The sequence below is a fragment of the Pithys albifrons genome, chromosome 12 (assembly GCF_047495875.1).
Source record: "Pithys albifrons albifrons isolate INPA30051 chromosome 12, PitAlb_v1, whole genome shotgun sequence".
NCBI lineage: Eukaryota > Metazoa > Chordata > Aves > Passeriformes > Thamnophilidae > Pithys > Pithys albifrons.
This window is the reverse complement of record NC_092469.1, coordinates 18,636,018-18,769,818: the sequence shown is the minus strand read 5'-3', so window position 1 is coordinate 18,769,818 and position 133,801 is coordinate 18,636,018. Positions and strand designations below refer to the sequence as shown.

Genomic DNA, 133,801 nt, shown 5'->3' with positions numbered 1-133,801 from the left:
TGCTCCCTCTCGGCTGGAAAAGTGTTCCCAACCCCCAATGTTTGCAAACATTCTCCTTTGGTGCTAAGAATTAAGAATGCAAGAAAAAAAAGGCAAACATTGAGCAGAAGAAAGACTGGGACATGAGGAATAAAACCCAAGAGCAATTATTCATGATCTCACACTTTGCTGATCACATCAACACAACCTAAACTGGAAACTGTCTCTGTTTAAGGCCTTCTCAGTGTCATCTCTCACAGCTGAACATCTGCAAGTGGCTGATGCTCTGATCAGAACCATCAGGGACTCTGCTGTGGACTGTGCTTTGCACCAAGAGTGAAGACAGAGGAGCTAAGAATACCTATTCTTGCTGTAACAGTGCCCATCAGGAGTTCCCAGAGTGTTTCAGGAAGCTTGGAATCATTAGGGTTGGAAAAGACCTCCAAGATCACCAAATCCAACCTTTGAACACCACTTTGTTATCTAAACCAGAGCACTGAGTGCCACATCCAGTCATTCCTTCAGCACCTCCAGGGATGGTGACCCCACCATTTCCCTGGGCAGCCCTTCCAGTGCTTGATAACCCTTTCAGGGGAGAAATTCTTCCTGAAAATTGTAATTTTACTGTACTAGTATAAACCAGACTCCCCTGTTGTTCCTGGGGCACAACATCCTCGATAAGGAAAGGGCCTTTCCCCACGGAACTGGAGCAGAAACAGCAGCCACGTGGTCAGAGCATTCCTGCCCTTATCACACACAGCCTTGCTGACAACGCTCCATCCTGGGATTCATGGGACACATGGACTTCCTTTCCCATTTTAGTGCCCTGGTTTGTGCCCAGTTAGCATTTAAAGCCCGTTTGTGCCTCCCCAGCCCTTTGCTCAGGTTCTGAGGACCTGCTGAGAGGCTCGTGGGCTGCACTTTCCTCCTGTTGGGGCTCAGTGCCTGCTTTATATTTGGCACTGCCAGAGGATTTTCCACGAGTGCATGAGGCAGAATCCACTTTTAGCAGGGAGGGAGCAACAGAGCCGAGAGAAACATCCTCCAGACGATCCTGCTGGATTCAGTCACACAGCAATGAGTTCCTTTGAGCCAGCTCAGACTGGAGGCGTTTTATGCAGCACAGGCAGATGGTGATGGGAGGGGGTGAATGGGTGACCCCCAAGACACCTTCAGGAGGGCAGAAAAGGGCTCAGCACCCAGGGGTGAGGTCGTGCTTGTGCCTGGACCCAGCCAGGCTGCAGGAGTCAGAGCAGCCTCCAATGCCTGAGCAGAAAATTCTCCCTCAGAGAAGTAAGAGAACAGCAAATAGAGCCCAGCAGTGAAGGGGAGACATGAGATATTTTGTGCTGTAGGGTGTGAGAGCAGCTCAGCCCAGAGCTCCAGCACAAACAGGGACATTGTTCCAGCTGGGAGCTCAGCTCCAGGCTTGGTGACACAGCTCAATTCCTTGCCCATTCCTGATAGATGCCTTTCCCCACGGCTGGCACTGGGGCTGGGGCATCTCCCACAGCTTTCCCCAGGCTACAGGCACAGGCTTGTGGAATGTATCTCTTACTGAGATTTCTCCACCCCAAATCTCACCCTCCTGGGACCTCTCTGGTCTGTTAGTGCAGCCCCAACCTGCCCAGAGAAGCTGTGGCTGCCCCAACCCTGGAAGTGTCCAAGGGCAGGTTGGACAGGACTTGGAGCAACCTGGGCTGGTGGGAGGTGTCCCTGTCCATGGTAGGGGGTGGGATTGGATGAGCTTTGAGGTTCTTTCCAAGCCAAAGCAGTCTGATTCTGTGACCTCAGGCTTGGCTTGATGGCCCAGTGAGCCCAAACACCCAGAGGTGGTTTAATTGCAGCCTGAGGGACTGTATTGCTTGGTGGGAGTGAGGGCAATAAATGACATGCACAACCCTCTCCAGCCTCAATCCCTGCAGGGGTAGAGCCTTTCCCAGCGTGACTCACACCTATGCTGCCAATCCATCTGCCAAAAACCCGGGATTCAGCTTTCACAGGCACCTGGAGCAGCTCACTGTGCTTGTATTACAACACCTGGTTGATTTGTGGGAGTTTATCTGGGCTGGGAAGCAAAGAGAAACCTTCCAAGATATTCCATCTCTCTCCCTCCCTCCCCCCATCCAAATGTCCACTAAAGGTTTCCATTAACCTTAAGGCATCTTCCGAATGGGAGCACATTTCCATGTCAATGCAGCTGAAGGGAACAAACAGCATCTGCTCTGCAGATATTAAAAGCGGGCAGGGGATGAATAGACTTATCTCCTTTGTCATGATTAGCCACATTTCTGCCTTGTAATTTTGGCCTATCACTCAACAGAAACTGCAATCAGGATGTAATCCATCCTATTGGCAAATTACAGCCATGCAGCTGTTGGAGGCAGCAGCTGAGCCCTCAGCAATTCAAACTGGGGTTTATCACACCCAGGGCAAGGCTCCAATAAGTACATCAGCCACATGATTTAAAAATAAGAAGGGTTGAATCTTGTCCCACTGAAGTCAATTCTGACGAGGGTTTGCATGGGAGGAAGAGCTTTGCCAAAATGAGGATTCCAACAGGTCTCAGGGGCGTCCTCAGAGGAGTCAGACCGTGGTGAGATCCCCCTGAGCAAAGGTGGGAGTGTTGGCACAACCAAGGGTGTGTTATCATAACAGAGAGCATGAAAAGTGTATTGAACTTAAAATCTCAATGTCTCAATTTTCCCTAGTTCTGAATCAAAATGAAACTTAAAGCTGTTGCACTTCTTGAGAGCAAAAATCCTGCAAGACATCCTGAAGTTTCATGGAAAAATTACTGGCAAAAGAACCCTCTATCTCTGTTGTAAAATATAGTAATGCTATAAAATCACAAATCCATAGGCTTTTAAGAACACTTCCTAAGAATAGAGAGAAACACTGTTTTCTTTCCCAGATGAACAGACTCTCCTGTATTTTGCAGGGGAGGGTTTCAGTGTCCACATTTGTGTGTCAATATTCCCTGTATGACCCAGACAAGCAGCTGTTTTCCATATCCATGTGCTGGCTGTCACCAAACTCCACATTCTGGTTGAAAATATTTTGACTTTTTTTCCTCCCCCAAAGCATTTAGTTCAGGTGGAATTACAAGGCTGATGAAAAACTTTTCAGCCTGAATCACAGAATTACTTTTTAAGGCAGAAATAGGGAGTTTCCTTCTCTTTTAGGTGTTTTCCAGGAAGTCTCTTGCATCTGGCTGTATCTTCCTTCTCCCACACAAACTTCCTGGAGAATCCAGGATCCCACTGCCACGGGGTTAGTGTGGATGCAATTATGGAGTGATCTGATAAATAACCTCAACTGAGACCTGTACAGAGCAGTTGGCACACCTTAAATCAGAGCTGACATTTATTATCTTTATCTTCCTTCTTTAAAAGCTCGAAGGTGTCAGACAAAACCACAACTCTGCTCCATGGCCCTCCTTGCTTTGAGCCTCTCAATATTCCAGCTCGTGTTTGTTTCTGCAAAGTCTCTGCCAACATTTCATCTTCCTCTCCTACTGACACTTAATGCCTTAAGTGCTTGGGAAGATAAACAGTGGCTTTAAGCAGCACAATCTCATGATCAGTTTATCTGAGGGTTATTACACGAGTGCACGGAGGAGTCAGCCATAAATTGAACACATTTTGCTGATTTAATTGCAGTGAATGGGATGGCATATTCCAAGGATCATAGAGCAGATTCAGCTCACAATTTTATCCAATCAACCAAACCTGCTGGGATGGGAAATCAGGCCATAAATGAGCCCAACCTGCCTGGTCTGGGGAGGAGGGAAGGGGATGTTCTGCTGGGGGTGGAACTGGTGTCTTGGAACTGAGCACAGAAGAGGAATCAGTGGCTAAAGGCAGATTGAAACAAAGCAGACCTGAACATTTATAAGGGAAGGTGATTTAACCACTGGAAGAAGCAAAACAATTGGCTGATTCACCACTTCTACTACCCAAAGCAAGAACTCTCTTTCTGGAATAGATGCTTGAATGAAACACCAACGACTGGGCTTAACAAATGGCAAACACAACTGTGTGCAGTGCAGAGATGGTTAGATTGGATCTCATCCCTCTTCTGAACCTCAAGCATCTTCACTGTCTCAGGTGCAATAACACAAGAAGGGATTCCAAGGGCATTTTCACTGAGAGGCCAAAGTGAGCCTGTTGTGCTCTGCACTGAGCAAACAGAAACCTCTGAGAGTGTTGGAGGGATCCAAAGAAAAAACCATCCCTCACAGCCAGGAGGGTCTCAGCCCTAAGTGAGGACACACAAACCTTTGTTTGCTCCACTGCTCTTGTTCCTCTTCCACCCCACTCTGAACAGATTAAGTTGCCTGAAGTAGAGTTTATAACTTATGCCAAATGCTACTTTCCTGTGGAGCCAGAAAAGTCTTCCAGTGGGAAAAGCATTTAAGAAGTGAGGTGGGATTAAATTAAACCAGCACAAGCTCATCCCCTTAAATGTAAACCAGACAAGAAACCAAGAAAGTTTGATTTGAGTACACGTTGGATGGAAATTGCAAAAAGAGTCTGCCAGATGTGCTGGGAAAGAGCTGTGATGGAAATGTAAGGGCAGGTTAAAAGAAGGTGGAACTGAAGTAAAAGCAGTGAAATGTTTGATAAACTGTCTGTCCTTTCCATCCCAGCCTTCAAACTGCCCCAGCAAGTCCATCTCCCTTGTCTGCAGAAAGAAAAGTTACTTGCCCATCCCTGAGGCAGCGCAGGGGGAAGGGGAGGAGGCTGCCACTAATTACTCTGCACAGGAAATCCTGTGCAAAATAACAATTAAATCTTAACTTTTGGTCAGCAGAGTCCAGTTAGAGCAACTCTCAATTAATGATTTTCCTACTAGTGCAAGTGTCCCTAATACCAATGCACAACTTTCAGCTTTCCATTCCACAAGGGTGTTTTTGTGGTGAGTTTTAAACTCTGGTTAGTGGAGCAAATCTCCCATTTTGCTTTCAGCAGCTTCCAAACACCCCACACAGGCCAAAACTCTCCTGGGGTTCAGCTTTATTGCAAATGTAAATCCCAACAACAAAACAGCCTTCGCTGGGAACTTCCTTTCCAAGCCTCGCTGTTCCCAAGGTTGCTCCCTGGTGACACTTCCATGCCAGTGGGACATTTCTTCCTTTTATTTGGTTGCAACTTGGAAATCCAATCTGCAAGTGGGATCCAGCAAGAATTATATTGCTCCTCTGGGCTGGGTTTGGTGCTGGAGTGGAGCAGAAAACTCTGCATTCCCAAGCAGGTTGTCAGAGTTCCTCCCCAGTTACAGTCTGCCCAAACACACACAAATAATTCTGAATTTTACTGTATTATTTATACCAACAGATGTCAAGGCAGGGACACACTCAAGTGGTTCCTGAAAACTGGGACTAATTTCAGTTTGGGGATAGATTTTTCCTAATGAAAAACACGTTCAAGGCAAGGATGTTTTCAAAGCAACTGGTCCAATTCTTCTGAATTTTGGTACATTATTTATACCAACAGATATCAAGGCAGGGACACACTCAAGTTGTTCCTGAAAACTGGGAGCAATTTCAGTTTGGGGATAGATTTTTCCTAATGAAAAGCACGTTCCAGGCAAGGATGTTTTCAAAGCAACTGGTCCAATTCTTCTGAATTTTGGTACATTATTTATACCAGCAGATATCAAGGCAGGAACACACTCAAGTTGTTCCTGAAAACTGGGACTAATTTCAGTTTGGGGATAAATTTTTCCTAATGAAAAGCACGTTCCAGGCAAGGATGTTTTCAAAGCAACTGGTCCTGGCATGTTCCACTTTGAAACTAAAGAGATGCTTTTCTTTTTCCTGAAAGGATTCCATGAAATTCACACATATTTGAGGAAACAAAAGATCTTTTTGTTCATGGGTGAAAATTGACCCATTGCTGGACCAAGAAATTCAGGCTGACAAACAAATCTGCAATAAGGACAGACCATCTGGGGACTTGGTTACTCTGTAGGTTCTTGGGCCATTCATAGCAGTGATTTTTGGAATTCTTTGCTCTTGAAAGGTTCTTTGTGAGGGCACTGTGGTTTAGATTGAATCAGGGATATGGGAGCTGGAACAGGAACTGAGCCCACTTTCTCATTAAACAGAGAACTTTCCATGTCACAAACATGATGGGCCAATATAAATCATTATAAATCACAGATGGGCCTGAAATTCAGTGTTTGAACCCACAGCCAGATTTGTCCTCCCACTCTGTTTCAAGGAAGGGACAGAGACACCCCCACAGTTCACATTCAGATATCTCTGAGCTGGAGGAAAGGCCAGAGAGCAGCTGGGACACAAAATCACAGAATCATAGAATGGATTGGGTTGGAAAAGACCTCCAAGATCATCAAGTCCAACCCTTGGTCCAACTCCAGTCCCTTTACCAGATCATGGCACTCAGTGCCACGGCCAAGCTCAGTTTCAAAACCTCCAGGGATGGGGAATCCACCCCCTCTCTGGGCAGCCCATTCCAATGCCTATATAGAATTTTTCTCTCCCTCCATCCCACCAAACAACCCAGAGGAGGGATGACCCCCAGAGCTGATGGGTGATCTCAGGGGCACACACAGCAATGGCTCCTGGCAAGGAATGGAATGTGTTCAGGAAAAAAAACCCCAAAACCTAAAAGAACTGACCCCAAAAGAATCACCAAAGATGAGGAAGCAGAAGATGAAAGAAAGGAAAGTTGGATTCAAAGATAAAATATTCAGAAGGTTTTGCAAACACAGGTGAGTGGAGGAGACTGTTTGGAGTAGATGAGGTATTTTTAGTGAGCAAATTAATTCAATAGCCACAGTTCTCTCTCTCCAACACTCCAGGACATTTCACATTAACATTTATGAGCAGATATGTCTTTTCTCCCTCACTGAAGCATTTTCCCTCTTCTATTTTCAGAGCACTCTGGAGTGCTCAGATAACCCACCTCTGTAACTCAATCCCAACAGGGGATTATTTAATAAGACTCTTTGTATGATAAAATTTTTCTACAAAGGTGGAAATAATGCAATACCCCACAGTCCTTTTCAAAAGAGGCAGAACAAGGGAATTTGGATGTGGAGAACCCCTTTTAATCCTTCCAGTGCCTTCCCCAGGGCTGCAGGACACAGGACTGCAGCCTGTCAGCCCCACAGAGCTGAGTGATGTGTGATCAGTGCAATTCTGAGACTCATCTGGAGGCTCCTGAATTCCCTCTCTCTGTTCCACACCATTGCCACTGACCCTGTCATGCCCTTGTACCTGCTCAGATCCATCTGAGGGGTGTTCCAACTTATTTTTGTTGCTTATTTTGTTCCCAGTGCTAAAAATCAGGGAAAAGGATGCCACAGGTCTGAAGGAAATGAAACCCCCAACATTTCTCCCTGTCAGCTCAGCAGTGCCCCAGAGCCTTGGCAGGAGGGTAAGAGAGCCCTTGACTTCCAGTTTCCTGTGCCAAGAGTGAGGCCAAGAGACATTTCCTGTGTCTGGAATGATTTGACTGCTGAGCTGCTGCTAAAGACTCACTGCCTGGAGGATGTTGGTGATGAGGGAGGGTGGAGATGGCGAAGGAGCAGCAAGTGAGGGAAATACAAGAGCAAGTAGAACTCAAAGACTTGGCAGGTGAGGCCCTGCCAGGGTTGGCCTGACCATCACCAGCCTCTTTGCCTTCTTGGGGTGATGAATCATAGAATGGATTGGGTTGGAAAAGACCTCTGAGATCATCAAGTCCAACCCTTGATCCAACCCCACTGTGATCACCAGGCCAGGGCACTCTGTGCTGGTGATCACAGTGCGGCTGGATCAAGATGTGGTGGATTCTCACTCAGTGCCACATCCATAGAATCACAGAATCATAGAATGGATTGGGTTGGAAAAGACCTCCAAGATCATCAAGTCCAACCCTTGGTCCAACTCCACTGTGATCACAGAGTGCCCTGGGCTGGTGATCACAGTGGGGTTGGATAAAGACATGGTGGATTCTCACTCAGTGCCACATCCATAGAATCACAGAATCACAGAATGGATTGGGTTGGAAAAGACCTCCAAGATCATCAAGTCCAACTCTTGGTCCAACTCCAGTCCCTTTACCAGATCATGGCACTCAGTGCCACGGCCAAGCTCAGTTGAAAAACCTGCAGGGATGGGGAATCCACCCCCTCTCTGGGCAGCCCATTCCAATGCCTGAGCACTCTCTCTGCAAAGAAGTTTTTCTGATCTCCAACTTCAAATTCCCCTGGCAGAGCTTGAGCCCATCGTGCCCCCTTGTCCTATTGCTGAGTGCCTGGGAGAACAGACCAACCCCCACCTGGCCAGAACTTCCAGTATGAGCATCAGCCAGATGGTTTTTCAGGTGATACTTCACAGAACCAAAGGCAAAAAGCAAATCAACACAATGACTTTCCTCCTCCTCACAACATCCTGCCCTGCTGTTCTGACTGACTGACCTCCTGGGCACCAACAGGGGTTTGAATTCCAGGATGGCCAGACAGGAGAATCCTCCGTGCTTGTCCTTTTCTAACCCAACTTCCCGGCATGATGCCAGAGGAGACAGTCACAAGCTACAAAAAAGGAAATTCTGATCAAATCTAAGGGGGAAAAATGCTCATAAATAGAGTGGGGAAGGGATCCAGGGAGGCTGTGGAATCACAGTTCATACAGAACTTCCAAATTTGGGAGGACAAGATCCTGCACAACCTGAGGTGACTCAGAAATTAACTCTGCTTTGACCTTCTGCCTCGGGGCTTCCAAAGCTCCCTCTGACCTCAGTCCTAATTCCACATTTGCTTTGTTCCAGACTGGATAAACCCCCACAGCACAAAAAGTTGTGATGTTTGTAACAAAGCACATTGTTTTTGTCAAAACCAAACCATTTTGTGCTGATTTGTTACACTATTTGTAGATGTACAAAGAGCTGCAGAAATTATGTCTTAGTGGTGACGTTTCCTTGCTAATTCTTCAGAGCAATAAATAACAAATAAAACCCCTCAAACAACTGAATTTTTCATTTTTATTTCCATGCTAAACTGAACTGACAGATGCCAGGGGAAGGTTTTAGATTGGCAAAAATCAGCACATTCCATGGAATTTCTGTCCCACAGGAAACATTTTATCTACCTGCATCCGGCAATTGTTCTATTTTTCTCCTCAGAAGGGCCTCAGTTTGCTCAGTTCAGCTTTCCTATCCTGGTTTACATTTATTTCCAACAGGAAGACTCTCTGTCAACAACTGAGCACTCTGCTGGTAAATGGAATCTAATCCAACATGAAATTTCTTTTTCTGGTACGTTGCAAGAATGGAAAAACCAATATTTTGGATTAATTAGAGGTATTAATATCAGTGTTTCCCATACTAGGCATTGATGAATATCCAGGACAATATCTCCATTTCTAACATATCAATTCCTGGGTGGAATGGTAAATGTTTCCACTATTGATCAGACTCATTTGAGACCCCCAGATTTGTTGCTAATTATGTATCTTGGGGGCCTTGGGATCCAGAGGAAGGAGAAGTAGCTTGGATGCAATTTTGAGACTGGATGTGGCACTCAGTGCCAAGATCTAGTAATGAAAGTGGGGTTGGATCAAAGGTGGGACTTGGTGATCTCAGAGGTCTCTTTCAGTTTTCACTCAGCATGAATATTTTGATTATTCCCTTTACCTCAGTCAAAAGAAGATGCCAAGAAATGGAATGGCTTGGAATTTCTGAAGCTCTTACTATTTACTGTGAATTTCCCCCAAATACTGAGGACTGAGACTGTTTGGAGAGTCTTACAAAACACAGACATTCAAACTGAAACTTGCAGACACCTCAGATTCCAAGGGAGGGCCTGAATCTTATTATATACAAATATAAGACTGGACCCAAAAGAGTCTAATTCCTGGCTAGAGTCTTACCCACCCCAATGTTCCTGTAATCTTTCCTATCCATTTGTCTTGTTTAAAAATGAAATAAATCCTGATTTTGATTATTTTACACGCCCAGGTGTCCTTTTTTCCCCCGTCTGCCTTTCTTATTCTGCTTTAATGCCAGGAATCTGAGATGAGCTCAGTTGGTTAAAACTTGGTTGTAATAATGCCAAGGTCATGGGTTCAATCCCCTCTGTGGGGCATTGACTTAAGAGTTGGACTCGATGATCCTTGGGGGTCCTTCCAACTCAGAATAGTCTGTGAATCCATCCACTCCAGGAGTTCTGCCATTCCTATGGACTCTAAGAAACTGAGCTACTGCCTCCTGTGATACAATCTAATTCTGGTTCCCTTTGGGGAAGGTTTTATGATTCTCTGCCCAGTGACCTTGGCTCACATCAGAGCAGAACAGCCTGTGTGCTCCAGAGGAGCAGTGCCATCCATGGGAAACTCCTGGAGCTGTCCATGGGCTGCTGCAGTGGGAAGGCAGAACAGCCTGTGTGCTCCAGAGGAGCAGTGCCATCCATGGGAAACTCCTCTGGAGCTCTCCATGGGCTGCTGCAGTGGGAAAGCAGAACAGCCTGTGTGCTCCAGAGGAGAGTGCCATGGATGGGAAACTCCTGGAGCTCTCCATGGGCTGCTGCAGTGGGAAGGCAGAACAGCCTGTGTGCTCCAGAGGAGCAGTGCCATCCATGGGAAACTCCTCTGGAGCTCTCCATGGGCTGCTGCAGTGGGAAAGCAGAACAGCCTGTGTGCTCCAGAGGAGCAGTGCCATGGATGGGAAACTCCTGGAGCTCTCCAGGGGCTGCTGCAGTGGGAAGGCAGAACAGCCTGTGTGCTCCAGAGGAGCAGTGCCATGGATGGGAAACTCCTGGAGCTCTCCATGGGCTGGTGCAGTGGGAAAGCAGAACAGCCTGTGTGCTCCAGAGGAGCAGTGCCATCCATGGGAAACTCCTCTGGAGCTCTCCATGGGCTGCTACAATGGGAAAGCAGAACAGCCTGTGTGCTCCAGAGGAGCAGTGCCATCCATGGGAAACTCCTGGAGCTCTCCATGGGCTGGTGCAGTGGGAAAGGTCTGGGGCTGTGCTGGGAGCTCTGCACAGACTGCAGGGAAACAATGAGCATTATCACCAACACAGCCATTCCCATCTTTCAGCACAGATTATCTTGAACATCTACAAAGCCAACACAGCTGTCCTGAAGGGTGAAGAACACCCCAGTTCAGGCAGGACTCTGGCCCTAAATGTGTCAGTCAAAGCCTGCAGATCTGCCAACATTTCTGTTCACTCTCCCTTGGGGATGACCTGCAGTGCTCCAACAAACTGCTTCAATTCTCTGCAGCTCAGGATGGACTGAGCTCACTGTGCAATGACTCCTTCTGGGAAGCCTCTCCCTTGTTTACCTCAATTCCTTGATTTCTGGAAGAGCTACAGGATTGTTCTGGCTATTGGGAATGTGACCTCAGATGTCTTGGTTGTTATTTCTGTATCTGGGAGGATTAAACAACGTGGTCGAGTCACCACAAAGAATGTTCCCACTTAGTGTGGAATGTTCACCTGGCACCTCTGTCAGGAGGGAAGTTATTCCTGGAGGCAAAGGGCCCAAATGGAAGTGGGAATAAAACTTGATGACACAAGAACGTGCCTCACAGAGAAAAGGTGTCCTGTTCAAATACTGACGGCAAATCATGATGGGTTTGGCCAAAAATAACCCACAAAAGTCCAGAAAAGCTCCAGCAAAGTTGCAATCAGAGATCAATCCTATTCCCCAAAAGGAGCTCAGCTTGGAACTGTTACTAATGAATCCCCAGCATTTGCTGAGCTTGTCCTTGCTGTGCCCAAGAATTTGAACTATTTCAGGCCTGACTTCAGCCATTTACTCTCAGGCATGTTTGGCTGAGGGAATCCTCACATGATGGACTAGGGAGGAACAGCTCCCCATTCCAGGCACAGCTGGAATGGTTCACAGCTGCTTTCTCATTTGGTGACATCTCACTGGACTCTTTAATCTCCCCGTGCTTAAGGAAGGATTTTTTGCAGCCAGTTGTCTGTGCAGCTTTGCCAACTTCCCTGATGGAAGGACCAGGGGAAATGGGAACCCTGGTGCTCTCCAAGTGTCTCTGCAAAAGCACTGCTGCTTTTTCCAGCATCTTCCCAGGCTGCTGGAGCGAGGCCCTGGTTCTGGGATCATTAACCAGCAGATCCCTGCACTGCTGCTCTGCCAGAAACACACTGGATGTGGAGCAGACACGGACATGGGATCGTGTTTCTGGAGCAGTACCTGGAGAGCAGAACTCACTCACATTCCCTTTCCTCTGCCCAGAAGGCACAGACAGTTAAAACGTTGGAGCAGGAGCTGCAGAGATGGCTCATTCTGCTCCAACATAAACTTATCCTTATTTTTAATCCATCTACAGAGGTTTGCTCCCCCTGGATCGTGGTGCCTGTGATGTGATTCTGTGTCATGCCCTTCCTGAGCTGATTTATTGTTTTGTTGAATCACGACCTCAGGGGCTTGGAAGAGAAAGGAGCTGCAGCCAATGCCAGGGATTTTAAAGCACTTCACAAGTGGAACTTTGGTCATACTGAAGTCAGCAGCAAAACTCTGTGTTCCTTTTTGGAACAAACCCACTTGATTGCTGAAACATGAACTTTCTGTAGGAACATATGGCTGAGGTTCAGCATGGCTTGAATTTCTGGCCTGAATCTCCAAGGAGAGGAATATTCATCCTCTCAGAATGATGGACAGCCCATCCCACCCTTCATCTGGGAGGGGGCTGGAGCAACTCACACCAGACTCCTGAGAATTCTGAACACTTTCCCACCCACCTTCTGCTCTGCCAAAGCCACTCGGCAGCATTTCTGCCCCACTGCTGCAGTTTGTGCTCCCACATTTATCCAAGGATTAGGCAGGAAACACCAAATGATCCCTATACTGGGAAAGGGGTTTAATCCTCCTGTGTCTCCCATGGGTGTCCTCCCAGCCAGTGACTCAGAGCTGGATGAAAGGCACTTCTCCCATCTCTGCCCCACCTTCTTTTCCAAGATATTTTTAAGGCTCAAGATCCTTTCCTCTATTTGGGAAGAGGAAATATAACCTGGCTTATATCTAAGTGTAGGATGCAGAAATCACCCCCATTCAGACCCAATTACAGCTGTCCTTAATATTAACATGCTCAGCAAATTTTCCATCCCCAAATTTTCAGAACCACTAAACCAGCTGAGTTACTTTGTAATGTTACTTTGATTAAAATGTTCATTTTCTTTCAACCAATAAACGATATTAGCCAGAAAATAATTTGCATTAGTTGAGCAAATGGGTTGACTCAAAGACAAGTTAATTGGAGAATAAAATGCAGAAAACCTTTGCCTGCTACAAAAAGAAAAAAATAAAATAGGTGTTATCTCTAAATAAAATTGCCTGTTACAGGGGATGGTTCTTTATTCAACATGAAACCAGGCTTAGATGAAATGAGGAAGGAAAAGAGAAAATGAGACTGAGAAGACACTGTAAGAAAAAGAAGAAAAAATATACTCTGGGTTAAAAGGCTAAAGGAAAGAATAAGTATTTTTTGCTGTATTCTTCAGAAGGGTCTGTGGTGACACAGAGACAAGAAGGAAGAGAACAGGACTGAGCTGTGCTCTACACTTCAGGGAATTTCTGCTACAGTTGCTGCAGCTGAGTCAGAGCTGGGCTCTGAGTTATACCAAGAAAAGAAAGTTCTTAACCAAAACAGCTCCTCTTCAGCAACCCAGAAATTGTCCTTTGGAGCAGAGCAAGGCCAAGGCCACAGCCTGACAGACCAGGCTCAGCCTTGCTCTCAGCTCACAACATCTCCATGCAGAACATGCCATTGCAAGAAGTGGCTTTAAGGACCAGAGGACGTAATTCTGCTCTCTGTGATTCCTTCCCGATTATAAATGTGGATATTCATTAAGTAACCACATGCAATTAATTACATATGGCCATGGATATGCACACCTGAGTCACACCAAAGGCCAGGGAGAGGCTCTGCTGAGATTCAGAACAAGCCCTTCTGGTCCCATTTTGGTCTGACAGGATCCTCCTTGGTAAGAGCAGAGAAGTCTTTCTGCAGGTTACAGCTCTGTGTTCCAGTAGGAGACCACTCAGAACTGGAAAATATTCCCAGGCTTGAGCACATTTTCACACCTGAGAGGTCAGCACTAAAGGAACTCACCCAGAGGAGGAAAGATGAGAAGTGCCAGATCATTTTTCCACAGCCTTGTGTGCAGTTCTTGCCTCAGGGCCACCCTCTTTCCTTTCAGTGTCCAACCCGCCTCCAGAAACCTCCTTCAGGCACCAATTCAGATCAATACAGGTTGTCATCTGTGTTTCCTGACACTGCTTGACAGGACAGAGTTATGTTAGGGCTATAATTAAGTTATCAAAAGCCTTGGCTACAGTAGGTCACTTGGGTACCTGCACTTTGCTCTCATTAAACTTTCCTCATTCAACCCTTTGCTTATCCCACATCTGGAAAATGAACCAAACACCAGATCACATTTGATCTGCCTCCCAAAGCTGTTTAGTTTGATTCATTCTTGAACATGCCTTCAGCTGTGGCAATGACAGCTTTGTGGGGGCATTTGAGCACCTCTCATAAAAAGGGATTTAAGTCTCTGCTTCTCAGAGTACATCACTTTTATTGTCTGTGTTGCACTTTTGGACATGCCTGAATCCTCTGCCTATCACCAGCTCTGCTCTAAACCACTATTTGATGGTCAGTAAAACAAAAGGAAACCATTCCTGTAAATATCTGGAGATTTCTGGAGGTCTGGGAGTGCAGTGGACCTTATTTTTTTTACATTTATGGTCTGATCACCACCCAGACACAGCATTTTAAAGCCTTTTCAAGGTACAGGCACGACACACATTTGGATTGTCCTGTGGTTTGTAATGAAGAGATCCAAGAGAGCCACTAACACTGATTTCCACATGTTTTCATGGCTGTAAAAGATTAATTCATAATCCTATAAGCCAAGTGATGAACATCTGTAGATGCACTTGCCTCCTTAAGCTCCACAAATCAACAATGTCTTCATAATGAATTCTCTGGAAACAATAAACTGATTCAATGATGTCATTAAGGGCATAATTGAGTGTAATGAACCATCATGACAAGGTAAACCCTATCCTGGCTCAGAAATTATTGCTGATTTGCACCTGAGTGGAGACTTTCCTTGGTCCTGTATTGACCAGGCAAAGTGCAGGTCCAAGTTTGGGGCAATCTGGAGACATTTCTGGGTGGGAAAAGGGCAGGTCTGTTTTCTGCACCAATGCAGGGCCAAGGGGGCTTTTATTTGCCTCAGGTGCTGCAGCACTGAGGGACATCAGGGGCTTTCACAAGGACAGAGGGGGAGTTCAGGTGAGAGATGAGAAATTCATTATATTTTTTTCAAAATCCACCTTATTATAAAGGAGTTCTGAACACAAGCACAACACCCAGCACATGTGGGCTCTGACCTAAAGCACTGAAGGTCCTCACCCAAACTGTGCTCAGATGTTTAATAGCTCAGAGTTGACCTACTGAGAGTTTCTCCAAGACCTGATGACAGGACAGGGCTTTCAAAGCCAGGCTGGGACATGCTGGCCAGGCAGACACAACCCCAGCCATGCCCCAGCTGGTGCCAGTGCTCACCAGTGGGGAGGGCACTGGGCTGATGTGATGCCCTGGTTACCTCCTCCCTTCACTTATCACAGCTTTGCATGGATTAATGAGGAGCTTTGCAGGATGCCTTGGGGACATCCCTGTGCCTGAGCAGTGCCAGAGAGGCCTTGGACACCATCAGAGTAGAACTGAGCAAACAGAGCACTTTAGCCCTAATTTGACACGTTATTCAATGCAGAAAGGACAGGATTAAAACCCCCCGGTGAAAGGGGACCATGATGAGTTTGGTTTGTTCCCCCAGCCTGCCAACAGTAAATTAGCATTCAGTGCTCTCTGGAGAAGGAATGCTTTCCTTGTGCTGTACCTCTTCAAAAATGGTGCTTCAGAAAGTGTTTCTAAGCATGCAGGAACAGCTGAAGGTCTTGAAAGAAAGGAGTGCATTCAAACCAACCCTTGGCACTTGCAAAGACTTTGGCTTTCTGTGACCCCAGTCCTTCTATTCTGCTACAAGTACTATCCAAAAAGAAATATTTTCCTCCAGCTGGCCTCTGCTGTAACCAAGCAAGCCAGGAGCTCTGGGAGAGGCACTGTGTTAATCTGCAAACTGGGCACTTTTCTATGGGATTTGGGAGCTCCCACCTCTAATTCATTGCTTCATGTGACTTTATTCCCAGCATGGTGACATTGGGAGGCACAGAAGGGCTGCAGCAGGCCCTGCTCTGACCAATGTGGGCACCTCCCAGGAAAGCCACGAGCTCAGTGCCCTGGTGGAAGGGCCCAAACAGCCCCTGCAAGGGGCTGGAGGGAGAGGAATCATCTCTACACCAGCTATGGCCAGTCCCACCATCCTGCTGGCAACGAAACCTTGGAGAGATCCAAGTTCCAAGCTCATTTGCATTGCTTTGATTCAGCTTGACATCAGGTCTTTAATTCCTCTTAGGCTCTGAGTTATCTTACAAAATTAAATCATTTACTTATCTGTTACTGATCATTTCTCATGTTCCTTCCCGAGGAGATTAGTGAGATGGTTATCTGGGAGCACCTTGAAGATGTAAAAGTGCTTATTACTGGGTCTGGAAAGTCAACACAGTCATAAAGTTACAAGGTAAAATGACTTCCAAAAAGCCATCCCAGACACCATTCCTGCCTCCCGAAAACCCATCCCAGACACCATTCCTGCCTCCCAAAAAGTCATCCCAGACACCATTCCTGCCTTCCAAAAAGCCATCCCAGACACCATTCCTGCCTCCCCAAAAGCCACCCCAGACACCATTCCTGCCTCCCAAAAACCCATCCCAGACACCATTCCTGCCTCCCAAAAACCCATCCCAGACACCATTCCTGCCTCAGACACCATTCCTGCCTCCCAAAAAGCCACCCCAGACACCATTCCTGCCTCCCAAAAACCCACCCCAGACACCATTCCTGCCTTCCAAAAAGCCATCCCAGACACCATTCCTGCCTCCCAAAAAGCCATCCCAGACACCATTCCTGCCTCCCAAAAAACCATCCCAGACACCATTCCTGCCTCCCAAAAAACCATCCCAGACACCATTCCTGCCTTCCAAAAACCCATCCCAGACACCATTCCTGCCTCCCAAAAAGCCATCCCAGACACCATTCCTGCCTCCCAAAAAACCATCCCAGACACCATTCCTGCCTTCCAAAAACCCATCCCAGACACCATTCCTGACTTCCAAAAAGCCATCCCAGACACCATTCCTGCCTCCCAAAAAGCCATCCCAGACACCATTCCTGCCTCCCAAAAAGTCACCCCAGACACCATTCCTGCCTCCCCAAAAGCCACCCCAGACACCATTCCTGCCTCCCAAAAACCCATCCCAGACACCATTCCTGCCTCCCAAAAACCCATCCCAGACACCATTCCTGCCTCAGACACCATTCCTGCCTCCCAAAAAGCCACCCCAGACACCATTCCTGCCTCCCAAAAACCCACCCCAGACACCATTCCTGCCTTCCAAAAAGCCATCCCAGACACCATTCCTGCCTCCCAAAAAGCCATCCCAGACACCATTCCTGCCTCCCAAAAAACCATCCCAGACACCATTCCTGCCTTCCAAAAACCCATCCCAGACACCATTCCTGACTTCCAAAAAGCCATCCCAGACACCATTCCTGCCTCCCAAAAAGCCATCCCAGACACCATTCCTGCCTCCCAAAAAGTCACCCCAGACACCATTCCTGCCTCCCAAAAACCCATCCCAGACACCATTCCAGCCTCATCAGCACAGCTGGATGCTGGACACTTCTGACCCCAAATTATGTGCTATTTGTCACACTGACTGTCCAGGTGGGGACAAAAGGGGCAGAGTGATTCAGAATCCCAGTTTATTCCTAAAGAAATCCCTCTGGGATGCAAGCCTTGCTTTTGCCTGAAGCAGAAAAGGAGTTTTGCATCTCCAGTCTCTGGCCTTGAACTGTAGGTAGACAGCTCTGGTTTCACAACTTGAATATCACAGGCTACAAATTAGAGGCTGATTCAGGATCTGCCTCATTTGTGGCTCCTCTGTCCCTTCTGCCAGACTGTTAATTGCTGGGAGTTGGGCAGGGCTGGCCCCTGGAACTCCCATTTATTGGAACACCCTCAGGGAATGGGAAGGAGGTGCCAGGTGGAGCCTCTCCAAATTCAGGTCAGGAAGAGTCACAAGGACACAGAGCACCCAACAGATGGATTTCCCTGTTCTGCAGTCTACAGTAATTGGAGAATTCTTGTGCAATGCATAACTAAATAATACAGAGCAGAAAAGAGATTCAGGGTAGATGTTAATGTTGGGAAGGGGATACTGAAGGTGGTGAAAAGGTGCACCATGATATCACTTGGTTGGTGTCCTTTTATCTCCTGGACACAATCAGTCCTGGAGGAAGGAATATACTTGGGAACAGGGGTCTTGCCTTCACTCAGCAGTTTTGCAGCCAGACCTTTGAGGGCTCCTGTGACATGAATTCCCATCACCTGAACTGTCCTGACCTCCCTGTGCAGCTCAAACACCTGCTTTGTCCCCAAAGGTCTCCCTCTTGGCTTTCCCAGGGCTTCTCCTCAGCCTTGTCATCTTGGCAAGTCTTCACTCAGAAGAAACCTCAATTAGAACTGGTTTTCACTGCTCACATGTGAGTGCCTGGCTGACCTTTCAGTGCATCTGTAACTTTGGCCACTGTGGCACTGCAGTTCCCCCAAAGAGAAGGAGGAGTGGACAACCTGCAAAGACCCCCAGCTTCCACCTCTGTGCTCAGTAAAACAACAAATCCTTGAGGTGAAGGACTTAACCAGTGTGAGGACCCTTTTCTGAAGCTCAGAGGACACAGCAAAGGAACAGCAGTGTCTGCAGAACTGAGACTGAGGTTCTTGTGCCTTCCTCACAGAGCTTTCCTGGGGCATTAACTGCAGAGCTTTGTGCTGACACCCAACCAAGCCTGCTCAGCGAAGGCTTTCACAATTCAAAGAACACATTTTATCTGATTATTTTTGGCCACTTGAAATTAGGTTTTGAAACTCTTACAAAGAGCCATCTGAACTGATAAGAATGTGAAGAATTAGCTGAGTGCCTGTCAGGGAAATATCCTGTCAGCTGTTTCTGGGGAAGAAACACTGCAGAGAGCCCAGAAGAGGAAGCACCAAGAGCTCTTCAGCTCATTTTTTTTTGCATCTAAACAGGAAATTGTGTGAGCAGGGTCTGAGGAACAAAGTGGGGAGCTCTGAGGCCTGAACTCTGCTCAACCCCAGAGATGGTGGGACTGAGTCTGCATTTCAGCAGCTCAGAGCAGTATGGACAAAACAGGTTGGGAGGGAGTGTCGACCTGCTGGAAGGCAGGAGGGCTCTGCAGAGGGATCTGGAGAGACTGGAGAGATGGGCTGATTCCAATGGGATGAAGTTCAACAAGACCAAGTGCAGGTCCTGCCCTTTGGCCACAACAACCCCCTGCAGCGCTCCAGGCTGGGCACAGAGTGGCTGGAGAGCAGCCAGGCAGGAAGGGACCTTGGAGTACTAATTGACAGGAATCTCAACAGGAGCCACCAGTGTGCCCAGGTGGCCAAGAAGGCCAATGGGATCCTGGCCTGGATCAAAACCAGTGTGACCAGCAGGCCCAGGGCAGTGACCCTTCCCCTGGACTCTGCCTTGGGGAGGCCACACCTTGAGTGTTGTGTTCAGTTCTGGGCCCCTCAGTTCAGAAAGGATATTGAGGGGCTGGAGCGGGGCCAGAGAAGAGCAACGAGGCTGGAGAAGGGACTGGAGCACAAGTGCTGTGGGGAGAGGCTGAGGGAGCTGGGGGTGTTCAGCCTGGAGAAGAGGAGGCTCAGAGGTGACCTCAGCACTGTCTGGAACTGCCTGAAGGGAAGTTCTGGCCAGGTGGGGGTTGGTCTCTTCTCCCAGGCACTCAGCAATAGGACAAGGGGGCACGATGGGCTCAAGCTCTGCCAGGGGAAATTGAAGTTGGAGAGCAGAAAAAACTTCTTTGCAGAGAGAGTGCTCAGGCATTGGAATGGGCTGCCCAGAGAGGGGGTGGATTCCCCATCCCTGGAGGTTTTTAAACACAGATTGGCCGTGGCACTGAGTGCCATGATCTGGTAAAGGGACTGGAGTTGGACCAAGGGTTGGACTTGATGATCTTGGAGGTCTTTTCCAACCCAATCCATTCTATGATTCTATGATTCCATGATTGATCTTAAACAGGATATGACCAGCAATATGTGCAAAGAAGAAAAAGGACTGGAAAGTGTTTGGTTTAATTCCAGAGCAGTGATGGGGGATAAGTTTAATGTGCTGTTTCTGTGATAACACTCCCTGCATCTATTTGCTCACTGGTTTTTGCACTGCCCAGGAAGCACCTGTATCTCAGAGGATGCTCAGAGCCTCTGTGGCTGAGCCTTTTGGTGGCAAATTGACCAAGAACTCCTTGGTCTAAAATCCTGAGGGTTCTGTAAACATCAGACAATTTCCTGAGGCTCAAGCACATTCCAGCAGAAGCAAAGCCTCACCACAGAAAACTGGAATATTTACTGTGAGCTAAACTGAGGTAAGCCCTGAGTGACTCTGACTCTCCCTATGCAGTGGCTGCAACATCGTGGGCTTTTGGCCCTGGTTTTATTTGCCTCAGTACCCACTTCCCAGCAGACACAGCCACTCCTCTCTCAGTTCCCCTCAGAAGCTGCTGCCTGTCCCAGGCTGCTCCTGTCACCTCAGGTCTGGAGCTTTACATGAAATGAGTCCTGGGAGACCAGAAATCTTCTACTTCAAAACCTTCCCAAAAGTGGAGCATGAAAGTAGCCCCAAAATACAAAAGTGGAAAGGAGTAAAACATGATTATGCAGAGGAACACACCGAGTTCAAGGCAGGTTAATTTGCATGGGGGTTTCCTACTTTTCTTTGAAATACAAGGAAATAAAATACACTTAATCTGCTTAATTTCCTCACATCCTGAAACCAGTGACAAAAAACCATTTTGGAAGCCAATTAAAAGGGATTGTATAATCCTTCCTTAATTCCTGTAACATCCCTGGAAAACACCACAGTGGGCTCTGCTCTGGGCTCAGACACTCCCAGAGGGGCTGCAGCAACACAGCACAGTGACACCGAGTCCTCTCCAAAATCCCAGGAGTGCTTTATTGGAGACACCAAACTAAAACTGGAATCATTCTCGTGCTTATCACAGCTGGTTTGAAGTGTGTAATGTCCTTGTTTCAAGGAATCTGTGGCCTCAGCTGGCTCCAGCATTCATAACTCACATTTTTCCTGGTGACAGAGAGAAGCAAACGCAGTTTGAAAAGATTTTAGGTCAAGTTCATCCATGTTTAATGCATGAGGGAATTGGTTGGCCCGTTTCGTGCATCTCAATTTGTTTGACTGCTTAAAACAGCAACTGTGCCTGTATCCAGGCAAAGAACAGGACCCACACAGATGGAAGGCAGGGCTTTACTGCTCTAATGAAGTTATAGCCAAATGGGGGTTGGTCTCTTCTCCCAGGCACTCAGCAATAGGACAAGGGGGCACGATGGGCTCAAGCTCTGCCAGGGGAAATTGAAGTTGGAGAGCAGAAAAAAATTCTTTACAGAGAGAGTGCTCAGGCATTGGAATGGGCTGCCCAGAGAGGGGGTGGATTCCCCATCCCTGGAGGTTTTTAACCTGAGCTTGGCCGTGGCACTGAGTGCCATGATCTGGTAAAGGGACTGGAGTTGGCCCAAGGGTTGGACTTGATGATCTTGGAGGTCTTTTCCAACCCAATCCATTCTATGATTCTATGAAAGTGCAGTGGCTCTGTGGCTGTGCCCTGGCACAAACCAAGGAGGTTGTGCTGGGATTGGAGATGTTGCTTTGAAAACAGTGAGAGGGAATGTCAGCAGGGCTGGGGTGCTGATGACACCCCAATATCACCCCTCCCCTCTGGCTTTCTGCTGTTCCCTGGTGCCAGTCCCAGCCCTTGCTGCTCCAGGCTCCATCCTTTCCTTCCCCACTCACACTGGTCCTTCCCACTTTCCCAGGCTGTGCTGACACATCCCTTGGCAGAGCTTTGCTCTTCCTCTCCAGCCACCCTCCTGCTTCCTGTCCCATCCTTCTCCAGATCTGGGGTTTTCACCCTGCTTTCCCTTCTGAGCCCTTCCCACACATTCCTTTGTTTCCTCTGCTCATCCCTGGAATGTTGGTCCCACTCTGCTGTTCTCCTGAGTGGTGAAGTGACCCTGTCCAGGAGCTCTGGTCATGGGAAAGGTGTGACCAATCCCTGCTTGTGAAAGGCCCAAGCACCAGCTGAGGGATGAGGATTAACAAAATGGTTTTGATAAAAACACAAACCAGATGGGTAACACAACAGTGAAGGTAAACACTTCACACCCAGAGCTGACTGAAACCAAGAAGGGGAACAAAGTCTAATAAATTCAGCTAGTGTTGATTCAGCTGATGTCCCCAGGGTGGTCCACAGATCTGCTTCATCCTTTTACAGTTCTCTCAGGCCATTGCCTCATCTTGGGGTCTGCACTAAAAAACCCCAACAAACACAAACCTTTCTCCCCCCCCCCCAAAAAAAAAAAAAACAAACAGGGTTTATCTGCATTTGTGCTTTGTCTGTGCTGAGCCTTCCTGGAGGATATTTGGTTCCAGGAACCACTGCTGTGTTTCAGGTACCAGCTGGAAATGCTCAGCTGAAATTCTCATTACTGAGTGTTTGGCAGAATGATGAGCATTCATTCTGCAGCCTGTGAGAAATGCCAAGAAGAGCTGAATTTCTAGCACTGCCTATTAAAGTGCCTCCAATGCCCACACCCAGAGTGTGTGTGGTGCCAAAATACCCCATTTCATTAACACAGCTGATACAGACCAACAAAAATATTTTTAAAGAGATGCTGTAAACTGTAAATGAAATCTGCTGATTCCTCTCCCACTTTATCCCCACACAGGGATTTCTAAGTTCCTAAACCCACCCCAGTGTCCCTCAGCCACAGGGTATTTCCAGAGAGACACAGTTGAATGAGATGAAACACAGAAAGCCTTTTAGAGTGCACAAACCAACAAGTGCTTATTTAGGATATCAGCCCCAGAATAGCATTTAGAAGAATTTAGGTCAGGAGAATGCAATTATCCAAGTTGGAGTTTGTCCAGGTTACCTGGATTACTGGGGCTATAAAAAGCAGAGTGGGACCAGCAGTGAGCAGAAGTGATTAGGGGCTGTGTTTAGCAAGGCTTTGAGAGATCCTGATGTGAATTAGTGTTCATTCCAACCAAATTTTGGTACAAATTGTGCATCTATTTTGTTAGAATCTCCCCTTTATGCCCCGACACTGAGTTGCTGCTTTCTGCCTTGTCACAACAGGGAATGTGGTTTATTTATCCCTAAAGTTCCAATGCAAAAAAGTTTTGCATCATTCAAGTTTCTGTGTGATATAAATAATTCTCTTAAAAACATTCTAGAAAACTGACAACTACACATCTGTCTTGGGTTCTGGGTGGTCTCAGCCTTGCAAGGAACCTCCAGATTGAACAGGATTAAGGGCTCTCCTTCCTGTCAGCCCTAAATTGGGATCTCCAGCTTTAAACCTATTAGAAAGTCAATCAGTTCCCCCAAACCTGCTGCAAGATGCATCTGCACAGCTCGGTGTGCTTCCAAATGTAGGGCAGGAGGGCAGGCTGGGTGGCAGCCTGTGCCTGGCAGGTGATGTGGCAGCACAGCTGCCCCTGAGCTGGTGCCAGCTCGGGCAGCCTGACCTGTTTCCTTCCTCTCTTTGCCTTCTCTGCACTTTGCTTTCAAAGAAATGAAAAATAATGAATATCTCATGCCCAGAACAACAGGTGTAGCTGAAGGAAAGGAGGCAGAGCTGGGCACACTCAAGGTTGAGTCATTCCTGACCATTTTCCATCCTGTGCTGACTGTCCCTTGCAGACCTGTCTGCTCTCTGCTGACTCACAAATCCCTCCATGTGGCAGACTTAAAAGACTTTATTATAATACACTAATAATCTGAGCTGTCACTGCTGTGAGCTGCAAAGCTTCTGCTTGGGGCACTGCTAATAATGAGTTCTTATTTTCCTTTATTTGCCATGAGGGAGAGCTAAACTGAGTGGATTTATGAGACATCAGCCCTGTAGGATTCTACAGCTTAGTTATTCCTTCTTCCACCTTCTGGGCAAGGGATGGATTCCCTGGGTTATTGTGCTTGTGAGTAGAGGGGGGGGAAAGGGGAGGGGGGAAAAAAGGGGAGAGGGGGAAAAGGGGAAAGGGAGGGAAAAGGGGAAAGGGGGGGGAAAGGGGAAAGGGAGGGAAAAGGGGGAAAGGGGGGGGAAAGGGGAAAGGGAGGGAAAAGGGGGAAAGGGGGGGGAAAGGGGAAAGGGAGGGAAAAGGGGGAAAGGGGGGGAAAGGGGGGGAAAGGGGGAAAGGAGGGGAAAAGGGGGAAAGGGGGGGAAAAGGGGAAAGGGGGGGAAAAGGGGAAGGAGGGGGAAGGGGAGTGGGGAAAAGGGGAGTGGGGAAAAGGGGAGTGGGGAAAAGGGGAGGGGGGAAAAGGGGAGGGGGGAAAAGGGGAGGGGGGAAAAGGGGAGGGGGGAAAAGGGGAGGGGGGAAAAGGGGAGGGGGGAAAAGGGGAGGGGGGAAAAGGGGAAGGAGGGGGAAGGGGAGGGGGAAAAGGGGAGGGGGAAAAAGGGGAGGGGGGAAAAGGGGAGGGGGGAAAAGGGGAGGGGGGAAAAGGGGAAGGAGGGGGAAGGGGAGGGGGGGAAAAGGGGAGGGGGGAAAAGGGGAGGGGGGAAAAGGGGAGGGGGGGAAAAGGGGAGGGGGGGAAAAGGGGAGGGGGGGAAAAGGGGAGGGGGGGAAAAGGGGAGGGGGGGAAAAGGGGAGGGGGAAAAAGGGGAGGGGGAAAAAGGGGAGGGGGAAAAAGGGGAGGGGGAAAAAGGGGAGGGGGAAAAAGGGGAGGGGGAAAAAGGGGAGGGGGAAAAAGGAGAGGGGGAAAAAGGGGAGGGGGAAAAAGGGGAGGGGGAAAAAGGGGAGGGGGAAAAAAGGGGAGGGGGAAAAAAGGGGAGGGGGAAAAAGGGGAGGGGGAAAAAAGGGGAGGGGGAAAAAAGGGGAGGGGGAAAAAAGGGGAGGGGGAAAAAAGGGGAGGGGGAAAAAGGGAAGGGGGAAAAAGGGAAGGGGGAAAAAGGGAAGGGGGAAAAAGGGAAGGGGGAAAAAGGGAAGGGGGGAAAAAGGGGAGGGGGAAAAAAGGGGAGGGGGAAAAAGGGGAGGGGGAAAAAGGGGAGGGGGGAAAAGGGGAGGGGGGAAAAGGGGAGGGGGGAAAAGGGGAGGGGGGAAAAGGGGAGGGGGGAAAAGGGGAGGGGGGAAAAGGGGAGGGGGGAAAAGGGGAGGGGGGAAAAGGGGAGGGGGGAAAAGGGGAGGGGGGGAAAAGGGGAGGGGGGAAAAGGGGAGGGGGGAAAAGGGGAGGGGGGAAAAGGGGAGGGGGGAAAAGGGGAGGGGGAAAAAGGGGAGGGGGGAAAGGGGGGGGAAAGGGGATGGGAAAAGGGGGGGAAGGGGGGGAAAACGGGGGGGGAAACGGGGGGGAGGAAAAAAGGGGGGGAGGAAAAAAGGGGGGGAGGGAAAAAGGGGGGGAGGGAAAAAGGGGGGGAGGGAAAAAGGGGGGGAGGGAAAAAGGGGGGGAGGGAAAAAAGGGGGGGAGGGAAAAAAGGGGGGGAGGGAAAAAAGGGGGGGTGAAGGGGTGGGGGGGAAGCAGTGATGGCCCCTCCTTTGTGTGTGTGAATTGTGTAATTCAGCAGGAGCTGCTGCACTTACTCATTCCGGAGGGCTGAGGGAACACACAGCCACCACTCCACAGCATGCTAAAAATCAAAGCACTCATTTCCCCAGGCCTTTGAACAGCAGCAATGAGGACAGGACTGTTCCAGGTCCTGCACAGTGACCACAACTCATTCAGGAAGGGGCTGACTGGAGCTTTGCCATCCACAAGGAAAAGGGAAGTGATGCTCAGTCATGCTCAGTGTCCAGCCAGCAAAATCCTTATGAGTGTTCCCTCTGCAAGGCTTCTCTGCCACCCCTCAGCCTTGGTGCCCTCCAGCTCCTCAGCTTCAAGGCTGGCAGAGCAGGAGAACTCCTCCATTCATGCTTTTATTCTGTGTTGCTAATCAAGGGGGTTAATTATACATGTGCCATGGCTGACATTGGCAGGAATCATGAAATTAGAACCACCTCCCATCCCCTCACACTCCCCTCCTGTTCAGACCTGGAGTATTATTAATTCTCTAACAGCAAATCAGTTTAAATCTGTTCTCACAATCAGGGCAAACACATGTGCAAATTAGACTTTTACCCCTAATTTGCACATCCCCCTGAGTTTTGAACAGTCAGCCTCAGAAAAGTGGGTCGAAATTCAATGAAAAAAATATTCTGCCACTACAAAAGGCTGTTTCTACAAAACCTCTGCTTTCCTTGAGAACATGTTGATTTTCATGTGTTATCATGGGGGGAAAAACCCCTCCCCAAGCACAAACCACTTTGATGTGGTTAAATTATTCTGCTTTGGCTTTGTGCCCAGGAAATATTTTGGGGTTTGTACATGGAGTTCTCTCATACATTTCCATTCAGGAGCAGTGGGATTGATCCTGGGATGATTGCTGTGCTCTGCAAACATTTGCTGTGTGTCTGTTTGGGACAGAGAGGGGGAATGGCTCGTGAATGTTTCTGTGGTGCTGCCCCAGCCATTGCAGGGGCACTGCCACCCACCCTCTGCCAGAAGTGCCACTGCACAGGATGCTCAGCCCTGGCACCAAAGCAAAAGGAGCTCTGCCCACAGTGGGCACTGCTGAACCACCTCACTGCTCCTCAAATATATTCATAAAACACAATCCTGTGAGATTGTCTGATTAAACTCTGTACATTCTCTTTAAAGCTCAATCAGTAACAATACAACCCCTCACACCACCTTTTACTTTCCTGCAGCATTGAGCAATTCCTCAGATTGTTCCTACTCACTTTTGGGCTGTGCTGATCTGCTACTTCTGCTTAAAAATAAAGAAAACAATCCAGATCTCTTCATTGAATTAAGAGGCAATCAAAGCCAGGTCTGTCTGGGAGCTCACTGAGTTTTTCAGGGAACTAAAAAAGGCTCTTTGGTTCAATTTTCCCTATTTCCCATTTCAACTTCCATAACCCAAGAACTCCCCCCATTCACACAGCAGGTTCCCCTTTCAGCCCAAGGATGCAAATACAGAAGTGCTGGTTTGAGTTGTGCCCATTTGTGTAAAATCTCAGCTGGACTAGAAATTGTTTCAGCAAAAGGTCAGAATCAGCCAAGATAAGTCAGGGAAATTTGTGTTCATACCCATAAAGTTTGTGTCAGTTGATAATCCTGCAGCAAATTCTAGGCAGGGAGCAGAAGTGGGAATTGGGTAACTATGGAGCACATCCAGTGTGACTCAGAGAAATAAAGAAGTTTTCCTGAGAAGCAGAGAAAATATCAGTTCTACAGGAATTCCTGCTGTCCACCAGGGGCAAGGACACAAAAGTCAGTGGGTCAGAACTGCTTTTCACATTTCACTTTGGGATGGGAGGATTGTTCTGAAATGCATTCAGCAAAAAGAGAATAAAATATGATGAGAGACCTCCCTGAGCTCCTCTGCCACACTGGAATTCCCTTGATCTCCTGCTCATCACAAAGCTCAGCCAATGGACAGAGCTTTGTTTAAACATGTGCATAAATAGAATAGGGATAGAAAAATTAAATGTCCAATTATCCCACTGCAAACAGATATCCAAGATGGGACCAAGGAAGCAGCTGGAGAGGCAAACCCATCCCAGTCCAAGGGGCAGCCAAATTCCCATCCATGGAAGCTCCCTGAGGTCTCCCAAGCTGAGGCAGAGAAAATATCAGCTCTGCAGGAATTGCTGCTGTCCACCAGGGGCAAGGACACAAAAGTCAGTGGGTCAGAACTGCTTTTCAGGTTTCACTTTGGGAGGGGAGGATTGTTCTGAAATGCATTCAGCAAAAAGAGACTAAAATATGATGAGAGACCTCCCTGAGCTCCTCTGCCACACTGGAATTCCCTTGATCTCCTGCTCATCACAAAGCTCAGCCAATGGACAGAGCTTTGCTTAATCATGTGCATAAATAGAATAGGGATAGAAAAATTAAAGGTCCAATTATCCCACTGCAAACAGATATCTAAGATGGGACCAAGGAAGCAGCTGGAGAGGCAAACCCATCCCAGTCCAAGGGGCAGCCAAATAAATTCCCATCCATGGAAGCTCCCTGAGGTCTCCCAAGCTGAGGCAGAGAAAATATCAGTTCTACAGGAATTCCTGCTGTGCACCAGGGGCAAGGACACAAAAGTCAGTGGGTCAGAACTGCTTTTCACGTTTCACTTTGGGATGGGAGGATTGTTCTGAAGCTCCCTGAGGTCCCCAAGCTGAGGCTGGAGGTGTTCTTGCTTCTCTGAGCAAGCTGTGGAGCAGGGTGGAAGGAATAGATGATGCAATAATCTCCTACACCACTCTAAGATTTTAGAGAGCTCATCTCCCAGGGCCCTGAAATTCTGGCACACAGAAAATGCCCCAAAGCTTTTCCAGCTGTACAAGGGACATGTTTTCCAAAAAGAGAAATACAGGAGCAGCAGCCACAGACCTCACCCCACTGAGATGTTCTGGAGCTGAAAAGAGCCACTGGACTGGGAGGGTTTGTTGCAGGGAATTGCTGATCTGAGTCAGTGCAACACAAACTCCTGATATCCCCCCTGACTCCCAGAGCAGCTGCATTTGCTCAGGCTCAGGAAACAGGGAACAAAGGGCTGCCAGAGCACAAAGGGGCCATGAGAAAGCTGCCGTGGGCCCATCTGCTCAGAAGTGATTTCTGGGATGGAGAAAAGGGAGAAAAAGCCCTTCAAGCTTGAGCCTTTTTGGGTTTTAGCAGGAATCCTTCCCACTTTGTGCCTGGGGTTGCCATAGCAATCCTGAGCCTTTCTGAATAGAGGCTGCTCTGAAGCCACATAAAAGCGGGCAGTGTTTGTGCCCTCTGTGGGTCTGCCCACACCCAGGGCAGCTCTGCTGGAGCTGCCTGGGCACCTCCACCTGCCTGCAACATCACAGAGCAGGTGCCTGCATCACAAACTTCGGGGAAGGATTGGTACAATTCACTAACACAACTAAAATGTGCCTTTTTAACACAAATTCTCACTTCAAAGCCCGTTCCCAAGGCAAGCTAAGCCACCTTCTGACTTCAGAAAGGCAAAGGGGTTGCTGGGCACAGTCAGTCAGTAAAGCTGAGCCCTCAGAGCAGGTTTTCAGGGTCTGCTGAGGAGACTGAGGCACAGCAAACCTGGGATTCAGATCCTCATGCAGGGAAAACAAGGTAAATTCAAAGTTACCCCTGGACAGCTGCACTGAATTTTAGATTGAGGGGGAATGACACTAAACTGGCCCCTCCTGCCTCACAACACACCAAAAACATTCCTGAGAGGTGCTGACAACACCCTGCACCCAATTTCTTACTGAAGAATCCCAAAAGGGGAGCTGAACTCCCAGCACACCCAGAATCCTGCAGGCAGTTCCCCCGGAGTCACCTACAAAAGGAAAGCCTGCAGGTCTGCACTGTTATAAATGAGAAGAGATCCCATAGCAACTTTTATTCTGCAGCTTTCAAAGAAACGTTTACAGCAGGAGGAAGGAGGGCACAGGAGGAAGGTGTAAAACCACAGCCATGACACGTCTCTCTCCAGGGTATTTGTGTTTTGCTCACATTTCTTGGCTCCTGTTTCATTGTTATTCGTATGGGAGCTGAAGCCAACACTTCTCCAAGCCTTTCTGATCCGTAGAAAAGGCACCAGCATTACAGTTCCAGCTCAGCACAGAAGAGAAGCAGCTGCTTATTAATCCAGTGGAAAACTTCACAACACAGCTGGCTTTGGAGCATTAATTACTTTCTGTTAATGGACCAGAGTGGCAAGTGTATTGAATTGTTTCATCTCAAACAGGGGGTTTGGCACCCAACTCAGCCTGTGATTCAAGTGAGCATTCTCAGCTCAGTGCTGTTTGAAGAGGTTTCACCTCCATTAACCAAAAGCCCCCCCAAAACCCCGCCTGAGAAACCAGCACAGCGTGGCCAGTCAGGAGGAGCTGCAAGAGGGCAAAGCTGAGTCCCAGGACTTCTTCTTACACTTGAGGCAACATCAGTCCTGGATGTGTTTTTTTGTATATACTTTCACTCTTATTCTGGTTCCAAAGAGTTGAACTCCTTTTGATTCAAGCCAAATAGCCCGTGTTGCTCAAAGTCCAGCTACAAAAGCACAGCTCTTTTGACTAACCTCTTGTTTAATGTTAACTCTGTTATAGTGTTGGGTTTTTTTTAATAACCCTGCTGTGTTTCTGCCTCTTCTGGAAGGGGAGTTTCTATGCCCACAAGAACGGGTTCTACATTAAACATCTGCTGTGCAAACCCCAACAAATGCAGCTGAGCAAATTGCTGGGTGTTGGTCACTCACTTGACTGAAAAAAAAAAATAAATCCACCTCTCCTGCGAGCTTTACCAAGGGGCTCCTGTGCTCGCCAGCTGTCAGGATGGGAAAAGCGGGGTAATTGGAGCGATTAAAAGCTCACAGTGTCAACAGAGATGCTGCTTTGTTTAAGGTGGAGTGAAACTCTCTGACAACAGCGACATCTCTGCTCTTGCAAAGCCTCCAAAATTCTGTCAGCCGCCTTTGAAGCAGAGTTTTAAACTCGGTAATCCTGTCCCCAACACAAGCTGGCACCTACATAGACACTTCCAGTAAATATTGGGGAACTGCACACAAGTCCTATGGGGAGAGGCTGAGGGAGCTGGGGGTGTTCAGCCTGGAGAAGAGGAGGCTCAGAGGTGACCTCAGCACTGTCTGGAACTGCCTGAAGGGAAGTTCTGGCCAGGTGGGGGTTGGTCTCTTCTCCCAGGCACTCAGCAATAGGACAAGGGGGCACGATGGGCTCAAGCTCTGCCAGGGGAAATTCAAGTTGGAGAGCAGAAAAAACTTCTTTGCAGAGAGAGTGCTCAGGGATTGGAATGGGCTGCCCAGAGAGGGGGTGGATTCACCATCCCTAGAGATTTTTAAACACAGATTGGCCGTGGCACTGAGTGCCATGATCTGGTAAAGGGACTGGAGTTGGACCAAGGGTTGGACTCGATGATCTTGGAGGTCTTTTCCAACCCAATCAATTCTATGATTCTATAAAGGGATGTGTCACCCCTACGCTGTTCTATGGAGCTGCCCCTTAAACAGGTCCTACACTTTGATATATTGTGGAGATTTTAGTAGGTAATTGAGGTGAACACAGGAGGGCCCTTATTTATTATTACAAACAGAGCAAAGGTCTGGGAAGGAGAAATTTCCACGTGTATTTGATTGGACTCAAAGATCTCAGGCATAAGGATCCAGAATCTCAGTGAAATCAGAACCACCCAGAGCAATGACATTAGAGCTGATTTGAATTGACTCCATCAGTGGGATTTTGCAAATTAATCTGCTGCTTTGGCCCTCAGAGTTGATCCAAACAGTGTCTGAGTATTATCTAAGTTTTGTAGAAAACATTTATATCTCTCCCAAGCATAAAGGAGACCTTGAGGGAAAACAAACAGTGCTGTCCTATCTCCAAATGCCTTCTCTCTGTGCACATTTTATGCTGGATAAAAATAGCTTTAAACCCTGGGTTAAATAAGCTTCTTACACTCAAGAAACCCGTTTCAAGTGGACAAAGGAGACACAACTGCACAGGATGCTCAGCCCTGGCACCAAAGCAAAAGGAGCTCTGCCCACAGTGGGCACTGCTGAACCACCTCACTGCTCCTCAAATATATTCATAAAACACAATCCTGTGAGATTGTCTGATTAAACTCTGTACCTTCTCTTTAAAGCTCAATCAGTAACAATACAACCCCTCACACCACCTTTTACTTTCCTGCAGCATTGAGCAATTCCTCAGATTGTTCCTACTCACTTTTGGGCTGTGCTGATCTGCTACTTCTGCTTAAAAATAAAGAAAACAATCCAGATCTCTTCATTGAATTAAGAGGCAATCAAAGCCAGGTCTGTCTGGGAGCTCACCATAAAAGGGTTTTTGGTTTCAGTGTCTGCAACTTGAAACCCCGTCCTGGTCTCACTTTCTGTGTCCAAGAGGGAACTACCAACGTTGAGACACTGATGCAAAGAGCAGGAGGTGTGTGGAAACAGGGTGTGGGCTGCCTAGTTCTCCTTTCTGCATTTCTCTCCCAGCAGCAGACTCAGTTCCTTTTCAAGTCTAACTGGAAGCTGTTTGAAAAGTTATTCACAGGGGAAAGACAAAAATCTGTCCTGCACATCTCAGCAATACAGCAGGAGGAGATGGTAAACTCACAACATGGGGAAGACCTTCCCTAGAGAAGAACCATCTGCCATTAGAGCATTTCTGCAGTTTAGGATTTACAAACTGTCTCATGAGTACTGAAATATTTCTGGAGACACATATTGCTTATTTCTGTTGTAATTGTTTCTGAGTTATAGCTCAAAGGAAAGTTGAGGAAAGTCAGTTAGCACTGTCAGGTAGGCATTTTACAGAGTTCCATGTGGTTGGTTTCGTTTGGTTTATTTTTTTAACTTCTCTTTTTTTCTGCTAAAGGATATAATGAGGAACTATTTTAGAAACCTGAGATGAGGACAGGCCTCCTGTGCCTGTTCAGTAACAAGTCAGGGGCCATGTCTGACCATTTCCTAGTGCTTGGAGAGAGATTTCTCCTCCTGTCATGAAGTCCAAGAGTAGATAATAAGGAATTAGGGCCAACTGAACCACATACCTGAACAAGCCAGAAGTAAGCAATGCAACACTCTCAAAGCTGCAGGTCTTGCTTGAACTTTTCTCTTGAACTTTCCATAGGAGATTTTGTCACCTTCTTTTGGCAGAATCCTTTGAAGAAATGGAACAAATGAGTGAGTCACTTGAAAAGGTCTTCTTTTAAACAAAAAGCTGAATTACCCACTCTAGAGGGGACAGGTATTAGGCTGGAAACCTCCAGTGTTTCAATGTGTTGGTGTCTCCCAAGACAATGTATTCCCATGGTCCAGGGAAATTGCTAGAGCAGGGAAGCTGCTTGTGCAGAGCTTCAGAGGGCCTAAAACTGGAAACAAGGGAAGCACAACTTCACTAAAGAGAGAGAATTGAAGGGGGGAAAAGCCCCCTACTTGCAGTCTTAATCTGTTTCCAGCAGACATACTCATGCAGATGACATCAGCTTTATAAAAGTGAGGGGACATGACTCGTAGGTGGGACCTGCCCTACAAAACCAGGAATGACACTGAGCAAGGGAAGCCAGTCACAAACTGCTCCTCTGCATCCCACAGTCACTAAAATGCATTTTCTGCCCAGGAAAAGCAAAGAGTTTAAGGACATCTGTGTTAATAGGGAGAAAAGAGAGGGAATTTACAATCAGAGCTTGATTGCAAGAATTCCTGGGGGAAACTTGGTGGTCTTTACCATGGAAAAGGCAGGTTAAAGCATTACTGTGATCACATTGGCTTCAGAAAATCAACTGGACTCTGCGTTGGTGAGGCCACACCTTGAGTGTTGTGTTCAGTTCTGGGCCCCTCAGTTCAGGAAAGAGATTGAGGGGCTGGAGCGGGGCCAGAGAAGAGCAACGAGGCTGGAGAAGGGACTGGATGTGGCACTGAGTGTCCTCTTAAACACCTTCAGGGACAGAGAATCCACCTTGTCTTGATTCAACCCCACTGTGATCACCAGCCCAGGGCACTCTGTGCCCTGGGCTGGTGATCACAGGGGGGTTGGATCAAGGGTTGGACTTGATGATCTCAGAGGTCTCTTCCAACCCAAGTGAGAAGAGCAACGAGGCTGGAGAAGGGACTGGAGCACAAGTGCTGTGGGGAGAGGCTGAGGGAGCTGGGGGTGTTCAGCCTGGAGAAGAGGAGGCTCAGAGGTGACCTCAGCACTGTCTGGAACTGCCTGAAGGGAAGTTCTGGCCAGGTGGGGGTTGGTCTCTTCTCCCAGGCACTCAGCAATAGGACAAGGGGGCACGATGGGCTCAAGCTCTGCCAGGGGAAATTCAAGTTGGAGAGCAGAAAAAACTTCTTTGCAGAGAGAGTGCTCAGGCATTGGAATGGGCTGCCCAGAGAGGGGGTGGATTCCCCATCCCTGGAGGTTTTACAACTGAGCTTGGCCGTGGCACTGAGTGCCATGATCTGGTAAAGGGACTGGAGTTGGCCCAAGGGTTGGGCTTGATGATCTGGGAGGTCTTTTCCAACCCAATCCATCTATGATTCTGTGATTCTATCATCCTCACTGTAGGGCAAGCAAAGAAACAGAGTTCTGAATGAAAAGAGAAGAAAATAAAGCAGCAAACAGATTCAACTGTCACATTCAAGGTCACAGATAATGCAGGCAGTGTTTCCACACACCAAGCTGATGCTTTCCCAAAACCAGAACTGTGGGTTGTGTCCCTCAGACTGAACAGGACACCAGAAGTGTTTTGAACTGGAGCCACACACAATAAAAGGATTCACTGCTGAATGCCTTTTGTACCAGGTGCAGACCCCCAGTGTAAGACAGAGATTGCTCAACTCCTTTGGCAGCTTCTTTTCTCACACATTAACAGGGTTTTCCTATAAGCTTTTAAACCTCACTTTTGAGGGAATCTCACCAAGCTTTAAGACTTGGTGGGATGGTGTGTACATCACAGCAATGAGGAGGCAGCCAAACAAAGTGATAGGAAAATTTGGCACAGGAAAATACAGGCTGAACACAAAATTCCTAGAAAAAGGATTTGATGTAACGTTATTTAACATGTAAATCCCCAACTGTCCTACTTATTTCTAATGAAGAGCATAATGTTGAAAACACTTTAACCTTTCCCACCCTACTAACAATTGCAGGTGGTGGTTCTTGGCTTGGAAAACTTTATCTCTGAAGTTGTCACTTATCTCTGTGTCCATAAGTGTTCTACTAGAGATACACAAAGTGAGTTTCCAACCTGGATTTCCACCTTTTGCATCTCAATGCAGATCTAAGCACATGGAACTCTGGAAGATCCCAGTGAAGAGCCCTAAACCTTGTGATGTTTGAGGAACTGCCACCCTCGTGGTTTATAAATCCATTGCTCCTAATGAGCACGGGCTACCAGCAAACTGGGATTTATTTATTTATTCCAGAAATGTATGAATAATTTCTAACAACAAATCCATCTGAGAATTTTGTGGTTTGTCAGCAAATAAAGCAGCAGAACTTCTCAGATTAATTAATTTTAATGTGTTATTCATAAAAGCTTGTATAATGAAAGAGGGAACAATTCTACACTAACAGACAGAACTGGGATAACAATCTAAAGAGAAAATAGTCATCTTTTGTTTCTGTGAAATGACAAAGACAAGAAACATTCATATTTGTGCCCTTCATCACCTTTAACACCCCTGTGAGCCAAGGCAGACTTAGCATGAAGCACATGATGAAAAATTTACTGATGTTGCACCACAGATTGTACTTTCTTCCTAATAAACCAGAAAGGACCTCTTGTAGATTCAAAGATACAACAAAACATCTCTAAAATCTTTCAAAGACCATATCACAGACCAGTTTTGTGGCAGAGCAGTCCCTCCAACAGCCTTACCCCAAAGCCAATCAATCTCTGCCCAGCCTCCTCCTCCTCATCATCATCATTTCCTTTTAGGCAATAGCTGGAAATAGCCCCATCTGCTCTGAAAATCAAAGAGCAGCAGCTGGTGATCAGCCCCCTTTAGGGAAGCCTGGGAGACTTAAGGATATTGTCCTGAGCAACTGAGTCAAAATTAATTATAACCTAGATGGAATTAATTAGGGGCTATCTTTATTTCATCTCCATTGTTGTGCAGACAATTGTTTTGCTGCCCCTCACATGACTTGGTAATTACAGTAAGATGAAACCACTTAAAATGAAATGTCCTGAAATGGGCTTTGATTCAGATTTACCAGAGTGTGTTTGTGGAGGGAGCAGAATGTTGTTTGTTAAATGCATAACAGATCTACACACACATAAAAAAAAATAAAGGTTTGTCAGTCCTTGTTATTGCTCAATTGAGGCATCAAAAAAGAAAAGTTCCTTCAGCAAATGCACATGAGGGACACAAACAGCTGTTCCACAGCTGGGAGAACACGGGCCCATAACTATATGGGTGGTAGGAATATTTAATACAACTCAAATAATTCAGAGGGCTGAGGACTTGGGGTATCTGCTCTGCAATTAATCCATGGCCACAGCAAAGAAAAAAGCAGATTATGGGTGTCCAGTATATAAACACACACAGCTAGAATGGCCTGCAGGAGTGTGTATATGTATTTTACAGACATTCTCATACATGTGCTAGCTGGACAGCATGAATTTTATTTATAATCAACCAGTAGACATTAATTTTTTATTTATTAGGTGTTCTTGTAACATGATAATCAGGTGTTAAAATAGTTTGTGGCTGGACATAAGAAAGGAGCTGGTAATTTGCTGTATGTAGTGAAAAGATGTCTTAAAATTAGAGAAAAATATGTTCTTATATTCAGAAGTGGCTTTTCTGTTAATTATATAAAAAACCAACACCAAAACTCCCTGAAGGGAAGTTGTGGCCAGGTGGGGGTTGGTCTCTTCTCCCAGGCACTCAGCAATAGGACAAGGGGGCACGATGGGCTCAAGCTCTGCCAGGGGAAATTGAAGTTGGAGATCAGAAAAAACTTCTTTGCAGAGAGAGTGCTCAGGCATTGGAATGGGCTGCCCAGAGAGGGGGTGGATTCCCCATCCCTGGAGGTTTTGAACCTGAGCTTGGCCGTGGCACTGAGTGCCATGATCTGGTAAAGGGACTGGAGTTGGACCAAGGGTTGGACATGATGATCTCGGAGGTCTTTTCCAACACAATTGGTTCTGTGATTCTATGAAAACCAAACAACTAACTAGGAGCAAGTTATCTCCATCACAGAGAAACTGTGGTGGAGTTTTGTTGTAAAATTCAGAAGATTTTAGGTTCAGAAAGCCTTCCCCTTGTATTTTTGAAGGTGTAAGAACCTTCCTGGGATCAGTTACATGTGAGGAACAAATAGTTTTATCTTGCACTGTGAGAGTTCCTATAGACACTTTCATACCAATCCAGAGCAAATGGCTCTAATCAGCATTTCCACAACCTGCTGTCAAGGCAGGCAAGTGACACCGAGTGATGGAGACACTTCCCAAATGGATTTCAGAGACAGCTGAAAGGGAGGAGTCTCATCAGGCCTGCAAAGAGACAGTGGCAGTTTCTATTTGGTTTGCAACCACTGCCCTCATTATTAACATCTTTGATTGCATCACAGAAATCAGATTCTCTAGTGTGATAGTATAAAAAACATTTGAGAAGTGGAACAAACCCAACAAACTTTGCATTTAAGAGAGAGGAAAACCCACCTAGTCATAATCTGTTGAAGTGACTTCTCCCTGCAAGCCAAAAAATCTAAACTGTTCTAAATTTTAAAGCAGATTGGCCGTGGCACTGAGTGCCATGATCTGGTAAAGGGACTGGAGTTGGACCAAGGGTTGGACTTGATGATCTTGGAGGTCTTTTCCAACTCAATCCATTCTATGATTCTCTGATTATATTTAAGACTAGAAGTTGAGGGGATGAGGGTGAGGATTTCTGTAAGTCAGAGTCCTATTTATTCCATTCCATTCCATTCCATTCCATTCCACCCCCTTCCATCCCATTCCATTCCTACTGGTGGGGAAAGAGAAGGAAGGACAGCCCTGATGTCTCTGTGGGAAGGTGTGGGAATGTGCCATGGAATAAGGACCTTGGTCTCTTTGGCTCAGCTGAGCAGAGATGGGGCAGGGACACAACTGTGCCCTGAAACTGCATCCAGAGAGGGGGTGGATTCCCCATCCCTGGAGGTTTTTCAGCTGAGCTTGGCCGTGGCACTGAGTGCCATGATCTGGTAAAGGGACTGGAGCTGGACCAAGGGTTGGACTCGATGATCTCGGAGATCTTTTCCAACCCAATCCATTCTATGATTCTGTGATTCTATAAATTGCACGTGGGCTTGTGAGAGGCTAAATGGAAGCTGAGTGTGCCATGGACACAAGTGCTTTATTTATTCCTCAGGGGTAATAAATAATATATCCCGTGTTGTTAGTGGCAAATGGGCACTTGGCACTGCTGGGAATTGGGCTCAGCACAGAAGGGAAGGTGGAGCTGGAGGATTGATGTCTGTGGTGCTGCTCCCAAGGAAGACCCAGAGGCCCCAGGGCATGGGGACACTCTTTTCAGAGTGTGAGATGCTCTGAAGTGATGGAGTTTGGGATGTAGAAAACATGAGGAGCAGGAGGCTCCAGCCTCAGGGTGCCTTGTCTTACACACAGTGAGGGGTTCATGGCAGAAGTTTTGCCTCATCAGCCCTGTGGCAACCTCAGGACAAGGAAATGGCAAAGAAAAAGGTTTCCTGATAGCAACAAACTGGTTTAAGTGGTTTAATGCCTTAAACACTCTGGTTCCATATTACTTTTACTCACAGAAATTAAGCAAAACTCCACAGTAAGCCAAAGGGGGACATTGGATCTGCAACCTTAGTGGATGGCACACAGGAAGATACTTACTACCCAAAAGGATGGAGGGATATTGGGCTGCTTCTCTGCAGGAAAAAGGAACAAATACCCTCTCTAGGGATATTCTGAGGAGTTTGCAATAACCACCCTAAGCCAGTTTGTTGCTATCAAGAAGAACCATTTCAATTTGCCATTTCATTGTTTTAAGTGCTCAGCTTTCTCATCTCTGGAAAAGACACACAAGAGCCACGTGTTAAAAACCAACAAGAAAACAGCTGTTTTCAGGCCAGGTTATAGTTACAGGCTGAGCCATTTCAGTGGGAGCCCTCCCAGGCATTCCAGAGCAATCCAAGAGTTTTCTCAGAGAAATCCAAGTTAGATGAAGTGTCTGCATCAGTGCAGAGATTCCCACACCAAGACACAGAGTTATTTATACCCACTTTGTGTACTAAAATATTCCAGTTGTACAAGACAGACACAAAATGCCCAGAAAAATCTTAATCTGAAATAGCACACAACTCTCTTGTAGTTGTCACAGACATAGAGGACAAGTAATTGCAGCAGTAAATGCAATAAAATAAAGATTCATCCTTTCATTTGGCCCTAACAATCCTATGGCAATCTGCCTTGATTTCAAAACACAGATTTTTCTCTTCTTTACCCTTTGGACAACAATTAGCATTTACTGAGTTGCTTCCCAGAAACACTGCAGTCAAATATTAAAACTACTGCAAGCAGGAGAAGGTCATCATGAACATTAAGTTCAGTGGAGCAGGGAAAAACTTGATTAATAAAAAAAAAATGTTTACAAAAACTACGTTTTCCTGTTATGTAATTGCTTTAATTAAAAGGAATTTTAGTCTAAATCCAGACTGTCAATGAAAGATTCTCCATAAGCTACCAAGAAATCTGTTTTATTTATATGTACAAATCCCTAATTATTTCACACAGCATTGTTCAAAGGCTCCTTCTGTGATACCAGTCTCATTTTAATCTTAACAGCATAAGAGACTATTTACAGTTCTTCCTGCTCTAGAAGAGGATTTAAAAACCTTGTGTCCCAACCAGCCACGCTATAATTTCCAACATTTAATTAGAAAATAGAAGAGATCAGTTTATTTAAACTGGTACTTGAAGTAAGCAATTAAGTGCTTCACTTAATAGGAGTGTGTGCTGTAAATCTGGCCTTTCATTACATGTGCAGTCCCTCACACAAGAGATTTCTAGTACCAGACAGAAGCTTCCAGGCATTGCTTTAATAAAAATATGCTATTTAGGAATATTGTGGTGTATTTCCACTGCCTCTGGGGGACTTATCCTAATACAGCCCATTATCTGCCCTTATTACACAGAAGTAAGTGTGAAATTAATTGGCAATCTGTAGTGGATTATGGAAACATTCCAGATGGATGAGGGTTTATCACAGCATTTTGCAGCAGCAGGGACTGTCATTTCCTCAGTTTGGGGCACTGAATTTACAAGAATTTTTTTTTTCAGGAAGGTCTTCTGAGCAAGAATTCCCATTTCCCTTTACATCAGAGGGAAGATGCAGCACAAAGCAGCCCTGAGATAACACAGTGTTGCTTCAGCAGCCTGTCTTTGTGCTCAGACACAATGGGCTGTGTGGGCTGCTCCTCCCTCAAGAAATGAAAATGCAATCAATTGACTCAGTTAATATTTTGCTGTGTGGGAAAACCTCCATTAGACAGTCTGGAGTTCCATCAATCCATGCACTGCATGAGCTGTGGCAGCCAAAGCAGGAGAAAGCCCTTTGTGGTTTGCCAGTCTGGAGTTCCATCAACCTGTGGCACTGCATGAGCTGTGGCAGCCAAAGCAGGAGAAAGCCCTTTGTGGTTTGTCAGTCTGGAGTTCCATCAACGTGTGGCATGAGCTGTGGCAGCCAAAGCAGGAGAAAGCCCTTTGTGGTTTGCCAACCCTTCTCAGCAGTTTGGGGTGAGGAGCAGTTGTGGACCTTTGCAGCTTTGTCTTCCACTGCCCGTGGGGTTGGGTCATGCAGGAGACACTGGGATGGCCTGTCTGGAGCTGGCACAGCTCCAGTGTCACTGTGGCCATCAGGAGAGAATCCTGGCCTGGACTCTGCCTTGGGGAGGCCACATCTTGAGTGTTGTGTTCAGTTCTGGGGCCCTCAGTTGAGGAAAGAGATTGAGGGGCTGGAGCAGGGCCAGAGAAGAGCAACGAGGCTGGAGAAGGGACTGGAGCACAAGTGCTGTGGGGAGAGGCTGAGGGAGCTGGGGGTGTTCAGCCTGGAGAAGAGGAGGCTCAGAGGTGACCTCAGCACTGTCTGGAACTGCCTGAAGGGAAGTTCTGGCCAGGTGGGGGTTGGTCTCTTCTCCCAGGCACTCAGCAATAGGACAAGGGGGCACGATGGGTTCAAGCTCTGCCAGGGGAAATTGAAGTTGGAGAGCAGAAAAAACTTCTTTGCAGAGAGAGTGCTCAGGGATTGGAATGGGCTGCCCAGAGAGGGGGTGGATTCCCCATCCCTGGAGGTTTTTCAACTGAGCTTGGCCGTGGCACTGAGTGCCATGATCTGGTAAAGGGACTGGAGTTGGCCCAAGGGTTGGACTTGATGATCTGGGAGGTCTTTTCCAACCCAATCCATTCTATGATTCTCTCCTGGAAGCTGAACCCAGCCAACATCCAGAGAGACCACAGCACTTGGTGATGCATCCCAGACAGGGCAGGGCTTTGGAACATGCCACTCTCTGTTCTTTAAGATATTCAAATAAGATGCTGTTGTGCACACACCTCGCCAGGATAGTCTTTTGCTTTAGGGAGACAGAAATGTGTGGAGAGCTCCTTCTGCCCTTGATTTTTGCAGCCATTCTGAACCCCCAGAACAAAAGCTCCTGTTGTGGTGCAGTGTCTGTGCAGCAAAGAGAGGGAGAGGCCACAGGAATAAACCTTCCCAATGTATCACCCTTTGGGGCAAATTCATAAAATTCCCTTTCCAGTTCCCTTTCGGGTTCTCATGAGGCTGCCTAGGCTGGTGTAGATAAAAAATCACCTTCACACAGCACTCGTGTCATGTGGCAGCTCCCATGCCATGCTCTCAGCACTTGTGTTTTCTTCCCTCAGCACTCATGCACCAGAAAGCCACTAAACTACACGGATGAGAGTAATATCCTTGTTTGTCTGGGTGTCCAGTTCCCTAAGAGTGAACGGCTCATTGCTTTCTCTATACACTCAGCAAGTATCAAAATTCTTGGAAAGGTCTATAAATGCATATTTGCCCAGAGCACCATCCAGCCCAGTAACCCAATCCCCATGTGAACTACATGCTCTGCTGTAGGAATTTTCATTTTAATGTGACTGAAGGTTTGCATCTGACTGCAAAATAAAATATCTTCTTATTCTTCCAGTTATGCCTGAGCCTTCTGATTCACCCTCCTCCTCTTTGGCCCTTGCCACTCTCATTTATTTTCAGACTGTTAATTGCCCCCTTTACATTTCCATCAACAGACCCCCCCCACATCCAGTGAATCTCCAAATTGCTTTTGCCATGTGTTAGGATTAATAATTAATGAAGCCAGCTGATTGTTCCAATGACCCATTACCATGTCAGGGCAGAGATGAACTACGACTCATTTCTGAACCTCCAATTTCAGTATCAAAGCTCAAAATCAAAGCACCATCAGCAACAGAAATCCATTTCTCTCAAGAGATCCATTTTTTTTCTGAGTTATGGTCAGAACAGCCCCCCAGCCTGGAAAACAGATATTACCACACTCAGGGCTTTTTAAATATAAACTATTGTGCTCTCCTCCAGTGTGGCATTTCCCAGAGACATTTAAGTATCATCCAGGCATTTAATGATAATCAAGGAGAGAAAAAGAAAGGGAAAAGGAAACAACATTAGCATGAAAGGTTAAGGAAAATGAATATGTATAGGACACAAAAAAGAATAAAATGCTGGTGTACAATGGGATGCCACAGAGCAGAGTGGGAGGCCTTCTGTTCATTAAGTGTTGATATAGTGGATTTAAATTGAATAAAATCCAATTTAAACGCCAGAGTAAAAAGACTTGAATGATCAGCCCGGGAACAGAATGGATTTCTTGCTCTCAGAGATCAGATCAATGCCTGACCAACAGCAGCTGCAGATGGTCTGGCAGCAGAAGTCTGCAAAAATAAAACGTTACAGGGTTAGCTCAAGTCTGCTGCCTCTTTTTAACCCCATTCTTTGTTATTCCTCTAACGTAAGATTTACCTCTAGCACAAAAAAAGCACCTCTTACAGGTGTCTTAACAGAGTTGGTGTCTTACGAATTTTCATCATGTCTCAAACTATGTTTCCCTCTCTGTGCATGATGCTAAGACAGTGCTATTCAACTTTACAAGGGTAATTGATACTTCAGCAAGCAGACAGTGAATTCTCCCGCTGAGAAAAAGCAAACAAACAAATAATGGACAGCTCCTAAATTTATTTGAAGTCACCAGCAAAGCTTTACTGGAGATAACACTGCACAGCTTATTATCAGCCTGCTGTTAATGCAGGGCTCCCTGCTTTGACATTATTTAAGGATGACTAACTCGTGTTACATTTATTTCCTCTAAACTTGCTCCAGGCTAGGTGAAAAGCAGGAATCAATTACCAATTGGGAGGAACTTTCAGCCAGGACTACAAATAAAATTTAGGGTTTCCATACAATAGTTTTGTGGGGTGCAACGTCACGTGAAATGAAGACAAACCCAAACAAATAAAAATTACAATTTTTTGCAATGTCTTGGGTTATAAATCCACTGAGGTGTTTTAAGTGCGAGAGAATTTTGGAGAAGGAGAGGCTGATATCCAAACAGTTAAAAGTACAAGATGGACTTGCACAGGTTTCACTGTTTTCAGTTGTGTCTTCCTGTTTCACCACTCTTATAATTAACCTTTACAGAATGCAAGAGCTTCCTTAAGAGTCCTCCTCCTGCCACAGGATCAGTACTTTTTCCAGCAAAGGACTCCCTTTATGATGCCCCACATGCCACAATAGGGCAAAGAAGACCAGGGTGCTCATATTGGCTCTAGTTGGCTGCACAGCTGAAATTGTGTTGCTGTGACTTCACTGTCCCCGAGGACTCACTGTGAGGGCAGGATGGTTTAGTCATGACAGAAGGGAAAACCTGTGTGTGGTTATTTAAGGCAAGCACTGAATCACTTTTGTGTTGTGCCTGATATTGATTCACTCTGAACTGTGCTTGGCTTTCAGTGACAATCTCATCCTACCCTGAGACGTGTCAGGGGCTGCACAGGCAGGGACTGTGCTTTGTTTGGCACTCACAGACCAGCCTCTAATGTAAATCACTGCAGGTTACAACAGTATGGATAAAACAGGCCAAAATGAGACATTCCTGCTTTCTGTCTTCATGCAGAATATCTGACCTGCACTCGGATCTTGTGCTCCAAAAGATGGGCTGGAAGCTCCAGGATTTGGATTAAACAGTGCTGGTTTAAGGACCAGCTTTGTCATGCTGCTCCCAGCTCAAATGCAAAGGAGATTATAATGCCATAATACAGTAATGTCTTAAACACTATGGGTCCATAATACCTTTTACTCACAGAAATTAAGTAAAACTTCACATTAAGCCAGAGAAAGACATTTGATCTGCAACCTTAGTGGATGGCACACAGGAAGGTACTTATTACCCAAAACGATGGAGTGATATTGTGCTGCTTCTCTGCAGGAAAAAGGAACAAAGACTCTCTCCAGGGATATTCTGAGGAGTTTGTAAAACCCACCTATTATCATTTTAGTACAGCAATTTCTAAACCCCTTCAGTCCTGGAGCACCAGCAGCTGTCCATCTTCATTTTTCCTGGAAATGTTAGAAGTGAAAAAACCATGAGAAAGACCCTTGCAAAGCAGTTATGGATGATTTATGGTGCCTTTAGTACCCCCAGTCTCAAATGAGCTCTTCCACATGGAAGGAATATGGTTTAGCCGTGACTGATTTATGAAAGGGACAGTCCCAGCAGTGCAGTGTTGAAAATGGGATCTACTTAGGGGAAAACCAGAGAGAGTGAGAGTGTATTTCAAATACTAAAATGCATTCAGTACTAATCAATCTATAGAGTTACAATAGGAACAGACTGGTTGATCCTCTGGTTAGAATCACAGAATCATAGAATGGATTGGGTTGGAAAAGACCTCTGAAATCATTGAGTCCAACCCTTGGTCCAACTCCAGTCCCTTTACCAGATCATGGCACTCAGTGCCACGGCCAAGCTCAGTTTCAAAACCTCCAGGGATGGGGAATCCACCCCCTCTCTGGGCAGCCCATTCCAATGCCTGAGCACTCTCTCTGCAAAGAATTTCTTTCTGCTCTCCAACTTCAATTTCCCCTGGCAGAGCTTGAGCCCATCGTGCCCCCTTGTCCTATTGCTGAGTGCCTGGGAGAAGAGACCAACCCCCACCTGGCCAGAACTTCCCTTCAGGCAGTTCCAGACAGTGCTGAGGTCACCTCTGAGCCTCCTCTTCTCCAGGCTAAACACCCCCAGCTCCCTCAGCCTCTCCCCACAGCACTTGTGCTCCAGTCCCTTCTCCAGCCTCGTTGCTCTTCTCTGGCCCCGCTCCAGCCCCTCAATCTCTTTCCTCAACTGAGGGGCCCAGAACTGAACACAACACTCAAGGTGTGGCCTCCCCAAGGCAGAGTCCAGGGGAAGGGTCACTGCCCTGGGCCTGCTGGCCATGCTAGTTTGGATCCAGGCCAGGATCCCATTGGCCTTCTTGGCCACCTGGGCACACTGTTGGCTCCTGTTGAGCTTCCTGTCCCTCAGTCCCCCCAGGTCCCTCTGCCTGGCTGCTCTCCAGCCACTCTGTGCCCAGCCTGGAGCGCTGCAGGGGTTGGGGTGGCCAAAGTGCTGGTTATTTTGATGAGTGCTGTTCAGGGCTACCAGAACAGTTTGTCAAGTACCTGACAGGGTGGTATATGACTAAAATTTTCTGGGATTACACATGCAGTTGACTTTCTATGTGCAAAAAGTCTGACTCAAGCCCCTGCTTGGTTGGTGGTGCCTTTCTTCTCAAGCATTTCTCGCCTGCTTTTTAAAAACTGGCTGAAGTTTCTGATTTCGGGTCTGCACATTTTCCTTCAAGGCAAACATTTTACTTGCCCATTGCAGTGCTACTGGAAGGGCACAGCAAGTCTTCCCCACCCAAGATGAAAGGAGGGGAAGAAATAGCTTCAAAAATCAAGCCTGTTGTCATGGAAACCAGAACCAGGATTTTCGAGGCCAAAATGGATGCATTTATAAATCAGAGATGAGGGAAATCCTACCCATTTATAAAAACACATTAAATGGAAAATGTCTTTATTTTAGCAAGTCAGATATTTCCTAGCTCCACAAATGCTGCAGTGTAAAGCATGTGAGTACTTTTCTTTCTCTAATACAACATGATCTCATCAGAACCGATGGTTGGTGTGGTGGAGAGAAAGGCAGCAGTAGCCATAGAAACAGCGGCTCTGCCCGAGTGGAATCGTGTAACACCCAGTTTTGGTGGTGCCCTCAGGCTCCTGCCAGATTTGTGGTTGTTTCTGAATGTGAGAGGGTTTTTTTTTGATGCACCTCAAGCCACTGGGATCAGTTTTATTCTGTGCAACTCCACCGCTTGGCAGGTACATCAGAACTTAAGGGAGGGGGGGTCCTTCTGCAGGGTGGGAATAAAAGGAGGTTTCAGGGGTATTTGTGACAACAGTGCTGTTACTTTTTTTCCCTGTGTTGTCAGAAAACATGTTGCTGCAGCACTTGAGTAAAACCAGGGCCATTACACCCTGTACTCTTGCAGGATTTGTATGGAGAGATGTACAAGACAACAACAGAACTGCCTGAGGCCACGGAGCAAGACAAGGACAGACACTGGGGGAAAAAGGGTTTTTTTCCATTTTTCACTCCCAACCAATTACACAGAGCATTTCACCCCTTCACCTGCTTTCCCCTACCACCTTGAACACCCCCTTCCTCACATGAGCTGGCAGCAGAGCCCAGCCTAAAGGGAGAGCTTGGTTTGGACTCTGATCTGTCTTGTATCTCCTGTTTAGCGGGTGAAATCACTGCTTTAAACTGCAACCTGAGCCCTCCCTGGGGACACTCTCTGAGTCACCTCTGCAGCAGATGACTTACAGGCAGCTCTTCAAAGCTCTGCTCTGATCTCGATCTCACTGGTATCTTACCCAGGATAAAAGCATGTTATCCTCTTGCTTGTTTGTAATGCATAATTGGGCCCAAGCTGTAAAGAGCCAGCCTGACCTTTCCCAGCTCATTGTGCTGTGGAGAATACTCGGATTTGCAGTTTGTTGTTAATGATGGTCTCACTCTTATGTGATTAAGTACAACTTGAAAACAGAAAATAAAGAGAAAGCTGCTGTTTACTACTCTGGAGAGCAGCTGTGAGAAACACATCCACCACACTTGTTTTTTGTGAAGGTGCTGCACTACACACACGTGGGATAAGGACTGAGAGGGAAGGAATTTACTGCCCTAACTTCCTCCCACACCTTCTGGCTCCAGGAAGCTTCTGGATCACACAGGAAGGTGTTCTTTGGGCTTTTATAGCCCAAAGCTTGGAAAAAAACCCCAATAACTGATTGGAGTAACTTGGTAATGCTGAGATGTACAGGGATATGACTGCATAGTGTATATATATATATATATATATATATATGGGAAAGGCATGAGACAGGAACAGCTTCCTGTCTCACACTTTAATCTGGTGTCTCACCTTTACCCAGGTCCTCCTGGAGCAGAGAATCCAGCACTGAGCAGTCAAAAACAACTGGGTGCTCCCATAGCCTGCACTGGTCTGGCAAATATTGCTTTGGGAAAAAAACACCCCATCATGGGCACTTGTTTACTCAGAGAAAGGTAAGCCAAAGACTTTGGACTCTGATAGACACACTCCACACCTGGACAAAAATGTGGGAAACAGCAAAAAGATGAGCTACGGTGGAAAATAAACTGCCCAGCACAGAAGGAGAGTGAAGAAATAAAATCCAGCCCAGGTGGTAGGGAAGAAACTGTGAGGGAAAAGGAGCTGCACATAACAATTACAACAGTGCAGGGCTACTTGCACAAACACCTGCAATTGCAAGAAATTCATTAGTTTACTTAATGGCTCTTAAAATCACACAAGCCATGATTGTGTTTCAATCACTTATTTTCAAAACCGAAGAGTTTTCCATGCAAGAGAGGACAAAACACTGGTTTCCTGTTACATGGTGGGTGTAGATCCCTTACACTGCCAGGAAACTCAACTGCTGCAAAAGGTTCCTGCACCAGTAACTACAAATCTGAGCTGTTCTGAGGGGCTCTCTCCCACTTTTTAGAGAAAGAGTCTGCATCATTAAAGAGTTGAACAAGGGTAAAAATGAGTTCAGGAATGTTACCAAGATTTTCCCATCTACTCAACCCCCTTTTTTGGTTTGCCAGACACAGTGCTCTAAAATGGTTTGATATTTTTCACTCTATTTCCACCTTATCGTCTCTACTGGTGTTAACACTTCCAGGGGTTTGGATGGATAGGCCAAACAGGCTGACCACAAGGACACAATTGTGACAGCACAGCATGAGGGGAGGTGTGACCACATCCAGCTCAAACAATCTGGGCCACAGGGCTGCTCTGGGCAGTGCTGCCCACATTGCAATCGGAATAGATGGAACACAGGCTGTGCTCGGAGGAAACGAGACCTTCTGCTTCCATCCGGAGCAAGAGGATCCTCTGCCTTCCATCCTGAGGGACTATATATGGAAACAGCTACACTGATGCATCATCAGACTCTATGGAAAACTTCCTTATTAGAACAAACACCCTGAGCAAATTCTAAAATTTCTCCATGGAAAAAAATCCAACAAATCCCTCAAAAAACCCAACAAAACAAAACCCAAAAAACAAATATAAAACAAACAAAAAAACTGCACAAATAAAGAAAAGAAACAAACCCAAAGAGTGCTGATATTCAATGAGAGACAGAATTCTGCCATTTGACTCCCTTATTCAGTTACAGACTTGCTCTACTCCTCTACATTTTTGACTAAACACAGATTACAAGCCTTTACAAATAATACAAAGAGTTAGGTAATGGAGTGAGTAATCTGGATTATTTAATTCAAACTAGGCCTGGACTAAGCAACAAATAACCACAAGTAGTTGTGTAGAGTTTCTAAGCACCACAGGTTGCATATTTCATGGAGAAGGTTCCTTTGTTAAGGATTATTTGCCTTGTTAAATTTGCTCTAATTTATATGGAGATTAGAGCAGATGGTTTCTTAGAGATCTCATAACACCAGCCTGGGCCACAGGTCTTGTCATGAAATGATTTCTAAGAGCTGGATATCAAACCACATCAAAGGCAGGTTAAAATGCCCACCATAAACATCCCCCAAATGGGCAATGCCAGAGTTCAGGATATTGGGTCTATGACTGGATGAATCAGGAGGTCTCTCCCAGTTTCAACAGGCCCAGAGCAGCAGAAACCTGGACATGGAGCACATGGAAGCCTCACAGCTCCCCCCACACAGCCTGCAGAGGGGACAGGACTTCAGCCATCAGCCTGGCTCAGTTCTGTTAAGTGAATCCCCTTCAGTCAGAATCAGGATATTCTTCCAGTTTGATGCACACTCATGTTTCTCAGTGGCATGAACAATGACAATGACAATGCACAGCAGGGGCAGCAGTGCAAACAGCTGGACTGCTCGTGCTGGATCTTGGGAACATCTCACCCAAATGATGTCCTCTCACACTTCAGATGCCCTGCACTTCCTACATCCAGAGAACTGAAAGGAAGCTGACTTGTAAAAGACATGGGAATCAGCTTTTTCTTTATGTAAATATCTTCTAAGAACAAAGTAAGTCCTAGTTCCTCATTTTTGATTGTTAAACTATATATGTATTTAAGCTAGCTGGTAATTTGCAGTGTTTTCTATGAAGGAAATCTGCATATCAAAAGAGTAATGTCTTCCTCCAAATTCTCCTAAAGTGGAAGCAATAAAAGTATCTCTTCTCCTCACTTCAGACAGCTTGGTTTTCTTTTTTTTTCTTCAGTTTTGCGGAGTCCAGATCTAGCCATGTAATAATTCCACCTAGATCTTCCCATGAAACAGCTCTAATCATAGATAGAGGATGCAAAGGATCCCTGGATCCAACCCTCACTCAAAATGCTACAGTATTTCAAGAAAGACAAGGCCAGGGCAGTCTAGGAGAGCTTCATATTCCTATTCCCCCTCACTGTGGGTCATGAATTTCTTCCAGTCACCAAGATCTAGTCCACAGCCCAGACTAATGTTTATGATCTATATATACACCAGACATCCTCCAATCTAATTTAGTAAAGTCAGGCACTGCAGCTTTGCTGCAGATTTAGCAGCTGCATCTTGGCAACACATTTCCTCTCAGTTAATAGGCTATGACAGGAGGCTTTTATCCAATCTGTAGCTACATTTTCTATGATGCTGCATATTATAATCTCTACCCATAGTCTTAGAATCATAGAAGGGTTTGGAGGGAATCTTAAAGGTCATTTAGTCCCAAACTCCAATAATCAGATTTCTCTCTTGACTGTGCTGTTTCTTTCTCCTTTTATAGAAGGGAATTGGTTAGAGGCAGAGGCTTTTGTGAAGCCTTGCAAAACCCAGAACTTCCTTTGTGACTACACCTAAGGACGTAGTTCTGAGGAGAGTCAGAGCATTTCTTTTCCCCATATATGGCAATCCCACAGAAAGCCCAAAGGCAAATCAGGTGAGAGGCTGCATAGGTAGAGCTGTCACAGCAGCCAGTTACAGGCAGAGCTGAACAACACGGATATAAAAGGGCATCAGGGGGTAGGTTTGGACTATACCTTTTAAAGTCAAAAGAATTTCGTGCTGAGCTCACACTACAAGATGATCAGAGGGCTGGGCCTACAACTACTTGCATTAAATACCAACATTTTTGCAGGATGTAACTTGCTGTGACTGCAGATGGCTTGTAAAAATTCACATCTACAGCAAAACAGGAAACATGGAGCATAAATAGCACGAAAAAGAGGTGCAGTGACTTTTGTGTTCACTAGGCCCTCAAACAGAGACAATGGTCTTTTACAATTTAACTCCCCTGTTTTCAAGAGGTCAAAGCTTGACCCCTTTTGCAAGGGCCAGAGTTCTGCAATATAATGTAACTGAAATGCTGAGTAATAACTGGGAAGTTAAAAGTATCAAATGTGTTTCCTGCATGTGATTTACAGCACTGCTTATCTACACTACAGCCTGCAAGAGAGTGCTGAACCTCATGGCTTATTTGGAACAAGAGAGTGCTGAACCTCATGGCTTATTTGGAGCAAGAGAGTGCTGAACCTCATGGCTTATTTGGAAGTACAGTCCCAACCTCCCCTTCCCAAAAGGTGAACATGCCCCCAGAACACCCTGCTGAGAAGTGCTATCACCATTTGGAGTTCTCTGATGCCTGTGGCTGAGAGGGCTGGTGTTCTGCTCACTGCATGTGTCAATGCAGCTAATTATAAGCTCCTGGGAACAGAAATCCTCTGTCTCTCTGTCTGCACAGCCTTTGGCACAGCAGGGTCCCTTCCTCAGCAGGCCTTCAATAAGAACACAGTGCAAGGGCTGAATCATATCAGAGGTGAAGCAGAATGATTCTCTGCACCACTGACTCCAGAGGGTAACAACTTTAACATACAACGCTGAGGAGCAGCAAAATTTCTCTCTGTTTTAACTCAATGTAGGAGAAAAATATTTTTTAAGAAACTAAAAGATTATCTGAATAAAACAGATGTGCTTGATATAAAGACACAGACGCTCAGCTTGTCATTTACATTCTATTGTTACCTTACAATAATTTTCTTTAACTGAAGGAGACTTAGCTGAAATGAGAGACTTTAACTGTTATGAGAATTATCTAGAACTAAGGCCAAATTTAGATTTTCTACAGTCTTGGCAAACTAATAAAACTAAACCTCCTCCATTTTATGCAAGTCAAAAGCATACAGTGTTTTAAATAAAACAGTTTAGTGTTTGTGGGTTTGATTTTTAAACCCTGCAAACAGACACACATCTGTCACCAGTTCACAAAAACCAGCCACAATTGTTCAGAGAACCTTCTTGTGTTTTCTTCCTCTTTTCTATACACCCGGTATATTCTTGAATGTCCTTATAAGGCATCTTAGTGTATTCTCTCTTTCTTACTGGCAGAAACGCGACTCGAGACACTGCTGGGGATCTGAAAATACACATGAGGAAGTGACTACTCATTTAAGGAGCACTGCAAACTGTTGCCCCTATCCACCAGGTTTTAACTTGACTTTATACATTCTTGGTGCAAAAGGCGATGAGAGGGCGTTAATTTGTGACCTGGAAATTCCCCCTGCAGCAGGAGCATAATCTGTGCATTTAGTGTGAGTACCTGTGGCTTTAGGAGTGTGTTATCCTGTTACCCTGCAGGTTACAGCCTAATGTTACAGACAAGTGAGAAACCACCACCCGGCAGCAGCAGGAAGCTCGGTTTAGATTGACAGACAGGGCAAATAAACCCACAGCTCACAGAGACTTGGACAAGAGGCTAAAGCAGAACATTCAGTTCAGGGCCCCTCAGTTGAGAAAAGAGATTGAGGGGCTGGAGCGGGGCCAGAGAAGAGCAACGAGGCCGGAGAAGGGACTGGAGCACAAGTGCTGTGGGGAGAGGCTGAGGGAGCTGGGGGTGTTTAGCCTGGAGAAGAGGAGGCTCAGAGGTGACCTCAGCACTGTCTGGAACTGCCTGAAGGGAAGTTCTGGCCAGGTGGGGGTTGGTCTCTTCTCCCAGGCACTCAGCAATAGGACAAGGGGGCACGATGGGCTCAAGCTCTGCCAGGGGAAATTGAAGTTGGAGAGCAGAAAAAAATTCTTTACAGAGAGAGTGCTCAGGGATTGGAATGGGCTGCCCAGAGAGGGGGTGGATTCCCCATCCCTGGAGGTTTTTCAGCTGAGCTTGGCCATGGCACTGAGTGCCATGATCTGGTAAAGGGACTGGAGTTGGACCAAGGGTTGGATTTGATGATCTCGGAGGTCTTTTCCAACCCAATCCATTCTATGATTCTGTGATTCTGTATCTTTGCAAATTGGCTGCTTGGAGCTAAGGCAGGCCAGGTACTTCAGCAGCTTTTGGCTGGTTCTGAGCTCAATAGTTGGAGAAAAAAGGTCACAAAGTCATCACGTGTTTGTAAAGATACTGCTGAGTCAGGCTTAGTGCAAGGTTGGTTAGACCAGAATCTCTAATATTATATTTTCAAACTGAAAGAAATCCTACACACAGAGCTACAATATGAAACACAATGCTTAAAGATTAACAATCATACAATTTTATGTGACACGGTATGTCCACAGAAATGCTGGCCTTTAAAAATAAAGGGGGAAAAAAAGTTAATCTGAATGGAAAATCTTTGTTTTTCTTATTCCGTAAGTTTCATTTTTCTTCTTAGGCATCAACTGGAAACTCATAGAAAACACTCAGCAGACTCCCAGACCTGATTTTGTAGCCCAGGGAGGGAGTTCCACCAAGAACCGAGTTTTGTCCTCATGGTCAATATTATATTTGCAGAGTTAACAGGAAAGGGATGAAACTAATTTCTCATGCAAGCTTTTACTTCCACACGAATGCTGTTTATAACGGTGGGAATCCAAGCACACTTTCCAGCGGTGTGGAAGCCTCAGTGCAGACTGCACAGCGAACTTTCCAAACATGCAACGCCATCGTGTGGGCAATTAAATCTCCAGCAGTTTGATGGACTGGGCTGAATTTCATAGACTCCTAGAATGGTTTGGGCTGGAAGGAAACATAAAAACATCATCCTGTTCCTGCCATGGGCAGGGACACGTTCCACGAGCTCAGGTTGTGCTCTCATTACATGAACATCCCGTTAATTCCCTCATTTTTACTTGCCGTGTCCTGACCCTGCTGACACAAACCGGGTAACTCTTGTGCCTCTAGTGGTGACCGTAATAAATCTGGATCAGGATCCAGGGATTCCAGCCTGATCACTTTGGAATTCTGCTCGATGTGTCTCATCTGGCAACAAGAAGAATATTCATCATGTTTTTATGAAGTTTGGCATCCATGAAGATCAGAAAAAAACACCCACAAACCACAAATAAAACGGGTGTTCTTGGAACTGTGTCAGTATTTTTACTCATTCTTGCAAAAGAACAAGACAATGGGAGCTCTGCCATGGCTGGTACAGATAGAATCATAGAACCACAGAATATTTGGGTTGTAAATGACCTTAAAGATCATGTTGTTCCAACTCTCTGCTGTGTGCAGGGACACCTTCCACTAGATGAGGTTGCTCCAAAAGCCCCATCCAACCTGGCCTTGAAAAGCTCCAGGAATGGGACAATAATAACTCTTCTGGACAATTTTTTAAAATTTATTTTCCTTCTTTTCTACATGTAAAGAAACATAAATGATTTCTGTTGAAAACACACCAATTAAAAGTTAAATGCAAAGTTGCTAACCTGTTCAATTCAATTATAGGAACTGAAACAGCACCAGCTTTGTGGGAATCTGCACATTTTCCCCCTGGCTGGAAGGAGGAGGAGGTGACACATCAAACTTGGGCTGTGGGACAAACAAGGTGGCACTGCTGGGAAGGCAAAGGCCTTGGAGTGTCACAGGAACCAAACCAGACTTTGGCTGGAAGTCCAAGGGGAATCCTGCTCAGCAATGGAACTGAGTTAGGAAGTTGTTGATTTGGAAAAAAGTCAATTCTGGAAGCAGATTTGTGACCACTGAGTTATAATTTTCCTCCCAGGTATTCACACATCTGACTGAAGACAGGGTTGGTCTCTAAGCACTGTCCTTGCTACCCTGAATTTCACCATTTTTAAAAAACATTTTCAAAGTTTTCACAGTAAAAGAGACTGTTCATATCCATCTCCCTGAAAAAAATGAATAAATTACCCATCTTTGCACAAACTTTTATTTAATGGCCCCTTAAAATATCAACAATTGCTTACATGAATATTTTTATTATTTCTACTTCCTAGGTTATTTTTAAGTGTAATTATGGTAACAGTGGCATCTCTCATAGAGGTATTGCACAAACAGGCACATTACAGATGGCAGGATATATAAGTCCTTTTACAGCCTTTTTATCTCTCAGACCAGCCTGATTTTGCCAGCCAGGAGGTGGAATTTTAACTTATTTGTTGAGAAATTGTTGTGTTTTCCTTTCACTCCCCATTGCCATTGAAATCTCCCACAGCCTGAGTGTTTACCCTGAAAATGTCCTCTGTGTGTGTATTTGTGTGTGAATATATTTGTGTGTGAATGTATTTGTGTGTGTATCACACACAGCCTTTCCCTTCCCAAAATCCAAGAGCTGTTCCCAGCACAGCCCAGGGATGCCAACACCTTCTCCCAGAGCTTCCCACGACCTGCCAAGGATAATTTGGGATGGTCTTTAAGCACAGGGCACTCCAGCTCTGACAGGGGCTGCCACGGGTGGTTGCTCTGCCTCAGCCACATCTCTGAATTTTTAGTTTATTTTTGAAAAATGTTTTATAGCTGGGGCAGCTCAGGGAGAAGGGATCCCTGAGGGAGAAGGGTCCCCTCAAAAAGGAGGGTCTCCTCAGGGCAAAGGGTCTCCTAAGGGAGAATAAACACTTCAGGGATGAGGATTCCCTTGGGAAGGAGGATTCCCTTGGGAAGGATGATCCCCTCAAGCAGAAGGGTCTCCCCTCAGGGAGAAGAGCTGTCTCAGGGAGGAGGGTCCCCTCAAGAGGAAGGTTCTCCTCAAGGCTGAGGGTTCCCTCAGGGAGAAAGGTCTCCTCAGAGAGGATGGTCCCCTCGAGGAGAAAGGTGTCCTCAGGGAGAAGGGCTGTCTCAGGGAGAAGGGTCTCCTCAAGGCTGATGGTTCCCTCAAGGAGAAGGGCTGTCTCAGGGAGGATGGTTCCCTCAAGGAGAAGGGTCTCCTCAAGGCTGATGGTTCCCTCAGGGAGGAGGGTCCCCTCCAGAAGGGTCTCCTCAAGGCTGGTGGTTCCCTCAGGGAGGATGGTCCCCTCCAGAAGGGTCTCCTCAAGGCTGGTGGTTCCCTCAGGGAGGATGGTCCCCTCCAGAAGGGTGTCCTCCAGGCTGATGGTTCGCTCGGGGAGGAGGGTCCCCTCCACCAGAAGGGGCCGCCGAGGTTTCGCCGCTCTCCGGAGCTCTCGGGCTGCCACCCCTGCCCTGCACGGCGGCTGCGGCACCGACCAGCCCTCCCCTCGGATGGCGACACCAAACGCACCGCCCTCCCTGTCCCTCCCTTCCATGGCTTTTCCTTCCCTCCATCCCTCCCGTTCGTCAGAGGGGCGGCTCTGGCCGCGCTCCGCCCCCGCCGGGCGGGCCGAGGGGCCGGGCCGGGGCCGGGGAGCGGCCGGGGCGGCCCTGCCGGTAAGCGGGGCTGGGAGCGGGTGGGGGTCCCTGCTCAGGGTTCCTTGTCAGCGGGATGGGGCGGGCACAGACCCCTGCACACACATGTACACACACACACATACATACACGCATATATATACACACACATATCACATACACACGCGCCAGGGTTGCTGCTGCCCCGCCGGGCGGGGAGGGATGGCCTGAGCGCACCGGGAAAAAAATAAACCTTTCAAGGACCCTCTTTCGCTGCTTAAACCAACCGTGTCTTCGCGGTCTGCCCTCCAGGGGACAGAGGTTTCCATTCAGACCTCGAGTCGTACCCCATTTGGAAACAAGGCTTTAGGCCTGAAGGTGAAGCAGCACGACCCGGCAGCTCATGTACAGTAAACAAAGCACCAGGTGGCAATAAAAATGCTGCATTTGGCTCAATGTGAGTCCTGAGGAGGTCAAAGGACTCCGAGGTGGGTGTGTCTGCAGAGAGATTCCCGTGGAACTGGGAATCATGAACTGAAATAGAGGTGTCAGGAATTTGCAGAGAAACTACAGAAGGGTGTTTTATTCCATCTTCTTTGCATTGTCATCCCAGACATGGGAAGGCCACTGGGAAGTGTCATTGCTCTCAGGTGGCGTTTGGGATATCGGACCCTGCTGTGGCTCTGTGAGCTCGGGCTGTGCTGCTCCAGGGAAAAGACAGAGCACATGGCCCAGACAACACTGAAAAATAAACCTCCTAATGCAGGTGGATCCTGGGGCAGTGAGAGGAAACAGCAGTTGTGCCATTAAATGTGTAAGACAAAACAAACAAACAAGGAAAACCCAAAACAACCATCCCCCTGCCCACCTCAATGCTGATGAGCTCTCAATGATTTGTTGACTGCTTGTGAATCTGTGTGTTTTCAATGAGCCTTGAGTTGTCTTTCTACATAGTGTTGTTACTTTGTTTCAAACTATTTTTATATTGTGTCCTTAGGGAAAAAAACACTCGTCATTTTCAGAGACTTTCACTGATGGTGCCTTAGTGCCGCATCATATTGGCAGATGTAGCTTCAGTCCATTAATGCATCAGGATGATGTAGCATAATCTGTCATAAATAATCCATAATCAAGCATTTTCCTTCATGTTAGGGATGTGCTGCAGCTGTCAGGCCCATGGTCACTTTGTATAAACTAATTTAACCATTAGATCATATTGGTTTTTCCATTTGATAGAGACTTGAATGATATTTGTGTTGGTGGACAGGGGGATTTTAGCAAAGAGCTGTCAGATTGTCAGTTTTTAAAGCACAGTTACTGTTCACAGATGCTCTCCAAGTTCATTAAGTCTCAGTGAACACAGAGACTAAACACTAGTTCTAGTAATTTCCTACAAGGGTAGTAATTTGCTTTTCTTGTAAAACTTGCACTGGTATGTTAGTCAGTTTGATATCTTTCATGATCCTTGTGATACCTTTCTGTGTTTATTGCTTTTATAAAATTCTTTTTCCTTTGCTTCAGGTTGAAAAGATGGGAAATGCAGAAAGCAATGCCTATCAGAATCACCTTTCCAGATTCCTTCCTGAGGAGCAGTCTGACATTGATGGAGTATTTGATACCTTATCAGGATCGAGTGGCTCAGCTGGAGGAAAAAATGCCAAAGCTACAAAGAAAACTGTGACTCTGGCAGCTCTACAGGCAAGACAATCTGTTATTCATGATATATCTGGGATGTAGTGCATTGAACAGAAGTCCAGAAAGAAATTAAAGACGTGGCAATAGTTACTTTTAAAGGATTGCTTATCTCAATTTAATACTTAATGTTTTGAGCAGGATGGATTTTAACTTCTTCTCACAGTTTAACATGAGTTGTGGCTTTCAGGTTTGCATTTATCTCTTAAATTGCACTGCTGGGTCCATTGGCAACTTTACTGATTTGGAAGTAAATTGGGATGCATAGAAATATTTTTACAGCAACCTGAAAAATGGGAAGAATATTTTGCCCCCTGGAGTCTTTAGTGTGGGATTATTTACAGATTTTCTTGGGAAGCTGTCACAAAATCACTTTGTATTTGGTTATGTCTGTCTCCCTCAATGCATCATCACCTCTAATCTCTTCACTTGCACTAAGAGGAGAGAATTCAATTTTGCTTGATTAAGCTGTGGCTCCCTGTTTTAGCTAATTATCATGCAATATGCTTCTGATTAACTTTGCATTCATTTTCTAATCAAGGAAAGAGAAAAATGATTCGTTGAAATAGTTGATAACTTCAGTTAAGCAGGAGCTAAGTGGCCAAATGAATGTGGTGGTAAAGTGCATTTTCATACATATTACACAGTTAATGGGATCAAATTAAAACTCGTTGAAAGCAGCATGATATTTTAAGGTATTTAGCAGTGCCTCTGCATACAGACCAGCTGTAGCCTTTCCTGCAGCCTGGCTGTTCATGGCTGTCAGGAAACAGTGTTGCTGCTGCCCAGCTTTTCAGCACTAATTCATCCAAGAAACTCTCCTTGGTGTGATAACTTGTTTGGGACCTGGAAGGGGTTCTCTTCCCAGCTTTACCCTAGATCAGTGTGGTGTTTGGTTTGTCTTTTCCCTTCTTGGCTTGTTGTTGGCCAATTTACATGAAAACCTTGAAGGGCTGTGGGTGCCAGACTCTGGTGCAGGGAGAGCTCCTGTGGCATTCCTGCCTCCTGAGTGACTGTTGTGTCTGGGCTGGACTGAGATGTGGCAGGTTTGATGTAGCAACAGTCTGTTAGCACTGATGGGTCCCCAGGCATTACCTCATTAGCCTGGAGAAGAGGAGGCTCAGAGGTGACCTCAGCACTGTCTGGAACTCCCTGAAGGGAAGTTCTGGCCAGGTGGGGGTTGGTCTCTTCTCCCAGGCACTCAGCAATAGGACAAGGGGGCACGATGGGCTCAAGCTCTGCCAGGGGAAATTGAAGTTGGAGATCAGAAAGAATTCTTTGCAGAGAGAGTGCTCAGGCATTGGAATGGGCTGCCCAGAGAGGGGGTGGATTCCCCATCCCTGGAGGTTTTTAAACGCAGATTGGCCGTGGCACTGAGTGCCATGATCTGGTAAAGGGACTGGAGTTGGCCCAAGGGTTGGACTTGATGATCTCAGAGGTCTTTTCCAACCCAATCAATTCCGTGATTCTGTGATTCTATGACTCTGCTCAGGCAGAGTCCTTCCTTGTTGGAGTTTCCTTCCTTGCTGGAAGGAAACTACGTGACTTCTGGGCCAGAGCAGGCTGCCCTGCACAGCTTGGGAAGCAGGTAGAGCAGGAATCTCTAGATCCTTTCCTGAAGCCATTTAAGACAAGGATTCTAAACTGTCAAAAGTGTGAGTCAGTTAGATGTTTATAAAAGGTTCCTTTTTTACAGATCTTCCTTTTTGCACTCCAGGTCTACTCTTTGGAAGAGCTAAAAGCAAAACAAAGCAGTGAAACGAAGTGGTGGGAGGGATAAAATGGGGATTATTTAGGTAGTTCAGCAGTGTGAAGTAAAAAGCCCTTGAGTATAATGTTTTAGTTGTGTTCCCTGCTGCTTCTCCCACTTCAGGCTCATTTAGGATTTTCAGAAAGCCTCTCAAAGAGAGCAGTACCCCCTGTGACCATCCCTCCCTCAGTGTGGAGCACTCTGATGTGAAGGACTGTGGCTGCTGTTTCTGCTCCTGCTGGAATCAATGGGAGCTTTACCACTGACGTCAATGCAAGCAGGGTAGAGCTGGGGATATTGGCTCTCTGTATGCCCAGCAACAGCCATTAACTTCATATAGGAGCAGCCCAGGTGGCTTCCAGAAGAGTGGTATTGAGCCAGCAAATCATGAAATGGAGCTGGAATAGTGGTTTGGGCAGGTGCAGCTCCATTATTTCAGCCTAGACCCCACTGGGCTACACCCTTGTATGGAAGAGTTGAGTCAGGTCCTCAACATGCTGTGCACAGTGAGGACTCTCTGTAATCACGTCCTGGTGTGTGCATGTATTTCTGATGATTTATTTTTAAACTGTGTAATTATCTTGAACACACTGAATGTTGAATCCAGAGTCAGATCTTTCCTGCAGAGCTGTGATGTATGATGGTGTATATCAGTTAGGATTCAATTCAAAGGGCCAGGCATGCAATTCAGATGAATAACTCCTAATTTTGACTCTCTTAACATCAAGGATACATTATAAAAATCAGGTGATCTCAACTTGGTCCTTGCTCAGTGAGTTGATATGCAGTGGGGGATTTCTCAGGATTGTTTCTACCCATGCACATGGGGTTAAACACGTTGTTTTGAGGCCAAGACTGAGATATGGAAAACATTTTACTTCCTTTATGTTTTTAAGTATCTGTGAGCTCCACTGTCAAAAGCAGACTTGAAATACAATTTTGAATATTGGACTGGCAGAGTTGTAAACCTTTACAACAGAGCTATCATGTAGAAACACTTTGCTAAAACCCTGTTAAGGCTTTACAGTGTTGTTTTTTCTGAAGTTCAGTGTCAGTATCAACCTAAATCAGTAAATAATCACTATAAAATAAAGATTTTTATTTTTTTCTCTTGGAAAACCAACCCTTTGACAAAACTTTGTTGCTGATATTAAATACTGTATCTCAGCACAGATTAGATGAAAAACATTAGTTATTCTTCCCTTATAAAATGTGTTCTTTGCTGTTTCTCTCACTGCAGGCACACACTCGGGAGCCACTGCCAGAGCAAATGACTGTTCGGTTGTACAACGGAATGAAAAGCATTGACCTGCCTGGGAAATCATCTGGGCTGAGTGAACAGGTTGCTAAGGAGCAGTTTGTAATTTTTATGTCAAACCTCTTAAAAGGGAATGCAGATGAGAAGATTACCATAATAATGAGAATGATCTCCAAGACGGAAGGGCCTGTGAAGGGCAAACAAATCCAAGAGGTAAACGGGCAGATAAATGTGTGTTAGGGGGACAGTAAGAGCCAGCAAGGGTTATGTGTGACTCCTGCTTCTGGAAACAGCAAAATGCTTTTTAGAGCTTTAATTACAGATCAGATAAGTAGCTTGGAAGATGAAAGAGTGGGATCTTTCAGAACCATAATTGACTTGCAGCTCCTACCACTACACAATTTGGTACTCCCTTCCCTCTTCCCTGCCATATTCTATGAAGTTTCTTTGCGGAGTAACATGCAGAAAATGTCTTGAAAAAGGCTCCTTTTCAAGACCTATGACACTGAAATAGCATTTCTGTTTTCCTGGCTTGTCATGACAAGAGATGTTTCTGCTTTGGGTTTATAGCATCAATACTACTTGACTTTATTTTCAGACAGTCCTTTGAAGCTCTCAGCAATTTCATTTAAGAAATGCCAAAATGGTGATGTTTCAATCTTTCCAGTTCACAGAGGATCTGATCACGTCTGTAGTTCATGTACTGAGCTACAGGAAGGAACTGAAAGGTTGGAATTTGGAGAATACTCGGGATTCTGCCAGTGGAGTAAAGGCTTTGGCTGCTCAGCTGCTCTCGGAATTGAAGCTTCCAGGTAAGCATATCCCAGAGCTCATGTCATCACTCATCTCCTGAGGGTTTCTCTCTTCATGTTACATCTTGGAATTTAAATGATGGGACCAAAATTTCAAGCCTACTGTCTTGCAAATGAAATGGGAATTGTATTTATTTTACATTACTCTCTTTCTCTCCTGAATTCAGGAGAGCTTTGGGTTGAAGTCCCAGATTAAGTGGACACGCAAGACTATTTGTCATGGAACTTGTCAAACAAACACCTGACTTGCAGATGATGGGCATTTAGATACATGGGCATCTAAATATTATTTATTTGAGTATATTTATCATGTATTTATGACCATGTGCCCTTTTACAAAGCATAGGTCTATCTTTGCACTGTTGTAATATCAGATTTTGCTGTCTTGAAAAGAATATCATATGAGTTGTAGCCAGGAGTTCCTGTTTCTAAATCACAACAGCACAGCCAATGAATGCCCCAGGTAAATGTTTCTCAGTTCTGTGGCTGCATCTTTTCAATGTAATTGCCAGTTTACTGTCTCTGGCTCCTTTTATATGTGGTTCCCTGTCTATTAAAATAATGGAATATTGTGTTTACACTTGAAAATCAACCAATTATCTTCGAGACTGGGAGACTTACTCCTGTTTCTATGTGTCTTATTATTTAGATGGGGCAAAACCTGTGAGTCCTCAGCTGCTGGAGACAAGTTTTGATCAAAGGGTTGTGGAGGATTGGGTGTACAGAGTTCCCCAGATCTCCGTGTTCCTCAGTGTTGTTATCAGGCAAGGCCTCCACGTTCTGCATTCCCTCCCAGACCAAACCAACGACATTCTCAACCTTGTTCCTCGCTGCAAAGGCATGAAAGGAAGAGGACTCGTCAGTCTCTTTGACATCCCATCCATCATTTACATCAACTCCCACCTGCCTGCAGAGCTGCAGCACAAGTGGCAGCTTTTGTTTTCCTCCAGGGTCCATGGGGAAAGCTTCTCCCAGCTGTGTGGGCACATAGTGAACAAAGGCCCTTGCATAGTCATCCTGAGGGACTTGGATGGTTATCTCTTTGGTGGGTTTGCATCTCACTCCTGGGAGGTGAAGCCACAGTTCCAAGGTAAAACTCACTTTTCTTTTCCTTGTATCCCAGGACTCTGGTAAATATTCCCTGTTCTGTGCAGGTACAAGAATCCTGTCCACTTATTGGATATCATCACTTTACTGTCATGACATACAGAGTTTCTTATACTTTCAAGAGTATTTTTCTGTGGGAAAAATAATACTAATTTTCAAAAAATATAAAACATGTAAAGTTATTCTTACCATGACAGTCAGGCATGTTACAGACTACTATTTATAATTTATTCTTTGATAAGACTTTTAAAATTGCAGAACTGATCATGGAGAAACTTTTTGGGGAAATCTATCAAGGCCTGTAGCTGCACAGGTTGAAAATGAAATAAAAATGAAGGAAATGCAGCATAGATGGTTAGAGATGCAATAACTTGTCCACAGGATGGCAGTGTTCTATCAGGATCACCTGAGCCAAGCGCCAGGTCGAGCCTCCTGTTGCCATTTGAGCACTGTCTGTCTTTGTTTCCCTTCTAAAATCCAGCACCCAAAGGGTTCTTGGGACAAACTATTTGTTCCCTTGAAACCTCAGTAGAGAAGAGAAGGTTTTTCATAACTCTTTGGAAAGAACTTTCATGATGGATTTTTAAAAAAAAAAAAAATTAGAGGCTCTGGATAATCTGTCCTGCTGGGAATCCTTGCTTTGGCTACATTAGAAACTCGATTTCTATACTTAATTAGTAGCTGATAATTGCCACTTCAGTCATTTAATATAATATTATGTTGATTACACAGTAATTTCTGTGTATTTTTTTCCTGATAGAATAACACATATTAGATAACCACAGCACAAATACCAAACTGTGAAAAGTGTGCTCTAAATCATCAGCTCTAAGCTGATTTATTTATCAATATAGTCAGAACTAACAGCAGGTTGTGCAGACCCAGCAACTGGCCAGTTTCAGGTGGCACAGTGTAACCTGTGGTGGGTGTACACAGTGACATGATGTCCTGGTCATGCCTCTGACTCTGCCCTTGATCACAGCCTGTAATTGCATCAATTTCTGTGACTCTGCACACATTTAATTGAGAATAAACACCAGGGCTAGATCTTGATGAGAGGCAGCTCCAGGCTTTCTGAGATGGCAGCTGTGGCTTGGAGCTGTTCACCTTCACTTCTTCAATTAATATTTCTATCCTCTTTGTAGGCAAGTGATTGCTTGACCTGTTGTCTGACCTCAGGTGCTTTTCTGTTTACAGGTGACAACAGATGCTTTTTGTTTTCTGTTTTCCCCTCTCTTGCTGTCTACACATACACGGGGTACAATGACCACTTCATGTATTTGAACCATGGCCAACAGACTATGCCAAATGGACTTGTGAGTATTCAGAAATGACAGGCTGGACATTGAATTTGTGGCTGATATTTGGAAGTGTTTTATTTGTTTTTCTTCTGGTAGCAGATTTAGTTCACTTTATTCTCTGAGGAAGTTTGCATCCCTTGTGTCATGCTTTTAGTAGGGAGATTTTTTCCTTTTTTGTGTTAAGGTATCAATGTAAAGTGTGAGCTGCTTTTTAAATGATGGAAGATAAACCCAACAGAATTAGAGTGCAAGGAGCTGCTGCTGCTGCTGTGAGTGCAGTGGCTGAAGCTCCTCTTACTCAGGGTCACAAATGAGCTCTCCAGATGCAGAGGAGTTTCCACAGAGCTCCAACACACCACCTGTTTTGAAACTCCTTTGCAGTTCTGGAGCATTATGTGCCCATAACTTTGGGAATTGCAGCAGGCTGGAATAAATTTGCTCTAAAGAAAGTCAGCACCATCAAATTACATTGTTTGTTTCTGTAGATACTTTTCTAAATGGAAAAGAGGCAGCAAACCTGGGCACTGTCACCCTATTTGAAATGGAACTGTTAGGTAACAAAAACCAGGAGCTAAATTTTTGGTGCCACTCACAGTTTTGGTATTCTGGAAAGCACAGACGGAGGGCAGTATCACTCAGGAAAATTCTTGCTTGTCTTCAGGAATACAAGATGTGGGTACAGAAGCCCCCAAGTTCACTCAAAACCTCCTTTTTCACCCACCCATGGAAGTGTGGCCCAAATCCTGGGCACAGCAGTTTATTCTCCAGGTTTCATGACTTACCCAGTCTGTTTTAGGTGTGCAGCAAGTGCTGAATGTGCTGCTCTGTTCCCAGGGGATGGGAGGACAGCACGGCTACTTCGGGCTCTGGATAGACAGTGACTATGGGAAGGGGCACAGCAAGGCCAAGCCTCGATGCACCACCTACAACAGCCCCCAGCTCTCAGCCCAGGAGGAGTTCACACTGGATGCCATGGAAGTCTGGGCAGTGGGAGACATCCCTGAAAGTGTGGTAGGTGAACCTCTGACATGCTGTCCTGGCTGGCACAGAAGGTGTGAATGCAAACCCCACACTTGCAGTTTTCTCATTAAACACTATCTGTTGTAATTAGTAATATTTTTTCTATTTTGCCCTATGGTGCCATGGATTTTGTAGCAGGCAAATAGTGGAATTATTGAGGGTGCCAACAAGAAAAAGCATCAGGAGCCATGAGGTGAGAGAGGCAAAAGAGCAGTACTTTATTCTGAATTTCAAAAGGCCTTTCCAATATTGAGGAATGGTCTCCAGGAGGAACCTCCTTGAAAGGGTTCAGTAAAACTCAGTGTTTATAAAACAAAGAAAGCACTGCAAACTCTCAAGTAAAACCTAATCTGTAGCTCAGGAAGAGACCCAAAAGATTTCTTTATCAATAGCTTTCAATTTACTATTGTTTTAGAATCAATTTATTTGCATAGATTTAAGCCAGTTTTTCTGCACTTGGTTTATTTCTGGGAAGGAGTAGGAGCCCTCTTTCCAGTCTCCTCTGGCCCTGTAATTTATTCTCTTATTAAACTCTCTGGTCTGTGCAGTTAGGTGTGGGTTTGGGTCTTCTATAATTTTTATTTTCTTTCTAAATTCATGTGCCCTGACTTCAGTGGACACATGGCTCTAAAGAGAAACAGAAATTTTTCTGTTTACAGAAAATGCCCAATTGTAATTGAATCTCTTCTTTAAAAAAGAACTTCAGAATGAGGTGAGGTTAACCAGGATCTGGTTGGCTTGCAACCTGAATAAACTTGAAATAGTTTGCTGCCATCTTAGGGAAATTTTATGGCTATTTTGTGTAACTGCAGCAATAAAAATCATTTGATGTATCCCAGTGAATGTAAAATGCCTTACTTGGAAAATACGCCTGCTCTGTTGTGCCAAGCTTGCAAACCAGACCACTTAGGTGGGTTTGAGTGTGTCTCTTGGCTGTAGCTTGATATGGACATTTTAAATTGGCTCTATTTTATTTTGTTCTGAAGGCCAAAGGTAAGAAGAGTATCCTGGATGTGGATCCCGAGGCTCAGGCCTTGTTAGAAATGGCTGGAAAGACTCGTCAGAGCGAAGGTCTGCGGGAACCCATTGAAGAGGATGAGGAGGATGAGAACTAAAGGAATCACAGTAACACCAAACCCCCTTTATTTATATTGGCTTCCAAGTCTTAACATTCCTTGGACAGGATATTTTTCCTCTATTTTTCCCCCCCTTAAATTCACCTAATTATCTGGGACAAATCTTAGGCCTTGTACTTATGTAACATTTAGGTCTAATGCAGTATTTTGCCTCAAGGGTTTTGTTTGAGGACAGAAGAATTAACTGGGGACAGGATCATTAGACATGTCTTAAGTTCCAGCTGGATGTGAATTTGCCTGCATTCCCCATAGATCATGTCTGCAGAGTAAATTAAAAGCAACAGAAGTTATTGACAGGATGGTTTACTGACTTGGAGAATTGATATGTACATATTTATATATATTTATAAAGACTGTCCAAGGCACTGATTAAGGCTCTTATACCTCAACTGCACATATTTATTTGCATGCAATGAAATTAGTCAGTGAAGCTTGCACATTGTAATGCTGTCTTACATTGGTAAGCACAGAGTAGCCCCCATGATTCCACATGAAGGGTGCTATTAATTTGCATTACTTCAGTTAAAGCATTAAATGTCATGTTTTCTAACTCAGATTTTTAGCAAGTGACTCCATATGGGCTGTAAGATGTCCAGAATACTCATAAACAGCAAGAGGTTTTGTAACACCACCCTACAGTTCAGTGCCTCTCACTTCAGCTGTTTCTGCAGAAATTTGTCTGTTGTTCTTTAATAAAATGCAATCATTCAGCCATATTTTTCCTAAAAATGAGCCATACCTCCAGCAGAAATTCTCCAGGGAAAGCACCTTCCTTAGGAGCCTCACTTGAGACTGGGCTAAAAGATCAGGCTGTGGAAAGAGTTAACTAAGGAGCAGCCAGTTAATTGGGAATAGGATCTGCAGATACTTTGTAAAAGAAATGAAAATCAGGGTTATGTGAAATGTTTAAAGAAGATTGCTGTACACTTTATTCCACATAATTAGTCATTACTAGATTATGGAAAAAAAAAGGCCCTCAATATGAATTGCAGTTGGTTGGGGTTTTTGTGATTCTTCACCAGTCAGCACCAGTTTTGTCAGGTCTTTTATACTCAGGGCTTTTTCTATTTCAATTTGTTCCCATCTATCAGTAATTAGTTTCACCTTGTTTATTCTATGTAGAATTAATTGTCAAAAATAACCCTCATTTCTACCAGGGAGTGTCCTTCTAACTCAGCAAATCATGTTTGGTTATTACTGTCTGTGATTGTCAGTCTGTCTCCTCCTGAGGAAAAGGATTGTGCCCCATCCCCTCTGTCCTGCCATGAGTTTGTCTTCTGTGCAGCTCAGAGCAAAAAATGTACCAGAATTCTGCCTTCCTTCAAATTCTTTCCCTTAGTGTTTTCTTGTAGATGGGCTTTTTTCCCCCACATTTGAATATTCTGAATATTCTGCACTTGTGCCTTAATGTAGAGCCCATTTTTTTTAGATTTTATTTAACAAAATGAATTTAGCCTTGAAAGGAGAGCATGAGGAAATCCCTCCAGCCAGACATCCTAGAACTCCACTGTGCATTTTGTACACTACCTGAACTAATGACTGGGGCATGTTTGTTCCAGTACAGAGTGTGCTATGAAAGGCCTGAGCTAATGCCCTTTTATCTTCTATTTGCTTAAATAAACTAGAAAGTCTCCTAAGTTTGTAACACAGAAAAAAATGTAAGCATCAAAAAATTGCACTGATACTTTTGTGTCATTTTCTTCTCTCTATTAATAAGAATGTTAAATGGTACAATGTTGGGAGTGCTGTACAGACAATAAGTCAGTACCTGACTCTCTCTAAGTGGGGTGGTACCAACTTTTGTTTGAACATTCTCAAACCCTCACCAGAAATCTCAGAGCTCTTTTTCAGTTAGGCACTAAATACTCCAAGTGGATGCCATACAGGAATGAGGCAGTTGAATTTCTGCAGTTACACATAAAATAAACAGCTAGACTTTATCTTCCTTCCATTATGAGGCAGAGCCTTGTCTTTGAGAACTGAAACCATTTGCAAGGGTTGTAAAAACCAGTGGTGAGCAGAAACCCTTGGAGAGTCTGGGGAGGGGGAGTTGCACAAAGCTACTCTTCACCAAAAGTATTTCAGTGGCCAAGTTTTCTTTGATTTATAATAAGTATCAGTATAGCTGTTTCTTTCTAGACTCTGGGTCCAAAATGTAATCCTGTTTAAACATGACAATCAGCATAGCATTGTGACCTCTGAAATTGTGTTTTTTGACAAGGTTGTGTCTGAGACTCTTCATCTTCACTTTGAAGTGAAGGTGTAAAGCTGGAGCAAGGAGAAAACTGACTCAATGGCACTTTAGCAGATGTCTGATCCCACCAGCAGGTGGGATTATTCAGAATTGTTCTTTAAATGTAAAAGGTGGGCTTGGGAGAGACACCACATTTTCCCCCCTTGAATCTAATGACTAAGAAATCTGGGCTTTGTGCTCATACACCTAAAGATACTCATAAAGCATTTGCCAGCAGTGGGCTGAGCTGTGATCTAAACATCTCAGTCACTTTTATGCAGCCCTTGATCCAACTGCAAAGCTCAACATCCCTGCTCTGCCTGTGACTCACCTTTACTCTCAGGAGCCTGTGAAAGCAATTCCCTTCCCCATTAAATCCATCCAGAACTGCTGGTGAAGACAGGTCTTGTTCATCCTTCTAATTTAATTTAAAAGGATGGGTCTAAATCAAGTCTCACACAGATACTTGTCAATAACGTTTAAAAATGTAGATTTTTATTAATAAAAATGACTTTGATTTAAATAAATAAAATTTCAGTTTATGCACAATAAGTTTTTCTGTACAGGTGTGAAACTTATTTTGTCTGGGACTTATCACAGCCTTCCTGACATACAGATCAATGTCATAAAAATGTACCTGCTCTTGGGTTAGAACAGAAGCTGCTCCAGAGGTTCCAGGTGGAGCCTGAGGAGGAGACTCTTAGTACAGATGCACATGAGTATCTTCAGGAGTCATCCAGCCTCCCAGCTCTGTTCCAGGTGTATTTCAGAGGAGCTCTGGGTCAGTTGTGACATCCCTTGGTGTGTTTGGGGTGACAACAGCGTTTCTCACAGAGTTTGACGAGCTCAGACACGACAAACACTGAGGAAGCCAGTCCAGTGAGGAACAGCAGGTCTGGAGGAGGGAACAGAGTGCAGGTGAGCTCAGCTGGGCAGGAATCCCCACTCAGGACCTTCCTGCAGCTGGGGAAACCCACGGGTGCATGGCCTTGCTGTGCCTTTGCTGAAGAATTAGGGAAACAAAGCACTGCAGTAGACAAGGGACCCATAGCTGGGTCCACTCAGGGGTGGAAACCTCTGTATTAATAATTGAGATCATTGACCTCTGCTTATGAGAACAGGCCTGATGCACCACAGCGTGGTGGGGTGGAGTTTGCTGATCCAGGTGGTAAAACCTGCACTGCAATCCAGCTGAGAAACAGTCACCCTGCTCTTCCCAAAGGGAGTGACTGCACAAGGATCCGAGATGGATTTCTGTGCAGAAACACCCTACAGAACTCGTGGGAAATCTTGGCATGTCTCTGTTTACTTGCAGTTGTGTGTAGTAAATCAAAATTCAAAACCTAGCCTGGAATAATGTGAGTAAATACTACTACTATTTGTGTGTGTAAATATACAGATATAGGACTGATTGATTGATTTCTGTTATTAGTGATGTGTCAGGAGCTACCCTGTAACAAACTGGAAACAGCATCTGCTTTGTAAAGCAGCTTAAATGAAAGAAACCCCAAGCCATTATTTGTTTTGTAACTTACCTAACACTCCTAAATTCTCTGTCTGGAAGATCTTTTGTAGTGGAGGGATGTATATAACAGCCAGCTGTCCCAAAAATGACCCAAGCACAGAATACAAGAACATGCGGTTCCGAAAAAAGCCGATTTCAAATATCAGCTTTGTCTGGAAAAGGGGGATAAAAAAGGAGAAATGTAACTTTTCCCAATCCCTGTTGGAACTTCATGCCAGTGTTTCCTTACATGTAAGCTCCCTTACTTTTTGAAGTTCATAAACACTAACTTAGGCAGAGTTACATAGTTGAAAGTAGTTGCATTGAACTGTGAGGGATAACTATTTATATAAAAAGCTGATAAAAATCACACTGCTTCACACACCAAAAAACCCCTTACTATGGAAAATTCTGGTATTCTAATGTTTGTGTTTGTGATTTGAGAGAAGAAATTACTGCTGACAGAGCAATCTCACCTGAGAGCGACATGTCAGGGCGTTGAAGAGGTCAAAAAACACAAAACAGGTGAAAGTCATGGTTGTGGTTCGAGGAGTTATGCCACTTGTGGGATTCTGGAAGCACATGTGGAAATTCAGGGTCAGTTCAGCCTTACAAAAATATGTCAATTCAATAGGTGAACTAAATGTTCCCTTTAATGATCCCAATAATAGCAAAGGGTGGTAAAACAAAGGAGTAAATCTAGTTCTAGGTGTTGTGAGTGACATTAATTTGTCTAACTTTTAAGATTATGATCTTATCGACCACATTTTAAATTCTTAAAATGATGTGGAATGTGAGTAAAGGACATTCTAAATTAAATTACTTAAAGCAACATCCCTAGAGATTTTTAATGCAGATTGGCCATGGCACTGAGTGCCATGATCTGGTAAAGGGACTGGAGTTGGACCAAGGGTTGGACTCGATGACCTTGGAGGTCATTTCCAACCCAATTGATTCTATGATTCTATTCTATGAACAGTCACTATTTACCAACAGCCATCCATAGCACTTACATACTTGGCATTTTCTACTTACATGGAAAGCTAGAAGTGGAAAGCACCAACACCACATCAAGTAATAGTTTTCCTGTTGCAGTTAAGAAGCTCCAAATCACAGGCAACACAGGAAGGCAAAAGCAGAGCTAAGAGCTGACCTGCTTTCTGACCCCTCTGCCTGCACTGATCCCTCCCCACAGATGCATCCCAGAGACTCCTCTGCACGTCCTTCAGAAACTGCCCTTCACTTTGATCTCTGCCCTGATGAAAACAAGATCCCATTGCAGATTTTCCTCACCTCCTTCCAGAAGACAAAGAGGGTTCCGCTGATGATAATGAGGGCTGACATGAAGATCTTCAGGATCAGGGACTTGCTGAGTATGGTATCTGTGATGCACCGGGGGGGCTGTTTGATGGTGTCCCTGTCAACAGGTTCAACTCCCAGGCTGCCTCCAAGAGAAGCAAAGGGGGGATGTGTTTAGTTAATGCAGGACATCCCAAAATGGTCCTGCTGATAAAGCAGGATGGAGCTGGAGGGTGCAATTCTTTGGAATACAGAATGAGAAATGTGGCAGGGTGACATAAAACCCCAAATTTGTGACACCATCACCAAAGGCCTTTTTTGCATATTGAGTTGCTGAAATGACACATTAGACCATCATATCCATAACCCATCCCAGAAGGAGAACTAACTGTGAGAGTGTGGCCAACATCTCTTCCATGTTGTGGAAGCAGTAATTGTAATTGATTGTAGTTGTAATTAGCAGTTGAGTGAGGTTCCTAAGTGTTGTGATTTTGGGGATATACCCCCACATGTGCCCAGTATTCCCTTGCCAGTCTGTGAGCAGGTGATGCTTTTGGGATAACAGACCCTTCCTAGTCAAAAAATGTAAGAGTTAAGTGATTCTACCATGAAACAACACCACATACAACCTCAAGCAAATGAGAGATAAATGCTTTTGGAGAGACCAGGAAGGAACAAAAGCACAATCTGTCTTATCTAACCACCAAATGATTGGTGCATTGATGAGGAATCACAACAGTTTATGTTCCTAAGCCAAATTCAGACATATTAAACCCAAGAATATCTTGCTCATTTGACTCTTCCATACCTCTGGGCTGGTGGCCCGTCCATGATGATGTTGATCCATAAGATCTGCATAGCATTGAGTGGATTTGGTAGGTTGAGCACTGTTGACAGAGTGATTAGGCTCAAGGCTGAAATGCTCCTGCAAAGCACAGAAGAACATTATTCTGCAGGGACTGCCCCAAAGGTGCTTTCACTGGAACTGAAGGAAAGAGGAACTTACGTGCTCAGCTGGAACCGGACAAAGTTTTTTATGTTGTAAAATATTCCCTTTCCCTCTTCTATTGCATTCCTGGAAGGGAGGGGAGAGTTTATTAAGTAAATAGCTCTCACACTGCTTGACACTGAGCTCTCAAACACAAGTTGTCTCCTCTAGCCTTTATTTCTGTTGAAATTCAGAGCCCAGACCAGGAGGAAGTTGTCGATGCAGCTTCTCACTTACAATTACTTTATCAGAACTAGAAGATCTGAAAACACAGGTCCCGTGGCCAGGTTTTGCTTCATGAAGCAGGTCTGGGACCTATTTATATCCTCACTGGACCCTGCCCACTCTTTCTGTTGTTATGAACCAACAGAGCATTGCAAATTACATTTTTCCTCCCAGCTTCCTGGATGAGGCAGAGAACAAGTGAGAATCAACCACAAAGCTTGGAAGAACCCTCCAAAATCACGGAGTCTGACTTTGGGCTGAAAAAGTTCTGATCTACCCAGAGTTCTAGGTGCTCTCAGACCCCCAGTTAGCTGCAGCTTTCAGATGAAAGGAGGCTTTGCCACCACCACTTGAAGCAAATTGCTGCGTATCCAACAGAAAATGAGCCAGACCCACAGTGCGTCTTTCCACTCACATGTCCTGCATCTTGCCTTATTCCCAGGACCAGTCACACAACAACCTCGCTGCAATGGATAGCCAGAAAGCCTCTGGAGTAAGAAAGTGCCTGCTGGTAAGGAAGTGGCTAAACCTACATGACTTTGGAGAAGTCATCATCCACGAGGATCATGTTGGCAGCCTCTTTGCTCACGTCCGTGCCCGCCTGGCCCATGGCGATCCCGATATCGGCAGATTTGAGGGCCACGGCGTCATTGACACCATCTCCTGTCATGGACACCACAGCACCAGCCCTCTGCAGAGCCTGTGGGAGAGCAGAGGGGACAGGCTCTGGAGCCAGGAGATAAGGAAATCCTGCTGGCAATCACAGGATTTGCACAGAATGTTGAGAGAGCAGAAGTGCTGTGTGACCCTGAGTGGCTCAGCAGCACAGTGAGCACAAAACTCAGATAATAGACTGGATTTTCAGGAGTATAGATAACCTCACAACTCCAGCAGAAGTTAAAAGAGGGGAGTAAAGTCCTCAGAAATCATTCTCCTCATAGCTTGCTAGTGTCTTTCAAATGCCCAGGCCAGACTTTCAAGGAGAAATCATAGAATATCCTGAGTTGGATCAGCAAGTTCCACCCCACATCTAATACATTCAGTGTAAATATCTCCAGTGCTCTGGCAGGGTTTTTATAGTCCTGTAGTCTGAGCTGATCCTGCCAGGGAAGACCAGGTCATCTAGAGAACTGAGGTCCCACCTCCCCCTTGTTTTCTGTGAAGTATACAAAGGATTTGAGAAGCTTTTAATACCTTTATTATTTTTAGTTTGTGCTTTGGACTTGTTCTGAAGAAAATGGAAACCTGAAAGAAAAGAGAACAAACAATCCAAAATATAATCTTATATAAATGGAAGCTGTTGGGACTAGGCCTTGTTTAGATAATCAAAACCATTACATTGTGGACAGTGGATGAGAGCTCTGCCTCTGCCAGTTGGTCCAGCTCTTCCCCAGACATGGCTTTCAGCTTCCCATTGCACAGACCAATATTCTGTCCTGCAAAGAAAAGCCCCAAATGAGATCTGCCCATGAGCTCTGGAAAAGCCAACTATTTCCTGACTCAGAGAACAGGGGCAGCAATGGAACAACTAACTGGGCAATATGTCTGAACTTGGGACATCTGACAGGACACACAGCCCTGTCCTGACTCAGTGGGAATTCTGGAAGCAAAAAAGTGCCCAGAATTAAAATCTGCCACTCTGTCCCCTGCTATTTGTTCTGTGCACTTCTAAAGGAAAACTGAAAAAGTGGGAAGAGCACAGATACTCACCCTCTGAACATTCATGGGTTCTGTAATCCCAGAAATGCCATCTGTGTCTTTTAGGGATCTTACACTGAGATTTTGCCATTTCTGGTGCTAAAATATTGGAATTAAGTTACTGGAATTTGGCCTATAGTTCATAGCTGCTCTATTGCTGCATTTGATATTTGTTTCAATGGGATATCAAGAGCTCAGTGACCTGTAAAACCTCTACTGCACACACAGAAAGGATGATCAAGTGGATTATTAAGTGATGTAACGTTTGACTGATCTGACAGACACTCAGTAGGTCCCCAGGAAAGAAGCAGAGTTGGGTACCTATAGCCACAGCTGTCTCCAGGGCATCTCCAGTTATCATCTTTACTGACACACCAGACTCAAAAAGGACTTGAACAGCTTCTCTCACTCCAGCCCTGGGGGGGTCAATTATTCCAACCAGACCTAAAAATGTTAGTTTGCCAAGTTCTGGACCTGAAGCCAAAGCAAGTACTAGAAACAGAGGGGGGAAAAAGAAGACAAGAGTAAATTATTAATAATGTATTTCCATACATTAAAGGGAACATTTAGAGAAGATAATAAATTGCCAGTTTGCCAGCAGAAAAACTAATTAAAACCAGACCTTTAGTCATTACAATCAGATCTTGTATAGATACAAAAATTCAGCTCACTTAATAATAGTTGATCTGAATCAGAGCATTTCTATTTCTCTCAGGATTTATTTCCTTCTAATTTTAATCTGTCCACCACATCTTCCCTAAATGCAGATGGGTTAAATCAGTACAGACACAATTAAACTGCTAAGCTAAACAATAGCACTTACACTTTATTTTTAATCTAAAAATGTGAAATGTAAATTCAGTTAAACCAGCGAGACTTTTACCATGTAAACACCGAGGCTCTGAACATTCTGTTTCTGTTCTGGGTGTACCCTTATCATCCCATCATTCTCCAATCACTCCAGGATGTTTTGCCAGGGGTTCGTGGCAGTGTTGCTTTGATGATGGAATCAGGAGATGCCTGAGCTAATCACTTCCTTTCAGAGCACTAATTGGCCATTCCCACAACGGCAGCTGATCTGGGTATTGTAAGGCAAGCCCCGTGCATGAGTTCCTAACCACAAGACACAGGGCTGGGGAATATGTACATTAACTATTCCACCTTCAAGATCTGGCTGCCAGGACTTGTTCTCATCTGCTACAACCTGGGAACGTGCACAGGAGACAACGGCTTTGTTCCTGTGGGAAGGTCTAAGGTGTTTCTGAAGGGATGATTCTAGAGATGACATGAGTATTAAACCTCCTGTGGGCTGTGCACAGACATGCAGTTGGGATCAAAAGGAGATTGTTAGATTTGGTTCTAGGAAAGAATTGAAATGAACTTCAAATAAAAATCTTGGTGCCCAAATCCATGTTTGGGACCCTACATTCACAGACTATTCTGCATTGGAAGGGACCCACAAGGATCAGTGAGTCCAACTCTTAAGTCAATGGCCCACAGAGGGGATTGAACTCATGACCTTGGCATTATTACAACCAAGTTTTAACCAACTGAGCTTTCAAAGTGATTTTTTTGTTGTTCTTCAGCTTCTCCAAAAGCAAAACTTGGCAGAGCAGTGCTTAGATCAGGCCCAGCACAAAGTTTTCAATGCATCATTCAGAATGTATCCCAGGCAAGCACACAACTCCATGGAAGACAAACATTCTCCCTCCCAGTGCTTATTGCCAGTCCCTTTCAAGCTCACCAATTTAAACCCAGCACAAAAAGGATCAACCAGCAGCCCCAAGACAGGGCCCTTGGCAAACTCTTACAAGTATTGCAAGTGATGTTGAAGATCAAAGATTTTAAGCTGGATATATGGAAGAAATTCTGCCCTGTGAGGGTGGGCAGGCCCTGGCACAGGTTGCCCAGAGAAGCTGTGGCTGCCCCAACCCTGGAAGTGTCCAAGGCCAGGTTGGACAGGGCTTGGAGCAACCTGGACTGGTGGGAGGTGTCCCTGCCCATGGCAGGGTGTGGAATGGGATGAGCTTTAACTCCCTTCCAACCCAAACCATTCTGTGAATCTGTGATGACTGAACCTCTGTCCATCCTGACTAAAACCCAGCAGGGAAGTGTTAGGGCCTGAAAACCCATAAACCTAAGACTGACCTCGAAGTCCTGAGGAGCCCATTCGCTTCTCCTCCTGCTGGAAGGAGGCTTTCTGCTGGGGGGTGAGGGCCACTGAGATGCCACCACTGTTGTACAGACTGCAGTACCCAATAACCTCTTCAAATGCTCCTTTCATAAAGTAAATCTCTTCCTCATCCTTTAAAGCAAAGAGATAATACACTTTGTAAAAAAAAAACCCCAAACCTCCATGTTTTACATGAATTTTTCTCTTTTATTTCCCCTTTTACCTGTTCCATGAGATGCCCAGGACATGCATTATGCATAGGATGGGATATTTTTACTCCAACCATTTTCATGCTCAGCCACCACAGACAGAATGAAAAGCTTGGTGAGTTTTTAACCTCCCCAGTACAATATCAGCCCAAACGAGCTCCCTGACCCAGTAAGGGATTAAGGGCCAACCTTTTTGTCCCAAGTGCTGTATCTCTCTTTCCCTGTCAGTTATCTCTGAAAAGCCTTTGTTTTCAGGGTATGCAAAGTATTCTCTCCTCCCATTCAAACCCAGCTTGACAAGCTAAAATTACACCCAAGCTGGGAATTTGGAGGTTTGTTCAGTTTTCCCCCGACACAGTTAACTCCTGAAAACATTATTTGCTGAAGAGATACCATTTCATGCCCATTGTGGAGGTGCACAATTAGAAACACGAAACCAGCCCCCACCCCACTGTTTGCTTTACCTGATTTTTCAGTGTGCACTTCACAGCCATCCACTTCTGCTCAGAGCTGAAGGGAATTTCCTTCTCTCTTACATAAATGTCTTTTATGGCAGCTAAATCCATCTGAAGGGAGGTGGAACAAAAAGAGCACTGTAATGCTGAGCACTGCCAAAGCTTCTAGATATAAATATAAATATATATGACAAGGATTGAGTGCTGACCATGTCCTTGCAGGCTGTCAGATACCACAGAGCAAAATTCATATTTCAAACCCATCTTTTCCTTTTGTTGCCCAAATTAAACTGGAGTTTGATTCCTGTTGGCTTTTGCAAGATTTAGGGAGCTGTCCTGGTTTTTGAGTGTGTTCAAAGAAGGCTCAAGTCCATTCCCTAAACCCACAGCAAAGCAGATTTATTCCCAAACTCAGGCTCCTCCACTTTGGTTATTTCCCAGTGTCTCTACTTGACAGAAAAAAGGGAAATTGCAAAGAACTGAATGGTTGATTGTTGTGGTTTCAAATGATTTCCTGATGAGTTGACCTCAAAAAAGCAGTTCACCAAACTGAAAAATTAAAATGAAAAATGGAAGGGACAACCTCCCACATATTCTGCTATTGCTTGGCTACTGAAGGCCAGAGCAGGAGGAAGGTTTTAATTCAGCATTTAGGGAAATGAAATGTCATTGTTTTAAAAACAAATTAAAAAAATCATAAAAGCATAATTTAGAGTTCTGAGCTTTCAAAAATAGGAGGCAAGATCAGATGATTTCAGGTGCCTTATTTCATCAGGTCCCCTCTGTTCTTACAGCCCAGCTGAGGTCTGAGGCCACAGGTTGGTGTTCTGCTCATCAGGAGATACCTGGAGGTGTTTTGCAGTCTCTGCCTGGGAGCATGAATGCAATATTCATAAAAAGGAAATCTTCTTTTACATAATCATGACTAGAAAAAAACTAAAAGCTGGCAGATGCCCCAAAATGTGGGTGACTCTCAACCACACCTTCCAGTCTGGCCTGTTCTTGCTCATTTTTCACTCTTTTCTTCCCCCTGAACTCTTAATTGGCACATGCAGGACATATAAAAAAGGTTGTCCAGTGTGAACCTGAAATAAATCCATTCCACAGCCTAACTGAGGATTAACAGAGCCAAACAATTCCTTCTGTTAGTGCAGAAGCTCAGGGAAGGTGTTTGTCCTTGACAGGAGGTTGACTGGGAGAGGTGCACGTGTGTCCTTGGGGAGAAGAGACAAGGAAAGACTCAAACCAGCCTGAGGGATTTAAAGCAGCCTGAAAACTTCTGTCTGACCTAAAAATTCCTCTTTTTTTTTCTTGGTTTGGTTTTTCTTTTTTAAATTTCTGGAAAATTTTCAACTCTTACCTTCATTGCCAGGGCAATGAGAGCTCCCTCAGTGGGCTGTCCTATCACACTGTTCTTCCTGATCACAGCATTATTGACCACACAGCCAGCCTGGAGAAAGGGACACATTTACACAGGGTATCTTTTTAATGACTAAATTCATAGGTTTACATCTCTTTCAATGGAATAATGAGAGATTGGAGAATTAAAGCAGCCACATCCCAAAAGGCTGGTGAAAAGATTCCTCTCTTGAGATCAGTTCTTGTGCTTTCTAAACCCACTTACTCCCTGGGATACACTGATATTTTGGTAAAATGTTATAATTTGGATAAATTAACAGCAAGCAAAGCATGATCTACATCTAATGAGCTTGATAAATCACAAAAATGAAAGCTTTATCTCTCCTACTATTGTTTCTACTGTGCAGTATGGATCAAATAAGACCTAATCTCCATCTGAGATTCCAGCTCAGATCATGTCACCATCCAAACACTCATTTTAGCCTTCAATTAGATGTCCAAATCTCATTTAATGCAAAATGCAGAGATCATCACAATCTGTTTATAAATTGGCTGTGTAGATAATACCCAGAATCTGTCTACTTTAAAAACCTGAACATGGTCAAATTAATCAGTGTCTCCTCTGACAGAATTGTATTTTTATCCAGAATATCTCAAAGCTGATGACTCTGGTCTCTCTCTGCACGTCTTATGATCTTTCCCTCTCACCCTGAGCTTCAGGTACCACATCACACTCACTCAGTCTTTCCATGAGAATGTTGTACCAAGAGATTTCATTTTAGAGTTACAAAAGTTGGATTTTTTTTTCTCACCTCAATTACCCAGTGATTTGTGCAACTGAAAGTGGAACTGAAGCAGGATAGGCTGGTTCATAATCTATACTCACCTCCACTAGTTTCCCAACAGAGACGTTGGAAAATTCTTTAAGGATCTCCTTTGTTGGCAGAAGATAAACGTTTCCTTCTCCGTTGTAGCCCACCCCAGTGACCTGAGGGAGGGAGACACAGACAGAGAAGGTTTCCCTGTGCCAAACAGGATGGACAGTGGGGTGGGGGTGCCCTTGGGCAAAACTCTGACTTTGAAGGGATTCTGGGATTCTTTCAGTCTCGGGCTTATAGGAAAGGCTGCAGACAGTGACAATACTATATAATAGCTGTATAGGAACAAAAAGAGTTAACTTGTCTTATTCACCATGATTTCAGAAGTCTCTTGCAGCTCAGGGGCAGATCCAGCCCCCTGGCAGCAGTAGGACCACTGGTTTTGTTCCAGTCCCACCCTCCTGCTGACCACCCTGTCCCTCCTCTGCCTCACATTTTGCATGTCTGCATTTTTCACTCCCTTTCCACACAGGTAAGTGAACCAAGCAGAAGGATTAAGCCACACCTTTCTACAGAAGATGGACCAACAAGGGGCAGTGGCAGGTTTCAGTATTTACAGTAATTACAGAGAACAGCAGGTTATGTCAACGAACACCTTAATGACACCTGAGCAGTTCCTGTCCCCTCTGCCTCTTTCCAGCACTGCAAAATTCCCTTCTCTTTTAGTGGAATTGGTGACATGCAACGAACTCCCTGTTTTGAGACTGAACAGCCTCCCTCATTTGGGTCTCAATGAACTAAAGGCAAACCAGCCAAGCTGAAGGTGCTCAGGAAGGTGTGAATGAGTCCCAGCCCCACCTCTGCCTGGAAGCCATCGGAGGTCACCAGCCGAGTCACCGTCATCTCGTTGGCAGTCAGAGTGCCCGTCTTGTCCGAGCAGATGACATTGCAGCAGCCTGTGCAGGAAAGGTTTCCATCAGAATAATAAACCCTGCAGACCAACAACGAGGCTCAGAGGAGGGAGGACAAATTTCCCTGATGTTATTTCAACTGCACCAGGGAGGAAAGGCCAAGAAATGAATGAGTTTCCTAACAGGATTTGAGTGCACATCAGGGCATTGTGCACATAATTTGGGTGTGAGATGTGGTAGGAGACATCTGAGGAGGGCCACATTGGCATCATGTGGTGGGCAATCGGAGGGCACTGATCCCCAGAGAGCTGGTCAGTGTTTCTGAGTTGTGATATCACACAACAGACTCTCCAGGAGGGCAAAAATGGCTTTGATACAAAAAAAAGAATCAGACTCCAGCTCCCTTCTGAGTCTGAATATCTGTCCTGGCTCTGGAGGTGCCCACAGTGCTTGGGCACAGACCCCATGAGCACGATGAGCTTCAGGGAAAAGAGAATAAAGCAGATTGGGCTGCAATTAAATTAACAGCAGCTTTGAAGGATTAGCAGAGAGCAAAGCTATCACCTCCAATTCTACATATGTAGTTACTGACAACTAGAGCAGGAGGATTATTGGTGTCCCCTCCAGAAGTCTCACAGACATGGCACGATCAGTGTGTGCTGAGCACAGGTCTGGCCACCTGGCAGCTCCACCCCCTTGGGCACAGCCCTGCCCGAATGGAATTCCTCATGAGGGAAAAAGCTGTTTCAGATGTCCTGGGTCAGGACAGAGACAATAAAAGAAGGGTGATAAGATCCCTTAACTGCAGAACAAACAAGGGCAGGTCAAACAACAGCAGGGTTTCCAAGGAAGACAGGGTTTAGCTGCAGGACCTGGCTGTGCCAGCAGATATTTGGGACTAGGCTTGGTGTTTGGTGTGAGTTTAACGAGTGGTTCTCAACAGACACCACATCTCCTCCTCCAGGCCCCTGCTACACCAACCCAGAGCAGCAAAGCCTGGAAGGAATGCAGCCACTTGGGGGCATTGGAAGGAAGGGGAGATGGAAGAATAATTCCATTCTGGTCCATCCTGCCTTGCAGTTCTGAGCATGGGCTGGATGCCTTCCCGAGGTCTCTCTGTCATTTTTTGGGTATCAGGGAGATGCCCACCCAGGCTGCAGAAGGAGAAATTATTTATGTTGCCAGGCTTGACTCGCGGGCCTGTGAGGTTTTTAGTCAGATACTGAAGAGGTGGACAGGAGGGACCTGCAGGATGATCCCAGAGTACGGAGAGGAAGGAAAAACCAAGCTCTTAAACCAGGCAGGGCATGAACAGACAGAGGGGCTGTGCTCCCTGTGCCCCATCCTTGGGACTCATCATTCCAAGCACCTGCCTGTGTTCATATCACCAAAATAAGGGTAAAGGGTGAGAAACACAGGGTAGAAAATATATTTAAATCTGAGTGGGTTGCTGTGTCCCAGGAAGCACATTCCAAATGTATGTTTTTAATCACAGAATCACAGAATTGATTGGGTAGGAAAAGACCTCCAAGATCATCAAGTACAACCCTTGATCCAACCCTACTGTGATCACTCTGTGCCCTGGGCTGGTGATCACAGTGGGGTTGAATCAAGACATGGTGGATTCTCACTCAGTGCCACATCCACAGAATCACAAAATCATAGAATGGATTGGGTTGGAAAAGACCTCCGAGATCATCAAGTCCAACCCTTGGTCCAACTCCAGTCCCTTTACCAGATCATGGCACTCAGTGCCACGGCCAATCTCAGGTTAAAAACCTCCAGGGATGGGGAATCCACTCCCTCTCTGGGCAGCCCATTCCAATTCTATGATTCTAATGCCTGATTACTCAATCAACCCAAGGCTCATGGGGACAGCCCATGGCTCAGGATTTGGAGCTGTGTGGGCCCTTGGCAGCCTTACCTAAGGTCTCCACTATGGGCAGCTTCTTCACAATCACCTTTTTCTTGGCCATCCGCAGGACTCCGAGCACCAATGTGACCGTCACCACGATGGGAAGACCCTCTGGGATGGCAGCCACGGCCAGGCTGGGGACACCAGAGACACAACAGCTTCAGCAAGGGCTCAAAGGACCACCACCAACCACAGGGACATTGCCATGGGGTGAGTTTTCCTGCCTGAGTGGCTGGGAGCACACAGTGCTAACCACTGGGACTCCTGGCACACTGTAAGTACAAAAGCAGGATATTTATTCAACCCTTCAACCTTTTTCTGGAGGATTTTGTCAGAGCAATTATTTTTCTTCTTTACATTGCCAAAGAGCATTAATTTCTGGCTAAGCAGGGATTTAGGGGTTGGATTTCATTTCATTTATTTAACTTTCTGAGGGTGGAACTTGAATATTCCTTGGCACCGTGGCTCACACATTAGCTACTGGCTCCTGGCCACAGGCAGCCCCTCATCTCCTCTCTTACCCCACCATGGAGGGGCAGAACCAGCTCTCCAGAAGTCCCCACACTAAATCACAGCAACACCAGAACCTTCCACACCAGCCACAGTCTGTATATATAATATTAGATATTCCTTGGGAAACTCTGAATGGTTTTAGGTATGTGCAAAATGTAATCAAGGAGGGCTTTCAAAACCACAGGCTGCTCTCCAAAAGTCAGGATTAACCACTTTTCTTTGCCACCACATGCCCCAGGAGACAGGAAGGTGGCACTGAGCCACTTTGGCTTCACTCTTGTCTCCTCATCCGGGGTTTTGTTTTCATTTCCATAGAATAGTTCTTTAAGAATTGATTTTAGAGCCGTGACAGCCCCAAGTGGTTTATGGGCACCACTGGAACCACACAGTTTATTATGTTTGATTAAGAGGCTGTGTGTGTTTTTTATGCTGCAGGAATTGGTCATTCCTATCTTTAGATGTAAATCCAGTAAGAACAGCAAAGAGTGATAATATTTGCTGTTGTTACACTCCCACTAAATTCATAGCACAGGTAGGAAAGGGCATTCACAGCAGGACGAGGTGGAGAGGCCAGTGAAGATTTTCAAAATGCTTATTTTCAAAACTAAATAAACCCCCAGACTTTAGTTCTTCTAAACTGTACAAAGCTGACATTAATTCCACCAGTGCAAGAGCAATATGAATTTATGAAGGGTCTTCCTCGAGTTCTCTTTTGTGAAGTGCCCATGGAATTCCCTGGGCCATGTTTCATTAGAAAGCAAAGAGAAAGGTGCTCTCCAGCCTCACCTGACTCCAATGGTGAACATGCTGAGGAGGGGCTTCCCTTGCAACCAGCCAATGAGCATTATCAAACCTGGGGGGAAAACCATCACGTTAAAAATACTGAAAGAAATGCATAAATCTCTAACCTCCTTTAGGTGTTGTTGGAGAACTAAAAAGACAACAAAGACCCAAATCTCTCCTTCAGAGGGATCTCTGCTTGACCCCCAAAGTCCAGGTGAGTCACATCAACAAGTACTTCTGGAAAAGCAGCCCTGGAGCACAGAGAGATTCCACAGCTGACCATGTCAGGGCCAGCTTTGCCTCCCACTCACCAATTATGCCAAAGGAGAACAGGGTGAGCTGCTTCCCCAGCCTGTCCATGCTCTTCTGGAGGGGTGTCTTGGGAGTCTGGAAAATTTAGAGAATAATAGTTTTCTTTGCTTGTTGTGTGGGATGAAAAGATTCTTGTCAGCCCAGAAAAACCAACCCACACAGTCTTGTTCTCACTACCATGGTCCCCACAGTTGCCAAGAGATTACCCACCCCCAAACCCCCCAGGGTCTGATGGGCATGGACCATCCTGCAGGGAGTGAGTCTCTGCCTCCATGTACTCAAGACAAGCAAAAAAGTGGGAGAAGAGATGAATTAATCACATTAGTTTTAAGCTGAGAATCCAAGGCAGAGACAGACTAAAGGCTGAATCTGGAAAGGACCTCAGTGATCGAGGCCAGGGCTGGACAAGGTGTGTGCAAAGCCCCAGGGACAGGGATAAAAACTCTGGACCCCATTCCCATGGTCTGTGCTCTCCTCTCCAGGCCAGGCTCAGTCTGGCTGGGACCTGGCAGAGCTGAGCAGACCCTTCTGCCCCCCTGAGCCAGCCCAGAGAAGGTTTCAGGCCAAGGAAGGTACCAGAGCTCTTGTCCTGCAGCAGCACTTTGCACAGACCTGCATTGCACTGCAGAGCACCAGAGCACTCCCAGGGTGGCTGCTTCTGCTTCCCTGTGACTCCTTGTGCTAATGGGCCAAGAGTTCATTAGTTCTTAGACACTCATCTGTGTTAGTTCAGAGATCTGACCAGTGAGATTCTGACATGTCCAGAAGTTAAAATTTTTTTACAGCTACTGGAAAGTGTGTGTGTGAAGTAAAAAAAAAAAAGAAACTCTAAGTTTTAGATCCAAGTTAAACATCACAAGTCTGGATTTAAAAGCCAAAAATCCTGCTAATAACCTTCCCTTTCAGATACAGCATTTGGTGTCCCTCAGCCACACAGGCATTTTGCAGCAGAAACAGAACTGAACCCAGGGCATTAACTCCTGGAACTGCTCCTGCTCCCAGACCTTCATCCAGGACAGGCAGCACTGGCACAGACACAAACACAACTGTGTTACCTCCTCAGCTTGCATCATTTTGAACACCTCTCCAAACTGGGAATTTTCACCCGTGCCAATAACCACACCCTGAAAAAAGGAAAAAGAGAGATTAGGTGGGAAAATGTAGAGAATCATAGAATACCAAAATGGTTTGGGTTGGAAGGGAACTTAGAGCTCATCTTGTTCCCACCCCCTGCCATGGGCAGGGACACCTTCTACTATCCCAGGTTGCTCCAAGCCCTGTCCAACCTGGCCTTGGACACTTCCAGGGATGGAGCAGCCACAGCTTCTCTGGGCACCCTGTGCCAGGGCCTGCCCACCTTCACAGGGAAGAATTTCTCCCTAATATCTCATCTAACCCTGCCCTCTGTCAGCTCAAATCCATTCCTGTCCTCCCATTCCACACCCACATCAGGAGAATCTGTAACAAAGGGAAGGAACAGCTCGAAGGTGTCGCACTCACTTTTCCCTTCCCGTGTCGCACCAGGGTCCCCATGAAGACAACATTGCTCAGGGTGGTGATGTCTCCAGCCTCCAGCAACACACTGTCAGTCTTGTTGCAAGGCTCAGCTTCTCCAGTAAAACTGGATTCATCCACCAGCAGATCCGTAACCTGAGTCAAAAGACACATTTCTGGTGCTGTTAAGACAAGGAGTTTCCAAAGTAGGAATTTCCAAAGCAGGAATTTCCAAAGCAGGCCCTGTGGTGGTTGTCTTTACCTCTATGAGCCTGAGGTCTGCAGGAACCCTGTCACCCACAGACAGGTAGATGATGTCTCCAGGCACCAGCTCCCGTGCTAGAAGATGCTGCAGTTTCCCTTCCCTCAGGCTACGTGAGACAAATGGAGAGAGAAGAAAGGAAAACCAGGCTGGGAGGATTTTATTCCCTCTGCAGGCCACCTGGCAAGGAAGGAAGAAGCCTTGCCCCAAAGAATTTCCAATGTAAATAAGAACATAAAATCTTCATAATGATGAGGATTGTGTTCAGTTTAGACTCAGTTTTAATTCATAAACAGATGATTTACATTTCAGCAAGTGACTTAAAGCAGTATTCAGGCAGTAGATAGGAGTGACAAGAAGGTGGCATTTCATGCTTTAAGTAATAAAATGCAGATTCTTTAACCTAAAAGGAAGCTTTTTAAAGCTACACCTACCCCTGGCATTCCACTCCTGCATTCAAAGTACAGCTTTCCAAGCAGTCAGATGCTTGTGGTGTGATATCATAAATAAATAAAGAACCAACAGTGGGGTTTGTGAGCTCCAAACCAGGGTGACCTTTGGACCAGAGGAAAACCCCACACCTCTCTGGCAGGGCAAGGCTCCCCTCAACCTCCCTGCTGGCTGTGCCAAAACTGACTTGCAGAGACACTAATAGGAAGAACATTTCCTGTAATTTAAAGCACTGACAGCAAACATCAAAGCCAGCAGGGCAGCAGGATCTGATAGGCCCTGCAGCTGTTCCAGGGGCTGTGCCTGCTGGGGATGGACAGACACGGGCAGGGAGGAGCCCAGCCCAGGAGCACCTCCACTCAGTGCTGGGTTGTGCCAATACCTTGGGGGTAAAACTACCCTTAAGCCACAAAAAAAAAAGATGCACAGGTGAGGCTTTTCCTGCCCTGGGAGTCAGAGACACTCAGGAGGCTGCAGGGACTTGGATGCAGGCGTGGAGTGGGACATTTCTGGGACCTTCCTGTCTCTCAGCATTTGTTCAGTTCCTCTGGGTGCCTGTTTAATTATCCCACGTCCTTTGCTGCCTCTTCAGGAACCAGCTCCTCATTGTGTCCACAACAACCTGAAGGAATTGTCCTCACCTGCTGGTTCTGCCCTCTCACCCCCACCCCTGCTCAGCTCCTGCACCAAGAACACCTCACCAGTTGCACTCGGGAGGCACCAGCTTGTTGAGTTCCTCCAGGGACTTTTCCGAGCGATATTCCTTTGAAAGGAGAAAGGAGAGGAACGGCAGGAATTACAGCAGAGGACTCATTCCTCACAGCCATGGCCATGGAATTGAGCCCTGCACAACTCACCTGGATGAAGGCCACGGTGACCACGATGAGCACAGCCTGTGAACAAGGAGCAGTTTCAGGTGGGGACACCCCAGCTGGGGGAGCCACCCCAGGGTTGGGATGCAGGACAGGTGGACCTACCATGGTGATGCTCGCCGCGTCCTCGTACTCCTTGGTGAGGACACTCACCAGGGCTGAGCCCAGCAGCAGGAGGATCAGGGGGCTCTTGAACTGAGGAGACAACAAGTGGCAAGGTGGAATGAAACCTGGGAAGCTGAGCTGGCTGCAGAGCTCGGCAGGAAGGATGCCAGGGGTGGGTTTGCAGCATCGCTCTGCCCACACAGAGGGTGCAGCTCCTGCCAATGCCAGCCCTGTGCCAGGGTGGTTTTGGGGACCAGCAAGACAAGGCTCACACCAAAAGAATGGAGTTTCCTCACTTTTCTCCTTCATGCACAGGCACTGCTGCCCTTTGCAGACTCACAGCCCAGGCCTGACTCCAAAAGCTCCTTGGATGCACAATAAGCACAAACAGAAACTTTATTGTCTTTTTAAAATTTGAAACCAGAAATCCTCTTTTTTTTTTTCTTCCTTTTTAATTTTTTCTTTGATTAATCTGCTCAATTCTTCAGTGGACTGAGGACTGCTGGAGTCAGGCACTCCCTTTTTTGACTTTTAAACCCAAATTTTAAGGCCCCTTCTCCTACCTGAGAAAGTTACAGCTCTGTTTGGCTAATGTGGGAATTGATGGAGAGGAGTTAAGCAGGTAAAGACAAAGCTGCCTGTTTTGGGTAAAGGATGTGTGGGGATGCTCAGTAGAAAAACCAGGGTTTAAATTTATTCCTTGCTGAAGCCAAAGGTGAAAATCCCTCCACTCCTCTTTAGCAAACTGGGGCAAAAGGGATGTTCACAAAAATAGCAGCTGGAAAAATCCACAGCAAGTGTCTGCTGGGGGATGATGCTCAAGTGCAGGGTGTGAGTGGTGTGGGACTGCAGCAGCTCCTCCAGACACACCAACAGGTTGCAGGAGGATCAGGGATGCACCAAAGAATTCCCTTTGGTGGCCCTGTGGGAGAAACTGCTACAGGTTGAGCAGAAAAACACACCCTGTCACTTTTTATTAGGAATAAAAGAATCCTTGATGAGACTTAGTGATGATTATCAAGAGCTTGAAGAATATCAATCATATAGAAAAAAGGGATAAATCATGAAATAAAAATAAAGTCTTTCAAAGCAACTCAAATCTTTGTGATTCAACTAAGCAAGAAGAAAATCAGTCAAATCACTGGTTGAAAAAACCAAATCATAAAAACCCATAAAGAAAAAACAAAAACTCTCCTTATTTAGTTAAAAGCACTAAAAGAGAAGTGAAAGATGCATTAAATACTCATGAGAGAGAGTCAGTAAAAGCAAAACTCCAGGTTAACCTAACTGGGGACAGACTAGATAGCAAACACCACCTTCTGCCTGGGTTTTTGGGGAAGCTGGTGGGAAGCTGGGGCTCTTCACAGCACCTGGCACTGTGTGTGAGTGACTCTGTCCCTGCTGTGACACTGCCCTGAGCTCCACAGCTGCCCCTGCCCTGCAGGGTTAGGCCTTTCCTTCCCTGGCACAGCAGAAATCACAGAAGGTTTGAGCTGCTGCTGTTTCTTCTCAAACCTTCCATGGTTTTATCACTTGTCTTAAAGGGGATAAATGTGCTCCAGCCATCAGGGCACTGATCTGTGGCTTTGGACTCGTGGGCTGTGTGGGGATAAAAAGGTTTATTTCTATTTGAAGGTGTTCTCTTCCCACTCTCAATGTTTTCCCAGGGAATGCACAGTCTTTGTGTCCAGGGCACAGCCTGTTCATAGAATCATAGAATGGATTGGGTTGGAAAAGACCTCCGAGACCATCAAGTCCAACCCTTGGTCCAACTCCAGTCCCTTTACCAGATCATGGCACTCAGTGCCACGGCCAAGCTCAGTTGAAAAACCTCCAGGGATGTCCCCAAGTGCCTCATCTACAGCCTGTGGCTTTTCCTGCTGCCAACGAGCTGCTGTTTGGTGAGGAGTGGCCAAACAACCTTCTGCCACCTCCAGCTGCAGTGTGGACACTTCATGGCTCAGCAAAGCTGTCCCAGACCCAGCTCCCACCTGGGAGGTTGTCAGAGCAAATCATGGAATGGATTGGGTTGGAAAAGACCTCCGAGATCATCAAGTCCAACCCTTGATCCAACCCCACTGTGATCAAGTCCAACCCTTGATCCAACCCTACTGTGATCAAGTCCAACCCTTGATCCAACCCCACTGTGATCACCAGCCCAGGGCACTCTGTGCCCTGGGCTGGTGATCACAGTGGGGTTGGATCAAGACGTGGTGGATTCTCACTCAGTGCCACATCCACAGAATCACAGAATGGATTGGGTTGGAAAAGACCTGCGAGATCATCAAGTCCAACCCTTGGTCCAACTCCAGTCCCTTTACCAGATCATGGCACTCAGTGCCACGGCCAAACTCAGTTTCAAAACCTCCAGGGATGGGGAATCCACCCCCTCTCTGGGCAGCCCATTCCAATGCCTGAGCACTCTCTCTGCAAAGAAGTTTTTTCTGCTCTCCAACTTCAATTTCCCCTGGCAGAGCTTGAGCCCATCGTGCCCCCTTGTCCTATTGCTGAGTGCCTGGGAGAAGAGACCAACCCCCACCTGGCCAGAACTTCCCTTCAGGTTGACCCTGTGGAAGCAGCAACTCGGGATATCTCAGTGCAGACACACTCTCAGCCAGGGGATTTGGGCAGGAAATGAGAACCTGTGCAGAAAATCCTTACCTGGTCGAGATATTTCTTCCATATTGACTCTGAATTCTCCACTGAGAATTCATTCCAGCCGTGCTTTAACCTGCGCTGGAGCACGGAAACCTCGGACAGGCCACTCTGTAAGTCAACCTAGAAGGAAAAAAACCCCAACCCCAAACCAAATATCACATCTTGGTATAGAAAACTTATTAAAGCAAAGTCATATTAAACCCCTGTAAGCAGATAGGACAGGATGTTCATGGCTCAATCCCCCACAACAAAATAAATCTGTCCACTGTTTTCCTGTTTTGGTTTTTTTTTCTCCTATAAAACTTTACCATCAACCAACACAGAAAACCTTAAACACAAGTCATTTAAAGAAAAATATGTATTTTCAAAAGGGAGAAACCAGACAATAGATAACAAATTAGAAGCCTAAAGTAGTAAAGGAAATAATTGGTTACTGATTTCACTGTATATTTAAAGAGAAAAAAAAATACTCTGACAAAATTCAAAGAGAATAAAATGAGAAGGGATAAAATCAATTTTGCCTGGATTTTAAAAGCAGTGAGGTCAGAAACCACAATACAGCCAAGAGTTACAGTTTTCCCTGGCCGTGGACACTCAGCCTTTCTAAATCTCCATTTATTTTTCACACCTGGGATTAAGTGTGCCACCAACGCCTGGTTTGGCTGTGCCACCAATGTCTGGTTGGCTGTGCCACCAATGCCCAGTGTGGCTGTGCCACCAATGCCCAGTGTGGCTGTGCCACCAAACCCTGGAGTGGCTGTGCCACCAATGACCGGTGTGGCTGTGCCACCAAAGCCTGGTGTGGCTGTGCCACCAGAGCCCCGTGTGGCTGTGCCACCAGAGCCTGGAGCGGCTGTGCCACCAGAGCCTGGAGCGGCTGTGCCACCAGAGCCCAGTTGGCTGTGCCACCAACACCTGGTGTGGCTGTGCCACCAAAGCCCAGTTTGGCTGCTCAGTCCCTTCCTACCCGCAGATCCCACATCCCGCCCTCACAAAGCCCTGCACAAATCCTTACCTTGAGAGCTCTTGCCAGGTCGTCCTTGTGGCATTTACAGGCGTCTTTGGGGGGCACCGCTGCCACCTCCTTCTCCTGCGCGATGATTTTCAGCTCACACTCGTCCCGGGGCTGAGCCAACGAGATAAATGAGTCGTTCGGTGAGAGCGCAGTTAATGAAGGCATTTCAGCACCTCTTCGCTTCTCCCCTTAATCCCATTCCCTTCCCTGCCCTGCAAGGTCAATTAGCCACAGCACTTCCCAAAGCACAGAGCTTACACCATCCACTAATTAATGCTGATTACAGCCTCAAAGCCAGCGGCACATTCTTGTAGAGGAAGAGCTATCAGGAGCTGAGTAACCAAAAGGAGCAGCACGTGCTGCTGGCCAGAAAACTGTGCCAGGTTTGAGGTGCCTGCCTAAGATGAGCATTTTTCCATCTTTTCTTTCTTGCTCAGTGCTCAGAGCAAGGAAAAACCTTTCCCCTTGTTATAGACATAATAAATAAACTGAAAATGTGATCTAGAAAATTCTCTGAGCCAGGAGAAGTAAAATCTCCTCTCCCAAATCCAGGGCTGTTTTGCTCCACCACTGACTCCACAAATGCTTCCAAGTAGGATAAACCTTCTTGCTCCATCCAGGCAGCCCAAGTTCTCAGCACCTCAACCCCTCTTCCCTTTTGGGATCCCTAATTTTATTCCCTAAAATGCACTTTCCAGAGCAGCAGCATTCCCTGAAATCTCAGCCAGCCTGTGACAGAGGTGCTGTGACCTCTACTGCAGGGCAAGTGCAGAGAGGGAGAAACCTCACCCTTCCCAAGGGACAGGGAGTCCATTCCCATTTCCTTTCATTCATAAAGCACCAGAGTGTGTTCATTAAGAGAGGGAGCCCCAGGGCTCGTGGTGCTCTGCCCTGGCAGGGGTTGGCACTACTCCTTGGGCTCTTTGCTGTGGGTGACACTCAGCTCTGGCTCACCTGCAGCTGAGCAAGGCTTGGAGGACTCCAGGGCTGCCTGCAGTGCTATTTGGGGAATTAGCCCTCCTGAATATTCACGAGCTCTCCAGGAACATCCAGTGCCTCGAAATCTAAAGCCTGAGATAGATTCAGGGAATTCCAAACAGAGAAAACCTCTTTGGCTGTTTGCTGGTACCTGGCCTTGGATTCAGCCCTGTGGCTTTGGGAGGGCTCCCAGCAGATGAGCCAGGAGCAGCTCTAAGCTCTGCTCCTTGGAGAGGCTTTGGCCACCTCTATCTGCTGCAGCCCCTCCTGCTGGCCAGTTCCTGGCTCAGCTGCCAACGTGTGGCATCAGAGTCTGCTGTGACCCTTTGGCTCACTTAGAAGCCCTTTTGCCCCAGGAACAACCTGCCTTCCCAAACCCCCAGCAATCTGCCAAGATCTCCAAGGATTTTCCTGCTCCCATGTTTCCCTCATGCTGGTGACCACAATTTTTCCAAGAAAGTCACAGTATTGCTCCCCTTTTTTGAGCCTTTCTAGCAATGGACATCACTAATCTCCTTAACAGAATAGACCAAATAAAAGCCCCTCCACGTTTAAAGCTGATGTTTTATATCCCTATTTGTGTGTCCTAGTTGTGCAAACTCATCAGTTCCCTGCAAGTTGGTTGACCCCCAGACACTGCAAGCCTGAGAGCCACACACGTGTCTGAGGAGATGGGAGGACTTGGTGGGAAGAAAACATGGAACTGCCATGGATAGACACATCCCTGCACTCATTACCATCCTAATTAACGTTGTTTCCACAGGCTCCTCTGTGCTGCAGGTGATACACACAGATATCAAGGTACAGTCTTGCCTTGAAGGAGTTTAAATTTTAATTAAAGCAGCTGGAGGGCAGGAAGAGCCCTGGACATGAGGATAACATGCCTGCAGTGCCCTGAGCCAAAGGGGGAGTCAGGGTCCTGCTCTGTCACTGATATTCACCTTTCCAAAGGTGTGGAGCACAAAAATGACCAAAGCTATGGATGTGCCCAAGCTGGCTGTGGTTTCACCTGAAATGCTGACAGCTCCCTGCCCATGAGACCCAGGGGCTGTTGGGAAAGTAATGGCTTTACTGGGATGAGTTCACACCTGTGATTTTCCCAGCAGGTGGCACAGCTTTTCCTGCCAGATGAGCAGCCCTGGAGATGCCCAGGCTGGAAATGCAGCAGTGGGGGCTCCATCTCCCTCCTCTCTGCACACTCTGCCAGTGCAGAGCCCCTTTGCCCCTCAGCACATCCCACCCTGGGCATGTTGGGCACCAGGCAGTGCCCTGAGCAAACAAACTCCTCACTGAGCATCACTTGCTTTTCTATTTACACTGCAAAGCAGATGTGGGTTTTCCATCTTATCCCTTTATCTTTATAACCTTTATCCTTCAGGCAGGAGAGCTCCTGACTCCACACAGCAGGGCAGGAAGAGGTAACCAAAAGGGAATTATCAGTTTGTCGATTGCTTTGCAAGATGAGGAGACACTGGAGGCTGTGAAGAGCAGCTGGTGGGGGCCAGGAGCCACCCTGGAGGTACCTGCACATCCCTCATCCCCAAACAATCCATCAATTGTCACTGCAGAAACAATCCATCAGTTGTCACTGCAGAGTGTGGGGCTTTCTGCAGAGCACACAGCCCTTTTTGTGTACTCTGGCAAGCAGCCCAAAAGATCAGTTCCTGGGATTTTCCCCCAGCCCTGCCTGTACTGAGACTTTGCACACTCTTTTCCCTGTTTTAGATTGCTTTGCACCAGTTCATGTGCTGCAATCCAGAGAGGGCTGGGATATTTAGTCTTCAAGAAGCCCTTTAAAATATTAACTTTATCCTTAAAACATAAACTTCATCCTTAAAACATAAACTTCATCCTTACCAAAGACACAATAAATAAATCAAACCATTTCCTCCAAAACCCTGTATATTGTTATTTTTTTGTGGACATGACAGGCAACCCCCTGTGTCTCAGGGGTGCAGCAGAAACCCAGAATCCAACCAGAGCAATTCTCAGCCCTGCAAAGCAGGGACTGCCCTGCTGGACTTCCCATCCCAGCTCCCAGCCCTTTCCCACCCACCCACCACCACCATTTCAGCTCCTCTCACAGTTTCTCACACATCTATTACAGAATTCCAACATTTTTATATGAAACAAAGCATCTGGTCTCCCTGCTTGCAGATATAAACCTCAAAATAGTTCCTTTGACTGTGCAAAAGTCAAAGGTCTTCCAGAAAAGCTGAATTAAATCTATTCCCAGGATTTCAGGTTGGCCCCAGGAATACTGACTCAGGCTGGGTTGGCAAACGGCCCCCAGCTGCAAATCCCACTCTCCTCACCCTCTCTGCCCTCTTGGCCCTGCTCAAACCTGGCTTTGCCCACCCCACCCTTAATCAAAAATAAATAAAATAAAAACTTCCAGCTTCTTTTAATGTAAAGCAAAGTCCTTTGAGCTGCAAGATGCATTTCCAGGGCTGCGGCTCCACAGCAATTCCACCTGAAGATCCTCCTCACTCACCCAAACCAATCCCACCCAGACAAAATCCCCTCTCCAAACCTCTGAATTTTAAGGCACCTTCCTATATAAAGTCTCTTGGGAGGGAGGATTTTTGGGCAGGATCAGCCCAAAAACCTGTGGGAGCTGCAGACAAGGATTTAACTCCTTGCCTGCTGGAAGATTTTTGGAGTGAGAAATTGGAGTTGACACCTCCAAGAGACTGAAAACACACCTGTGTGTGTAAGGGAAGTGTTGAGACACAAACCCTTCTGTTTCTTACCTGGAAGCAAAGCTGCACTTCTTTGTTTAATTTAGGGCATGTAAAAAATTAAGCACCTGTATGATAATGAAACTCTTCTGATAATGAATATCAGAATATTGCACATCCTGTGCAAGTCTGCAGGAGATAAATATTCACTGGTGTGAAGCTTGGAATGGAAATAAGCCTCAACACAAAGGGAGATATTAATTTAGTCCTGAGTGTAGGACAGGGCTGGGAAGTACCTGTTCTAATAAACCCTTAATGGATGGGATGTTGTGAGGGAAAGGATCAAAAGGCTGAGGAGAAATGCAACAATTGTAAAGGGAAAGTCCTGACAGCTCTGAAGACACTCTGAAAAAGATCTTGTTGCATTAAAATCTACTGCCTGGGGTAGGAGGCAGCTCCTTCTGAAGCAGGGACTGGACTCACCAGGCTCCCTGGGGATACAGGAGTGACCCTGGTGCATGGTCAGAGGGAAAAGGTGATGGAAAAATCAGTGCACAGGCTTTTCCCTCAGCTTCACACACACACACAGAGGTGCTTGTGGTTGTGCCTGTGCACACACACACACTGGGATGCTCAGAAGAAAATCATAGAATCATAGAATCAATTGGGTTGGAAAAGACCTCAGAGATCATCAAGTCCAACCCTTGGTTGCTCAGATTTCTGTAGGAAACACACAGCTCTTGTAAACTGTAAATTGTCCCCACAAAAAATGTCCCTGATTCTGAATGGGCACTGCAGGAAAGGAGATGAAACCACACAGAGCAGAGCCTTGACAGAGGCTGGGCACAGGTGGGTGTCCTGTCACCTCCAGGTGCCACCATCCCCAGAGCCCCTGAACACCCCAGCACCTCACAGGGACCAGCACTGGGGCTTCTCCTTCACAACCCACTTTGTGCCCTTCTCCTGGCCAGAATCCTACCAGGTCACCTGGGCTCACACACATCCTTAAGGTCCAAAATACTGAACTGCTCTGCAAGTATTTCCAAGTAAAACACAAAACATCATCAAGTAGGGAAAACATGACTCATTTACCAGCCTAAACCATGAACTAAGTTCTCAGTGTATCAAGTTCTTATTTTCATTTCCCACTGCTGCCTATTTCCTGTCCTGTTCCAAACCACAGATCATCTCCCTATCCTGTTACACACATCCCTCTTTGCACTGCCCTGCTCAGATTCAAGAGGGGTTTAGATTTGGAAGTAAATACATGTCATTATTTATTTTGGCACAGTAGAAATGGTACAGCCAAAGAACAAACCAGTCTAATTGCCAGTGGCCTCCTGCCTACATAAGATCAGAAATCTCAGCTTCCCATCGAGCCACGTTACAGATACTTTCTGTGACATCACCAAGATCTTTTCCTGGGATTTGGGGCTGTGTGTGAGTCATGTAGGGCAGCATCTCCCAACCACTGCATGGTGCAAGGGGTAAGAGGTCAATGCCTTATTTTCTTCTCCCTGTAACACTGACCAAGCCCCGCACTGGACAGACGAGACTCAGGAGGGAGCAGGGGATTAACTGAAATGTCCTCTGAGAAAAGACCTCAGCCAGACAGTCAGGAAAAGCACATGGATATCTCCAAGGGTGTGGATGGTGCTCTTTGGGATGAGAGTGAGGTCTAACACCATGTGCTGAAGGAATTACACCAAAGGGGGGTCATGTGGGAGAGCCCCAACCAGTGTGTCACGTGGGAGTAAAGAAATGGGGCTTGAGCCATGGAATACTGAGCAAATAATCACATAATCCCAGACCTGACAATTTCGTGGTGAAAAAGCCAGGAGAAAGGCAAATGGGTCACCCAAAGTACCACTGGCCACTTTTTGGTCCATCTGCACCAAGGAGAGGTAGTGAGAGCAGGGAGGGGACATCAGTGCTCATACACAGCATTTTGAGGGAAAAGATGAGCAGGTCTGAGCCAAAGCTCTTCTTGGCCACCTGTTACCAGCACTGACTGGAGCCACAGCCTGAGGGGTCACAGCACAGAGGGGTCACAGCCTGAGGGGTCACAGCACAGAGGGGTCACAGCATGTTCTCCCTGCTCCTCATTTCCCCAGTGCTGGGCAGGGGTGCCCCTGGGCACAGGGATATTGCCTGTGCTCCTCATTTCCCCAGTGCTGGCCAGGAGCACCCCTGGGCACAGGGATGTTCTCCCTGCTCCTCATTTCCCCAGTGCTGGGCAGGGGAGGGATGTTCCCCCTGCTCCTCATCTCCCCTCTGCTGGGCAGGGCTGCTCCTGAGCACAGGGATGTTCCCCCTGCTCCTCATTTCCCCAGTGCTGGGCAGGAGTGCCCCTGAGCACAGGGATGTTCTCAATGCTCCTCATTTCCCAAGTGTTGGACAGGAGTGGCCCTCAGCACAGGGATGTTCCCCCTGCTCATTTCCCCTCTCCGGGGTGGCACTGGCACACTGTGCCCACACTCCAGAGCTCACACACACACAACATGTGCTCTCCTACACATCTCCTTAACTCTGAGCCTCCTCAGTGCAGAGAACGATGTTCCTGGGCAGGTTTGGGGCTGAGCTCCGTGCCCAGGGGGCATGGCATGGCATGGCATGGCATGGCATGGCAAACAATGCTCCCCATCACTGCCCACCCCCTGGTAACCAACATTAACCTCACCCTCTTTGCCCAGGGAGCGACTGGGCAGAGCGGCGAGCGCAGCCACAGCAATATCGAGTTACAGGTGGGCCCAAGCAGCCAAAGCAGCCAAAATTAACCCCAATTACACAAACGATTGCAGCAGGTCCGGGCAGGAGGCACAGACAGCCCTCACCTGCTCCTCCGGCTCGCCGCTCCCGAGGGGCTGGTACTTGTGCACGAAGCGGAGAAACGGCGTTTTCTGGCACAACTTGGCCAAAGCGCCCTCTCCCATCCTCTCTGTGCTGCGGTGCCAAGCGGCCCGGGGGGCACCGGGGAGAAATATCCCGGTAATTCCCGACTGTCCTGCGAGCTGGGAGCTGGGGTGGCAGGCAGGGAGAGGCACCTTCACCTGCCGCCAAGTCCCGCCTTCGGCAGGAGGCTGCACGCCCTGGCACGGTGGGTGCTGCCCATGGAGCCTGCCTGGCTGTGCCGGGCACCGGCGCTGGCACACGAGGGGGAACTCGGCGTGTGGGCACCTGAAGAGCAGGTTGAGGTTTTGCCTCCGCCCTCGGGAAGGTGGTGGCGGGAGGAGCGTGGGCGCTGCCACGTCCCGGCGGTGCAGGGGGAAGGTGCTGGCCAGGGTTACACACGCACTGCAGAGCCTGTTTGGGAACTTCCAGGCTGGGCTGAGCCTCCTTGGGAAATGCTCCAGTCAGCAGAACGCCGGGATTTATAAGTGTTTACAATCAGGGACAGGGCACGAATGTGGAGGTTGGGAATTTGTGATGATCCTTTATAGAATCATAGAATTGATTGGGTTGGAAAAGACCTCTGAGATCATCCAGTCCAACTCTTGGTCCAACTCCAGTCCCTTTACCAGATCATGGCACTCAGTGCCACGGCCAAGCTCAGTTTCAAAACCTCCAGGGATGGGGAATCCACCCCCTCTCTGGGCAGCCCATTCCAATGCCTGAGCACTCTCTCTGCAAAGAATTCTTTTCTGCTCTCCACCTTCAATTTCCCCTGGCAGAGCTTGAGCCCATCGTGCCCCCTTGTCCTATTGCTGAGTGCCTGGGAGAAGAGACCAACCCCCACCTGGCCAGAACTTCTAAAAACAGTGTTTTATTTGTGCTCTCATAGTGGATCTCAACTGAAGTTTGACTTTGATGTCAGGAGTTGGACTACTCTGAGTCCCTCCCAACTCAGGGTATTCTCTGGTTCCATGACTGATAAAGTTCACCAATTGCATCATTTCCAAAGCTTTGTGGCTCCCTGTCAGGGAGCATCATGGTCTGGTTTGCACCACGACACCAACATCCCCCCCCAGGCATCATGACTGCAGGAGTCACTCACACTTAAATTCTCTGAGGTGTAAACTATGAGATGAAGATACTCCTTTGACAGTAAAAGCTGCATCAAGGGAATAAATGTCATCCTCAGCCAGAGAAAAACATATGTGCAGTTTTCTGCAGGAGAATAGTTTTCTCCAAGAACATCCTGGTGAGAGCTTTACAGCCCTGGAGCAGTAGTGGTGGTGACACCTGGACTGTGAGGAGGCCAAGACCCCAGACTCTCACCTGTGTGACCCAAACCTGGCCAACTCCCACCAACCTGGTGTTTTCCCCAGGAGAATTCCAGTGCTGCTTATTTGCATCTCGCAGCTCCAGCAAAAGCTGAGGAGCCCCATGGGACACTTCCCTGGCATGATGCAGCTACAGAGAGCACCCAGTGGTGGGAGGGGCTTCTTCCTGGACCGAGGAGACAACAAAGGGATTGGGAAACACCCTGGAGAGAGAGCCCTGCTCTGGTGAGACCCAGCTGGTGCTTCCCAGCAAACTGGGCTCCTGATTGAGCAACACTTTCGTAAGGATCCCAGCAGGATGTGTCAGGAACTTCCTGCATGGTCTCAACAGTGTCCCTTCCCATGGGAAAGGATCCAGGGTAATGCAGGGCTCTGATTTTCGGGAATCTCACAGCCAGGCGCTGCCCAGGGCTTAGGGAAAGTGCTTAGCCAGGGCTTGGAGCAGCCCAGAGGCACACAGGGATTTGGGTAGTTGGAAAGGTAAGGGAATTAGGAGGTGAAACCTCTCAGCTCATTTCTGCTTTCCAACTGGTCCCCTCTTTGTGCAGCTGCTCCAAGGGCCTGGAGCACATTCAGCTGGCTCTGCTGAGCTCCTGACAAGGTACAGCAGCACTGCCTGACAGGGACTACCTTCTGCTCATCCCAGTGCCTTTGGAACAGCCATAGCCTTGGGATTGCTCCAAATCCTTGTGTTTCTGCTGCAGAGGTGGTGAAAAACATCTCCCCCTTTACAGGCAGGTAGAAAAAACTGCTCTTGGTTTTTGTTCTTGCTTTTCTCATCCCAAATCCTCACCCATCATCCATGAAGATGCTGCCTGGACACCCTGGGGCTCTGCTGTGCATGATGTGCCCGTGGCCTGGACAGCCCCAGCGTAGCTCTCATTAGCCAAGGGCTGCTGTCACTGCTGCTAATTGATCACCAGGCTGATGCTTTCCTGATTTAACTTCATCTCCTTCAACAAAACTGCTGCTTGTGGACACGAGTACAGAATCCACAGTGTGGACACAGCCAAGATGCCCCAGGCTGGGTTAGGGAGGGGGAAACGATGCAGTGAGTGGAATAACAGAAATACCCAAACAAACAGGACATAGAAAGGGAGAAGAAGTTGATGGGCATCAGGATGCACCTTAACAATCAGGGCATGGGGTTTGTTACCCAGCAGATGGGCATCTGGGGAGGGACAGCGTGGTTTGGGCTCAGGACCACAACCCTCTTCATCCTCTTTATGATCCTTCAGTTCTGGGATGTGAAATCACATTTTAGTGCCAGTGAAATGGAATAAATACAGAAAGAGAATGTTGCTGTTTGCCATTCACTCTGGAATTCCTGAACGGACTCAAGTTTCATTTTCCTGTTGCTTTTGATTTCTGCCAGTTAAGAAATCTAATGAAAAATTCATGTATTTTGCTATCTCGTGGCTCAGAAAATGCTGGGAATGAACTGAATCGAGGCTATAATACAAAGAAAACAACATTTATGGAAGTTGTATTTCTTCACTCTGATATAAAACAAATTTGCTGATGACACCAAGCTGGGAGGGAGTGTCGACCTGCTGGAAGGCAGGAGGGCTCTGCAGAGGGATCTGGAGAGACTTGAGAGATGAGCTGATTCCAATGGGATGAAGTTCAACAAGGCCAAGTGCAGGTCCTGCCCTTTGGTCACCCCAACCCCTGCAGCGCTCCGGACTGGGCACAGAGTGGCTGGAGAGCAGCCAGGCAGAGGGACCTGGGGGGACTGAGGGACAGGAAGCTCAACAGGAGCCAACAGTGTGCCCAGGTGGCCAAGAAGGCCAATGGGATCCTGGCCTGGATCCAAACTAGCGTGGCCAGCAGGCCCAGGGCAGTGACCCTTCCCCTGGACTCTGCCTTGGGGAGGCCACACCTTGAGTGTTGTGTTCAGTTCTGGGCCCCTCAGTTGAGGCAAGAGATTGAGGGGCTGGAGCGGGGCCAGAGAAGAGCAACGAGGCTGGAGAAGGGACTGGAGCACAAGTGCTGTGGGGTGAGGCTGAGGGAGCTGGGGGTGTTCAGCCTGGACAAGAGGAGGCTCAGAGGTGACCTCAGCACTGTCTGGAACTCCCTGAAGGGAAGTTCTGGCCAGGTGGGGGTTGGTCTCTTCTCCCAGGCACTCAGCAATAGGACAAGGGGGCACGATGGGCTCAAGCTCTGCCAGGGGAAATTGAAGTTGGAGATGAGAAAAAACTTCTTTGCAGAGAGAGTGCTCAGGCATTGGAATGCCCAGAGAGGGGGTGGATTCCCCATCCCTGGAGATTTTTAAACACAGATTGGCCGTGGCACTGAGTGCCATGATCTGGTGAAGGGACTGGAGTTGGCCCAAGGGTTGGACTCGATGATCTCGGAGGTCTTTTCCAACCCAATCCATTCTAGGATTCTATGATCATTTTCACACTGTAAAATCACAACCCACAGCCCAACTACAATGCCTTTACAGTAGTTCCTATTTACTTGGGTCTTATTTGGGAAACCTTTTTATTTTTTTTTCTTTTCAATAGAAACTCTCTCTTCTGAAGGCAAAGGAGCTGTACCCTGAGATTCCCTGAGCCCAAAGGATGCTGCTTTCAGCTCAGAATTCCCAACTCCTTCACCTGCTTCCCTGCCCAAACAAGGGCTTGGCACACTCTTGTTCCTCTTGTGCCACCTTGAGGGAAAAAAACTCTGCTGCACGAGTAGAATCGAGTTTGCTGCTCCTCCCAGAAATCCAAACACTTCACTTTCAGGTTGGGATTTTCCCAAGTCCCTGGGCTGAAAATCCACTGCTCCTGTTTATAAAAGCAAAGAGCAGAGTTTTGGGTTTAGTTCCTTTCTGATAAAGGCTGAGTAAAATCCTTAGGTGTGTAATGAGGAAGGAGGAATTTAATGAAAGCTCTTGATTTCTTTTTGCAGTCTCCACTGCTTAAACTGGAGGACTTACCTGGTGGGTGGCTCAGACTGGGTGAAATGAGCCCCACCATCCACATCTCCATCTGGGAAACCCTCTAAAGGTCTTTTTTCCACAGCTTCTCCCATGGTTCTTGCTGGATTTTCTGTGTAGAAAGTTAACAAGGAAAATAAAATGGGATGGAATAAGATGAACTTCTGCAGCCTCACCTGCAAAAAGTGAGGTCTACTGTTTCTTTTTAAAGGACCCTAAATGATGCTGTAAAGGATTTTGTCACAGTAAGATTCATCCAATCCCTCCTCCAGAGAGAAATCCAGCCTGCTTGGACAGGGTGAGGTGGGAGCAGAAAATAACCCCCTGGGTGAAAAAATCCCTGCTGAGTCACATCAGTCTCCAAAGACACTTTTCTGGGCTGTCCCCACCTTGTGGGTTCCTTCACTGCTCCTCCAACTATGGAAGAGCTTCCTGAAGGTAACCAAAACACTCCTGCACCACAGAGCTTCTGAACCAGACAGTCAGAAATAGAGCAATTAAAAAAAAAACAACAAAAAACCAAACCAAAACAAACCACCACATTATTCTGCTTATTATGGTTCTAGTTCTAGACTTGTTGAAGATCCACTGTGTTAGTCCTTCTGTTGATCCCAGCTGGATGGACTGACAGCCCCTCAGTTCAGTGCAGACTCTGCCTTAGGTCACACAGTGGTTTTTCCACAGGTACCATCACCCACCTACAGCAACAGAATCTCTATTTGCTTGCACTGACAGTGAAACAAGTTGCAGTTAAACCATAATTTTGTGGTGTCCACCAAAGAGATCCTTTTCTTGAAAGCTGAGTTACCTGGTCCACATCACATGTCCCAGCAGGAGACAAGAGTTCTGCACAGCCCCCCTGCAAATCTCCCCATCCAAACAGTCTGTGGGACCACTGCCATGAGAAATCCAAGTGATCCCAACTTCCCTGACAGAGGGAAGAGGTGCCCTGGCACCTGGTGCTGGATGGCACCTTCTCAATGCCCACAGAACACCTTCCCAAAGCAGTGACACCCACTGCTGTCCCCTCCATGATGGAATCACAGCGGGTTTGTCACCCTGACACGGCATCAGGGCAGGAGGAGGCGATGCAGGAGGACTCCTGCCCACTCCTGCCAAGCAGGTTGAGCAAGCTCGGGGTGGGTGGAGCAGGTGGGGTGGTGGAGTCTTACCTGCTCCTTGGAAATGCAGAGCTCAGCAGCCAAACCTCTCTGCTCTGTGAGCTCTGTGTCCTGCATAGGGCATAGCCCAGCACTGGCCCTCACCTTGGTTTGCTTCTCCACCCTTCCATTGAGTCTTGGGCTCCTGCAGAGCTGCCTGGGGAGCTGCCAGTGCAGCCCAAACCATCTGAGGAGCTGCCTGTACAACCCAAACCACCTGAGGAGTTGCCTGTACAACCCAAACCACCTGAGGAGCTGCCTGTACAGCCCAACCACCTGAGGAGCTGCCTGTGAAGCCCAAACCACCTGAGGAGCTGCCTGTGCAGCCCAACCACCTGAGGAGCTGCCTATGAAGCCCAAACCACCTGAGGAGCTGCCTGTGCAGCCCAAACAACTTGAGGAGCTGCCTGTGCAGCCCAACCACCTGAGGAGCTGCCTATGAAGCCCAAACCACTCGAGGAGCTTCCTGTGCAGCCCAACCACCTGAGGAGCTGCCTGTGCAGCCCAAACCACCTGAGGTGGCAGCTGAGACCCAGCCAGCAGTGACCAAAGGCACTGAATCAACAAGGACAGTTCCTGGTCAAACAAAAGGGTCACCTTCTCCTCGGGGTATCATCTTTAGCCTCTCTACAGTCCTGTCCATCCTCTTAGGGCAACAGACATGAAGGTGCCAAGAACTGAGTGTCTGACCCACAAAGGTGTCCCCTCAGAGGGGACAGACATGTTTTGAGGGTCTGTCACCTCCCTCCCAGTGGACAAACTGCCTCTTGTCTCCCTGTGTCTCTGTTTCCTGATCTCCCCCACAACTAAAACTGACAATACTTGTCCATTATTTCCTAATCCAAAGCTTGGTGTAGACCAAGAAGACACAGGTGAGACCAGGCAGGGGTGAAAAACAGAGTGGTCACTTTTTATTGAGCACCAAAGCAGCAGAGCCTGGACATGTTTGAGCACCAGGAGCACCAACCAGGGAGGCTCTGCCCAGACCCTCAAGGGCCAGCACACAGTGACACCTGGCAAGTTTATTATAGCACCAAACATGCTGTGAAGTGTACATGGAAATGATAAAACCAACCTGGAGTGGTGGTTTCCTCCTGTGCTGCACCACAATGTTTGATCTGCTGTTGAAACATTTGCCTTTGGAGAGGAGACAACCTGAGGACAACCCTCACTTGGTCTGTGTTTTCACTTCAGCATGGGATGGATGTCAGGGATGAAAACACAGCACTTGGACAAGTCTCTTCGGTGGCTTTTGTAGCTGAACTTGACAATTAATTATTCAAATCAACATGAGAAAAAACCCCAAGCATTATAGCACCATGAGGAAGGGTGATGGCTTTGATAACAGCCAGTAAACAGAAATTCATCAACAAATTATTAATTTGTCAGTTTTCTTTCTTTAAAAAATTCCTTTTGCAAGCAGAAAATATCTGGACCATCCCACCCAGGTGGGTCAGCTGCAAAAAAACCTGACACTGAAGTGAATGTGCCCACTCAAATTAAGCTTATTTTTGAAAAATTAGGTGAGATTTGAAGTTTTAATCTTTCACATTTGATCAACATAAGTTTTTCAACTAGATCCTCACAAGGTTTTAGGCACTGAATTGTTTAGTTTGAAGTAGAATAGTTTGGTATTTCCCCTTTGGGGCTGATCACTGAAGGGTTTTCCTCGTCTAATCAGGATTTGATTTTTTCTGAGAAAGGTAACGTTGAACCAAAGCAATGCATTTCACTGAGCAGCACTGAGGGGCAAGGCTGCAGAAAGGTAAGCAGCAAATCTCTGGCCTAAATTGAGTTTGGAACTATAAAATGTGGCTGTGGCTCTGAGCAACCTGATCCAGGGGGGAGGAAACCCTGCCCATGGCAGGGGATCGGAATTAATGAGCTTTAAGCTCCCAGGAATTAAGATATACATGAAGTTGTATAGGATAAAATTCTAGAAATACCTCTGTCTGAACATTTAATATCTGGCACTTGGAGAAAAAGGCAGTGGAGATCAACAACTGAAGGTATTTAGGCAAATGTAAAGCCCTTCAGCTGTTCCTTCTCTCTAAGAAGCACAGACTGTGCCTGTTTGTGTTTGGCACCTTCCACCTCTCCAGCTGCAAATGTTACATGCAAAGTGTTTTATACATGCCTTGGCTTTGGCTTCAGCTATTTGGGGAGTGGAAAATAAAATCTCTTGTGTTTTGTGAGTGGAAGCATTTGCATTTTGTGAGTTGGGTGTTTCTATATACAGTGCTACTACTCTGCAATTAAAATGCTAATTTAATGCAAGCAGATGGGGGCATGTGATAAAACTGGGAGTAAATGGGGCCTCTTCTGCCCAGCAATTCGGGCAGATCTGTCCCAGTAAATCCAAATGTCCCTTTGGAACTGCCACAGAGCAGGGAAATGTTACTGGAAAATGTTTTCTCCATCCTGTGGTGCTGCAGAGCTGAAAGGCCCAAACACCTGAAGGATTTATGGAAGTCACCACAAAGGTACAGGACTTGTAGGGAGCAGTGGCCCATCTGCCACACAATCCTTTCCACCACACAGATTTATCCTGAATTTGCTTTTCCAGCACATTCTACAAACAATCCCGACTCCAGCCCTTTGGCTGAGGTTTTGCAGGTACAAACCCAAAGGTTTGTGTGAGTATTCCCTGTGCTGGCTAAAAAACATCAGCTCACAAAGCCTGGAATGCACTTGGGGCTGCTCAGATGGTGTGGAAAGAAATCTGTTCTATCACTGGCTCTCAGTCTGCAGCTCATCACACTGAGAAGCTAAAGGAAATTAATTTTTAAAAAATTTAATAATTATAAAACTGGTTTTGCTCCTAGTTCAGACTCCCTCAAATTCATAAGACTTCAGGTTTAGGCTTGCAGAGTGGGGGTCAGACCTGGTAAAACCAAGATATAAATAGGAAAAGAAGAAACTTGCAGCTTTCTCTGAATTTCAAGCTTATAAACTCTGAATTTCAAGGCTTATTTAAAATAGTTGTTCAAGATAGGCAGGCACTGCATCTGACCCAGAGAGCCTCTTTGGTCTTGCCTATTTTAATGCACCTTAGGTATGATATTTAGGTAAAAATCTGATGTCACTTCGTTTTGGTAAGACTGAGCTTTTTTCATGGCCATGAAATGTGAATTGGTCACGTAAGAAGCACATCAAGGGCAGGCTCTGTGCCAGCAGCCTGGCAGTGGCACTGTGGCTTGCAGGGATGCCTTGGAGGGATTTGCATTCCATTTGTAGCAGGGCAGCTGACAAACAGTGTGGTTTCCTTCAGGGCATCACATTCCTCCCCCTGCTGAGAGGGCTCAAATCTGGACTCATCCTTGAGGTCTTTTAGCAGTGATGGGCAGTGGTGGTGGGACGTGCTCATGGAGATTGGGGAGCAGAGCTCTTCCACAAGAGAAAACAGCATTCCTTCACAGAGGGGTCCAGCTGGGTGAAAATCAAAAAAAAAAAATAAAAAAAAAAAGGCATTAAAATATTTATCCATCTTGGGATGTTTGCACAGAGCTTGGCCTTAAGAGCTGGGTAATCTTAACACTCAGCCTGACGTGGGCACACTGGGCTGCTCTGTTTGCACAACTCCCAGGAAAGCTCAAGTTGGTTTTAAAGTGAAGCTGAAAGTGTTGAGAAAACCATTCTGGAGTAGAACTTTTGCTATAATAAATATTTTCATTCTTGCTTAATTCCAGCCTGATAAGGTGGTTGGAGCTTTTGCTGTTGGCTCAGCACTGGCCAGATAAAAGTTACTTTCCTCACATGAGGGGCTCACACTGCTCACCACAACTGTTCACACTCATAAAACCATCCCACAAAATCACTCATGTGCTGAAGTATTTACAGGACTGACCCTTACTGGAGTCAGTCCAGAATAAACAGATTTTTGTCTTGCAGGAGCAGTTCCACCTGCATTAGGAGCAGCCCTTAAACAGAAAGTTTAAAGTCTTAAGTCACAGATTTTGCAGCATTTATCTTTCATCCTGAAAACTACTCCATCCTTCAAACACCCACAAGGCAAAGGTTCCTCAAAGAAATGAGGTGCATCATGTGAAATGAGAGCTTAGATTTGTGCAGAGTTTGAAGGTGCTGAACTCCCACCAGCTTTTTGAAGAGAGGTGATTTGACCCTCAAACAACCATTTCTTTAAATAATGGCAGACCAAGCACCAACTATTTCCACCCAGCTCTGCCTTTATTTCCAGGACACTTACCCAGGCACACCTTCCATTAGCCCAAATGCTTCTGCTGGTTTTTCACATAGCCAACCACATTGTTGGAATTGCTGCCTGTAAAGCAAATACCAGAAAGCAAGATTTGAACTCGGTCTGAGGGAGATGTTTCCTCAAGGTTCTCTCAGCAGTGCAGCCCTACTGGTCTCATTGCTTGGCAGTTCTCCTGGAGAGCTGTGATAGCCCCACACTGGAACAGAGGAAAGGAAATCCTCTCCTAGTTTTATCAGCCAAACTGGCCAAATTAGGCTGGTTTAAAATCTTATAATATCCAAGGTGTTGTGTGGTTATATCTGAATGTCACCTCCAGTCTGATGTGACTGTCCCCCTCTAGATCCAAGAGTTGAGAGAAACCAGGAGCTTTGAAACCATGAGGAAAGGTCTGACTCATGCTCCTGATGTCTTTGAGACACAGACCTTGTGAGGGGGACCTGGCACCCCTTATGGCCAGAGGTGACACCAAGGGACAGATTCACTGGGCTCCATCACCTCCCATCACACACCACAACACAAAACAGTGTCTGAAGCTCCTGCTTTTGACAGAGATCCGTGTTCAGCTCCAAGGAGTCCTGGGCCACGAGCAAAGCTCCAGAAATACACTCAAAAATAACCAGAGGTTGTTGGATTGTGTGTTTGCCACCCCTTGGGGACCTCTGTCACAGCTGGAGGTTCTGATTCTCCAGAATGATCACCTTGGTCACTGCAGATGTCAAAACAAGATCTTCTGACCAAGGCACAGAGAGCTGAGGCTAAAGAATCTTTTTGCCATGTACAAACCTTCATTTCACAAGGAGCAAATTCCTTGTAAGCCTGAAAGGACTATAAATATTAATAACAGCCCACACTTCATGCCAGCAGCTTACCAAAATACTCCTTGTAGTACTTGTGCCTCAGGTTGTGTCCATCTGAAAAAGAAGGTGCATAATGAGAATATGCCCAGTCAGCCCTTCACTCTGGGTGTTAAACTCTGGCCTTTTGTGTGCAGCACAGGGAAGTTGGAGATAAGGAAATAACCTCTCAGTGAGGACAATAAAAGGTGCCTGGAGCTGGGGTGGTGTGGGCTGCTGGAAACCTCTTCTAAACTGTTCACATCACTGAGTTATGTGGGCACAACTCATTGTTATAAGTGGGAATTGCTGGCCACTGACATGCTGTAATATTTTCAGTAGCTACAAGTCAAGGGCTCACAAGCTCTCCCAAAAGAAATGAAATCTGAGCAACATTTCAGGCCATGGATTAGCATTTTACATAATTCAAGTTCCATTTTGCTGCTCCCTTTGCCATTTATATAATCATTTAAGGTCTCAGAAATACTTCATGTCTAAGACACCCACAGTTCTACCTCACATTGGTTACTAAGGATGTTATTAAAGCAGAAGTTATAAAAGAGATGATCAAAAAGCCCTGGAAAAACTCTTGGTCTGTTACGGACTCAGCTCAGAGATTGGACACTTCTCCTGTTTTTAACAGTGACTAAATGACAAAACTGATGTCTCTTGTCTCTCCACTGGGATGATTTGTGGCCCCTGCAGACACACAGATCCTGCTCCCCAGTGGGGTTCCACATCCCCAGACATGTTTGGGCTTTCCTGGGAAACACCTCGGCCTGGGTGAGTTCCTTTATTGCACAAACACATCGGCAGGATAAAGGGAACAATATTTTGGATGCAGGAAGCAAAATCAGGAGCCCAAACTGGAATCTGAAACTCATATTTCTGAGCTGAGTGTGCAGTAATTAGGAATAATTCCATTTTTTGTGCTGTGTAGCAATGCCCCATGCAGGTGTTCTCTGCTCCCACGGTGCCAGAGGACACTGGCATCGCTGTCCTGGTGTCCTGGTCCCTTCCCTTCCTGTTCTCTCATGCAAACACCAGCATGCCCTGGGGAGAGGGAGGGAGGGAGGAAGGGAGGTGCCCAACCCACTGACCTGGGTTGCCACGGAGCTTGATGCACTGGCCCCTGTTGGGGATGCCCTCGGCTGTGTTGCCCGGGTTGATGATGTGGCACTCGTAGCCCGTGGGGCAGTGCAGGGGCTCGTCCCCATCCTCAGTGGTGCTGCAGGCCTCGGCTGTAAGACAAGCTGCAGGTCAGCACCCATGGCTTGGGCACCCACGGGGCACCCAGAGGTGCCAGCACAGCCCCTCCTCCTATGGACAGCACCCACGGCTTGGGCACCCATGGGGCACCCAGAGGTGCCAGCACAGCCCCTCCTCCTATGGACAGCACTCACAGCTTGGGCACCCATGGGGCACCCAGAGGTGCCAGCACAGCCCCTCTGCCTGCAGGTCAGCACCCATGGCTTGGGCACCCTCGGGGCACCCAGAGGTGCCAGCACAGCCACTCCACCTGCAGGTCAGCACCCACAGCTTGGGCACCCACGGGGCACCCAGAGGTGCCAGCACAGCCCCTCCTCCTGCAGGTCAGCACCCACGGCTTGGTCACTCACGGGGAGCCCAGAGGTGCCAGCACAGCTCCTCCTCCTGCAGGTCAGCACCCATGGCTTGGGTACCCACGGGGCACCCAGAGGTGCCAGCACAGCCCCTCCTCCTGCAGGTCAGCACCCATGGCTTGGGTACCCACGGGGTGCCAGCACAGCCCCTTCTCCTGCAGGTCAGCACCCACAGCTTGGGCACCCATGGGTCACCCAGAGGTGCCAGCACAGCCCCTCCTCCTGCAGGTCAGCACCCATGGCTTGGGCACCCATGGGGCACCCAGAGGTGCCAGCACAGCCCCTCCGCCTGCAGGACAGCACCCACAGCTTGGGCACCCATGGGTCACCCAGAGGTGCCAGCACAGCCCCTCCTCCTGAGGGCAGCACCCCGTGCTCCTGCTGGCACCCCCCAGGAATCCTGCAGGGCGGGTCAGCCAGGGCACACCTCACACACCTCCTGTCCCAGGGAGGGCAGGACAGCCCCGTTACAGCAGCCACACTCCCCACAGCCTGCTGGGCATGGTCTGAGTAAGGCTGGAGGGTGCTGAGACTGCCCAGCGTTGCCCACCGAGCTCTCTGCCATAGGTGATCCCTGCCAGCAGGGCTTGGGGCTGGGTGAGGGCTCAGGGACCATGAGCAGGAAGCTGGCACGGTGCTGCTCTGCCCTGTGCTCCACACCCAGCAGCCAGGCAGCCCAAACCTCAGGGCTGACTCACTGGGTACGGCAGTGCCAGCCCTGTCCCAAGAGAGCCTTTCATCAGCCTGACCCTGGGGCTGCAGCCAGAGCAGGGCATAGTGGGCACGGCCAGCAAGGCTCAGGCAGGGGGTTGTGACCACCCAATGCACAGACTGGGCAGGGACACCCCACCCTTTCATTTGGGGGGGTTTAATTTCCAGGGCCTCTGCTGTAATCCTCATGCCATGGCTGATGGTTCTTATTTCCCTAATTACTCCCTCCAGCTGAGATGAAGGTGTTAAGGTAAGAACAAATAAATAATATAAGCATGACAAGGATGGATGAGTAGGAACCTATTTTATCTTAGTTCTTGCAGTGCAGCTCCAATGAGCTGGAGGCAGAATTATCTCTTCAAGAACTTGGAGTTTCCATAATAGATGAAGCTCAGAACTCTGATACCATCTGTGTAAGACTAAAGAGGGTAATTTATTGGCACTACCTGTGCCTGACTAAAGCTGATCAAAAGCTGGGATAGCTTTACCACACAAAAAAAAAAAAAAAAAAAAAAAAAAAAAAAAAAAAAAAAGTACATTTCTCTTCCCACCACCCCACTCTTTGTTTCAATTTGAGGTATTGAAAAAAAATAATTAAAAGCCTTTCCCTATGGAATTAACCTGAAAAGGCCAATCTCATTAGCAGTCCCCAAGCTTGACACAACCCTGCAGCAGTTTGCCAGGGCTTCTGTCCAAAGCAGCCTTCAGATCCAAGAGCCACAGCCCCAGCCCAAGGCATCCGTGTGATGAGGCCACTCTGGAGTGAAGGATCTCCTAATCCAGGTCCACCCACGCTCTATCAGGAAGCTGGCAGAAAATATGTGTATGGTGACAAAGCCTCTTTCTGGAAGAAAGATATGGCTCTGATTATTTGAAGAATGGGTCCAAGTCCACCTCCCTGGAGCAATCCTAGTGCTCTGCTGGATAATCCATATCCATCAAAAGGATTTATGTACTGCACCACAAAGCAGCCCCCAGCAGCACATGGCATTATTCCTGTGGGAACTCCAGCCCAATCCCAGCAGCTCCAGCATCCCTGGAAAGCCCTGTGGGTGAGGAATATGTCACCCAGTGACTCTGTATCATTACCAACAGCACAGAGGGGACAGAAAGACATACTGTACCTTGTAGGACTTCCTCAGGACCATCCAAAAGCCACCCATTTCCTCCCAGCCAGCGGGGCTTGGGCTGCACCAACCAGTCTAAGACTGTAGAAGATAGAAACAAGAAATTCCAGAGTCAAGATGGAGCAGCCACAGGGCACAGAATTATGGAAAAATGACAGATTTCCCCTAACAGCCCATGCTGAGGCACCAGGCTCCTGTAGGATGGGTTGGACCTTCACTTATATTCGTGCTCCTGTTGTCCCAGTGGCAAGAGAGACAGGGGTGTTACCCAGGACCACAAGAGCCTGTGCCATGAAGACCAAGGCAGCTGTGGCTTCCCACCCTCCATTCCCAGGGCAAGGATCTGATGAGATGGATGCCTTGCTGCTGTGAGCACTGATTCAGGTTGAGGTTCCTTATTTTCCTGAAAGGAATCACAGAATCAGTGAGGTTGGAAAAGACCTCTGAGATCATTGACTTCAGTCTTTGACCCAACACCACCTTGTCAGCCAGACCACGGCAGCAAGTGCCACATCCAGTCTCCTCAAACACTTCCAGGGATGGTGACTCCACCCCCTCCCTGGGCAGCCCATTCCAAGAATATAGAAAACACAGAATCACAGAATTGTTTGGGTTGGAAAGGACCTTGAACATCATCTTGTTGCACCCCCTGCCATGGGTAGGGACACAACCCACCAGCCCAGGTTGCTCCAAGCCCTGTCCAACCTGGCCTTGGACACTCCCAGGGATGGGGCATGGAAAATGTCATCCCAGGCAAAGAACTGGCCTCCAGAGACTTCTCCAATCTGAGCTGGTGGAAACTTTGAACACCAGCTGGCCTTAGATGATTCTTGGCCTCAGTGACCACCCCAGAAATCAGAAGTGTGGAACTGAAGCTTCATCCTCAACTCACACTCAAACCAGACCTCCCACACCCAATGCCCCAAAGGCACGTGGGGGTGACCACCACCAGTCCTGCACACTTCTCTCTCCCAGTATGATCAGGGGCCTGATGCCCAAAAAGCCAGAAAATAACTCTCTAAAACCTTTTGGAGTATTAGAAAGGAAAAAACCCCTCATTTAATTACAGCATTCTGGGTGCACAGGCATCACTTCCAAAGAATGCCCCTGAATTACAGAGTTTTTATACTAAAATATCCAGACATTCCATCATCTGTTACACCCTTATTCCCAAACCATCCCTCCTACAGTACGACCTACTCCTCAATTTGAGTCAGTGGTCCTAAAACCACCACTCCTTCATCTTTACATGTTCCTCACTATCTCTGTTCTCCTTGAAACATCTTCAAGGCCTCTGGGTAGCTTTGACTACTCATATCAAGTGCTGTGACTCTCTTGTGTGTCTCTCTCAATACATTTCTACAGATAAGGAGCCCTTCCCCTCCCTAAACCCGTTTGCCCATTGAAATTCTTGATGAGAACCCCTGTACAAAGGCAATCCCTGAAGGGAAGTTCTGGCCAGGTGGGGGTTGGTCTCTTCTCCCAGGCACTCAGCAATAGGACAAGGGGGCACGATGGGCTCAAGCTCTGCCAGGGGAAATTGAAGTTGGAGACCAGAAAAAAATTCTTTGCAGAGAGAGTGCTCAGGGATTGGAATGGGCTGCCCAGAGAGGGGGTGGATTCCCCATCCCTGGAGGTTTTAGACTGAGCTTGGCCGTGGCACTGAGTGCCATGATCTGGTAAACGGACTGGAGTTGGCCCAAGGGTTGGACTTGATGATCTTGGAGGTCTTTTCCAATCAATTCTGTGTTTCTATGGATGTGGCACTGGGTGAGAATCCACCACGTCTTGATCCACCACATCTTGATCCAATCCCACTGTGATCACCAGCCCAGGGCACTCTGTGCCCTGGGCTGGTGATCACAGTAGGGTTGGATCAAGGGTTGGACTTGATGATCTCGGAGGTCTTTTCCAACCCAATCCATTCTATGATTCTGTGATACTCCTGAGCCCCACCAGCACCTTCTGGAACACAGATGTGAAGGTCCCAGGCCCTGCCCACCTGGTGGGGGCTGCACAGACTCCAGGCAGGCGTAGATGCAGCCGTTGTAGCAGCAGCGCTTGTGCCGCTGGCACTCGGCGTCGGAGCGGCAGGTGGGCACCTCGCAGGCGCGTTCCGGCAGCGTCTGCGGCGGCGGCGGGCACCGGTCGCTCTTCTGCGAGTGGGCACTGTGAGAATGAAGAGGGTACTCATAATCCTTGCAAAGAGAAGAAAAGGAGAGAAGGTTGGGCGTGAGGGCGGGTCACCAAACATGGAAGCGCAAGGAGGGTGTTGGAGTGTGGGAAGGGGGGTTTGCCTTGAGCTTTGGGAAGTACAAACCACAAGGTTGTTGTGGGGAGCTCCTTTTGTAATTAAGGGTATTGTAAAGAAAATTAGGAGGTTAAAAATAAAGCCTTAAGAGTCTTTTATACTTGTCTGGGAAACAGGAAGAAAAGCTCCAGGCATCTTCATGACGAGGACAACTAAACACTTCAATAGTAAAGCAGTGGAAGCGACGACACTGTTGTTTGGAGGTTATGTCCACAAACAGGTCATGGACCTGAGTCCTCAATGGGCTCTTTCTACCTCCATCAGCTCCTTCTAGACTAGAATTTATAGAGGAGTCTTTTGAGCTTTTCTACTCTACTTTGAGTTGGTAAATTAAGGACCATTTCTAAAATGTGAGATGCTCTGTGTGAGATCTGTGGGATTGATGCTTAATCCTAAAAAAAAAGGCTGGACCACAGCAGAAAGGACCTGAGCTGTTCATTGCCCACCAAAGGCACAAGGAAGATTTAATGTGGATTAACAGACAGAGGTTTTTACTAGAAACATTTATAAGAAGCACCATTCAAATGTTATTCACACTGGTGGCATTTGGCAAGAAGTCAGATCCCTCTGATGGGGAGATGAATCACCCCAACCCACTCCTTTCTCACCTGTGGCTCCACCACTCAGCTCTGGGCTCCAGCTCAGCTCCCCAGGGCAGCATAAAGCACTCAGGGCAACCAGATTTATTAACAAACCCTAATCAAATCCAAACATGGCTCCTGGATTTGCACTTTTGAAAGAGCTCAAGCCTCAGAGTGCAGAGTGAGCAGTGCCATGTCCTCACCAGCAGGCTGGGAGTTTGGGAGTTTATATTTATATATATTTATATATACTTGGCCCCATCACTGTTACATTACGAAATCAGTGACGGGGAACTGAGGTTGTCATTCCAAGAAACAACGTGGTGCAACTTTCCCTCAGGGGTCTCCAGGCCATTTCACCACCACCAGGCTGTGGAGCAATGTGGGGTCAGACTCACACCCTCTGTATCCACATTCTGCTCCATCCTCACTGCTGAAACCTCCCCGTGGTTCCTGTGGAGCACACGTGCCCTTGGTAACAGCATGTTCCCAGATGTTCCACCCAAAAACACATCCTAGGAGAGGCCCCAGCAGGTCCATTACCCCAGGGATTGTCACTGGTCTGTGTGTCCAAGCAGCAATCAAGGAGCTGTAATGGTGAAATCAAGTTCTTCTTCACTCCCTTGGGATAATCTAATGCAGAGAATGAAGGCAAAGGACACCAAATGCACTTTGTTTGTGGTACTCATGAGACCTTTCCCTTCCATGGGGTCCATAGCTTAGAGCTGGACTGGTAAGGTGCTGGTTTTGCACCAAAAGTGACCTCTGCTCCTTGAGCCATAGATCAGGGGAAGGGGAGAACAGGGAGGTTGCTCCATCAGCTGGTTGATTGAGTGTCAGCCAGGGGAGGAGGACAGGAAAGGTCAGGATGAACAAAAGCTTTCATTTCTGGCACAAGGTGTACATTAAAGAGCATCCATCCCCTGGTTATATCTCTGATTACACAATGTGTGTGTGTCTGTGTGAGACACAGAGAATTCCCACTATTTCCACTATTTCCTGCTCTGTTCCCAGTATCAATACAAAATTTTCTTAGTTTTTTTCTTAGTTGTTTCATAGAACCATTGAGGTTGGAAAAGACCTCTAAGATTATTAAGTCCAACTGTTTCCATTCAGTCAACGAGAAACTGCTCAAAAGCCCCTCTGAGAGGTTGTTTTCTCTGGAACTGACAAGTTGTTTGAACCACAAAATAGGTTTGAAACAAAGAAATATTTCCTAATTTTGATGATGTTTTCCATGCTGAAGGTGCAAACTCTCACATTAGTAATCTGCAAATACTCCAGCTTTGAAATAACCTGTTTTTGAATTGAAGATATTGAAAATACTTTTTTTTTATTTTGAATAGAGAAAATACTCGGACAAGTGTAATTTTGGGATATAAGGGAGTATTTAACAGTAAATCTGTGCAGTTCCAAACACTGGACAGGGCTCTGTGTTGGAGGGGCTGTTCATCCTGCAGGGTCATAGTTTGCTGTTCTGTGTGAAAGGTCAGACAGAAATGTGACCAAAGCAACACTGGCACATAATGGATACATGAAACAAACCCCAAACAATTACTGCAGTTGGGTCACAGATGATTCAGAAACCAAGAAGCCAAAATTGCAATGAACAGTTGGCCCCATGAATGACATTTCCCTTTGGGAACAATACAACAGCTTTGGCCAAAGAACTTTGGCCCTCACCACCTCCCTGCCCATTTTCTCTGGTCACCTCTTGCTCAGAACACATTTCTTTTAAAGCCTCATGGGCAAAAGAATATTCTGCATATTTGATTTAATAAAACCTGGGGTTTGTGTGCATAATCCATCCTGGTGGGAAACAGGATTTCCTCATGCCCCAAAATGACCTGGTTAAGGATATCTGCAGGTTTGGGTTGCAAAGGGTTTTAAAAGCTCTCTCAGGAGTCACAGTTTGGCTCTGAGCAAAGCTCAGATTTATAATTTTTACACATTATGAAAACAGTCAAAATTTCTTCCTTTAAGAATATTTTTTTCAGTGCAGGAAGTAAATTGCAGTTTCCCAGGGAGACTTATAAAATCATTTTAATGATAATATCCAGAAACAAAGTAAGGGGAAAAGTTCAGAGTTCAGCTGAGGAAACCTGGAGGTCAGCAGAGATTAGGAAAAACCTCAGTGGAATCACTCACTCTCAACCCATAATTTCAATAGCAACTGTGGGGTGCAGTTTGCCTCTGAAAAATCTCAGATCTGGTCTATTATTTGTGCCTGAAAATGGTCCCTGAGCTCATGTCCAAGCACAGTTCTCTGCTCATTCCCATTCTGCACAGACACTCCCAAGTTCCTGGCAGGTATTCCCAAACACTGGCCATAAACCACATTTCCTCTGAAAAAAATACACAGTCAGGAGGAATTTAGAATCCTCCAGGATTTCCACCAGAGCCCTGGAAAATCACAGCTCATTGGTGACCAAAACTGCAAATATCAGACCAAAGGCAAGTTTAAGAATTGGAAGGACAAGACCAAACCAACAGGAATAACGTTCCCCTCCTGCTGCCTCTGGATTAGTCATTTTGGTGCTGCTGTTTGCAGTCCTGGAAGATTGTTGCAAAATTGGGATGAGCTTAAAGGAGATGTAGAATGATGATTAAAGGGCTAGAAAACAGGGAATGGTGTGCATTTATGTTCCAAAGGGGAGGCTGAGGCTGCTCTGCTCGGAGGTTGCTCTGAGGATACAGGGGACAGAGATCTCCCAGGAGGTGTGCTGAGCTCAGTGCTGACTTATGACAGCTGGCTGGAGGGTAAATACAGTGCTGGAAGAGCATTCCAGCAGCTGGGAGGAATTCTTCATTCCTGGAAAACTTGAAAAGAAGGCTGGAAATTTTTCTACCGCTTGATGCGGTTGACACTGGAATAAAATCCAGACTGGTCCAGTTTCCCCCAGTGTGGGTGCCTTGCTAATGAATGAAGTCCACTCCCAGGTAGGTCCCTCTCTCTGTCCTTTGGGAACAGTTTCTGGGCTGTGTGGGGGCCACAGAGCAAATCACTAAACCTGACCAGTGTCCCTCTGGCTGTAAAATCCATGGATTTACCAAGAGCTGGAAGTCCAGCTCCTCCATGCCACGGTGACTGCCAGCTTTTCCTTCTCACTGCAGTCCCTCTTTGTCCCTTCTCCATTCCCTCCTGCCCCTCCTTGCCAACCAACACCCCTGCCAAGCACCTGACTGAAATTCTCCTGGCCAGACCTCAAGCTCCTCATGGTCTCACCTGTTTCCAGCATTGTTGTGGATACATTCCTCCTGCTGTAGGCTCAGGTGTTCTGGACTCAGACAACGTAAGTCCTGCTGCCCTCAGACCTCTCTCCTGTCCTTCCAGGGGTCCCTCAGGGCTGTCTGTGCCCCATATGGCTCATTATTGCCACAAGCACCTCCATCTGTTATCCCTCTGTCCAAGTGACTCACAAATCAGCTCCTCCACCCTCAGCCTCTGATTCCCCAACTGCAGAGAACACACAGCATTTGGTAGGAAAGAAAATATCTCTCTGAAAGAGCTGCCAAAACAACTTGGTGGATAAGAGGATGGAGAGCAGACACTTCCCTCCTTCCAAGGGTTTGAAGAGAAGGGGGGAAAAAAGCATTTTCTGTTTCCCCTGGATAAATGCTTCTGTCAATATAACCAATTGCAGCTGAGCCTGCCAGATCAGTAGCACCTGGATGGATTCATGTCTGCCAGAAAAAACACTCCCTGGAAGAAGGGCAGGTTGAAAGAAGAGGATATATCCTGAGGGGAGCAGGCTCCTTATCTGAAGATCAACATGTCAATTCCTGTTCTACTCCTGTCCTATCTCTCTGGGTCACTTATTTCATAGTTCCTATTGAACTGAAGCCTCACATTAAAATATGGCAGAAGAACATATGAATAAATACACTTATTTTTGCAGGAAACACAGCTCTTCACCAGATTCCAATTGCAGTGCAAACCAGGTGATGCTCTGTCTCAGGAGAGGAAAAAATGAATAAAATTTCTTACAAAATACTGAGATGCCTTTCAAATATAAACACCATGTTTCCTGCAACATTTCAAGCAGACAAGACACTATTTCAGTGCATTCATCAGGGGTGTCACACTTTTGAGTCAGCAATTCCACAAACCCAATGCAGCCATCCCCAAACACCACCCTAGAAATCATGGGCATAAAAACATCCTTTTTCAATTAAAAGCTGCAGAAAACAGATGGAGGAATGCACATGTGACACCAAGATGCTGTTTATGCACATGCAATGGCTGAAAGGTGCAATCAAACCCGACTGCCCTGGGGCTTCCACTGAAGGGACTCAGGGGGCACAAGCCTTGGGTCAGTGCTGGCTTAGAAAGGGACTTTATTGGATTAAGTCAAAATTTCAAATTATTTTTTTTCTTTGTAAACAACAGGTCCTGAAAGTCAAGCTGATGAATTGTTTTCCTTTTTTTTTTTTTTTAATTTCAATGTCCTCCATGGCCATTTCCAAGAGTTGTTTGGCCCAGACCCACCAGAACAAGCCCCAGCACCATCATTGCCTCTGCTCCCAGAACTTGTTGCTGCTCCAGTTCCAGCTCCAGCACTGCTGCTCCAAGCACCATCGTGGTTTGGGAAGCTCAGCATGCCCTGAATTCTGCCAAAAGTGGGCAGGGACAGATGGTGCCACTGAGCAGCAGCAGAGCTCCCCTCTGCTGCCCTGAGTGTGCCAGGCAAGGCACAGACACGGGAATGGATTTCTTGGATTGTCTCCCCACACCCGCTAAGGTGATGGGCATGTTATTCTGTCACTGTGGATCTGGAGGTGTCTGTGCTGCAGCTTTTACAAAACCGCGGACAAAGCCACTATCCCTCTATTCACATCATCACTGGGAACTGGACACATTTACCCAAAATTACCCCAATAGGCAGTGGAGTCCCTGGGCAGAGAACCCCCCTCTCTTCTCTAAGCGATAAATCACATTAAATAAAACGCATTCCTACCAAATCTATCCTCAGACACGCAGGTTTTGCATCCCTCTCGTCCCCAGCCACGCTTCCCTTGCCAACCCGGGACGTTTTAAGGAGAAGTTGTGTCGGTGCCACGGCAGTGCCACCTCCCCGGTGCCAGCGGTGCTTCCCAAGCTTCCCCCTGCCGCAGCTAGGTGGCAAAACTCTCGTCCAGCCTGGCAAACAGAGAGTCCCTTCCATAAAGACACAGCCCGCGTATCCAAACGCTCCTTGTTGTAAAATGATACACGCGCGGAAGGAAAACTCCCGTTTGGCGGCGAGCGCACCCCGAAGTGCCCCCAAAGTGCCCCCAAAGTGCCCCCAAAGTGCCCTCAGCCTCACTCACATCGTATCTCTCCGTCATCTTGAGATGCAGAGCGCGCTTCCAGAGGCTCCTGGCACCGCCCCGGTCCGGCAGCACAACCAGCACACACAGGGCTGCGCCGAGGAGCTGCTTCCACAACCGCATCCCGGAACGCATCTTCTTCCTCAGGAGGGATGGATCCAGCGAGCGAGGAGGGATGGATCCAGCGAGCGAGGCTGCGGGATGCGAGGAGGGAGGGATCGGGGAGGGAGGAGAGCGAGGGCTGAGCGCTGCCAGAGCCGCTTTTCCCTGCGCGGCTTCTGGGAACGGAAAATGGGGGAAAAAAAATTAAAAAAAAAAAAAAGTAAAAAGGAACCCACAGGCAGAACTCAGGAGCTGCTGTTGAACTTCTTGAAGTTAGCTCAGGTTCTCGGCTCACGTGTTGACACAAAGCACACGCTCTCCCTGAATGAGAGATGGGAAGATTACTCGGAAAGATTATTTTTAGACCTTTGTTCCCAACATCTGGCATCCTCGGAGCGCCCCATTGAAAGCCAAAGCGTGGGATCGGATGACAGCTGCCGCAGGGGCAAAGAAAGGGCTCGGAGGGGTGGGCTCGGCAGCTCGGAGCGAACAGCTCACCCCGACTTCCCGAGGGACTGCGCTCTCCCTTTGTATGCCCCGAGCTGCGCCTTTGGAGCGTGTTTTGACAAAGTGATAACTTCATCTGGAGGCCGCTTGAAGGAAATGATTTAAAGACATGATAAACAGGCAGGGCTTTAATTAGACCGACTTGACGTTAGTTTTGTGCAAACGGTTTTGAAGAAGGGGAAGACGTGGCCGTTGTGAAAAAATAAATCCATATGCCTGGGTGGGGAATAGGGAAGGAAAGGTGGTTTGGAAATGACAGGAGCAAAGAGAAAGCAAGGAAGGGGACATGAGTCAGGCTGTGCCTGACAATGGGAGCGACGGAAGGAGTGGACGTGGGGCTTGGGGCAGCTCGTGCACGTGGACAAGGATGGGCTCATGAAGTCAGGCTGGAAACATCTCAGCATCCTGCCTGGGACAGAGCCAGAGGCAGGTGCTGAAGAAGAAGAATGTCAGCAGGGCAGGTGTCCCTCCTGTGTGCACATGTCTGTGTGCATGTATGTGCCTTTACAGACATCAGTGATGTTGTTCAGGGCTTGCTGAGCCAAAGGTGGGGGCTGCCTATTTTATAATTCCCTCTGATTTTCTCCTCCAGCAGCTTGTCCAGCCTCCACCTCCATGAAGGAAGAAGTGGAACCACAAAGCTCATTGAGATACAGGCACCAAGCCCCGCTTGCCTGCAGTTCACTCTGCAGCCCTGCTGAGCAGAGTGGAGGCTTTCTCAGTGCACTGGATTTATTTCATATCTCCTCTAAAATGGGTCTGCAGAGGAGGGTTACACCCTGCAGGCAAACACAACAAAAATCTTCCAATTCTTCCTTATACCTGAAAGCAGTGCCAGGTCACTGTGATCCATGCCCAGGTGTCAACAGCTGGATGGAGGTGGTAGCCAAAGCATTTCATCTCCAAGCTTGCCAGAATGTGGTGATGGGAACCTGGAGAAAAGGAGAAATGTGGTTTTGAAAGCTCTGTATTTAAATTATTACATTTAGCTTATTTAAAGTTCAGGTGTTTACAAGGTTTCTAGAAGTAACTGTGCTTTGAGATAGTTCTGTCCATGTCTCTGCTGCTATAAAAAGCTTCTGAGCAACAAAACCTGCTCAGTTCATGCCAGGAAATGTAGCTGGGAAGTAAAGCCAAGCATGGATTTCTGTTATGGGGGAAAGTAGAGGGGTAGGGAAAGAGAATGAGGAGTTGAACTGGGGAGGGAGGGTCACCTCCCTCAGAGCTGGAGCAGTACAAGGAGGTCCCAGTGGAACAGGAGAACAAGTGTCCTGCCTCTGTGTGGTCTGTGGATTCCCAAAGGAGTCCTGATGGCAAGTGCCTGAGAGGGGATCCCTGTGGAGATACAATGACTGGATGTGGCTCTGTGTTTGCATGATCTTAATCACTGCTTGATCCTTAGATTTCTCCTGCAAGGACATGACACTTGTTCCCAAAGGTCTGACTGGAGTTTTGGGGAGCTGACAGGGTTTGAGGTGACCCCATGAGGTTCCCAGGGCTGGGATTGTGCATTTGGGCTGGAGAGCACTTTGTGCCACAGAGGCTTCACCCTCCCCCAGGCTGCTGAGACTGTCCCTGTACAAATCACAGCTCCAGGTCCCTGTCACCTGCTGGGCACCATCCCACCATTCCTCCTCTGCCCCAGAGCTGAGCCACACATTTAAAACACTATTTATCCCAGTTTTCCTTTAAACACTTCCCTCAGGCTGTTCCTCTCTTCTACATTTAATAATAACTGTGGATAACTGATGGCCCAGGTCAGCCTGTGGCAAAGCAGCTCCTCAGTGGCTGAAGTGTGACCTTTGGGTGGAGACAGAGCTCAGCAGCCACAGGGCACTGCCCTCTGCACCCAAACCTCACCCAAACACCCCCTGAAATCAGCAGCTGTGCTGGGGTTAGTGAAGGGCACCCTCAGGCAGCCTCAGGACCTCTAGAGGAGGATAAATCACTACACAAGACTTCATTTAACCTGTGACTGGATTTTATTGCTCAGAGAACTTCCCCTGACACCACAGGATGTCTCCAATTCCTTTTAAAAACCAATCTCCCCTGTTTGTTGCAATGTTAATACCTGGGCTTTGATAAAGCACCTCTCAGGCACAACCAGGAGCTCCCACCCATGCCCTGACTCCCGTGCTGGAAGGTGACAAATGACATGGCTGGTTGCACAGAATAAACAAGATTTTTCCTTGGAGTTTTCCTGCTTAATTCATGTCTCTGTGCTGATATTTCACCTGTCTGTGCTCTCACTGAAACCCAAACCTGTGTGAAGCAGCTGTTCATGATAAATCTCCCTAATTTAATTTCATTTTTTTTGTTGTTTCATGTTCTTGCAATCTGGACTTGGAGCAACTAATTCTAAAGATTAATAACTACTTCAGACACCATTTACTGGCCTTTCTCTTGACAGATACACAGCTTTGACATTTATCTGGGAAAATCTGGGGTCTGTGCCTCCCAGTTCATGAACTGCACACCAAAAAAGGGAGAATCTGCAGGACCAAAACTCAACAGCTGCTCACTGTCTTCACATAAAAATGAAAGTTGATAATATAATGTTATAACTTTATAACCTCTCCTGCACTCAACTACTTCATCTTCCCTTCCCAAAGCTCTACATGCAGTGCCTGACCTGGATTATTCCCACTGTCAGCTGGGGAAACTGAAGCCCAAAAGGAGGGATTTGCTGAAGCTGGACCTTCTTCCAACTGCACAACCAAACTGCAAGAGTTTGACAGACAGGGCTTTGTCCTTCTGAGCTCCACACTCACATTCCACAGGGAATTCCTCAGGGCACCCATCTCCATTCCTCACATCCCTCTGTCTCCAGGCTGTCTTGGCAACCAGGCAAGGGATTTTACATTTTGTACAGGATTAAGAAAAACTTCTTTAGCAATAAAAGAATGTATTTCTCACCCTTTTCTGGATATTCCCCCTTGGCAGGGCTGTGTTGTCACAGGACAACTGCAGGACAGCTGTAGCTCCTTCTGATCCACATTGTCCTCATTTGGAGCTCAGTGAACACCCAAAAGCAGAGACACTTCAGTCCCCTCAGTTATGGAGGTGCTTTTCTCCCACTACAGAGCAGTTCATGTCACACCAATGTCACTTTTGTCTGGCCCATTCAGACAAAATGAAGAGGAGCAGCTTTGACTTTCTGAAGAATTTCTTGTTTAACAAAGGAATTCTCAGCAGGTTTATGGCTCCAACTATGAGTATAAAGCATTCTTAGCAGCTTGTGAAGAAATGACAGGCATCAGACACAAATCCTTACAAACCCAGCCACTGGCAGCAATTAGAAATTTAAAATTTGCTGGTTAGCAGGTTTTTGAGATGTGTTAGTGTTCAATAATTGATGAACATTTAAAAGAAATCACATAAAAAGAGAGAAAATTAACTATTTTCCACTCCATCTTATCTACACACAGAAGTTGGGCCACTACTCCAAGTGGGGCAATTCCTGTGGATTGGGTGCAGGGTTATCCTATACAAAGGGAATGAGGGATGTTGGTATAAGATATCCTTGTATTGTTGTGATGTCAAGGTTTCTCCTTGTGTGAAATCTTGGGCATTCAGCATTTGGCAGATGGATTGACAGCTGGAGAAAAGCAACAAGTATAGTAATCCATAGAACTATATCCATGCTGAGAAATCAGAAATCAGCCCCACCTAAACAGCACACCTGGCCAGGTGCAGACCCTGTATCAACCAAGCAACCAGCAAATTCTCTGTCAGTGAAAGCTCCCAGTTGTGCCATTCCTACTAAACTGGTGTTTTATGATGTGCTTGCCCAGGGAACCCACAGAAAGCCACTGAGTCGAGATGTCTCTGCTTTGAGATTTGTGGTGCAGCTCCTCACACCAAATTCCTACAAGGGTTTGGGGTGAGATTGCTTCATACATCACCACTGAGCAGACAGTCATCCCCTGTGCATGAATCTCAGTGAATTTCCACTCCACAAGTGGTTTCAATAAGGCAGACCCTGCAGTACCATAAATTGCTGTCAGATGACACTGCAAGAACATGGGCAAGGCTTCAGCATCTCCCTGGGACCTGTGAAACCTTCAGCACCATTTGATACAGTGAGGAAGATGTATCTGAATCAAAGGGACAGGCATTTTATCAGGCTAGGAGGATAAAATCATTCTTTTGCAACCAGGATTCACATTGCCTGGTTAGAGTGACTTAAATAATGTGGTTTTTAAATGTCCTCAGGGAGGTTCCGAGTGAAAGCCACAGCCAAGGAAAAATGTCCTTCTGTAGCCAAAACCAAGGTAGGTCAGCCCGAGTCAAGACTTCCCCTTTCCCAGAGGAAAGATCTGACTTTTAAGGAAAGATTATGTCAAAGAGAGAGTTTCCTCAGAGCACTCCAGCAGCATGAGGTGACTCACTTTAGCTGGATATAATCACAGTGCCTTCATGCCAGGGGTTGCTGCAATTCCTTCTCCAGGGGCTGTTTCCTTGCCAGCTCTTTCCAGGTTTTCTTGCCAACAGCAAAGGGCAATGGTTTTCTGGGGGTTAAGCAGGTTAGGGATTGTTGATATTATCTGATCCAGTGGGAAGGAAAGGTTCCAGCTCCTTTGCCTCTCCCCACCTCCTGCCTGGGAGGTCCTGCCTGATGTTCCACCTGGGAATGGGGTTTGTGTGGCCTGGGAAGGACCTGCAGGTGTGTGCTGGGATCAGGAAAGGGTGACAGAGACTTCCCAGGGCTTCTTAGGGGGCAGATACACCAGGAGAACCACCCCAGTGATCCCAGTGACTGAGAAACAGTCTGCTGCTCCTCCCTGCTCCTCTGACTGCCCACCTGCCAGACTTTCCCTGACTTTTAGGAAAACAGAAAAAAAAAGCAACAACAAGTAAATCAGAGTGGGTTTGTTGTGTATATGAGCAATTAAAGAATCACAGCCCTGATTCAGCTTCCCTCATTAAACTGTGACAACCTGCCATGTGGAATCCAGGGAAACCTCTAGGGAATGTTGGGCTGCCCAGCAGGGATGGGTGGCATCACTTGTACCCATGTGACCCCCCCTCTGCTTGGTGTAAGGTATCCTAAAGCAGCCCTATTCTATTTTTTATTTATAATTATAATTTATACCCTTTCCCTTGCCTAATCCAGTGACTGGGATTGTTCCCTGCATGGACTGGCAGGAAAAGGAGTTCCTTACATGCCCATAGAATCACAGAATCACAGAATTGATGGGGTTGGAAAAGACCTCCGAGATCATGGAGTCCAACCCTTGGGCCAACTCCAGTCCCTTTACCAGATCATGGCACTCAGTGCCACGGCCAAGCTCAGCTGAAAAACCTCCAGGGATGGTGAATCCACCCCCTCTCTGGGCAGCCCATTCCAATGTCTGAGCACTCTCTCTGCAAAGAATTTTTTCCTGATCTCCAATGATACATCTGATGGGTGACGCTGATGATCAACAATTAAAAGGACCTGCAGCATCCCTTGAGGGGTGACACAGGATGCAGATGATCCACCCCCTCACCCAGGGGGTTATTTCCTGGCCAGCTCTACAGGAAGGTCCCATATCTGGGGTTTCAACATGAATCATTCCTTCCCTGAGCAAGGAAAGCTGTGCCAGATGTTTGCTACCGGCAAACTCCACTGGGAATTTATAGAATGAAATAAAAGATCAAAAGCAATTCAAAACCCAGGCAGGTGATTCTCTTTAAGCATCTGGCCTCAAGCCCTGCAAAAGCCTGGCAGAGGTCAGTGCTAAGTGGCCCCTGACCATTTGGAAAGGCCTGGAAAGAAGAATGAATAGAAAGTGTCTCTGCTTTTAAGCAGCTTTATTGGCTATGAGGTATCAATTAAGCAGATGAATGTTATTGGAGAAGCACTGGTGGGAGCTCTGCATCCCACTAACGAGGGAACCAGGAAGCTTCAAATATCTGATCAAAACATCCCATTAATTGGGAGACAAAACAGTCTCAGCCTGGGGGAGAGGCTCTGCTGTGGGGTGCCAGCCCTGTGCCCTGAGGGCATCGCTGCCAATGAATCCCAAACAATTCCTCTGGTAGCACTGCCAGGGCTGTGGTTCTCACCCACACCCTCCCTTGTGCCAGTTCCCTCTGGGGATTTGTTGTCCCAAAGTATTTTGTTTCCAAAGAGGCTTCTGAGAGCAGTCGGTGTCCCTGCAGGGAGGCAGGAGAGGAGGTCCGAGGGGATAGGGGTGCAGGGATGATCCTTTCCCTCTCAGCCCATTGGGAATTGCTGCATGTTCTGGATGGGGGGATGGATGCCCTGTGAGGGTCTCACACTGTGACTGCTGAGAGAAGCCGAGTCTCAGGCTGGAAAGCTCAGAGAAACCTCCCTGGAGGGCAGATCTCACCCTAAAATGAAGGACGAGGGATGTGAGTCCATCTGTGCATTCCCAGGGATCCTACAGCCAATCCTCAGCATTTGCCATGCTCTGAGAGCAGCCAGGCTGCATTCCCAGGGATCCTTCAGCCCATCCTCAGCCTTTGCCATGCTCTGAGAACAGCCAGGGATCCTTCAGCCAATCCTCAGCCTTTGCCATGCTCTGAGAGCAGCCAGGCTGCATTCCAGGGATCCTTCAGCCCATCCTCAGCCTTTGCCATGCTCTGAGAGCAGCCAGGCTGCATTCCAGGGATCCTTCAGCCCATCCTCAGCCTTTGCCATGCTCTGAGAACAGCCAGGCTGCATTCCAGGGATCCTTCAGCCCATCCTCAGCCTTTGCCATGCTCTGCCAGCAGCCAGGCTGCATTCCCAGGGATCCTTCAGCCAATCCTCAGCCTTTGCCATGCTCTGCCAGCAGCCAGGCTGCATTCCCAGGGATCCTTCAGCCCATCCTCAGCCTTTGCCATGCTCTGAGAGCAGCCAGGCTCAATTCCCAGGAATCCTCAGCCCATCCTCGGCCTTTGCCATGCTCTGAGAGCAGCCAGGCTGCATTCCCAGGGATCCTTCAGCCCATCCTCAGCCTTTGCCATGATCTGAGAACAGCCAGGCTCAATTCCCAGGAATCCTCAGCCCATCCTCGGCCTTTGCCATGCTCTGCCAGCAGCCAGGCTGCATTCCCAGGGATCCTTCAGCCCATCCTCAGCCTTTGCCAGGCTGCATTCTCGGGGGTGGCAGGGCTGCCCTTGGGCACCCCAGCCCTGGAAAAGCTGAACTCTGCTCCAGGGGCTCCCAAGAAGTGTGGGATGGGATATCTTGCTTGGCCCATGGCAAAGCACAAGGCAGGGCCAAGGACCACACAGTCAGGTCAGAATGGACACCAACTGAACCACCTAAAGGCCTTTGCAAAGTCCCAGTTTTACATGACACTGAAACAGGGGTTACTTGGTGGCTGATTCCCTGCACTCACCAGGGTGAAGCAGTTTGGTTTGGGACTGCATCTCTCTGAGCTGGAGCTCTGTAGCCCCAGAGACAGATGGTTTCCCATAAACAAAGTGTCCTGAAATAGCAACTCCATCGCTCAAGGCCCTGTCAGTGGCACCTGCAAACACACCTGCAAAGAACTCCCAGATATACCTCCCATGCACTGCCAGATGGGGACTTCCCCCTGAAATTTAGCAGAAGCCATTTCTATAAAAGCAAGGAAAACATAATTGTGGTGGTTTCTCCCATCTCCCATGTAATGGATTAACATTTTCTTCAGCCCAAACATCTATCAGAATGTATTCTCCAGACACCTAGAAAATTTCCTCAGTATTAGACACAGGAGAGTGCCCAACAGGAAGTGTTGGGGAAAGGAGTAAGTAAAAGTGATAAAATAATGCCACTCTGCAAAATGCAAAGGTATTTTGAAAGATTCATTGTACTTGACAGGAAAAGTAAAAACAAAATGACAAGAATCATGAGCAAACACGGCATTAAAGCCTTAAAACCTACTCTTATAGCCCTGGGTTTATCTTTGAGTATAAAAGTAATAAAAAGAATCTCTGAGAATCCCCAGCAGCACTAAAAGCAGACTGTATTTCAGACCTGGGGGCTGAGTGTGGAGGGTCACACCTCTGGCTCTCAGGGGTCTACACTCCCAGCTTGGCAGGACACAGATGCAGGGCCAGATGTGGATCAGCATTGTGGGTGTGCAGGATTTCCTTTGGGAAACCTTGAACCTCCACATCCCACCTCCCAAAACAGAACTCCCTCGCTGTGGTGGCTGCTCTGAGGGCATGGACACTCTGGGAAGGACACTGAGTGACATCCCAGGCCCAGCCACAAGGCAGATGGACTCAGAGCTCTGTGTCAGTGCCCTCCAGAAGAGCTGCTGAAGTGCATCTTGAGCTTCCAGCCCATCCCAGCCCCTGTCCCTGCAGGGACCTCCTGGCCAGGGAGTGTCCCTGCACCTCATCAGTCATACAGGGACTTCAAGACTTGCAGTCAGCAATGCTGGTCCAGAATTTCCTAGAAGAGATCCAAGGATTTCAGAGCCTGAGTGCATTTGCTGTGTCACACCATTGGTCTTAAGGAGTTTGCTATGAGAAGGCAGATGGTTTTCTTGTCTTCTCTTATCCAAGGTGCAGGTTTAAACAAGCCATAGAAAATCCCACTTGCCTTTGACCTGTTGATAAAAGTCTTATCTACAGCTGGTTGAAGACAGACAGCAATGCTTTGAGCTGTTGCAGACTGGCCTTATCTGGGAGTGTTCCCTTTTCTGTCCTTCAGCAGTGTCTGGAAGTCAAGGTTTGTGTTTCCATCACCCACCTGATCTGCAGGGGACATGCAGACACTCTCCCATCCAGAATCTCTGCCCTGTGGGCTGGATCTCTTTCCCCACTGTCTCCTGGTGACAGAGCTCAGACTCTGGCTTCCATCCTGACATTGTTTTGAATCCTCCCTTGGCTTGGGCACAAATATAATTAGATAGCATTTCAAAATAAGAAATCAAGAGATGCAAAACTGGCATTACAAACAAAAATCTTCCTGCAAGAAAGTTCCCCAGACTGCTTGCTGACATCCACACCAGCCTCTGGGCAGACAGGCAGCTATGCAAGATTTGGTGGGGCAGGAAAGCACAAGAGGGCTCAGGTAATGCCCTTTTAATGATGCATGTATCCCTAATTAAGAGGATGCATCTCATGGCTTGTGTCTTGGCCCATTTCCTTCCTCAGCTCAGCAAGGCGCTTCTTTTAGCAGTCAGACTTTTTGAAGGCTCTGGGAGAAGTATAAAAGAAGGGCTTTCCTCCCCTTGTGTCTCCGTGTGAGGTCCTGAGCAGTGAGGTTCAGTATTCCAGCTGAATTCCTTCGGAGCCGTCCAGCCTGCTGGGAGAGACACAGCGAGAGTTTCCACCTTTTATCTCGGCACACTTTCCATCTGAATAGCGTCTCTTTAAGGGGAAGGTTATTGGGTTCTTGCCCCCCGGCGAGCGCTTCGTTTCTCAGGTGACAGGAACTTGCATTTCGCCACAGATGTTGCTATTCCAAGGTCTCCCATCCCTGTAAAGGGGATCCTGCAGGTACTCTGGGCATGCTGTGCCTCTTGTGCAGCTGCACAAAACCATTTCACAGAATCACAGAATGGATTGGGTTGGAAAAGACCTCCAAGATCATCAAGTGCAACCCTTGGGCCAACTCCAGTCCCTTTACCAGATCATGGCACTCAGTGCCACGGACAAGCTCAGCTGAAAAACCTCCAGGGATGGGGAATCCACCCCCTCTCTGGGCAGCCCATTCCAATCCCTGAGCACTCTCTCTGCAAAGAAGTTTTTTCTGCTCTCCAACTTCAATTTCCCCTGGCAGAGCTTGAGCCCATCGTGCCCCCTTGTCCTATTGCTGAGTGCCTGGGAGAAGAGACCAACCCCCACCTGGACAGAACTTCCCTTCAGGCAGTTCCAGACAGTGCTGAGGTCACCTCTGAGCCTCCTCTTCTCCAGGCTGAACACCCCCAGCTCCCTCAGCCTCTCCCCACAGCACTTGTGCTCCAGTCCCTTCTCCAGCCTCGTTGCTCTTCTCAGTTGGGTTGGAAGAGACCTCTGAGATCATCAAGTCCAACCCTTGATTCAACCCTACTGTGATCACCAGCCCATGACACGAAGTGCCCTGGGCTGGTGATCACAGTGGGGTTGGATCAAGACATGTGGGATTCTCTGTCCCTGGAGGTGTTTAAGAGGACACTCAGTGCCACCTCCAGTCCCTTCTCCAGCCTCGTTGCTCTTCTCTGGCCCCGCTCCAGCCCCTCAATCTCTTTCCTGAACTGAGGGGCCCAGAACTGAACACAACACTCAAGGTGTGGCCTCCCCAAGGCAGAGTCCAGGGGAAGGGTCACTGCCCTGGGCCTGGGCAAGCCCAGGGAGAACAGAGAAATCTGAGTACATGGGGGGAGGAGAAAAGTAAGAGAAACAGGGACACAAAGTCAGTGGTTTGAATTTTGCTCGGGGACTTCAGCAACTGAAGTCCCTCATTGAGCAGAACGGGCTGGATGTTGTTGGCTAAGCACAAAGCATCTCTAAACACCCTGTTAGCACCAGGCAGGGATTAAAAGCAGACTGTATTTCAGACCTGGGGGCTCTGGCTCTCATGAGACTACACTCCCACCTTGGCTTTTGCCATTCATCACGTGGATTTTATATGCTGGAAAATGTTTATTTCGGGTTTGGCTCCATATTCTTGTTAAATATTATGTATTTTATAATGGTGCTATAGAATGTTATGTTTATGTTATGGAAAGATAAATATTTTTTATAGATCTGTATAGTTCTACGTGTTTACATCTGCATAAACTTAAATCTCCAGCTTGTTTCTTGTTTGTTCATGCCTCTCTAGGCTGTCCCCTCAAAAAATGATGGTGCAGCATCAGAGCCACAGACTGGTTTGGGTTGAAAGAGACCTTAAAGCTCATCCAGTCCCAGCCCCTCCATGGGCAGAGACACCTTCCACTGTCCCAGGGTGCTCCAAGCCCTGCCCAGCCTGGCCTTGGACACTCCCAGGGATGAGGCAGCCACAGCTTCTCTGCCCAACCTGTGCCAGGGCCTGCCCACCCTCCCAGGGAAGAATTTCTTCCTAATATCTAATCTAATCCTCAACTCTCTCTGCTGGGTTTGCCACAGCTCTTCCTAATCCAGGCTATTTACTACCTGCAGAGAGGGGACAGGCCTCGCCAGAGCTGGAGTTCACACTTGCACTCAAGTTTTGCACCACTTGGCAACTCCTCTGCTTCTTCAGGGTTCATTTATCTGAGTTTTCCATTGCCCAGCAGTTCTGGATCTGTTCCAAAGTAAATCATTCCTACAGAACAAGCAGTTGCAGATTTTGTCCCCCTTGAATCATGGCAACCTGAGGCCTCTGTGATTTGTATCTAATTAGTGGGAGTAGGAGAACATTCTCAGAGTATCCTGGAGACCTTTGAGCACACAATTCCCATGGGCCATTCTTTTAGCACATTTTCATAGCATGGGATAAACATTTGTAGTTAAACTGGCATGAGCTCCACATCCCCTTCCAAGTCTACCTGTCTCTCAGAGTCAATAACTTGCTCTTAAGTGTAACCTGCCCTAAGAAATGCCTTTTTTCTGCCTAATCTTCCCAAGTAGGTCCATTATTTCATCATCCATGTTTTCTGCATTCTGAGAGTGTTAAGGAAAGGGGAGGAAGGGAATGGCTGACTATTCAAATAGTTTCTCACAATATCTCTCTGTCTTCTCTTTAAAGTCTAGAATTTGAGTTTCTTTCCAGCTTTCATCCAGCAAGCTCTTTGGCAAGAGAAAGCTCAGATGAGGCTTCGTTCCTTAATTACATTATTGGCAGACTTTGGCATTCCTTTGATACTTTCTTGATCTAATTCCCCCAAAGAGCTGAAAAAAGGAGAATGGTGGATTAATTTAATCATAGCTTCTTGTGTGGTTAAATACAAACTCTTTTATTGTCTACCCAAAGGTTTGGGTGCTCTGAACTTCATCTCTTCCACCCAGGGGGAAAAGCTCTTCCTCTGGACATTGTTTTGCCTTCAGACTTTATGTCAAAGGAGTGATGCAGCCTCAAGTCCATGTGTTGGGACTTCCAAACTTGCTGTCTCTGTGAACTCAGCTCTTCTGCCAAAGGAACCCAGGACATGCTGTTTGCAGCAGGGCAGGTTTACTTTTCTGTGCAGACTTAAACAGCTGTTTCAGGCTGTGACTGACAAGTTGTGGCATTTACAGCTGAGCTTTCCCAGACTCTTCCCTGAAATGTAATCGTGGAAATGTGAGTTGTGTCTCTTCATCTCTGGGTCTGTGTCCCTCAGATGTGAGGCCTGTCTGTGTCTCAAGGGATTAAATCACACTTCTCCCAAACTGGAGTTGGAGGAAACCTACCTGGTTCCATCTAGTTCCCATTCCTGTAGCTCTTTCCTTTGGGAGTTTGTTGCCAGCCATAAATCCCAGGCAGCCTTTGCAAATCAAAGTAGCCTTTAATTGGAACATGAGGATCTGAAGGGTGAGGAACAATTAGCACCCTCTCCATGGCTACTGATTGGAGGATCACCAGCTGGATCACTGGATTGTGCTGCTTCTGGAACCTCAGGGCAGCTCCCTCCCTCCTTCAAACACCTTCACAACAACTCCTCCTGCAGAGGATCCCTCATTCTCCACAGTCACCTTTGTGTCCATGGAGACAAAACAAGCTGCAAAACTGGGCTGGAGGAGGTTCTTCCCAACTCATTCCTTAGGATTCATTGAGCTGCCTCAAGGAGAAGTCTTCTTTGGGGCTTTGGTCTGGAATTCCCATACAGGCAGGTTTTCACACTGCTGTTCTTACCCTAAACTGGCACATTTAAACATCTCAATGTGAATTACTACAGACAACACCTTGCTCAAAGAACTATCAAGGAAAACAGATTGGACCACAGGTGCTGTGGGGAGAGGCTGAGGGAGCTGGGGGTGTTCAGCCTGGAGAAGAGGAGGCTCAGAGGTGACCTCAGCACTGTCTGGAACTGCCTGAAGGGAAGTTCTGGCCAGCTGGGGGTTGGTCTCTTCTCCCAGGCACTCAGCAATAGGACAAGGGGGCACGATGGGCTCAAGCTCTGCCAGGGGAAATTGAAGTTGGAGAGCAGAAAAAACTTCTTTGCAGAGAGAGTGCTCAGGCATTGGAATGGGCTGCCCAGAGAGGGGGTGGATTCCCCATCCCTGGAGGTTTTGAAACTGAGCTTGGCCGTGGCACTGAGTGTCATGATCTGGTAAAGGGACTGGAGTTGGACCAAGGGTTGGACTTGATGATCTGGGAGGTCTTTTCCAACCCAATCAATTCTATGATTCTATGAAACACCATTTGAATTAATAGAAAAAATGAAGACAAATAAACCAGCAGTCTATGCTATAGGAAAGCACCATTATATCCAGGAGAAAACACTGGAATGTAGGTCAGGAATTCCATAACATACCCACAGGTCACACATGACCTGGCACAGCAGCTCCTACAGCTTTCCCTTCTCCTTTAGGAAGAAAATGTGCTGCTCTCCCTGTCCACAACAGCTCAGATTTATAATTGGTTCTGGTTCTTTTGCAAGTAATTGTTTGCTGAGAGATCAGGAGAGATAATGACTGAGAATATAACAAATCCCTTCAGGTGAATAATTGCCTGATCAGCCTGTTGGGGAGTCACAGCCAGAAACCTCCAGGCAGCTACTGGGACAAATGCAAAGGCTCAGGAATGCACAAGCAGAGGCATTAGACACAATACATCTACTGGAGCAGGGAGTCATTCAACCAAGCAGCTCCTGGAAACATGGAAAAACATGTTCAGTGAAGGAATAACTAATGGCTGGTCCCCCCAAAGGGGTTGGTTGCTGTGAATTGTCAATACTTCTCAAGGGACAGCCTGAAAACCTGCACTTTGGGTAGAAATATAGTTAATATTACTTTACTATATTACTGTAATTACTATTACTTTAATATATTACTACTTTGGGTAGTAATATAGTTAATAAAAATAGTTTTGACAGGTGTATCACAAGCCCAAAAATGCCAACAGATTTCATCAGTTTTCAAATTTTCGGGGGAAAAAAATAAAAAAAAAAGACAATTCTATGGACTTGCACTCTGGCTGGAATGGGAATTTCAAATCAAAAAGCTGAGAGTGAACCCATCAGTGTCATCCAGGAGCATTTCAGCATGTTACACTTTCCTCTCATTACGTGCTGGTCAGAGGGGTTTCTATTTCCACACTCAGTGTAGAACAGATGTAGAGAATAATTTCTGGTTTCTCTGAAACACAAACAGCACATTTTTGATCAGGGGCTTTGCAAACGAGTTCCTTCCATATTGGAGGTTTGAGGCCACCATGGAAAGAGGGACTTGCTGATCAGAGTGTCCTGGTGCAAGCCCAGAAGCCAAGGGGTTACTGGCAAAACCATGGAGACGTGGAAAGGGCCCCCAGGAGC

The 133,801-nt window shown here is 46.9% G+C and overlaps 3 protein-coding genes across 5 annotated transcripts; 1 reads left to right on the top strand and 2 right to left on the bottom strand.

The window, feature by feature from the left end:
* Positions 1–55,822: 55,822 nt before the first annotated feature.
* Positions 55,823–68,717, top strand: MEAK7 (MTOR associated protein, eak-7 homolog). 2 transcript variants are annotated; one of them, XM_071567126.1, is made up of 9 exons: positions 55,851–55,898; positions 56,169–56,344; positions 57,378–57,554; positions 60,539–60,769; positions 61,224–61,368; positions 62,018–62,458; positions 63,673–63,791; positions 64,611–64,787; positions 65,783–68,717. In XM_071567126.1, exons 3-9 carry the CDS (start codon positions 57,387–57,389, stop codon positions 65,909–65,911), a joined length of 1,410 nt encoding a protein of 469 aa, XP_071423227.1. In that variant the 5' UTR covers positions 55,851–55,898; positions 56,169–56,344; positions 57,378–57,386; the 3' UTR covers positions 65,912–68,717. The 2 variants fall into 2 exon arrangements, with proteins under 2 accessions (XP_071423226.1, XP_071423227.1); XM_071567125.1 differs by lacking the exon at positions 56,169–56,344 and having other exon boundaries at positions 55,823–55,898.
* Positions 68,639–97,057, bottom strand: ATP2C2 (ATPase secretory pathway Ca2+ transporting 2). The gene is made up of 27 exons (XM_071567124.1): positions 96,677–97,057; positions 90,184–90,294; positions 89,172–89,288; positions 86,511–86,600; positions 86,391–86,426; positions 86,235–86,296; positions 85,084–85,192; positions 84,828–84,977; positions 84,383–84,451; positions 83,327–83,402; positions 83,019–83,085; positions 81,729–81,853; positions 79,752–79,849; positions 78,962–79,063; positions 78,077–78,166; positions 76,726–76,827; positions 76,028–76,184; positions 74,201–74,371; positions 73,520–73,617; positions 73,376–73,426; positions 72,715–72,881; positions 71,975–72,043; positions 71,777–71,893; positions 70,963–71,110; positions 70,146–70,241; positions 69,701–69,842; positions 68,639–69,060 (listed from the first exon to the last, which is right to left on the bottom strand). Exons 1-27 carry the CDS (start codon positions 96,773–96,775, stop codon positions 68,948–68,950), a joined length of 2,832 nt encoding a protein of 943 aa, XP_071423225.1. The 5' UTR covers positions 96,776–97,057; the 3' UTR covers positions 68,639–68,947.
* A 5,980-nt stretch (positions 97,058–103,037) lies between these two features.
* Positions 103,038–119,522, bottom strand: WFDC1 (WAP four-disulfide core domain 1). 2 transcript variants are annotated; one of them, XM_071567803.1, is made up of 8 exons: positions 119,207–119,522; positions 118,869–119,062; positions 112,669–112,864; positions 110,664–110,747; positions 108,307–108,447; positions 107,243–107,284; positions 106,362–106,436; positions 103,038–105,583 (listed from the first exon to the last, which is right to left on the bottom strand). In XM_071567803.1, exons 2-7 carry the CDS (start codon positions 119,001–119,003, stop codon positions 106,378–106,380), a joined length of 657 nt encoding a protein of 218 aa, XP_071423904.1. In that variant the 5' UTR covers positions 119,004–119,062; positions 119,207–119,522; the 3' UTR covers positions 103,038–105,583; positions 106,362–106,377. The 2 variants fall into 2 exon arrangements, with proteins under 2 accessions (XP_071423904.1, XP_071423903.1); XM_071567802.1 differs by having other exon boundaries at positions 118,869–119,522.
* Between the last annotated feature and the right edge of the window lie 14,279 nt (positions 119,523–133,801).

Coding starts and splice junctions, on each gene's coding strand:
- ATP2C2 (XM_071567124.1), bottom strand. CDS start 96,775: ATGGGAGAGGGCGCTTTGGCCAAGTTGTGCCAGAAAACGCCGTTTCTC. Junction 86,297..86,390: donor TCACCGTGGCCTTCATCCAG/GTGAGTTGTGCA, acceptor CTCCTTTCAAAG/GAATATCGCTCGGAAAAGTC. Junction 72,882..73,375: donor ACAAACTAAAAATAATAAAG/GTATTAAAAGCT, acceptor GCTCTCCCACAG/GCTCTGCAGAGGGCTGGTGC.
- WFDC1 (XM_071567802.1), bottom strand. CDS start 119,003: ATGCGTTCCGGGATGCGGTTGTGGAAGCAGCTCCTCGGCGCAGCCCTG. Junction 107,285..108,306: donor CAAGCTCCGTGGCAACCCAG/GTCAGTGGGTTG, acceptor CTTCTTTTTCAG/ATGGACACAACCTGAGGCAC. Junction 106,437..107,242: donor GTACTACAAGGAGTATTTTG/GTAAGCTGCTGG, acceptor TTTGCTTTACAG/GCAGCAATTCCAACAATGTG.
- MEAK7 (XM_071567125.1), top strand. CDS start 57,387: ATGGGAAATGCAGAAAGCAATGCCTATCAGAATCACCTTTCCAGATTC. Junction 61,369..62,017: donor CTCGGAATTGAAGCTTCCAG/GTAAGCATATCC, acceptor CTTATTATTTAG/ATGGGGCAAAACCTGTGAGT. Junction 63,792..64,610: donor AGACTATGCCAAATGGACTT/GTGAGTATTCAG, acceptor CTCTGTTCCCAG/GGGATGGGAGGACAGCACGG.